The 144,179-nt window shown below is 44.4% G+C and overlaps 2 protein-coding genes across 2 annotated transcripts; one reads left to right on the forward strand and one right to left on the reverse strand.

The window, feature by feature from the left end:
• Positions 1-52,689: 52,689 nt before the first annotated feature.
• LOC129702378 (retinal guanylyl cyclase 2-like) lies at positions 52,690-109,962 on the reverse strand. The gene is made up of 18 exons (XM_055644149.1): positions 106,808-109,962; positions 103,667-103,968; positions 100,790-101,144; positions 98,119-98,203; positions 94,284-94,380; positions 93,984-94,112; positions 92,522-92,602; positions 84,100-84,276; positions 82,771-82,927; positions 75,870-76,019; positions 70,604-70,752; positions 69,929-70,092; positions 67,079-67,271; positions 64,255-64,429; positions 57,824-57,922; positions 56,945-57,039; positions 56,756-56,841; positions 52,690-54,560 (listed from the first exon to the last, which is right to left on the reverse strand). The coding sequence occupies exons 1-18, from the start codon at positions 107,553-107,555 to the stop codon at positions 54,374-54,376; spliced, it is 3,429 nt and encodes a 1,142-aa protein (XP_055500124.1). The 5' UTR covers positions 107,556-109,962; the 3' UTR covers positions 52,690-54,373.
• Positions 109,963-122,196: 12,234 nt separating this feature from the next.
• On the forward strand, positions 122,197-130,629 carry nxt2 (nuclear transport factor 2-like export factor 2). The gene is made up of 4 exons (XM_055644148.1): positions 122,197-122,340; positions 124,520-124,606; positions 126,554-126,698; positions 130,118-130,629. The coding sequence occupies exons 1-4, from the start codon at positions 122,326-122,328 to the stop codon at positions 130,294-130,296; spliced, it is 426 nt and encodes a 141-aa protein (XP_055500123.1). The 5' UTR covers positions 122,197-122,325; the 3' UTR covers positions 130,297-130,629.
• Positions 130,630-144,179: the final 13,550 nt, after the last annotated feature.

Here is a 144,179-nt window from a genome sequence, read left to right on the forward strand (position 1 = left end):
ACAACTACAGAACCTCTTTACTCCTATACTAAAATCCTCTTGTTATGAAGGCCAACATTCCATCAGCTTTCTTCACTGCCTGCTGTACCTGCACACCAACTTTCAGTGACCGGCGCACAAGGACGCCCAGCTCTCGCTGTACCTCCCCCTTACCTAACCTAACCCCATTGAGATAATAATCTGCCCCATTGTTTTTGCCGCCAAAGTGGATAACCACACATTTATCTATATTATAATGCATCTACCATGCTTCTGCCCACTCACTCAACCTGTCCAGGTCACCCTGCAACCTCCTAACATCCTCTTCACAGTTCACACTGCCACCCAGCTTTGTGTCATCCGCAAAAAGTGATCACCACTGCGTCCACTATTTCTAGAGCCACCTCCCTGAGGACCCTGGGATGCAGACCATCAGGCCCAGAGGATTTATCATCCTTCAGTCCCTTTAGCCTACCCAATACTATTTCTCGCCTAATGAAAATTTCTGTCAGTTCCTCTACCCCCTTAGATCCTCTGTCCTCCAGTACATCTGGGAGATTGTTTGTGTCTTCCTGAGTGAAGACAGATCTGAAGTACCTGTTCATCTCTTCTGCCATTTCCTTGTTGCCCATAATAATTTCACCCGTGTCTGCCTTCAAGGGACCCACATTTGACTTTGCTACTCTTTTTCCCTTAACATATCTAACGAAGCTTTTACTGTCCTTCTTTATATTCCTGGCCAGCTTCCCCTCGTACTTCATCTTTTCAGCCCGTATTGCCCGTTTTGTTTCCTTCTGTTGTCCTATGAAAGTTTCCCAATCCTCTGGCTTCCGGATCCTCTTTGCTGTGTTATACATCTTTTCTTTTAGTTTTATTCTATCCCTAACTTCTCTTGTCAGCCACGGTTGCCTCCTACTCCCCTTAGAATCTTTCTTCCTTTTTGGAATGAAATGATCCTGTGTCTTCCGGATTATGCCCAGAAATTCCTGCCATTGCTGTTCCACCGTCATTCCTGCTAGGATCCCTTTCCAGTCTACCTTGGCCAGCTCCCCTCTCATGCCTTCATAGTCCCCTTTGTTCAACTGCATCACTGACACTTCCGATTTAACCTTCTCCTTCTCAAATTGCAGATTAAAACTAATCATATTATGATCACTACCTCCAAGCGGTTCCTTTACCTCGAGTTCTCTTATCATATCTGGTTCATTGGACAACACTAAATCCAGAATTGCCTTTTCTCTGGTCGGCTCCATTACAAGCTGCTCTAAGAATCCATCTCGGAGGCATTCTACAAACTCTCTTTCTTGGGGTCCTGAACCAACCTGATTTCCCAGTCTACCTGCATATTGAAATCCCCCATCACCACAGTGGCATTACCTTTGTTACATGCCAGTTTTAACTCCTGCTGCAACTTACATCCGGGCTACTATTTGTGGGTCTGTAGATAACACCAATTAGTGTCTTCTTGCCTTTATAATTCCTCAACTCAATCCACAGTGACTCTACCTCGTCAGTCCCTATGTCTTCCCTCGCAAGGGACTGAATTCCATCCCTCACCAGCAGAGCTACCCCCGTCCTCTGCCCACCTGCCTGTCCTTTCTATAGGATGTATAACCCTGAATATTAAGCTCCCAGGCCTGATCCTCCTGCAGCCACGTCTCAGTAATCCTCACAATGTCATATCTACCAACCTCTAACTGAGCCTCAAGCTCATCTATTTTACTTCTTATACTTCGCGCATTCATAAACAATATTTTTAATTCCTTTCGCATCTCACCTTTCACATCGATCCCTATTACACTTGGCCATACTCTCCCATCCCTTTGTGAGCTTCCTTTCCCGTTAATTCTGGGGTCATTAACCATCCCTTTACTCTTTCCCTTTAACTCCGTCCTTGACTATCCCATTTGACACCCCACCCCCCTTATTCAGTTTAAACCCACCCGTGTAGCAGTGGCAAACCTGCTTGCCAGAATGCTGGTCCCCCACATGTTACAGGGCTGCCAACATTGGGTGATAGTTGGGAGTGAGAAATTGCGAGAGACCAAGCGCGAGGGAGCATAGCGACTGGGGGGGGGGGGGGGGGTGGGGGGCGTGGGGGGGGGGAGGAGTGTGTCCCCCTCCCATTAGTACGTAACATTTGCATTTTTCATCTTGAAATTGTGCAATATGGTGCATACTGTAGCGAGTCTTTTAAATTACACTTGAATGCAATATATATGCTTTAAATTGGATTGGAGTGTTTTTGAAAGGGGGGAGGCTGTGCGATCACTGATCACTGGCCTTGGGGGTACCCGGTGAGGGAGTGGAGCAACCGAGTGGGGAGAGGGTGTGGAAGAAGGGTGTGTCCCTCCCACGGTAGGAACTTTTTGAAATTTGATGTATTAAAATCATGTTTTAGTGCACTGTAGAAGTCTGATTTCAATGTTTTTTGTATGAAGTATTTTTAAGAGGTAACATTTTAAGGGGTAACTTTATCCACACAAAGGGTGATGGGTGCATGGAACAAGCTGTCAGAGGAGGTAGTTGAGGCAGGGACCATCCCAACATTTAAGAAAAAGTTAGACTGATACATGGATAGGACAGGTTTGGAGGTATGGACCAAAAGCAGGTAGCGTAGCTGGGACATGTTGGCGGGTGTGGGCAAGTTGTGCCAAAGGGCCTGTTTTCACACTGTATCACTCTATGACTACATTATACCTCCACCATGCATGAATGCTTCAAAAATCAAGTGATCGAGTTTTATTGCCATATAGTCAAGCATAGAAACATAGAAAATAGGGGCGGGAGTAGGCCATTCAGCCCTTCGAGCCAGCATTGACATTCAATATGATCATGGTTATTCATCTAAAATCAGTACCTCTTTCCTGTTTTTCCCCATATCCCTTGATGTCGTTAGCCCCAAGAACTAAATGTAACTCTCTCTTGAAAACATCCAGTGAATTGGCCTGCACTGCCTTCTGTGGCAGAGAATTCCACAGATTCACAACTCTCTGCATGAAGAAAGTTTGTCCTCATCTCACTGCCCACCCCCCCTTTATTCTTAAACTGTGACCCATGGTTCTGAACGCCCCCAACATCGGGAACATTTTTCCTGCAGTTACAGTAAGTGAAAATCTGGCAGGCAAGCAGGATGCTTTCACCAACCACCCCCATTTGAAGACCACCGTCTTCCACCGTTTTTACCCAGTGCTTGGTACTTACTTCCAGCAGCCACTGGTTGTCCTCCAGGATGCACCGAGCCGCAGCCTGATCCATGCCGGTCACCTGGGCGTATTTGGCACAGAGACTCTCACGGCAGCGGCGCAATGCTTCGACGCCTCCGACGGCCCGGGACTCGTGCACTGAGGCTGCTCCATGGCCAGAGCTGCAGTGAGCGACTCGCCAGCCCGGAAAACATTCGCCAGCCCCGCTCCCCGTCCGCATCTGTCCCCGCTGCTGCTTCCGCTTCCAACACCCGCGGCCCATGCAGTTGATATGAGTTTTGAATTTTTCATTGATCACAGAATGTCTCACAACAGAGCGAGAGAAATTTGTGATCAACGTGAGAATTTGGTGAAATGCGTGATTCTCACGCTCAATGCATGGGAGTTGGCAATCCTGCCTCCCCCCTCTCTCTCTCCCCCCTCTCTCTCTCCTCCCCCTCTCTCTCTCTCCCCCACTCTCTCTCTCTCTCCCTCCCCCTCTCCCCCCTCTCTCTCTCATCCTCTCTCTCCTCTCTCTGTCCCCTCTCTCTTTCCTCTCTCTCCCACTCTCTCCCTCCCCTCTATCTCTCCCCTCCCCTTCTCTTTCCCCTCTCTCTCTCTTCTCTCCCTCTCTATCTCTCTTCTCACCCCCTCTCTCCCCTCCCCCTCTCACTCTCTCCCCTTCCCTCTCACTCTCCCCCCTTCCCACTCTCTTCTCTTCTCTCCCCCCTCCTCTCTCATCCCCCTCTCTCTCTCCGCTCTCTCTCTATCTCACTCCACTATCGATCTCCCGCTCTCTCTACCTCTCTCTTTCCCCTCTCTCTCTCTCTCCCTCTCTCTTCTCTCTCTCTCCCCCCCTCTCACTCTCTCCTCCTTCTCTCTCTCTCTCTCTCTCTCTCTCTCTCCTCTCTCTCCCTCTCTCTCTCTCTCTCTCTCTCTCTCTCTCTCTCTCTCTCTCTCTCTCTCTCTCTCTCTCTCTCTCCCTCTCTGTCTCTCTCTCTCTCTCTCTCTCTCTCTCTCTCTCTCTCTCTCTCTCTCTCTCTCTCTCTCTCTCTCTCTCTCTCTCTCTCTCTCTCTCTCTCTCTCTCTCTCTCTCTCTCTCTCTCTCTCTCTCTCTCTCTCTCCCCCTCTCTTTCTTCTCTCTCTCCCTCTCCCTCTCCCTCTCTCTCTCTCTCTCCCTCTCTCTATCTCCCTCTCCCTCTCTCTCTCTATCTCCCCCCTCTCTCTCCTCCCTTTCTCTCACACCCTCTCTCTCTCTCTCTCTCCTCTCTTCTCTCTCTCTCTCTCTCTCTATCTCCTCTCCCCACACTCTCTCTCCCACCCTCTCCCTCTCTCTCTCCCTCTCTCTTCTCACCTCTCCCTTTCATCTCCATTTCTCTCTCTCTCTCTCGCTCGCTCCCTCTTTCTCTCCTCCCCCTCTCTCTCTCTCTCTCCCCCTCCTCTCTTTCCTTCTCTCTCTCTCTTTCCCCCTCTCTCTTTTTACCACCCCTCTCTCTTCCCACATTCTCTCCCATTCTCTCCTTCCTCTCTCCTCCCTCTCCCCCCTCTCTCTCTTCCCCCCTCTCCCACCTCACTCTCTTCCCCTCTCTCCCCTACTCTCTCCCTCTCCTCTCTTCCCGCCCCCCTCCCTCCTCTTCTCTCTCTCCATTCATCCCCTCTCCTCCCCCCCTCCCCCCCTCTCTCTCTCTCTCTCTCTCTCTCTCCCTCCCCCTCTCCTCTCTCTCTCTCTCTCTCTCCACCTCCCCTGAGTCTGTCTCTTCGGCCAGAGACTCTCGCGGCAGCAGCGCAACGCTTCCAACTCCCCCGACGGCACTGGGGCTGCTCCATGGCCGGAGCTGCAGCAAGCGACTCGCCAGCCCCGCAAACAGTCGCCAGTCCCAACTCCCCGCATCTGTTCCCGCCGCTGGTTCTGCTCCCATCCCTCCCTCACCCCCGGCTCTCCAACACCCGCGGACCAGGCAGTTTATCCGAGTTTTGAAATTTTCGTTGATCACAGAATTTTTCACCACAGAGCGTGAGAAATGTGCGATCAGCGTGAGGGCGTGAGAGTTTGCTTGAGGGCGTGATTCTCATGCTCAAAGCGTGAGAGTTGGTAGCCCTGCTGTTATGATGCAATCCGTCCCTTTTGTATAGTTCCCCCTTACTCCAAAACAGACACCAGTGATCTAAGAATCTAAATCCCTGCCCCCTGCACCAGTTCCTCAGCCACACGTTCAGGTCCCGTATCTCCCTGTTCCTGCTCTCGCCAGCACGTGGAAATGGAAGCAAACCGGAGATAACAACTCTGGAGGTCCTGCGTTTCAGCATTTTTCCGAGCTCTCTAAAGTCACGCTGCAGAATATTCATATCCTTCTTTCCGACATCGTTTGTTCCAGCCATATAGTTTATGAAGCAAGGGCCATCTGTTGGGCTTGTGAGGTATTGCAGGCTTGATGGTCAAGAATGACATTCGATCAGTGTTGACAACCTGGTGATTTGAAACACAAACGTTTGTTTGAAGATTATAGGTGTTTGTATTTCAAATCTAAATCAAAAATACAAAGTTTTTGCACACAAATGAATGAGTAAGTTTATTGGCCAAGTATTCACATACAAGGAATTTGTTACAATAAGATCTTATTGAAGGATACAACATCCTTATGGGTGCTGATAGGGTAGAATTATATGTCTTTGGCTTTTGTGTTCAGAACCAGGGTCACTCTATTAAACCAAGGAGTCAATCATCCTGAACTGAGCTGAGAAGCAATGTCTTCAATTAGAAACATAATACAGAAAGTGGGTGCTGGAATAGGCCATTCGGCCCTTCGAGCCAGTAGATTTTTGTATCAAATTACCAATCTTGCAATACAAGGGTAGTAGAACTTTGGAATTTTCTATACATGGCATCTTAGTCAATGACAACATTCTTAACAGAGGTTGAAATATATTTAGATAATAAGGGACTCATGGGAGATTTGATTAGAGGAAGTGGCACTGAGGTAAAGGATCAGCTGTGACAGCATCATTCGGTGCTGGAACGGAAATTAGCTCAATGGCCTCTCCCTGTTGTGTTTCTAATGCTAACTAGCAGCACTCTGGTAGGGCTTTCACCACAGGAAACGCAACAGTTCAAGAATAAACTCCTGCCACCTTCAGGAGTTTTCAGATGACTTTGCAATTGTGGGCTGCATCAGTGAGGGGAGGGAAACTGAATACAGATGTATAGTGTGTGTTGAGTGGTGTGGGCTGAATCACCTGCAGCCCAACACCGACAAGACTAATGCCCCTGTCCCATTTAAGAAACCTGAACGGAAACCTCTGGAGACTTTGCGCCCCACCCAAGGTTTCCGAGGGGTTCCCGGAGGTTGCAGGTAGTTGCCGGAGGTTGCTGGTAGTGGAAGCAGGTAGGGAGACTGACAAAAACCTCCGGGAACCACATGGAAACCTTGGGTGGGGCGCAAAGTCTCCAGAGGTTTCTGTTCAGGTTTCCTAAGTGGGGCAGGGGCCTAAGGAGTTAGTGGTGTACTTTAAGAGGAGAGGAACACCCCTCTCCCCTGTCTCCATCAATGGTGTTGATGTGCAGTTTACCAGGGAGTACAAATACCTGGGAGTGTACGTGGACAGTAAAGTGGACTGATCCAGGAACACTGAGGCCCTGTACAAGAAGGGACAGAGCCGGCTGTACTTTTTGAGAAGGCTCCACTCCTTCAACATCTGCTGTAAGAAGCTGCAGATGTTCTACCAATCGGTGGTGGCCATTGCCATCTTCTTCGCTGCCGTGTGCTGGGGCAGCAGGTCAAAGGCCGCGGACGGCAACTGGATTAACAAGCTCATCAGGAAGGCCGGCTCCATCCTGGGGGTGGAGTTGGATTCATAGGAGATGGTCTTGGACGGGAGGATGCTCCTCAAACTGCGGAGCATCCTGGACAATACAGCTCACCCCCTCCATGATGCACTGGTCAACCTGAGGAGCACCTTCAGCAACAGACTGGTTCCACCAAGATGCAGCACAGAACGCCACAGGGTATCCCTCTTCCCTGTGGCTATCAAACTGTACAACTCCTCCCCCTTCTGTCGTAGGGTAGACTGACTGACTCTTCCCCCTCCCCCTTCCCCAATCTTTGCACATCCCCAATCCTTTCCACTCGTCACTTTCATTTCAAGTTTCATGTATTTTGTGTTTTTGTGTTTTTTAACTGTTGGCAGATCATTTTCCCTCCTGGGATAAATAAAGCTCTACCGTATCGTATTGTGTGTAGCTAACCGCCACATCCCTGTCTTCCCTGTAATCACCATGGAAATATCAGACTTCCCAGGCAGTGATTTGTGGAACTATTCCCACATCACGTCTTCATGCATGAATTAATGCATGAATGCATGCATGAATGGATGATTGAATGTATGAATGAATGAATGAATGAATGAATGAATGAATGAATGAATGAATGAATGAATGATTGAATGACTGAATGAATGAATGAATGACTGAATGAATGATTGAATGCAAAAGTTTATCGGCCAAGAATATACACATACAAGGAATTTGCCTTGGTGCTCCGCTCGCAAGTAACAACACGGCATACAGTAACAATGAAGAATGATGCATAAAACATAAACATTAATAATAAAACATAATGCTGTGTTGCATCAGGAAGGTCGGTTGTCACCAAAGATGCTTCCACTTTGGATATTCCTTTTTTTCTCTTCTACCTTCTGGGAGAAGATACAGGAGCCTGGAAGCCCAAACTAACCCTTGCTTTCCCTCTTTCTCCATCCCAGCCCCCCCCCCCCCTCGTTCTACTTCTCCGACCAGTCTGACTGTCTCTGACTACATTTTATCTGTTTGCTTTGTCGCCATTTTCTCGCAGCTAACAATGATCATTATCTACATTATCCTTGATCTCCATTCTCTTTTCCCCCCTATTTTCACACCTTGCACTTCCTTATCTATGTATCCCTCTCCCCTGACATCAGACTGAAGAAGGGTCTCAACCCAAAATATCGCCCATTCCTTTTCTCCAGAGATGCTGCTTGGCCCGCTGAGCAATTTACCTTTTTTCACATCCATTTCCTGGAGTTCCTACCACGTAGTCTTAAGGGCCTGTCCCACTAGCATGTGATTTTATGCGTCTAGCGCGACCAAACGTGGTCGCTTGAGGCGTACGGCCTCGCGGGGCCGGTCCCAATTCGTACGGAGTTGTGCGGGGCTGGTCCCGGCATCATACTAACCAATCAGCTGGGCAGGAGGTGGGCCGACTGAATCTGGACGTCGCACGGCAGTGACGTCATCACATAACGGCACACCGGGCGGTGACGTCACATAACGGCACGCCGGGTGGTGACGTCATCGCGCAACGGCACGCCGGGTGGTGACATCATCGCGCAATGCCACGCGCTAGGCGTACGCCGTCAAGACACAGCGTACAAAGTCAAGACGCTGCGTACGACATCAAGACGCTACGTACGCTCTCAATGCGCCTGCGGGCCGACAGGCCGTTGGCACGCGGGATTTTCGGACAGTACAAGATTTTTGGAGCCCCGCGCGATGTCGGGACCAGCCCCGCACAACTCCATATGCCTCCCTCGATCGAAGTGGGACCGGCCCCGCGAGGCCGTACGCCTCAAGCGACCACGTTTGGTCGCGCTAGACGCATGCAATCGCATGCTGGTGGGACAGGCCCTTAACTCTTAGCTTTACCTTATATTACTGTACCTGTTATTGAGCTTTTTTTTTTGCACTACTTCGGATTGCAGTGCAGTCTTGCTGCAGTCTTCAGTTTTGCATTCATTGTTATGTTTAGTATTGTGTTTATCATTACTGTATGCATACTCTATACTCTGGCAGCACCACGTGAACAAGGAATTGTATTGCACCCTGGTGTACATACAGGACAATAAACTAACCTAAAATTGAATCTGGAGAGAGAAGGATGAGGAAACTCTATAGACAAGACATAACTTTGCAGGCAAGTGATGTACTTTTCAGCACTCATCCCCACGCTCGTAGTGGGAATCGTGTTCAGTACGTTAGTGTTGAAGGAACAACTCTCCTCTTCAGGCAGTAGACTAATCCTTTTATTATTTTTTACCGCTGTGATAATGAGTGTTTTACAGTACTGTAACACTACATGGTACAAGAGTTTGTCTGCTACTTCAAAATCAAAACTGCTCCAACAATTAAAAATCTGCTCAAAGATTCTAGGTCAACTACTTCAGAATTGTATGAATCATCCTACCATAAAAACATACTGAAGGGCCTGTCCCACTGTACGAGGTAATTCAAGAGCTCTCCCGAGTTTAAAAAAAAAATCGAACTCGTGGTAAGCACGTAGAATTTACGTTGCGGGTACGTCGGAGCTCGGGACGTCTGTTAGCGGCTCGTGACGCTAACGGCAGGTACTCGGGAAACGCGGTAAGCTCGTGAAGACTCGTGAAGATATTTCAACATGTTGAAAAATGTCCACGAGAGCCCCGAGTACCTACGATCGGCTATTACCGTAATTCTCCGAGTTCGAATTAGGGGAAACTCGGGAGAACTCTTGAATTACCTCGTACAGTGGGACAGGCCCTTAAGGTTGGCCAACAACATTTCTTCTGACCCCAACCACGTTCTGAACAACAGTGAGTACAATTTGTTACCATCAAACCGGAGATATAGGGTTCCAAAATTTAATAAGGTTAGACTGAAGCACTCTTTTGTGCACCAGTGAATCCTTGAACTAAATACCGTGCTTAATCCCAGATCAAATGCACGCTGTGGGCCTTAAATGTTGTCTTCTGTTATTGTAATGTTATGTTGAATGTATGTAATTTTGGGTCCTGTCTTGATGTGTTAATGCTTGTCTTCTCTAGTCTCTTTTGTCTTTTATGTGACGCTGTAAATGGTGCTGCTACAATGCAAAACAAATTTCAGACTTTGTTCTGACAATAAATTAATATCGTATCGTGTCGTATCCTGGTCCATCCACCCATCGGCCCAACAAAATGAAATATGCATGGAGTTACCCAGAGTGCATGTGTCCTTCCTAGCCCAAAACATCTCAACCAATGGCTGAGCGGAGATCCATCATGCCCCCTGTGTTCAACACCAGCCACACTTAGGCACACCCTCACTGGGTGTAAAGTAAGGTTCTCCCAAGGATGGCACACCTGGAGACATAATCGAGTGCTCAAATGCCTGGCAGTGACTCTGGAATGCAGGAGAACAGCCAACAATGCCCTGCCGCCCAAAACAACCAACCCAGTTAAGACAATTGCCTTTGTTCATGGGGAGGGGGGGGGGGGGGGGGGGAACAAAGGCAATGGAAAATTCCACCAAGGACCTGGTTTGGACGGCTGGAGGCATCCCGGGATTGGCAGATGCTGGTGGATGTGGACCAACGGCTTACAGTTCCATCAGAGATGGCCATCACCAACGTGAGGCCTGATCTTGTGCGCTGGTCGAACTCTCAGCACATGGTGTATTTTGTGGAGCTCACAGTCCCTTGGGAGGATGCTGTGCAGGAAGCCTTCGGAAGAAAGGAACTGCGATATACAGAGCTTGCAGCGGAGGCAGAACAGCGGGGCTGGAGAGCTAAGATCTGCCCCGTAGAAGGTGGATGTCGAGGATTCGTGGCAACATCTACCTTGAGACTGATGAAGGACCTGGGGATCAGTGGACAAGCCCTACACCAGGTCATCAAAGAAACATCACGGGTGGCAGAGCGGAGTAGCCAGTGGCTCTGGCTGAAGAGGAAAGACCCAGTTTGGTCTCCCAAATAACGGACTAGACAGATGCAGAGGGGGGGTGGTTCTGGGACGCCAGAATGCACCGCTGAGCCTACTGGAGATGTTGTGGGTTCAATCAGTGAAACGTCGATGAAAGTAGGTGCCCACTTGATAACCCCAATGACGTGCCTGCCTAGCCTCTCTCAACATCGGAGGAGCATAGGTGAGTGCAGAAGGCTCCCATCACCATTGGAAGTAAATTGATATTTGGCACTTTGGCCTTTTAACATCTAGTCCTGTGTATTTGTAAACAACACACTACACCTCTGCTTCTGATCCATAAGAAAACGCAATCAACAAAGAGAATAATTCCCACGGTGGCTGGAGTATTTGTCATCGTTGATATTGACTGCACTGAGGGTGCAACCATTTGGAAGGACGATTGTTTGTAAGTTTGATTTCAGCTTTTGAGTCGTTTAATCATGTGTGGAGCCAACTATAAAACAGTCTGGTGTTCTACAACAAATTAACCTTGGGCAGGGTTTTCAGTAATCTTTCGTACATTACACAGAGTCATTTTGCAATCCAATTTGCTCATGTTTGCTCACAGTGTGAACTGAAACCTGAAGTTTTTAGAATTATATATATATATATATATTAATCATGTGTCACTGGATGGGTGAACATGCCTGACTCTGATCTATAGTGTACCCTGGAACAAATACAAATACATAGAAACTTACTGGTACAGGAATAAGCTACTTCTTTCTTCAGTTCCTCGTGGGGTTGGTTAGGGAAGGTTTCTCCCTTTTCCATAAACTTGATGGTTAGCCACAACATTAAAACACATTCATCTTCTGCAAGTTGCACCCTATGTGTGAGTCACAGCACTGGAAATTTATTATACATGTAACATGTCACTTGAGCGGGGAACACTTTATTGCAGCCACAATTCTTTCTTCAACTTTCTATATATTTCCTTGTCAAACCTATCTCTGGGACATTCCTCTAATTTTCCCTCTCTCTGTCACATGCCCTGTGAAAACTCCCCAAGATGGGCATGTATGAACAAGATGAAGCGGGCATCCTCTGGAGTCTCTGCATCTTATTCTATGCTATTATCAGGCAACTGAATCATCTTACCGCAAACCAGAGGGCAGTGCTGAAGTACTATCTACCTCATTGGTGACACTCGGACTATCCTTGATCAGACATTTCTGGCCTTACCTTGCACTAAACGTTATTCCCTTATCATGTATCTATACACTGTAAATGGCTTGATTGTGATCATGTATTGTCTTTCTGCTGACTGGATATCACAAAAACTTTTCACTGTAAATGGCTTGATTGTAAACTCACTGTATATGTCTTTTTTGGCTGCTGCTGACCTGAAGGATAGCACAGAAGATCACCAGAACCCCAACCACAATTTCACCTGTACCCATCTCGGTTCACGTGACAATAACACTAAACCCTGCACACACTACTGTTTAGTCCTTTTTTTTTACGCGGTGTCACTGAAAAAACAGCTTTTTCAGAGATCAGATACTCAACCCACTGATTGGGAACAGTACCCAAACAAAGACTAAGTCTTTGAAAATAGGTTTGGCTCAATGTCTCAGTACGGATTTGTTTTTTCTATTGCACCTTTCACTGCACCCTGTCAAAATACCTCAAACTACATTTTGGCATACTGTGAATATTAATATTTTCCACCATGTATGTCTATTGTCTTTCAATTATGTTGTCTGTCCCTATCTCCAAGTCTTCCATATCCTCCTGTTGATTGTGACCAATATCTTTTCCCTCCATCGAATATTTTCAGAGATGATTGTGCTGATGGGAAGACTCAGTCATTTCCCTCAAGATTCAAACTCCGACTATTCCTACAATCCACCATACTCTTTCAATTATTCCCTATCTCCAAATCTTCCATATCCTCCTGGAGTCCAATATCTTTCCCTCCATCGATATCTCACATTTCCGTTCTACAGCTCCAAAAGGCCAGGGCTACACTCTGAGAGACCTTCCCTCCTCAACATTGCTGCCTTTCCCTTGACTGTCATCTTCAATGAGAACAGAACATTGTGGAATTGGTCACTGGGTTCGGTTGCATCTCTGGAACGTGGAGAATCTTGGCCTCAGGAGAAAAAGATGAATGTCATAGCTAAAAAAATCTAATGACATTTAAGCAAGTAATTTTAAAAAAAACATTTCAGACATTTAGATTCTGGTGCTTTCCAGTATTAAGTAACCTGATTCACAGCTTTGCAAAATAGAAATGCTAAATTCGGCCTAGAAACTTGGTTGATAATTTCTCTATTTCTCTGTCTTTTGGTTATTATATCCTCAACATTACAGTGGTATGTCCATGCTTTGAAGCCAAGTTACTGCTTCACATGTTGCCTGAAACATGTTTAGGAAATTTCTGGCAAGGCTTTGTAGTGGTGAGCAGTGGTTTGCGGTGTGGTTCCATGTCTGGTTTTCATGTCCACTTTCCCTTGCGGGGGTGGTTTTGATTTTTCCAGCGGCAGAGGTGGAGGCCACTTCTCCCTGATGATAATGAGTTGTTTCTCTATAAGTGTGTAGGATCAGTATTAGAGAGTGGTAACGGTTTACTCCAAATGCGGTCTGACCAACACCTTATAAAGCCTCAGCACTACATCCCTGGTTTTGCATTCGAGTCCTCTCGAAATAAATGCTAGCATTGCATTTGCCTTCATTACTAATTACAGACCCAGAGCCATCAAAACACTCTTAATACGTTAACCTAATCATCCTTGGGAACATTCTCGTAAACTTCCTCTGGAACCTCTACAATAACAGCACTTCCTACGTTTGATATGGGGCCCAAAACTGCTCACAATATTAGGAAATTAAATGGAGGGGGAGGAGAGGAGAACAAAAGAGGACCTGGCGTGAGATACTTTGTAACTTTCTCACCGTCCTTTATGTGGCGACTATTTACATACCTTGGGTCACTGAAACAAAACTGTCAACGTGACTTGTCACATTTGACCATAAAGTATTTATTCATTCATTCAGGGGCGGAAAACCCAGGGGGGCCAGAGGGGACCCCCCCCCCCCCCCCCCATTTTTTGAGAGGTGGGCGACATCCCCCCCCCCCCCCAAGTTTTTTGTCATCCTGATTTTAAAATCTCCGCTTTCCGCTAGGCAGTGGGGGTGGGACTGCTGATCGAGGGCGCTGATTGGATGAGAGAGACGTTGCTCAGTCGGCAATGGGGGCGGGACATGATGTTTCAGCATGATGATTGGAGGAGGGAGGAGTGGGGGGGGGGACTGAGGATTGGGTCAGTGATTGGAGGAGGGAGACGTGGCACAGACCTGCGCCTCATCCGCAGCCAGGATCGATCCCGGCCGGGTCTCCGGCGCTGTCCCGTCCCCACCCAAGTGCCCACCCCCCCCTCCATTGGTGGCCAGAGACATTGGGAGTCAGACGCGAGCTGTACCCCCAGGCCCACAGCCAGTGCAGAGAAGCAGTGCTAAACCCAGCTCAACTCTGCCTGTCCCACCGGGTTAACCTGCCTGGGCTAGTGGAAAATATGGCCAGCATGGAGAAGCAGCGCTGGTGTCCCATCAGTCCAGTCAGGGCTTGTAGGTTAACCTGGCGAAACAGCAGAGTTGAGCTGCATTTAGCTCTGGATTGAGCCTCCGAAGCCTCGCGCATGTGTGTGTGAGTGTGCGCATGCACGCGCGGCCACCAAAATATTATGTGTCTCCCTGTCTCCCGGTCCCCTCCATAATGTGATAGCGAGTTCCGTCCCTACATTCATTCATTGTTATACGTCGGAGTAGTTACATTAAAGGTAGATACAAAATGCTGGAGTAACTCAGCGAGCAGGAGTAACCCAGGAGTAGTTACATTGTCCAGGCTAGTCTGAAAGTTTCTCCACAGTTGTGATCCTTCACCTTACCCTTCTGTAATAATTGCTTGACCTGATTCCAAGAATTTAAATAATTGATGGATATATTATCAACTCTTTTCTTAAACTCCTGCTGTTGACAATGCCAAGCAGGTCAATGGAAATATCTTTTACAAGTTTCTGCGTGTCAATTGAAAATGTCTTGCCATTCATTAAGGGGTTAATTAATCAATAAATGTATTACATAACTGATAGCCTTGGGAGCATTAACTTAAGTATTTATATTTAAACTGACAGTAAACTGACCGCATCAATTGTTTGACAACACAAAATGCTGGAGTAACTCAGCGGGACAGGCAGCATCTCTAGAGAGAAGGAATGGATGATGTTTGGGGTTTGAGACCCTTCTTCAGATGCTGCCTGACCCACTGAGTTACTCCAGCATTGTGCGTCTATGTTCAGTGTTAACCAGCATCTGCAGTTCCTTCCAACACAATTATTTCTCACTCTACTGCTCCTTTACCCTCTTCTACCATGTGGAGTGAAATGACTGAGGTTCAAGAGTCAAGAGTCAAGAGTGTTTTATTGTCAAATGTCCCAGATAGAACAATGAGATTCTTACTTGCAGCAGCACAACAGAATATGTAAATATGGTACACTGTAATTAATATAATAAATTAGAAAATAAAAATTCACTGTGAAATATACGCACACAAACACACGCATAGGTACATATAAAAAACAAACAATAATAGTGCAATAATAGTCTAGGTAATTAATTCTGAGCTTATTTGAGGTTGTAATGTTTAATAGCCTAATGGCTGAGGGGAGAAGCTGTTTCTGAACCTGGATGTTAGTTTTAATGCTCCTGTATCTTCTTCCCAATGGCAGGGGTGAAATGAGCATGTGGCCAGGGTGGTGTGGGTCTCTGGTGATGCTGGCTGCCATTGTGAGGCAGCGATGACAGTAAATCTCTTTCATGGCGCAGAGCAATGCTTGAAAAAGTGCAGACAGGATGACTGTGGCATGTTTGGTCCTTTGAGCGGCACCCACTAACCAGAGCACAGAATTAGTGAATTCTCCTTACAATGTTGAGGCTTAATGCAGCCTGAAATGTCATTTCTATCCATACCACCAGGTGGAGACTGTTATTCACAGATAAGAAATGAAGAACAGCAATCAGCAGCTTATATTTATGCAACTGAATGAGCAAACATCCCAAGGCCCATGACATAATGACATTGTAAGGCCAAATGACAAAAAGACTGGTTAAAGTGTCATGCTTTATTTAATGCCTTTAAGCAGGGGTGGAGAACCTGCAGCCTTAAGGCCACATGCGGCTTTCTAGGCCATTAAGTTCGGCCATTTGAATGAATCCAAATTTTGTAGAACAAATCCTTTTATTTTTGCTAATATGTTTTTGTTCGTCTTTTATTATTATTATTTTAATCTTAAAATGATCGTCTTTAAAACACCAAAGAGTAAAAGAAGATTTAACTAAATAATCCTCCCCGACTGATGGCCACAATTAAAACATTAGTGAGTCATGAGGGCTGTTTTAACACCTGTTATGCTCAAGATTTAGTTCTAATGCGACTCTAGAATGTACGTTAACCTCCCTGCCTGACGGGCGCCACCACCGCCTGAGGCTGGTTGACGAGAGGGAAAATTTCGGGGAGAACCCGCTGGCCATCCAGTCTTCAGTATTATCAACTTATAATCACGTGGCTGTCCATTGAATTTGAATTTGAGAATAGTTAAACAGTGTATTTGTTTGACTGTTTTTAAAATTCTGTCTGCTTAACAGCCCATCATGTCAAAGAAAAACAAAGAAAAATAACAAGCGATATAAAGTAGCTTATATACTCGGGGGAAAAAGGGAAGTCATTTAGCGAAGTAGAATTGTAAAAGAATGCATTGTCGAAGTTGTAGATGCTTAGACCCCGATAAGGTTTCAAAGTACGAACAACTGCCTCTTTCAAGGAGAACTGTAACTGATTGGCAGCATGAATTAGCCCTCAACGTAACAGAACAACTTCACGCACTACTCCAAAAGGAAAATATATATTATTCAATCGCTTCGGATGAACCAACTGATACTACTGACTCGGCGCAGGTTTTATACTTCATCGGGCCATAACAGAAGGTTTTCTTTGCTACGAAGAGTTACTCGCTTTGGGCACTCTTACGGGTAGAACACGAGGAATAGATTTCTTCAACAACCTTCAAGATAAATGTCGTGAAGTTGGACTGGATTTGGTTAATTGACATGACTTCAGAATTAAGGGACAGAAGTTTAGGGGTAATATGAGGGGGAACTTCTTTACGCAGAGAGTGGTGGCGGTGTGGAATGAGCTCCCAGTGGAAGTGGTGGAGGCAGGTTCATTGGTATCATTTAAAAATAAATTGGATAGGCATATGGATGAGAAGGGAATGGAGGGTTATGGTACGAGTGCAGGCAGGTGGGACTAAGGGGAAAAAAATTTGTTCGGCATGGACTTGTAGGGCCGAGATGGCCTGTTTCCGTGCTGTAATTGTTATATGGTTATATGGTTAATTTAGTGAGTGTATGTACAGACGGTGCACCTTCTATGACAGGAAAACGTGAAGGGTTTATTGCAGATAAAAAAGGTATTATTAGATCCAGTTGCTGTCATTTCATTGCATCTTACATCAGCAACATCTCTGTGTTGAATCTACTATTTTAAGTGACACTCCCACAATTGTTCCGAACTTCTGAGTCCCTCACAACATCTTCCAGTCCTGCCTCAAGAACCCAGCTCTTCCACCTCTTCATACCCTTAGTCCCATGTCCCCCTCCCCTTTTCTTCTTCCTGCTCTCATTTGTTTGTGTCTCGACTCATCATGGTACAGCGCGCTTTGAGTCCGTGAAAAGCGCCAATAAATGTATTATCTTATTAATAAAGTCTGTTCTTGAGACCGTTTTTTGGATCTGTGCTTGCAATTTCCGAAAGAACCGGCTCTTATGGCCATCATTTTTTGCACCAAGTTATGTATTGTTAACTATATTCGTGCAAACGCAACACGGCATCGTCAGTTTCATAATACACTAAAGTTGGACGATGAGGCATTCAGTGTGGATTTACCGTATCATTGTAAAGTGCGTTGGCTATCGCAGGAATAGGTGTTAGCAAAATGTTTATCTTTGCGAGAACAGATAGTGAAATTTCATGAAGAACAGAATCAGCAATGTGAATTATTGAAAGAAGGTTTCTATAGAAATACTACATTTCTATGTGATATCATGTCAAAGCAAAATGACTTGCAAGGTAAAACTAAGTCTATAAATGATATGTGGCAAAAAAATCCAAGCATTTCGAAAAAAGCTATCTTTTTTTAAACTCTTCTTCAAAATGAAATTTCGGATGAACATTTCCCCCCATTAGCGAATGTCATTGATGAGCAGGAGGATTCAATAGACAATAGACAATAGACAATAGACAATAGGTGCAGGAGGAGGCCATTCGGCCCTTCGAGCCAGCACCGCCATTCAATGTGATCATGGCTGATCATCCCCAATCAGTACCCCGTTCCTGCTTTCTCCCCATATCCCCTGACTGCTATTTTTAAGAGCCCTATCTAGCTCTCTCTTGAAAGCATCCAGAGAACCTGAGGCAGAGAATTCCACAGACTCACCACTGTGAGAAAACGTGTTTCCTCCTCTCCGTTCTAAATGGCTTACTCCTTATTCTTAAACTGTGGCCCCTGGTTCTGGGCTCCCCCAACTCGGGAACATGTTTCCTGCCTCTAGCATGTCCAAGCCCTTAACAATCTTATATGTTTCAATGAGATCCCCTCTCATCTTTCTAAACTCCAGAGCGTACAAGCCCAGCTGCTCCATTCTCTTATCTCACTGACCTCCTCTCCCCCTACCAACCCTCATGGTCCCTCAGATCCATTTCAGCCGGTCTCCTCTCCATTCTGAAATCCAACCTCTGCACTTTTGGAGACAGAGCCTTTTCCAGGGCAGCTCCCAGGCTCTGGAACTCCCTCCCACAATGGATCCGAACTTCTGAGTCCCTCACCATCTTCCAGTCCTGCCTCAAGACCCATCTCTTCACCTCTGCATATCCCTTTGCATCTCGGTCTTACTGCTCTATTTTGTTTTGTTCTTGACTCACCATGTAAAGCGATTTTGAGTCCTTGAAAAGCGCTATACAAATAAAATGTATTATCTATATTACTAAAAGTCTGTTCTTGACCGGTTTTGGCGATCTGTGCTGCAATTTCCGAGAGAACGCCGCAACCTACGGCCATCATTTTTGGCCACCTTGCTCAGACCCCCCCCCCCCCCCCCCCCCCCCCCCCCCCCCCCCCCCCCCCCCCCCCCCTCCGCTGCATGTGTGCTGAGGATTTTTCCAGTCGATGAAAAATGACAGCGATATTAATGATTTTACAAAATTCCCCATTCTCTCTGCTGCCCCCGCTGGCAGCAGGGGGGATGGACTATAAAACCAGGAAGTGGTGTGCCTCAATAGTCTGCAAGCTGGAGGAAGGCAGAGGATCACATTTCTCTGAGCTGTGAATAACACTGAACACATGTCCACACAACTGTGAGTAAGTACCCTTAATGTGGTTTGAAAATGAAAATATGGTTAAATTAAAAAAGCACTGCCTGCAAATGGTTGTTTGGGGGGTTTGGGTTGAAATAAAAAGGCTCTCCCCCCTCCCCCCCTCCCCCCCTCTCCCCTCACCTCTCCCCCTCGCTCTCCACCTCACTCTCACCGTCTCTCTCTCCCCTCCACCCCAGGAGGACAGGGTTCGGTAACCTACGGCACACAAAAAACCATGGGTTTATTTTCAATTCGTTTTCGCGGGGCCGGGTCCGGGGCAGGCGAGCTGACCTGAGAACTGCAGCCAATCCCTGGGACGTGAGCAGATCTGAGCACGCAGAATGCCAACTTGATCATTATGGCAAATTGGGCCAGCCATATACAGGTTGTATAACTCTGACTCTATGCAGATCTGAATGGGCTTAGAATTACCATTTAAGCAAAATTGCCCTCACTTTCCCCATTTTGATTCTTGAAATTAATATCCCTTTGCTCTGTTAACAGTGTAGTGGTCATTTGGCATGTTTTGCATGTCATTGTGGATGGCATGTGCCTTTAAATTTTAGACTGCCCGTTATAATGTGGGTGGGATTTATGACGTGTCTTTGGGCGTGTTTGCAGCTTAACTGCTTGCGCAGAGTTTAGTTTTTAGATTTGGTTTGGAGAGACGAGGGAGAAGGTTAATCCGTCGACAATGTCGAGCATGTCAAGGCGTGTCATTGTTACGGAGACACGAGGAGCTTTCTAATATCTGAAGTAATGAGCTGGAGTTCGAAGAAGATTGCCGTAACAAGTCGGAAAAACCTTGGATGTATCTTACTGTTTTCTATCTACAATAAAGAAAATATTCATTTAAAGACTGTGCGTTGAAGCTTTATGAATGGAGAAGCTCTGAAGGTCTCTGAGGCAGCTTGCATGCGTACCGATGATATTCCCCTTATCCATTCTCATCCAATTAGCGGCTGGGATGCTAATTACCTGAAAGATATGAAAGATCTGCCGCTACATTAAGTCGAAGGATACCTCCGGCAGGGGGGATACATACCAGTCCCAGAGAGTGGGACAGAAGATAATAAAAGCGCACCTCCGGCGGGGGTAAATACCAGTCCCTGAGATAGGGACAGAAGATCGAAGATAAGAAGGCTAAGACCTCGGAGAGGCATAGCCAAAGAAGATTGGTTCCAGTCGTGGAACTGAAGAAGAAATACCAGTCCCAGAGAGTGGGACAGAAGATTTAATTGAAGATAAGAAGGCTAAGTCCTCAGCCAGAGAGAGGCACAGCGGAGAGGCATAGCCAAAGAAGATTGGTTCCAGTCGTGGAACTGAAGATAAGATCTCGGCCAGGAAAAGCCTTGAGGTCTATCAACAGCATCGAGACGTATCTGAAGACGTATCACTGGATTTGTGAGTACGAATCGATTATTACTCTTTGAATTAAAATCACGGCTTTAATTAAAAGACTTCTGTAACAGAACTCAGAAGCTGTTTTCTCCAGCGTGTCTGGGGAAAGCAGACCAACCTTGGATTCTTTGAAATAACTCCTGATAAGTGCATTCCCTTGAATTAGAGCAACATTTTGCACCTGGTGTTAGAGAGATGTTCTCTACATTATTAGTATGTTTTTAGTTTTGGAAGAAATTGTTGATAAAAACAAAGTCACTGAGAAGCAGAGACTTTTTCGACTAATTTAAAGACTTGGCAATCTGCCAAGACCTCTTTAAAATCATGAATTTAGAAGATGAAGGCAGAGCTATGCCAGAAGAACCACGTGGTGGTGAAGAAAGACCCAGACAACTTGAAGAAACAGATATTTCACTTGCTGCCTGTTTGAGGGAAACCGAGAAAGAGAGAAATGGATCATGGTTGCAGGTGACCAGATTAATTGATACACAGAAAAAAACTAATGGAATCAGAACAGAACGTGATCAAGGTGAAATCTAATATGAGCCAACTATGGAACCTCTACCAGGAGGTTGGCAAGAAACAGAATGTACTGCTGTGTTCAGTGCTGTCTTGGGAAGAATGCAGAAGACACACCCAGTGGGATGAATACATGAAGAAGATATTCAATGGTTTCAAGAAAAAGGCAGAGAAGTGGTTATCTGAAATTATGTCACAAGTTGAAAGCGAAGGAGCTCGAAGCTTGAAGGCGCACATGGTGGAGAAAGACCAGCCAGACAAGTCAAACTCACTGAGAAAGGTCGAATTCATGTTCTCAAGGAGACCGAATTGGATAGGAACAAGTTGTGGAAGAGGATTAGAAGGCTATTTGAAAGTGTGAAGATACTCATGGAATCAGAAGCTAACCAGGAGAAGGTAAAGGATAAATTACGCCTGATACGTAGCCTTAGCCAGGAGCTGAAAGAGAAGCAGGACACACTGCTGGAAGCAGAGCGTTCTCAAGAGGAACGTGAAAGACATTATAAGTGGGATTCAGAAAATACGGAGTATTATGATGAATCCATGGATGTTGCATAAGCAAGGTTAGCGCAGGTTGACAAAAGTTAATGTAGCAGAAAAGAAGATCCTAAGCATGAAGAAGAAGAAGGTGATGATATAGAACCGGAAGATAGTATCTCAAATGTATCTTCACGAAGATCAGGCCGCAGATCTGGTTGCTCAGCCAGTTCGATTTCGAGGGCTTCTGCTCAATTGGGAGCGAAGGCTGAGTTAGCTGCGCTCTCAATAGAAGTGGATGCCATGAAGAAGAAACATGAGAAGGCCCGACAGCAAGAAGAGATGATGCAAGAGATGGTCCGACAGCAAGAAGTGATGATGCGACAGAAGGCCCGACAGCAAGAAGAGATGATGCGAGAGAAGGCCCGACAGCAAGAAGAGATGATGCGAGAGAAGGCCCGACAGCAAGAAGAGATGATGCGACAGAAGGCCCGACAGCAAGAAGAGATGATGCGAGAGAAGGCCCGACAGCAAGAAGAGATGATGCAACAGATATTGCGACAGCAATAAGAGATGGCGCGATGTCAGGAACAACTGGAATTAGATACAAAGATGGCGGTGGTCAAAGCCAAGAAGGACATACTCAAAAGTGAAGGGTCAAGATGCAGCTCTAGATCGTCGAGGGCGATGAGCTCTGGACCAAGAAGAAAAACTGCTCAAAATGAATTGGCAGTTGGATCAATTCCACAATCGAGGTCCACCGGATTTCTCGGCTTTGAAAACCCATTGGAACAGAGGAAGATGGGTAAAACTTCATCTCAGCAAATGAGTGCTAGAACAATACTAGCTACTATGGGAGCATCCGTACATAATCGAGATGGACCAGTGGATCATGCTTTTCCAAGGCCTAGGGCACGGGCTCGAACAAGTCTGTTTGAGCCAAGACCTGTTTATGAACAGGTGGAGCCAAGACAGAGTTTTCAGGATGGATTATTGGCACTGTTGAATAGGCAATCTGAATTCAACGAGATTATAGCTCGACAAAATACCTCTCTCATTCTGCCACCAGTTGAAATTCCTACGTATGGTGGAGATCCTTTGGAGTATGAAACTTTCGTAAGGGCACTAGAGGAGGTATTAGAGACGAAAGTTAAGGATGAAAAAGAGCGCTTACGATTTCTGGTGAAGTACACAAAAGGAAGTGTGAAGGTGCTTGTAGAAAGTTGTCAGATGGAGCCAGGCAACCAGGGCTATAAAAAGGCGAGAAGATTACTAAAGGAACGTTTTGGTGATGAACAGAGGATTGCGAATGCATACATTGAAAAGGCCCATGCTTGGAAAGAAATCAAACCAGAAGATGTGGAAAAATTGAGTGAATATGCAATATTTCTGAGAAGATGTTGCAGCTCGATGAAAAATCTTGGCTACATGGAGGAAATTAATCTTGCAAGTAATATGAGAATCATCATTAACAAGTTGCCCAGAAGAATGAGAGAAAAGTGGAGAGATAGGGCAGGTGAAATACGAGATAAGAGCAAACAAGTAGCCAGGCTACCAGACCTGGTGGAATTTTTAGAAAGAGAAGTACGGTACATGTCAGACTCATGCAACGGGATTATTGAAGATCGCAAACCACTTGCAACTTATAAAGGTTCTACTTTTACCAAAACCGAAGAAAGATCTCAACCTAAGAAAAGTAGTTTTGCTATCACGACCGTGTCTGTGGAAAAGACAGATGAAAGAAAAAGAAAGGTGTCTACTAGCAAGCAAATAGTATTTTGTTTGTTATGTGATGAAGTTGGTCACACCATAAGATGGTGTCGTAGATTCAAGATGAAAGAATATGAAGACAAGATGGATTTCTTGAAAGAGAAGGGAATCTGTTTTGGATGTTTGAAAAAGGGACATATGGTAAGAGACTGTAAGAGTCCTATAATTTGTTATGAATGCAATCAATATCATCCTGAAGCACTTCACATTGAAGAAGAGCTGCCAGAGCACTGGAAGAAGAAGAAGAAGAAGAAGAAGAAGAAGAAGAAGAAGAAGAAGAAGAAGAAGAAGAAGAAGAAGAAGAAGAAGAAGAAGAAGAAGAAGAAGAAGAAGAAGAAGAAGAAGAACTGGAACAAACAGAAGAAGGCGAGGAGCCAACTACTAGAAATGCTATCACCTCGCCTCAAGTATCTGCTCATATTGGGGCCGGGGTTGAAACTCGTAATTTTTCTATCTTACCAGTGCAAGTAAGGAACAGCAAGACGAATGCAGTGTTGCAAACATATGCTTTTCTGGATCATGGAAGTTCGACTACCTTTTCCACAGAAAGCCTGACGACAAGGCTGAATATCAGAGAAGAGACTAAAATTCGATTACGTACCATGAATAAAGATGAAGAGAGCATGAGTCATTGCATTGCGAGTATGGAGATATCCAGTTTGGATGAAGATAATTTTATTCCAATTTCAGAAGTTTTTACACATGAAACAATGCCTGTTGGTCATCAAAATGTACCCAGATGTGAAGACTTACAGCAATGGCCTTACCTGAAGGATGTCAAAATATCAAAGATAAATTCTGATATTGACTTACTTATTGGAACGAATGCTCTGAGAGCATTAGAACCTGTACAGATTATTAGGAGCCAAGGGGATGGACCGTATGCTACGAAAACCCGACTTGGATGGGTTATCTATGGCCCCTTGAAAAGGAACCACAAAATCGGGAATCAGAAGAACTGTGATGCCATTGCTATTAATCAAATGTCCAATGATGAATTAGAAAAGCCGGTGATGAAGCCATCTAATCATGACTCTAAGGAAAGTACTAGCAAACCATCTGAAGAGATGTGGAAAGAAGAATTGAAGTTCATGGATGTTATGAACTATTCAGTGAAAACTGATGGACACTGTTGTGAGAACTTACCTTTCAAACAAGAAAGTGTTAATCTGCCAAATAATCGTAGTATAGCAGAGCAACGTACCCAGACTTTCAAACTAAAGTTTGGCGAGAAGAGTAAAATTCATGAAAGAAGAATCTCTTTGAAGAATAATGTCTACAAGGATGATTGCTTAAAATCTAGGCCTACTGAGCAGGAAGCAATTCTACCAGTAGAACATCTGACTTCTCTTTGCAACAAGGGAGGATTTATACTTTCGAAGTGGGACAGCGACAATTGTGAAGGCATTCCACTAGATGACAGAGCCAAAGAAACCAGAGAGTTGGACTTGGACAGACACGATCTGCCAATGGAGAGAGCATTGGGAGTTACTAATGTGGTGCAACTGAAATACGTTGACACAGAAGAAAATTCTGCGAATGAAGTTTCCAGAGAACTGACAGTGAACTGTTTCTTAAGCGAAAAGAAATGGATCAATGAACTAAAATCTCTCTGCAAGCCAGACAGAGAATGGCCAAAGCTTGAGCTGGGATCTGAAATCTCTGCTAAAGATTCAGACATTAAATCAAACTTAACGGTGAACTTTATTGTCAAAGATCCTGTTATTCTATTGAAGGATTTTCATACTTCAACATTGCTGTTACAACACATCAATGAGTTGATCGGACATGGAGGAAGACGTTTCATGCTCTCAAAGCTTTGGACTATTATCCTTTGGACTATATACTATTATTTTAAGGGATAGGTATGCACGATATGACTTTGAATTAAACCACTGTTGTAATAGGATTAATAACTAAGTTGTGCTTACTTCTAGAAGGCGAAAGTGAAGATGGAAGAGCCAGAAAAATTGTGATTGCAGATATATATAGTGCATGCTATTTTTCCTCGTTAGTATAGTGGTTTGATTTTGATGTATGTTAAGCCTTTATGGCCACTTTTTTTATGTTTATTGGTAATCGCCTCATTATGTATTTGGAACAATGATGTATGTAGTGGCCATTTGGCCTGTTTTGCATGTCATTGTGGATGGCATGTGCCTTTAAATTTTAGACTGCCCGTTATAATGTGGGTGGGATTTATGACGTGTCTTTGGGCGTGTTTGCAGCTTAACTGCTTGCGCAGAAGTTTAGTTTTTAGATTTGTTTTGGAGAGACGATGGAGAAGGTTAATCCTTCGACCATGTCGAGCATGTCATTGCATGTAATTGTTACGGAGACACGAGGAGCTTTCTAATATCTGAAGTAATGAGCTGGAGTTCGAAGAAGATTGCCATAATAAGTCGGAAAAACCTTGGATGTATCTTACTGTTTTCTATCTACAATAAAGAAAATATTCATCAAAAGACTGTGTGTTGAAGCTTTATGAATGGAGAAGCTCTGAAGGTCTCTGAGGCAGCTTGCATGCGTACCGAAGATATTCCCCTTATCCATTCTCATCCAATTAGCGGCTAGGGTGCTAATTACCTGAAAGATATGAAAAATCTGCCGCTACAAACAGCATTGAAGCACTTATGGGGTAGAGTCAGGAAAGGGAACTAAAACATTTTTTTAGTTTGCTTTAATTTGTTAGTTGATTTTTTGTTGACTGCCATAATTTCTGAAATGGTCTTAAAGTAACTTAACTGTTATAAAGCAGTAATAAGTGATTTTTGTCCAAACAATTGGAACTTGCATAAAATGTTTGCATTATTAGCAGGGCTGCCAACTCTCACGCATTGAGCGTGAGACTCACGCATTTCACAAAATTCTCATGCTCTCACGCTGATCACAAAATTATATAATGAGAATAGGACCTGCTTTGCTTAACAAATAGTGTAGGAAGGAATTGCAGATGCTGGTTTAAACTGAAGATAGACACTAAAAACTAGAAAAACTCAGCAAGACAGGAGAGAAAGAATGGGTGATGTTTCAAGTCGAGACCTTCAGCCTGAAGAGGTTGAAAACCAGCCATAAAACACAATGACTGGACATGTGTGTTATCCAACTAAGGGCAGAAATCAGAATCATGTGGTCATCTTTATTCACGTGACACCATAATAAATATATTACAGAAAAAATAATGTAATGGGGTGGCACGGTGGTAGAGTTGCTGCCTTACTACCACATGGGTTTCTCTGGATATTCTGGTTTCAACCACATCCGAAAGAAGTGCAGGTTTGTAGGTTAATTGGCTTCTGTAAATTGTCCCTGGCATGATGGATGGAATTGGTGTATGATAGATTGCTGGTCGGTGTGGACTTTGTGGGCGGAAGGGCCTGTTTCCACATATATTTTTACATATATATCTTAATTTCATTGAACCATATATGATTGAATATGTGGCATTATTTTCGTCTTGTTTCTATATTCAAAGGGTAAGGTTGAAACCGTCTGAAGAAGGGTTTCGGCCACAAACGTTGCCTATTTCCTTCGTTCCATAGATGCTGCCGCACCCGCTGAGTTTCTCCAGAAATTTTGTCTACCTTCGATTCTCCAGCATCTGCAGTTCTTCTTGAACAAGGTTGATTGATTTATTTGTGCAGAACAGTGATGGAAGTCTGACTTTTGCTTTGTTTCTCTGAGTTTTTCTCTATATATATGCATATCAGCATGAACATAATCTGATTTCCATACATGAATATAGTCATTCATGTGCTGCACCTGTTGATCAGAGCCTGGCTCTATTGTGGAATGTAATTAGGAATGTAATTTAGCCTTACCTTATTCATGCCTAATCCAATTTAAAGCTTAAATGTTGCATTCAAGCTTTGCGTACTTTGCGCCAGTATTGCGTACAGTTTTGGTCTCCAAATCTGAGGAAGGACATTATTACCATAGAGGGAGTGCAGAGACGGTTCACCAGACTGATTCTTGGGATGTCAGGACTGTCTTATGTAGAAAGACTGGATAGACTTGGTTTATACTCGCTAGAATTTAGGAGATTGAGAGGGGATCTTATAGAAACATACAAAATTCTTAAGGGGTTGGGCAGGCTAGATGCAGGAAAATTGTTCCCGATGTTAGGGAAGTCCAGGACAAGGGGTCACAGCTTAAGGATAAGGGGGAAATCCTTTAAAACCGAGATGAGAAGAACTTTTTTCACACAAAGAGTGGTGAATCTCTGGAACTCTCTGCCACAGAGGGTAGTTGAGGCCATTCATTGGCTATATTTAAGAGGGAGTTAGATGTGGCCTTGTGGCTAAGGGGATCAGGGGGTTGGAGAAAAGGCAGGTACGGGATACTGAGTTGGATGATCAGCATCATATTTTGGCGGTGCAGGCTCGAAAAAATGGCCTACTCCTGCACCTAATTTCTATGTTCTAGGATCTATTGTTCTAAGTAAAAGAGCTGACACGGTTAATTCAAAAGAAAGCTCCCCCCCCACCCCCCCCCCCCCCCCCCCCCCCCCCCCCAGGGCGCTACGCTTTCAAACTTCTCAAAAATGTTGGCAGCCCTTGCCATAATATGGTGGAATTCTGCATTAGGATGGAGAGTGACACGGTTAATTCAAAGACTAGGGCCCTGAACTTGAATAAAGGAGACTTTGATAGTATGAGATGGGAATTGGCTCGGATGGACGGGCAAATTATACTTAAAGGGTTGACAATAGAGATGCAATGGCGAAGATTTAAAGACCGCATGGATGAACTCCAGAAATTGTTCATCCCTGGCTGGCGAAAAATAAAACTGGGAAGGTGGCTCATCCATGGCTGACAAGGGAAGTCAAGGAAGAGGCATATAAATTGGCCAGAAGAAGCGGCAAACCAGAAGACTGGGAGAAAAGTAGAACTCAACAGAAGAGGACAAAGGGGTTAATTAAGAGGGGGGGGGAGAGCATAAAAGAAAGCTTGCGGCGAATATAAAAACTGACTGTAAAAGCTTCTTTAAATACAGTATGTAAAAAGGAAAAGATTAGTGAAGACGAATGTAGGTCCCTTACAGTCAGAGACAGGTGAATTTATAATGGGAAACAAGGAAATGGCAGAACAGTTAAACAAGTACTTTAGTCCTGTCTTCACTAACAATCTCCCGAAAAATCCTAGGGGACCAAGGAGCTAGTGGAAGTGAGGAACTGAATAGAATCCACATTAGTCCGGAAATGGTGTGAGGTAAACTTTTGGGACTGAAGGCAGATAAATCCCCAGGGCCTGATGGTCTGCATCCTAGAGTACTCAAGGAGGTGGCCCTATAAATCGTGGATGCATTGGTGATAATTTTCCAATGTTCTTTCGACTCTGAATCAGTTCCTGTGGACTGGAGGGTAGCCAATGTAACTACACTTTTTAAGAAAGGAGGGAGAGGGAAAACGGGGAATTATAGACCAGTTAGCCTTACATCTGTAGTGGGGAAGATGCTGGAGTTGATTATTAAAGCAGTGATGGAATCGGTTAAAGGCAGCATGGATTTATGAAGGGGAAATCAATATCGACTAATCTTTTGGATGTTTTTGAGTATGTAACAAGTAGAATGGATAAGGGAGAGCCAGTGGATGTGGTGTATTTGGACTTTCATAAAGCCTTTGACAAAGTCCCACACAAGAGATTAGTGTGTGAAATTAGAGCACATGGTATTGGGGGTAGAGTATTGACATGGATAGAGAACTGGTTGGAAGCAGGGCCGGATTTACATATAAACTGGACAAGCTTAAGTTTAGGGCCTCATGATCTAGGGGGGCCTCGCAGAGCCAGATTTACCACTAGTCTTCATAGACTGAAGCCGAGGGCCTCGGAATCTAGGGGCCTCCGGCCATGACAGGATACCTGCCGTTCTCTCTGGGCGGGCCCCCCTCTCTATCTCTCTCTCTGTCCGCCAATCTCCGTCTCCATCTCCGTCTCCGCCCGCCATCCATATCCATGGCACGGCCGACCGCCTTGCACATGCGCACTGCAACGGCCAGCACATCCTCCCCCTTCACATGCGCACAATGATGGCCAGCACGTCACTGGCCGTCCTGCGCATGCGCACTGCCACGGCAACTGGTCGGCGCCGGGCACTTTCTCCCTCACTTTGAATTGTGGGAGATCTGGCCGCCATTGCTGTCCGGTCACCGCCTCGCCGCGACCGCTGAAAACCAACGCAGAATCACTCCCTGACCCTGGATCTGGAGTAACTCCCTGGAGTAACTCTTGCTTCTGATTTCCTGGTCCTCCATAAATATTCTAAATGGAATTTAAACTGGAGGTGGTGGAGAGCTGAACAATAACAGCATATTGCATTTTATCTGTTTATTTATTGTGTATATATATGGTCTATGATATATAAACACACTGAACTTATATCTCCTGTTCTGTATTATGTTTACATATTCTGTTGTGCTGCAGCAAGCAAGAATTTCATTGTCCTATCTGGGACACATGACAATAAAACTCTCTTGACTCTTGACTTGGACTTAAGCAAAAAAGGGTTCTTGGGGAAAAAAGAGGTACATTAAATTTAGTTGCATCTGGTTGGGTAACTATGGTAGGGTGAAGACTATTCCATGCTTTAATTGTGCGGGGGAACTCCATGGAGCAACCAGCAACTCTGGATAGAAGAAATTGGGTGATGTTTCAGGTAGAGACCCTTCTTTAGACTCCCTCTGGTTTTAGTGTTTTTAGATTAATTTAAAGATACAGCGTGAAAACAGGCCCTTCGCCCCACCGAGTCACCACTGACCACCGATCACCCATACACTAGTTCTATCCCACACATTAGCAGAGTAAGTCAAGAGTCGAGAGTGTTCTATTCTCTCACGTCCCAGTTAGAACAATGAAATGCTTACTTGCAGCAGCACGACAGAATATGTAAACATAGTATTCTGTAAACAATGTTATAAACGAGAAAACAAAACGGTGTATATTTATATATGAATATATAACTATATAAATATATATATACATATATTTGTGTGTGTGTGTGTGTGTGTGTGTGTGTGTGTGTGTGTGTGTGTGTGTGTGTGTGTGTGTGTGTGTGTGTGTGTGTGTGTGTGTGTGTGTGTGTGTGTGTGTGTGTGTGTGTGTGTGTGTGTGTGTGTGTGTGTGTGTGTGTGTGTGTGTGTAATATATATACCCACACACACATAATTTCCCTCCTGTGATAAATAAAGTTCTATCGTATAGTATCGTGTGTGTAGGAATGAACTGCAGATGCTGGTTTAAACTGAAGATAGACACAAAAAGCTGGAGTAACTCAACAGGTCAGACAGAATCTGTGGACAAAAGGAAAATATTACGTTTTGTGTTGGGTCTGAAATAGGTTCCTGCACACCTTTGGAATGTGGAAGGAAACAAGAGCACCCGGAGAAAACCCATGTGATCAAAGGGAAAAGGAGCAAACTCCATGTAGACAGCACCCATATTCAGGATCAATTCCGGGTCTCTGGCACTTTTAGGCAGCAACTTTATGGCCAATGTACTGCCCCATAGTCTTGAACTTAATTAAAACATACAGTAGCTGTAAAGGGGGACATAGTGTCACTTGGAGATTTAAAACTGAAAATTGATATTTTCATTTTTTTAGTAACCAAAGTTATCAACGTATAATTTTTTGTGTGTTGGAAAATAAAATATAGTGACACAGCTGGTAGACTTGCTGCCTCACATGCCAGAGATCTGTGTTCGATCCTGTCCTCGGGCACTGTCTGTGTTGAATTTGCACATTCTCCCTGCAAGCGTGTGGGTTTCCTCCCACATCCCAAAGACGCATTGGCTTTGTAGGTTAACTTGTCTCTGTAAAATTGCCCCTAATGTGTAGGGAGTGGGTGAGGAAAGTGGGATAACAGAATTTGTGTGAATTGGTAGACAAAAATGCTGGAGAAACTCGAGTGGAGGTGTTGGGTGAAGCGAATGCCAAGCCTACTCTTGGTCTCACCGATGTAGAGCAGCTGACACCTCGAGCAGTGGATGCAAGAGATGAGGTTGGAGGAAGTGCAGGTGAACCTCTGCTGCACCTGGAAAGACTGCTTGGGTCCTTGAATGGAGTTAAGGGGGGGAGGTAAAGCGACAAGTGTAGCATTTCCTGCGGTTGCAAGGGAAAGTGTCAGGAGAGGGGGTGGTTTGGGTGGGAAGGGACAAATTGACCAGGGGGTTACGGAGGGAGCGGTCTCTGCGGAAAGCCAACAGGGGAGGAGATGGGATGATGTGGCCAGTGATGGGATCCCTTTGGTAGACAAAAAAGCTGGATAAAATCAGCGGGTAAGGCAGCATCTATGGAGCGAAGGAATAGACGACATTTCGGGTCGAGACCCTTCTTCAGACTGGTGCTGGAGGGGGGGGGACACGGAAAAAAAAGGGAGATGCGGAGATTGTGCAAGAGGCTGTGGGAGAACTGGGAATGGGAGGGGAAGGAGGGAGAAAGCAAGGACAACCTGAAATTAGAGATGTCAATGTTCATACCGCTGGGGTGTAAACTACCCAAGCAAATATGAGTTGCTGCTCCTCCAATTTGTGGTAGGCCTCACTCTGGGCATGGAGGAGGCCCAGGCCAGAAAGGTCGGATTTGGAATGGGAGGGGGAGTTGAAGTGTTGAGCCACCGGGAGATCAGGTTGGTTATTGCGAACTGAGTGGAGGTGTTGTGCGAAGCGATCGCCAAGCCTACGCTTGGTCTCACCGAAGTTCATCATACACTGAATAATCCAACCACATTTGTGTTTGGAAGTGGAAATAAATAATAGAAATTGCATTAATTGCAACGTGTAAAAAGAGTTGAGATACTGTATTATAATTTTGCTGCATGTCATTGTGGTATATATCATGTCTTGATTGGTGAATATGTTTAGTTTGTGAATTTATTTGAAGCAGAAATAATATGTGAATGCTTCATTGAGCATAATTCCGACTGGTAACTACGCACTTCGTCTGAGCACATTATCGCACGTGTCATGCAAGCCATCTTAAATGACCACCTAAACTGTCATTTGGCAACTTAAAAAGCTGCCAAGGTTGCCCGGCTGACAACAGGGAGAGAAAATTAAGTGAGAGCCCTACAAGGTGTATAGTATTTTTGACATTGTACTTTCTTACATTTGCTGTCACAACGCACTGCAGTCTCTAAACAACCCTTCAGTAATTTTCCTTGCCCTCCATTTCAGAATAATAATGTTTTAAGCCGATAACTCAACACTAGCACTGGCAATAAATAAAAAAATAAATAAAGCACAGCTTTCCAGCCCCTTACCTCATTGGCCACGCTCGGCTGAAAATCGGTGTCAATATGGTGAGTGTGGGAGATTGGGAGGGGCCTCACGTGGAACAATTTAGGGCCTTTCATCATCTAAATCCGGCCCTGGTTGGAAGACATGAAGCAAAGAGTAGGAATTAATGGGTCCTTTTCAGAATGGCAGGCCGTGGGGTAGTGGGGTGCCGCAAGGCTCGATGCTGGGACCCCAGTTGTTTACAATATATATTAATGATTTATACGAGGGAATTAAATGTAACATCTCTAAGATTGCGGATGACACAAAGCTGGGTGGCAGTGTGAGCTGCGAGGAGCATGCTATGAGGCTGCAGGGTGACTTGGATAGGTTGGGTGAGTGGGTAGAAGCATGGCAGATGCAGTATAATGTGGATAAATGTGAGATTATTCACTTTGGTGACAAGAACAGGAAGGCAGATTATTATCTGAATGGTGTCAGATTAGGAGAATCATCATCATCATCATCATCATTGTTGAAAACATCACTGGGCACGGTGCCTTACAATGCCGTGTACGACAGTGATCACAACTTCCACTGAAGTGTGGATGGCCATTAGCTCGCTAGGAGCTCATCCGCCCTTTGACACGTCTAGTTGTTGGTCATGCTGGGGGTCCTCAGCCCCCTCCTCACCTGGCAAACCAGGTGGGGGAGACGGTTTAGTCGCCAACTATCCGACCATGGGGCAGGTAGCACGGGATTACAAGGTACCCGTGGCGGGGGGAACTCGTGGTGGGGAGAAAGGGAGATGCAGCGAGACCTGGATGTGCTTGTACATCAGTCACTGAAAGTCAGCATTGCAGGTACAGCAGGCAGTGAAGGAAGCTAATGGCATGTTGGCCTTCATTGCGAGATGATTTGAGTTTAGAAGCAATGAGGTCCTAATGCAGTTTCCAGGGCCCTGTTGAGACCACACCTGGAGTATTGTGTGCAGTTTTGGTTTCCTAATTTGAGGAAGGACATTATTGCTATTGAGGGTGTGCAGCGTAGGTTCCCCAGGTTAATTTTCGGGCTGGCAATATGGGCGACTGGAATTTAGAGGGGATCTAATGGAAACATATATAATTCTTCGAGGATTCGACAGGGTAGATGAAGGAAAAATGTTACCGATGTTGGGGGAGTCCAGAACCAGTGGTCACAGTTTAAGAATAAGGGTAGGCCATTTAGGACTGAGATGTTGAAAAACATTTTCACCCAGAGAGTTGTGAATCTGTGCAATTCTCTACCGCAGAAGGCAGTGGAGGCCAATTCATTAGATGTTTACAAGAGATAATTAGATTTAGGTATCAGGGTTAAGGGAATCAAGGGATATGGGGGGAAAAGCCAGAATGGGGTACTAATTTTGGATGATCAGCCATGATCATATTGAATGGCGGTGCTGACTCGAAGGGCCAAATGGCCTACTCCTGCGCCTATTTTCTATGTTTCTATGTTTCTATCTCACCGTCTCCATCACTGGAAATAGACTATAGACTTAAGTCTATACTACTTATATCTCGACTACACTTTTTCTCACTCTGCCTCCTGCAAAGATTCTATCCCCTATTCCCAATTCCTCCGTCTACACCGCATCTGCGCCCAAGATGAGGTGTTCCATACTAGGACATCCGAAATGTCCTCATTGATGGGGTTCTCCTCTTCCATCATAGATGAGGCCCTCACTCGTGTCCCCTCGTTACCACGCAGGTCTGCCCTTTTTCCCCGTCACAACAGGGATAGAGTTCCCCCTAGTCACAACAGGGATAGAGTTCCCCCTAGTCCTCACCTTTCACCCCAACAGCGCCTTGTGCAGAGACCGTTCCCTCCGCAACTCCCTGGTTTACACAACCCTTCCCACCCAAGCCACCCCTTCTCCAGGTACCTTCTCCTGTATTCGCAGGAGTTGCAACACCTGTCACTATACCTCCTCCCTCGACTCTGTCCACTGACCCCGACAGTCCTTTCAGGTTCGGCAGAGGTTCACTTGCCTAACCTGAAAATGTGGACTCTTATACATCGGCGAGACCAAACCTAGACTGGGCAATCATTCCACTGAACATCTTCGCTCAATCCACCTGAACCTACCTGATCTTCCAGTTGCCAAACACATCAATCGCCTATTCCCATCCTACCCATTCCCACATCGTCCTTTCTGTCCTAGGCCTCCGCCATTGACAAAGTGAGGCTAAACGCAAATTGGAGTAAAGCATCTCATATTTCGCTTGGGCAGCTTACAACAAAGTGATATGGATTTTGATTTCTCTAACTTCAAGTAACCCCCACATTTTCTCTCTCTCAATCCCTCCCCAGCCAAGTCACACCAGCTTTTTGATCTCACATAGCAAACAGCTAACATTGGCCTGTTTCCTTTATCATTGTGTTTTTTGCATCTTTCATTCATCTATCTATATATTACTAAACCTCTCATCTTGTTTGTTTCTATGTCTGTCTGTCTGTCTGTCTGTCTGTCTGTCTGTCTGTCTGTCTGTCTGTCTGTCTGTGTCTGTCTGTGTCTGTCTGTCTGTCTATCTGTCTATCTGTCCGTCCGGATGATCCTGAAATTACGCCAAAATAGTGCATGATAGCACTACAACTTTTAGCCCACCTTACTCATAATTGTCCTGGGGTGTGGTGTATCAAAATTCATTCAGATTGATGCTATATTTTACAAGTTATTTACATTTTAAACTTTACAAAATCCAGTTTGACAAAAATCACTTGAACTTGCACTGGCAGTTAGCAGCGTATGACGTCATAACGGGATCACATTTATATAAACTGCCCATCAGCAGTGTTCCACCCCACAATGACATCACAATGGGATCTCATTTCCATGAAAGAAAAAACTCAGTTTTCAAATACACAGCTGCGTTCCATTTAGATTAGTTATATTTTACAATTTAAACTATAAAAAAATGCACTTTTCCCTTTTAAAAATCAAACTTTTCACTTTAAAACTTCCCCTGTCCATTACAATGTTAACAAATGACAACTCCCAGTGCAATGAGAAATTTGTTACATTGTTGTAAGGAGAGGGAAGGAGTGGGGGATGGGAGGAGATGTTATTTAAAAACTGTGTTTATTGAGGGTGTGGGATAGGGGAGAAGTGAGGAGTGGGGGAGCATGGAGATAGTGGGAGAAGAGGGGTGTCGGGAGGGGAGAGTGTTTATGGAGGGAGTGATGTTAGGGGAAAGGAGAGGGAGGGAGTGAGGGAGGATGTGGGGGAGCAGAGGAGGAGAGGGGAAAGAAGAGTGAGGGTGAAGAGGAGGGGGAGGGAGTGCTGGGAGATGAGGGGAAATGAGCTGTGCCTGTGCAGTTGGGGGCTATGGGTGAGTGGTGGAATATTGCGTTGGGGGAACGGGTTGCGTTGGGGGAATGGGTGAGTGGCGGAATATTGCATTGGAGAATAGGGCCCAATGGGTCCCACTTGGTCTAGTTTATTTCTGGAACTCTCACCTTGTTTGTTATTATGTCTGTCTGTTCGGGTTTCCTGAAATTACACCAAAATGGTACACGATAGCGCTACAATCTTTGGCCCACCTCACTCACCATTTTCTTGGTGTGATGTGTATCAAGTTTTGTTCAGATTGATGGCATATTTTACAATTAACTCACATTTTAATCTTTACAAAACCCCACTTTGAAAAAATCTCTTCCGTCTGTGCGGGGTTCCTGAAATTACACCAAAATGGGTGTGGGGGAACGGGGCCTAAAGGGTCCCATTTGGTCTAGTTTGTTCTATACCTCTCAACATCATCATCTATAATTTGAATAAGTTAGGTCTTTATTCTCTGGAGCGCAGAAGGTTAAGGGGGGACCTGATAGAGGTCTTTAAAATGATGAGAGGGATAGACAGAGTTGATGTGGACAAGCTTTTCCCTTTGAGAATAGGGAAGATTCAAACAAGAGGACATGACTTCAGAATTAAGGGACAGAAGTTTAGGGGTAATATGAGGGGGAACTTCTTTACTCAGAAAGTGGTAGCGGTGTGGAATGAGCTTCCAGTGGAAGTGGTGGAGGCAGGTTCATTGGTATCATTTAAAAATAAATTGGATAGGCATATGGATGAGAAGGGAATGGAGGGTTATGGTATGAGTGCAGGCAAGTGGGACTAAGGGGGAAAAAAATTTGTTCGGCATGGACTTGTAGGGCCAAGATGGCCTGTTTCCGTGCTGTAATTGTTATATGGTTATATGGTTATATGGTTATATATCTCTCGTTTTGCCTTTCCCATGACTTTAGGTCTGAAGAAAGATCTCGACCCGAAATGTAACCCATTCCTTCTCTCCAGGGTTGTTGCCTGTCCCACTGAGTTACTCCAGCATGTTATGTCTATCGGTTTAAACAGCATCTGCAGTTCCTTCCTGCACATATCCTTGGGGCATTGGATTTTTTTTTTTGTACTATCATTGTTCGTTTGTTTTAAGTTTGTGTAAATATGGGTGTGTGTGTATACAGGTATGTATGTGTGTATATATATATATACATGTGTGTGTTTGTCTATATACTGAACTTCTTTTAATGTATTATATTGTTTACAGAGTACTATGTTTACATAGGTACACAAAAATGCTGGAGAAACTCAGCGGGTGCAGCAGCATCTATGGAGCGGAGGAGATGGGCAACGTTTCGGGCCGAAACCCCTATGTTTACATATTCTGTTGTGTTGCTGCAAGTAAGAATTCTGTTTGAGTCATATAGAAACATAGAAACACAGAAACATAGAAACATGGAAAGATAGAAACATAGAAAATAGGTGCAGGAGTAGGCCAATCGGCCCTTCGAGCCTGCACCGCCATTCAATATGATCATGGCTGATCATCCAACTCAGTATCCTGTACCTGCCTTCTCTCCATACCCACTGATCCCTTTAGCCACAAGGGTCACATCTAACTCCCTCTTAAATATAGCCAATGAACTGGCCTCAACTACCTTCTGTGGCAGATATGGCAATAAAACACTATTGACTCTTTTACTATCTTCAGGACATGTGATTAATTGTGCTTTATAGAAAACCTTTGGAATTTTTAGTTGGTGTTTGTTGTTAAGATGCAGCAAGTGAGTTGTCTGAAGTATAATTGTCAATGCAACGTTTACCTGGTAAAGGGATAGACATGAAATTGTAGGTTAACTGGGTATGTATTGAGACCATAATGGATCACAGCACACTGCAATCAAATGGAATAAAATTACAAATGAAGAAAGATGTGTTTTTAGAGTGTCTTTCACAATCACAGGGCCTTGCGGAGTTCTGTAATGAAAGCTATTTACAGCCCATAAAATACATTTTGAAGATTATTTACAACTGTGAAGCAGGAAATGCAGCAGCCAATTTGCCCACAGCAAGCGGATCGAGATAGCAATGAGTGATGTTGATTGAAGGATAAATCACCCCTGAAATAGATTTGATTAAATTAGATTATTTTATGGTCATGTACACCAAGATACAATAAAATGTCTTGTCCACATGAAGTTTAGAGTAAACTAGACTAAGTGGGACCCATTGGTTCCCATTCTCACACGGGAGGACTGGCCCCCCAATGCAATATTGCACCTCTCCACCAATTCCAATATTCCACCACTCACGCATAGCCCCCAACTGCGCAGGCACGGCTGATGGGTTCCCGCTGTGACACCCCTGATCCCCCCTCCTCCCTTCATCCCCCCACTCTGCCCCTTGCCCTTCCTCCCGCCTACACACACTCACTCCATCCCCCCCTCAACCCCCCCCCCCCCCCCCCCCCATCCACTCTTAGCGGCTCTCCGACGGCGCAGCCATTCTCACCCATTGGGTTCCCATTGTGATGTAGAACACGCAGGTATTACGGCACAGGTGCAGCTGATGGGCACGGCAAGGGGAAAGGGATTTGTTAAAGCTTAAAATGTGAAAAACTCTTAAAATATAACAAAAATTTAAACATTAAAGAGGAGATTTATTCAGTCCATTCTTTCTTGTTGTGTCTCTTGTTGCGTTCTGCAGCCAGGGGAGGGGGTCAGCTTCAGGCGAGGGCTGTTGGGGGCCGGTGGGGGAGGGGGAACATCCTGCATTCGGGGGAGGAGGACGACTTCAGGCAGTGGCCAGTACGGGGGGGGGGGGGGGGGGGAGCATTCTGGAGGGCTAGTATGGGTGTTGGGGGCCGAATAGACTGTTTTCCAAAGGGCTAGTACGCACAAAATTGACTTTTCTTGACCTAGTCCTGCAGCTGGGGACGGGGAAGCTTCAGGTGGGAGCCGGCGGGTGCGTTCTGTAGCCGGGGGAGGGGGGTGGCTTCAGGCAGGGGCCGGTGGGGGGGAGAACTGCCATGGCCTACCGCTGCCATGGCTTGCCACTGCCATGGCCTGCCGCTGGGGGGGGGGGGGGGGGGGGGTGGGGGTGCGAGGGGAGGGGGATGGGGGTGTGTGGGGCGGTGGATGGTGAGCCTATGGACTTACAGCTCAGTCACTCACGGCTTGTGGACTCACAGTTCAGTCACTCACGGCTGGTGGATTCACAGCTCAGTCACTTACGGCTTGTGGACTCACAGTTCTGGACTCAATTCTCACTCACGGCTTCACGGCTTCCAGGCTGGCTGACTCACTCCCGGCCTCCGGGGCTTTATTCTCCTCACCCCCGGAAGATGTGTTACCTTCATGGTGACTGACAGGCGAGAAGACCAATCTGCTGATCTCACGATTTTTTTTAACTTTAAACCGATCGGAACAAAACTTAGTGCGCTTGGAGCAGAGGAGAACGATGAGTAAAGTGGTGAAAAATCCTAAAGATATAGGGTACCGCTTTTGTGCAAAATTAAAAACAACGCAGACCGGAAGTGGTCTTGATGAGAGTATTAGTAAAAGTATAGATAGTATACGTTCTGTAATGAAAAATATAACAATATGTACGATAAATGATGTACTTTCTTTGTAATACGCGTCACAGGTAGATAGGTTGGACAAGACGGTTTTCAGCACATTGGCCTTCATCAGTCAGAGTAGTTGTCAGAGCAGTCAGAGTCAGTTTAGATGTTGAGATGTTATGCACTCATGAAGTCACTTATGACTCTATGAATGTAAAATAGCAGAATAGGACAGTAACGTAATAACCTAATGAGGTGGTGCAGCGGTAGAGTTGCTGCCTTACGGTGCTAGTTACCTGACTATGAGTGTTTGTCTGTACGGAATGTTTACGTTTTCCCCGTGACCTGCGTGAGTTTTCTCCAGGAGCTCCGGTTTCCTCCCACAATCCAAAGACGTACAGGCTTGTAGGCTAATTGGCTTGGTGCAATTGTAAATTGTCCAGAATGTGTTTAAAATAGTGTTAATGTACAGGAATTGCTGGTCGGCATGTACTTGGTGAGCCGAAGGGCTTGTTTCCTTGCTGTATCTCTAATCTAAACTAAATAATCTTATTTAAACAGCACGGAAACATTGCAGATCCAGGCATCTCTGGAGGGAAGGAATGGGCGACGTTTCAGGTCGAGATCCTTCTTCAGACTGAGAGTCAGGGGAGGGGGAGATATAAAAATATGGATCTGCACATCTAAAAAGTTGGCATGAAAGTGATGCTTGGCTCAGGAATCTGATAGCAGTGGGGAGAAGCTGCTCCTAAGTTTGGACATCCAGAGTCCTGAATCTTCTTGCAGTGGTTGATGAGAAGGAAGTGAATGACCAGGGTGACAGCATCTTTGACAATGCTGCCAGCCTTCCTGATACAACACACTGTGAAGTTGGACTTGAGGGAAGGAGATGATGAGCCTGTGGTGGACTGCTCTGTGTTCACCACCCTCTGTAGGTTCAGAAATAGTTCAGTTCCATTTAGTTTATTGTCACATGTACCGAGGTTCAGTGAAGCACTTTTGTTGTGTGCTATCCAGTCAGTGGAAAGACAATACATGATTACAATCGAGCCATTTACAGAGTATAGTTACATGATAAGGGGATAACGTTTAGTGCAAGGTAAAGCCAGCAAAGTACAATCAAGGACAGTCCGAGGGTCACCAAAGAGATAGATAGTAGTTCAGCACTGCTCTCTGGTTGTAGTAGGATGATTCAGTTGCCTGATAACAGCTGGGAAGAAACTGTCCCTGAAACTGGAGGAGTGCATTTCCACACCTATACCTTTGCCCGTGTGTAGATATTATAATTAAACTAAGGAATGTTGCTGTAGAAGTAGAGATTTAAGAGTGTGGAGCGATTGTAATATGTGAGATTGAAGGAGGATCTCGACCCGAAACATCATCCATTCCTTCCTTGCTGCATGGCCCGCTGAGTTACTATGGCATTTTGTGTCTATCTTTGGGTAAAACTCGCATCTGCAGTTCCTTCATACACAGTATGAACATTTTCTTCAAATGTAGATAACAAGCCGACCACCAAACCCTCACCCCCCCCCCCCCCCCCTCCCCTCACCCCCCATTTCCATGTGCCCCACCTTTCCACTTGCCCCCTCTCCTCCATCTCCTTCCACCTCTAATCCCTTCCTCTGGCCTCACATGTCACTCCACTTCTCTCCTCACCTCATAGCCTTTGACCCCACCATCTACTAATCAAACACTCCCCTCACCTGCAACCACCTATCATTGGCCAGGCCTTGTCCTACCCCCAGCTCTATTCCAGCATTCTCCCCCCCCCCACTACTACAATTAGTCTGAAGGGTCCCGGCTCGAAACATCACATCCATATCTTCCAGAAATGCTGCCTGAATCGTTGAGCTATTCCAGCATTCTGTGTTTAAAACAAAATTGTAGCTTGCTGTCTCATTAAAAGCAACTTCAGCGAAGAAGTTGGACACAAAAAGCTGGAGTAACTCAGCGGCACAGGCAGCATCTCTGGAGAGAAGGAATGGGTGACGTTTTAGATCGAGACCCTTCTTCAGACTGAGAGTCAGGGGTGGGGGAGACACAGACACATGGAAGGGGAAGGTGCCCAGACATCCATCAAAGGGGACGATGGTCAAGGGAAATGCAGAATGGTTCATTGTTAAATGAGGGGAAGCTGACAATGAGGCATACAATCAGTAAAATTAATCAGGAGGACAGTGAAACTAGTCAGAGAATTAGAGAACCAGTAAAGTATTGGTATTGGTAGATTATTGGCTTATTATTATCATTGGCACCAAGATAAGGTGACAAGCTTTCCGTGCTATCCTGTTAAATTATGAGTACAACCAAGCCTTGCACAAGCAAGTACAACAGTAGTGCAAAGAGAAAAATACCAGTGTGTGGAATATAGTGTTACAGTGCAATAGGGGCACAGTTTCAGAGAAAGTGCAGTTTAAAAAAAAGTGCAAGGGCTAGAAGGTCACATGTGATCAGTCCTGTCAGGTTCTAGAATCACTTGAAAGGCCTTTAAAATGAGCCAGGGTAAGTGAGTGAGAGAGCAGCCGTTCACAATGAGTGGGGGGCACAGAGGAGTCTGTAGTGATTGTTGAACCGTATCTATGGCAACATGAGCAGTAGACTGAAAGATGGTATATGTGCATGATGCAGCATCTAACCAGGATGTTGTACTAACTGGTAAATTACTAACATTGCTGGAGATGGAATTAATGGAATGCAAAGGAGAAAATCCTGAGGCAGCACCAACTGTGTTTCCATCATGAGATTATTGTTACTAGTTTAGGTAGCTAGGCTTTGCCTCAAGCAACAGTGCTCTTGTGTTATGATGCACTTGGCAGAGGTAGTGGGCATATGGCCTCCACAACATTGTGATCTCTCCACAGCCCTCATATCAACAAAGCACACAGCAGAGCTGACAGATATTAGACAAAATGTGTAGGAACTGGAGATGCTGGTTTGGAACAAACTGACTCCCCTGACTCTCAGTCTGAAGAAGGGTCTCGACCCAAAATGTCACCTATTCCTTTTTTTCCAGAGATGCTGTCTGACCCGCTGAGTTACTCCAGCTATTTGTGCCTATCTGATGGATATTAGAAGTTGGGGGCACCAAAGGATTAACTAACGGCAATTAGTGCTGTATGACATAGAAACATAGAAAACAGATGCAGGAGTAGGCCATTCGGCCCTTCGAGCCAGCATTGCCATTCAATATGATTATGCATGATCAGTATTCAATCTGCCTCATTGTGGCCTTATTCTGTAGTGATGTGTAGAATAATGTGGATAAAGGTGCATCTGGTTTATTTTGCTTTACTACACAGATTGTGCACAATGTTACACATGATCAGGTGAATGTTGCCACAGCTTGTATCTTGTATCTTGTAGCTATTCACATACATTACTGGAGCAATACTGTCAGTATTAACAACAACCATTACTACAACTACCCTTTAAAGGAAATTCTGGAGAATAACCATTGTTATTCATGATAGAGAAGATAAAATGACATCTGTTTCTTCAATAAAATTATTGCCTTTTAATTGTATTAAATTCATTTTATCCGTGGGAGGCTTTTCTTTGAAGAATTAGAGTTTGTACGTTCTCCCCATGACCTGCGTGGGTTTTCTCCGAGATCTTTGGTTTCCTCCCACACTTCAAAGACGTACAGGTTTGTAGGTTAATTGGCTTGGTAAATTGTCCCCAGTGTGTGTAGAATAGTGTTTGTGTGCAGGGATCGCTAGTCGGTGCGGACTCAGTGGGCCGAAGGGCCTCTTTCCACGCTGTATCTCTAAACTAAACTAAACTTCTCACACAAATTTTATGAAGAGAATCAAGATTATGTTTTGAGGCGAAAACTTAGTTGTTCAGAGACATAGTCTGTCTTAAACTTCACTAGACGATTGCTTAAAAGATCTGGGACATGATGTGTAAGATGTTCATGTATTGTTCATGTTATTTTACTAAATTTTCCATTGCAGACACAAATAACATTATAATACTTTATTGAGTATACATTCAACAAGAACAGCATTCAGAAAGGAGAATAAAACTGGTTTCACACTAAAATATAGCTTTAAAAATGGTCTGATGTGCTTTATTGCATTGAATGGATTTAGATATACAACCCCTAAAACAAATCTTCTCCCCACCATCACTGATATTCTTCATTCCCCCCTTTTAAACTCATACTTTCCACTCATATTATACTTTGCATGCCTTGGACAAGTCTAATGCTTTTTTGCTGGTCAGGCTGGATTTGCCTGCAAGATTCGTAATGATCAAGAAAAGCAGAGTTCACTGTTCAAGTATATTTTTATTCTTTAATATTATTTAATATTTCTGTGGAATAAATATAATTTGTGGAAATTCCCTGTATTTTGTATGCATGCTTGTTATAAGATGGAAGTTTTAGGAATTATCTTTCCTGCTTGTTTAGATTCTGTTCCTATTTGACCAAAATTTATCGTGTTGGAGCTAAAGCAGGGTCGAGCTGTTTAACACTACACTGTAGCCATCTGACCACCTTCTCTGCTACTGTGCCATTATCTGGCTATAGATGTCTGAGATGACACTTCGCAATGTTTAATATTAGATCATATTAGATCAAAATAACCTAAGTTACTAACTATAACTCTTCTTCAATGTATACCAGAGGTAGTTTCCTTCTATATATTCCCTGCAATAAAACAGTAAAAGCTGGTCTTAACACTTAAAGCAATGGAAGAAAGTTGTACACCATTTTAAACAGGATTGTAGGCAGATCTGACAACTCCCCATTGTGTTTGTGTAATTTGGTGTATTTTTAGAGATTGCTGCTCTAACATGGATTTTACTTCGGAGTCACGTTAGTGACCACGTGAAGAACCCCGCCAGGAGCCTTCGTGTCATATCGCTACACGCATTGCAACGAGTCACAGCAGGGGGAACGACGTTCCCCTTGGCGGCAGAATTTGAAAGCCGGGAACAGCAGGTAAGGAGACTCTACGTCCCTTCCACTTACCTTACAGGTGGAGACATGGACCAGATCCACGAAGGCTGCGAAAAAGCTGGCGGGGGAGAACCGCGGAGTTGCGGGCAGCCGGCAGCAGCAGCCAACGGCACGCCAATCTCCCGTAATGGGAACAGCTGTGCCCGACTTCGCTCCCGCACCGGCCACGGCCGGGCGGTAGAGCGAAGCAAAAAACGAACAGAGTCGTTGACTCCGATGAGTCCGACTCTGAATAGCTGCGAGCGGCCAGTGCCCGTTAGCATTGGGGCCGGTTGGAGCGGCTGGGAGCGGGGAACAAGAGCAGCCGCGACGGCCAGTGCCCGTGAGCATTGGAGCCGGTTGGAGCGGCTGTTGGAGCAAATACTCCAAAGTGGCAGGCTCCGGGAGATGGAGACTAGTCACAGTGGGCAGCTAGTAAGTCCTACAGCAGTACCTCTTGTAGGGCTGCACAGTGTTTCTCCCTCATCAGAGGGGAGTACAGGGGGTCAATTCTGGGCTGACCCTGAAGAGGGGTGCAGAACATACCCCTAGTGTGCATGGGGTACAAGAAAACCTATTGGATATGGTGTCCCAGTTTATTCAACCCGACCAAACTGGCCAAAACCTGGAACCTAAAATAGCTGCAAGTATCGACTACATGTCATTCAACCAGCTATAAGGACAGTCATTATTGGACACCACAGCAAGACACTTACCACCAGGGAACTGCAAAACACTGAATGTTCCTAGTGTCAACCAGTGTATTTGAAAACATGTCGGAGCCTCAATCAGAGCCAGGGACTTGAAACTACAGAAAGTTCTGAAAGTCCTAACAGCGGGAATTACGGTTTTCGCCCGCACAATAAACAAAAAAGACATGACACAAGATCACCAGGGTGCACTGGCTTTATTTTGCAACTACCAATACGAGTAAACAGCATTAGGAAGAAGTGCCATCCAACCGGCTTTAGACCCTAATTTGCAGGCCTATGCAAACCGGGAACCTCCAAACCACCAATATTACTATTTGGAGGCAACTTATCAAAACAGGTAAAAGAACTTGAGGGTAAAACCCTGGGGCTCATTAAAGCAACGTCTAAAAACTACTTCGGCCAGGAAAAAGCACCCCAGTCGGCCAAGACAAACTGGTGAAAGCTCAAAGGCCAGGAACACTCAACATCGGTCTTTTTAGGCCATGGCCCAGACCGGCCTTCCTGGGGAATGCGCTAACCCTCAACACCGACCCAACTACAGATCCAGACACCGGCACCTCAACGTCCACGTAGAATGCCGAAAAAGTAACAAACCTACTAATAGTAACCATGGAGGTAGGTGGGTCTGGTTCCTTACGAGGTTGGTGGGAGATTACAATTCTATCTGGATGCATGGAATAAATTAACTACCGACATTTATATTTTCAGAAGTATAGGGTTATACCATAGAATTTATACAGAAACATACTCCTCCAGATCAGCATGTACCGAACCGAATGTTCATGCTTACAGGCAAAGCAAAATCAAAAGCGCATGCTGAACTACAGTGGCCATATAAAAAAGGAGTAATGGAGGAAACCCAACACGAATCACAGGAATTCGAGTCCAAAATCTTTACCATAAACAAGATGGTGGTTGCCGCATCATCATAGATTTGACTAATTTGAATACTTTCGTACTATATATTCATTACTAGATGGAAACCTTTGTTACTGCTAAGCAATTGATTTCCTAGGTTACTACATGGCAAGCATCGTTTTAAAAGATGCCTACTATACAGTACCCATTAGAGGTGACCACAGATGTTATTTAACACAATGGATCATCTGGGGTTCACCCTTAACTCAGTTCACATGTCAATGACTTTGCCGAAAGAAAAGGTTACAGCCTTCATGGAGGCTTGCAGCAAAATCGGACCTTTACATTATCAAAAATTACACAGGGCTAAAATACGAGCACTCAAAAATTATGGTGGTCATTTTGACAGACCAATGAAGCTACCAACAGAGGCCATAATGGAACTAAAATGGTGGAAAGATAACATTAGGCATTGTTCCAATCCAAACATTATCAGCTACCCGCCTATGGAACTACAAACTAATGCCAGTGCACTTGGATGGGGTGCTACCAATTCCATCTCCAGCTGTGGGGGAGATGAAATGCACAGGAGGCATCATTATTACAAACACTGGGCATAAACTACCTGGGAATGTTAAGTGCATTCCATGGCCTTAAGTCATATTGTTCTGGGTTAAATCACCAGCATGTTCGACTACAAATTGACAACACCACCGTGGTAGCATATATCAACCATATGGGTGGAAACAAATCGACATTATGTGACAATCTGGCCAACACAATTTGGCAATAGTGTATCCAGAGAGAGATATTTGGATGTCAGCTACCTACTTACCAGGTAAACTAAATTTAGTGGCAGACAACAGGTCACGCAAATTCAATGAAAACACTGAATGGATGTTGGATAAAAATGTATTTGCTGAAATTACAGCACGGTATGGAACACCAGATATCGAACTATTCGCATCCAGGCTCACACCAGCTATCGAATTATGTTCATGGGAACCAGAACCTGGGGCAGTGGCAACAGATGCATTTTCGCTGCATTGGGGGATTGTTTATTTATGCATTCCCTCCTTTCTGCCTCATCAGTCGGGTATTTAGGAATATACAGCAAGACTCTGCGTCTGGTATTTTGATAGTACCCAATTGGCCTACTCAACTATGGGTCCCGGTGATACTCGACATGGTATTAGAACCATGCATCACCATCCATCATAGACCTAATTTACTGGTTCATCCAACAACAAGGGGAAGTTACCCATGTCATAATTATATAAACCTATTAATTTGTAGAGTTTGAAAGCACCTCTACCACACCTGGGACTGACGGACCGAACAGTGGATATTATTTCAGCAGCCCACAGACAGTCCTCCAAAAATTAGTACTTGGTGTCATCAAGAAATGGGAAGTACTGTCACAACAATAAACATCACCCACAGATCTATGAACATCCCATCTGTTCTGGAATTCCTGGCAAGCCTCCATTACGATGAGAGGCTCAGTCATAGTGCCATCAACTGCGCCAGAAGTGCTCTGTCAACATACCTGTGGCAAGGAACAGAGCGGCATTCTGTTGGGACACACCCCCTGGTAACCAAACACATGAGGGGCATTTTTAATGTTAATCTCCCAAGAACCAAGTACTCCCAAATATGGGATGTGAGCATTGTACTGTTAATAAACTGGTCTCCAGCTACAGCTCTGTCCCTACAGAAACTGACTATGAAAACAGTCATGCTGATGGCCTTGGTCACAGCACATAGGGTCCAGTCGCTACAGAAACTAAGGCTGGACAACATGACAATTTCATCTGGAAATTTAACTTTTCACATCAATTAATTAGTCAAACAAAACAGACAGGGGTCAGCAGGCCTAAAAACAGAATTCAGGGCCTACCCGACAGATGATCGTCTCTGTATTGTAACACACTTACTATTATATATGGAGTATACTAAGATCATCAGAGGAAAATAATTGTCACTTTTAATCAGCTACAAACAGCCACTCAAAACAGTGATAGTCCAGACCATCTCTAGATGGCTAAAACAGGTCCTAATAAAGGCTGGAGTAGACACTAGCATTTTTAAATCTCACTCCACCAGGGCTGCAGCTACATCGGCAGCTATGAAGTTGGATGTTCCTATGGACCAAATCCTCAAGACAGCAGGATGGTCAACGGAGAAAACTTTCCAACAATTTTATAACAAACCAGTCATTGAACCTGGAACATTTGCAGAAACAATTTTAAGTTCTGTAATATAATTTTACCCCATAAATAGGGGCTATAATTTGGTGTTAATATATTTATCGTTGGGTTTTCAATATCGTATTGATGTCTAATGATGTTAACACTATTCTCCCCATAATCAAGGCAGATGTGATGCATGGACTCGTTTCCACGGCATGAAATCACAGAGCTTTAAAATCTTCACGTAGTCACTCACGTGACTCCGAAGTACAATAGTAAGATTAAACGAGAACTTACCAGTTTGAAGTTTGATTGTTATTTTATGAGGAGTTACGTTGAGGGATTACGTGCCCTCCACTCCCACCCTTGATCATATACTCAACTGGTATATCTTCTCTAATCTTACTATGTTTAGTCATTACAGTTATCTGTGATTTCACACCGCTGCTTTGAAGAATGACACGCATGCGTCCTGGTGGGGTTCTTCACGTAATCCCTCAACGTTACTCCTCATAAAATAACGATCAAACTTCAAACTGGTAAGTTCTCGTTTAATCTTACTATCATAATTTGGGGACGCAAGAGCCTGCAGATGCTGGGATCTGACGGGAAAACTGACGCTGGAGGATCTTAACAGGTCAGGCAGCATCTGTGGAGGCAAAGAGATGGTCGACGATTATAGAATCTGATATGAAAGGAAGTTAGTGAGTGGAATGAGGTAAGGGAGAGGTGCTGGACAAAGGGGAACCAGTGGGGGGAGGGTGACCAAGTGGGTAGAGTGTGGGCGAAAGACAGAGAGAATCAGATAGAGAACATGAAAGATCCTGGGAAACAGGGTTGGAATGGGTTGTAAAGGAGGGTGAGTGTAAGAGGATCTGGATAGAGCAGGTGGAGGGAGCAAGGGACAGAGGAGGTGCAGGTTACCTGAAATCAGAGGATTATCATTTTATTTGTCAGTGTTAATGCCATTCCTATATACAAAGACCCAAATAAAACAAAATGCCATTTTTATCTGAGGATGGACACAAAAAGCTGGAGTAACTCAGTGGGTCAGACAGCATCTCTGTAGAAAAGGAATAGGTGACGTTTCGGATCAAGACCCTCAGAAACATCACCTATTCCTTCTCTCCAGAGATGCTGACCCGATGAGTTACTCCAGCATTTTGTGTCTATCTTCGGTTTAAACCAACATCTGCAGCTCCTTCCTGCCATTTTTGTTTGGGAAACTGTTCTAATAGGTAGAACATAGTCCTGTGGACTGTTGGAAGCTTTGAATCTTTTGAAGAATAGATATTCAGACTCAAGATGTCTGTGTCACCTATTAGATACCTTTTGTTAACTGGCGAGATCAAACTTTTTTATTCTAGCAATAATTAGCAGCATATTTTAGTTATATTTTGTTGTTTAGAAACATAGAAACATAGAAAATAGGTGTAGGAGGAGGCCATTCGGCCCTTCGAGCCAGCACCGCCATTCATTGTAATCATGGCTGATCGTCCCCTATCAATAACCCGTGCCTGCCTTCTCCCCATATCCCTTGACTCCACTAGCCGCGAGAGCTCTATCTAACTTTTTCTATGGAAGATGTGTTTAAAATTTTTCTCCAAGATTATTTCAAAGTTCTAGCCCTAGTTTATCAATGACTCTAATGCTATTAAGAATAACTTTTTGCAATGTCCTTCTTAATCAGCTGATAAGCTCACAATAGGTCGATGAAGATTAAGGTTGTCATCTGTAAAGCTTTCACTGTTCTGTGAGAGCATCGGTTGTGTTTGTCCTTCAGATTCTCACACCTGCAAGAAAGGAGAAAAAGAGGTTTGTCCACCAGTTTAGTATTTAACTGTCCCACAAATGTTTACTGTTTTCCAATGTGCTATTATTCACATAACAAATAGAAACGGGAGCAATTAACTGATGGTTTGTATATCCACAGCATTCACTGTTGTCATACAAGAAACACAGCAACTTGATTTTGTGTGCAGTAAGATTCTATAAACAGCAGTAACATAAATAATCAGAGGATCTGCTTAAGGTTTTTGGATAGAGGTTAAATATTACCATTAACCATATACAAGATACAAGATAGATACAAGATACATTTAATTGTCATTTGGACCCCTTGAGGTCCAAACGAAATGCCGTTTCTGCAGCCATACATTACAAACACATAGACCCAAGACACAACATAATTTACATAAACATCCATCACATTGCTGTGATGGAAGGCCAAATAAACTTATCTCTCCACTGCACTCCTCCCCCCCCCCCCCCCCCATGTCAGAGTCAAAGTCAAAGCCCCCCGGCTGGCGATGGCGATTGTCCCGCGGCCATTAAAGCCACGCCGGGTGATGCAAGGTCGCACACCGGGTCTTGGTGTTAGAGCCCCCGGTGTGCGCTCGCAGAGTCCCGCGGCCATTCCAAGCCGCGCGGGGCAGTGATGTTAGGCCCCGCTCCAGGAGCTCTTCGACCCCGCAACTCGGGCGGGAGAAGTCGCCGTTGCGAGAGCCCTGAAAAGCGGTCTCCCTCCAGGGAGCCGCGGGCTCCCGGTGCCGCCGTCCACAGACCTGCCGTTGGAGCCTCCGACTCTCCGGTCGGGCCGCAGCAGCAGCAGCAGCAGCAGCAGCAGCAGCGCTCCTCCACCGCTCCACCCGCTCCGGACTCGGCCAGCCCCGCGACGGTGATGGTGAGTCGTAGCACCAGAGTCCCCGGTCTCCCGGTCTCTTCCTGTTGGAGGCCGCTCCTCGTTGCGGCCCCAACGACAATGGAAACCCGACGAGAAAAGGTCGGGTCTCCAGTGCAGGGAGAGATTTAAAAAGTCCCCCCCCCCCCCCCCCCCCCCCCCCCCCCCCCCCCCCCCCCCCCCCCCCCCCCCCCACACACACACCCCAACAAAACAAATAACAAAAACTACATAGAAATACAGACAGAAAATAATAAAACGCGGACAGACTGCAGAGGCCGCTGCTGACTAGAGTCGCGCCGCCCACCTATATAACCATTACAGCACGGAAACAGGCCATCTCGGCCCTACAAGTCCGTGCCGAACAACTTTTTTCCCTTAGTCCCACCTGCTTGCACTCATACCATAACCCTCCATTCTCTTCTCATCCATATGCCTATCCAATTTATTTTTAAATGATACCAACGAACCTGCCGCCACCACTTCCACTGGAAGCTCATTCCACACCACTACCACTCTCTGAGTAAAGAAGTTCCCCCTCATGTTACCCCTAAACTTCTGTCCCTTAATTCTGAAGTCATGTCCTCTTGTTTGAATCTTCCCTATTCTCAAAGGGAAAAGCTTGTCCACATCAACTCTGTCTATCCCTCTCATCATTTTAAAGACCTCTATCAAGTCCCCCTTTAACCTTCTGCGCTCCAGAGAATAAAGACCTAACTTATTCAACCTATCTCTGTAACTTAGTTGTTGAAACCCAGGCAACATTCTAGTAAATCTCCTCTGTACTCTCTCTATTTTGTTGACATCCTTCCTATAATTGGGCGACCAAAATTGTACACCATACTCCAGATTTGGTCTCACCAATGCCTTGTACAATTTTAACATTACATCCCAGCTTCTATACTCAATGCTCTGATTTATAAAGGTTAGCATACCAAAAGCTTACTTTACCACCCTATCTATATGAGATTCCACCTTCAAGGAACTATGCACGGTTAGACAGACACGGAGAGAACATCATTACTATTCTTTGAATTATATTGTGGGATCACTTAGAATCATCGAGTCAGTGATCTTCATTGTAAGAAGGAACTGCAGATGCTGGTTTAAACCGAAGATAGACACAAAAAGCCGGAGTAACTCAGCGGGACAGGCAGCATCTCTGGAGAGAAGGAATGGGTGTCGTCTCGACCCGAAACGTTGGAATTCTTTGAGGACGTAAATAGCAGGATAGACAAAGGAGAGTTGGTGGATTTACCTGAATTTTCAGAAGGCCTTTGATAAAGTGATGTACCCGATGCTGCTAAAGAAGATGGGAGCCTATGATATCAAAAGGCAGATACCAGCATGTATAGCAGGTTGGCTGGATGGTAGAAGACAGAGAGTGGCAATAAAGGGGGCTTTTTCTGGTTGGCTGCCAGTGACTAGCGGAGTTCCGCAGGGGTCGATGCTGAGGCCGCTACTCTTCACGTTGTATATCAATGATTTGGATGAGGGGATTGAAAGCTTTGTGGCCGAGTTTGCGGATGATACGAAGATAGGTGGAAGGGCTGGTAGTGTAGAGAAAGCAGGGACTCTGCAGAAAGTCTTGGACAGGTTGGGAGAACTCGGCAGGACAGGCAGCATCTCTGGAAAGAAGGAATAGGTGACGTTTTGGGTCGAGACCCATTTCCCTGACTAGTCTGAAGAAGGGTCTCGACCCGAAACATCACCCGTTTCTTCTCTCCAGAGAGTTACTCCTGCATTTTATGTCTATTCACACAGGTTCACAAGTTATAGGAGTAGAGTTAGGCCTTTCGGCCCATCGAGTCTACTCCGCCATTCAATCATGACTGATCTCTGCCTTCTAATCCCATTTTGTTGCCTTCGCCCTGTAACCCTTGACACCCATTCTAATCAAGAGTTTGTCTATCTCTGCCTTAAAAATATCCACAGGCTTGGCCTCCACAGTCCTCTGTGGCAATAAATTCCACAGATTAACTATCTAACTAACTAACTAACTATTAACTAACTAAACCAGCATCTGCAGTTCCTTCTACACATTCAGGTAAACCAGTTTTTACCTGTACTAAATTATTAAAAACGGAATAATCTGACAAATCTGCTTGAGCAGCTCAGCCAGCATTGGGAACAGAGATACAGAGTTGGCATTTCAGATTAAAGACCATTCAGCAGAATTAGCCAAGAAGAAAAAAAGTTTAAAGTTGTGGAGAGGGTGAGGGAGGAATGGATTGGGAAAAGTAATATCTCTGATAGAATGACGCAGGGTTGCCATAGGGAAAAGCTGCAGATGTGATTTTTTGTTTGACAAGTTTTATGAGGCTAGTTAACTCTGTTTCTCCTTCCACAGTTGCTGCCTGACCTGCTTAATGTTTCCAGTCTTTTCTGTTTGTATTTCAGGCTTACAGCAACTGCATTTTAAAAAAGATATCCCTCACACACAACGCCTTCTTAGTACTCTCTCATACATAAATTATTATTACAGGGGGAAAGCTGGGCCTTTCTGGTCAGGATTCTGAAATTGATCCTTGCCAAGCCCAAACAAGGATGGACAATAAATGTATTACTTGGTACGGTTGTCAATGTCTCAGGCCTGACCAGTAGCCCTGGCCACTCCCTATTCTCCCCACTCCCATCGGGCAAATGGTACAGAAATGTGAAAACGCACACCTCCAGATTCAGGGACAGTTGGCGGTCACGGTGGTGCAGAGGTAGAGTTGCTGCCTTACAGCGAATGCAGCGCCGGAGACCCGGGTTCGATCCCAACTACGGGTGCAGTCTGTACGCAGTTTGTACGTTCTCCCCGTGGCCTGCGTGGGTTTTCTCCGAGATCTTTGGTTTCCTCCCACCCTCCAAAGGCGTACAGGTTTGTAGGTTAATTGGCTTGGTAAATGTAAAAATTGTCCCTAAGCGAGTGTAGGATGGTGTTAATGTGCGGGGATCGCTGGTCGGTGCAGACCCAGTGGGCCGAAGGGCCTGTTTACGCACTGTATCTCTAAACTAAACAAAAAACAAAAAAAGTTTCTTCCCAGCTGTTACAAGGCAACTGAACCATGCTACCACAACTAGAGAGCAGTCCTGAGCTACTATTCTACCGCATTGGAAACACACAGACTATCTTTGATTGGACTTTACTGGCTTGATCTTGCACTGAACGTCATTCACATGATTCCCTTTATTGTGTATCTGTACACTGTGGATGACTTGATTGTAAACATGTTTTGTCTTTCCGCTGACTGGTTAGCACGCAACAAAAGCTTTTCACTGTACACATTACAATCAACTAAACTCAAACTCAAAATCGCATCTAGAGAGAATTTTGAACAAGCCCAATGATGAAGGATCAATGATGGAGGAATCAGAACTCTTCAGCCCTGTAACCATTTCCCAGTTCAAACCTCCCTATTCCCCATAATAATTTCAACCAAATCCAAACAAATAAAATAGATGGGATAGCTCTTTTGTCATGGACCAAAATATACACAAAGTATTGAAGCTTTTACATTTGTGGAAAAAATGTACCTGGACTTCCTCCTTTTGCCGTTTTAATGCTTTCATCTTTTTGTATCGGGCCATTTCTTCCATCTGTAAACCGTGTGTAGTTTGCCTAAAGAAAAGCATTTTTAGTTGAGATGAGATGTCGCAGGTCTTAGAGGTGTGAAATGATAGCAATTTGTAACCCAGACATTAACAGCACGGAGGAGGCCAATTGACCCATCATGTTCATTTAGACACAGGAGTCTTTCCTTCTTCACTGTAAACCATTGTCAATTTTATATCATCTGCAAATAGCTAAATAATGTTTTCATATTGAAATTCCAGTCTTTGATAAATATGACAAAAAGCAAGCAAATCAGCACTGAGCTCTGAGGAATCCCACTTGAGCAGCTAAAAGCCACCGGAACACAATCACAAAACCAATTTTGGATTCAAATTACTCTTCTTTCCATTCCAGAAGACTCCTAATTAGTCTGTTGTGGTGACTTTGTCAAGTTGTCCTTGTTGAAATATCTGTAAAGTGCATCAAACAACTTCGCTCAGTCTGCCTGGCCCTCCTGGTTTCCAAACACTTTAATTCCCCTTCCAATTCCCACACTGACCCTGTCCCTGGCCTCCTCCACTGTCAGAGCGAGGCCAAATGCAAATTGGAGGAACAGAACCTCATATTTCACTTGGGCAGCTTACAACCCAGCGGTATGATTTCTCAAAATTCAAGTAACCCTTGCAACCCTCTCTCCATCCCCCCCCCCCCTTCCCCACCCAAGTCATTGTTGTATCTTCAAAGTCATTGAGTCTCATTGGCTGTATATCGTATTCACCCAGAACACAGCTAACAATGGCCTGTTTCCTTTATCATTGTTAATTTTTTGCATATCTTTCATTCATGTGTTCTATATCATTCTATATCACCATCTATATCTCTCGTTTCCCTTTCCCTGACTCTCAGTCTGAAGAAGGGTCTCGACCCAAAACATCACCTATTCCTTTTCTGCAGACATGCTGTCTGACCCGCTGAGTTACTCCAGCTTTTTGTGTCTATCTTTCGTTTAAACCAGCATCTGCAGTTCCTTCCTACAAATAAAAACCCCTCATCAACTCTCCTTGTTATCTCATTCAAAATCTAAATCCAGTTAGGCAGACATTACCTCTTTAACAAGTCCATGCTGCCTGTTCATAGCCATGTCTCTTTAAACAATGACTTGTAGGATCCTTCAGGTATTTTCCCTGAGTATTTCCCCAACTACTACGACTAGATATTTAATTCATTAGTTAAAGATGATTGTGTGGGAGTGGCGGCGCCTAACGGCAGCGGCTCGACTACAGTCGTCTGTCTTTTTTTATTTTTTGTCTTGTTAAATGTATGTCTTTGAGTCAGTTTTTTTTTTACCTGTGTATATGTGGGGGGTGGTGGGGGCTGTGGGGGAAACCGTTTTAAATCTCTTCCCTGTGCGGGGACCCGACTATTCCCTGTCGGGTCTCGGATGTCGTTGGGCCTAACATCGTGGAGCCGGCGGCGACCTCCAGCCGGGACTAACCTGAGGGCTCCAGTTGCAGAGCCTGCGGAACTGACATCGCGGAGCTGGCCAACTTCGGAGCGGGAAGAGCCGTGGTGGCGTGCGGCTGCGACCTGACTTTTGGAGTTCGGAGGCACCGGCCGCAGACCCGGTGGACGGGAACATCGGGAGCTCGCAGGTCCCTGGTGGGAGACCGCTTTTCCGAGCTCCGCAACGGCGACTTCTCCCGCTGGAATCGCGGGTTTGAAGGACATGGAGCCGGGGCCTAACATCACCCGGCATGGCTTAAACGGCCTCAGGACTTACCATCGCCCGCCGGGGGCTTTAACATCGGAGCCCCAGTTCGCCTCGACACTGCAGTTGGACTGCTGGACCACGGGAGAAGGAACAAAGGGAAGAGATAAAGACTTTACCTTCCATCACAGTGAGGAAATGTTGGAGACTCACTGTGATGGATGTTTATGTAAACTATGTTAAGTGTGGGTCTTGGGTTGTTTTGTAATTGTAAAAAAGCTGTAGAAATGGAATTTTGTTCAAACCCAGGTTTGAATGACAATAAATAGCATTCTATTCTATTCTATTCTAGTCTAAACGACAATCAGAACTGTGTCTCAACCCAAAAAGTCACCCATTCCTTCTCTCCAGAGATGCTGCCCGTCCCGCTGAGTTACTCCAGCATTTTGTGTCCATCTTCGGTTTAAACCAACATCTGCAGTTCCTTCCTACACATCAGAACCGTCACTATTGCTCACTATTTTAGTTGTTAAGCAGCTCTATCATTACTTACCCGGGCTTCAGTTCCGGAGGCTTTGGTAAAGGCTTGGTAAAACCAGTTTTCCCCACCAGCCAGTAGGTCTCGTCAAAGTCCGTGCCCTTTCAGGAAAGGAGAATGAAACCCTCTGTTATATTTTCAGTCCCAATGACTACAAAGTGATGGAACCTTACTGGGAACTAGAGGTGGGAACAGAGTGCGTACCTTCAGATCCGACTTATTCCTCAGTTCCACCATGTAACCCTCATTCAGACTTAAAAGAATTTTAACAGTCGTATGATTGACATGAATGCGATAAGCTATGAAAAAAAAAAGAAAGTCATGCAGCATTTTTTTAAAGCATTGTATTTAACTGCGGTATCCTTACACCTAACTAGCTTCACCACACCCCTGTCCTTCACACATCCTCTTTGTTGGAACTACATCCAACACATCAATCACAATAGAGAAAGCAAGGCCGTATCTTCCCTTTGTTTTAGTTTATCTCCCATTGAGGCTGCGTTGTGCTTAATGCACCTGCACTATCTCACAAAGGATGTTGTGTCCATTTCATGATGGTAACTATTGCTAGTGCCAACAACACACACAATTCTATTAACATCTGCTACGCTACTGAGCTGCTTCCCAGGGGGGCGGGAGTGGCAGACGTCTCCCAGGAGACAGCGAAGAAGCGGGGTGGTGGATCCCCACCACCAGACTCTGGGTCAGCGCCACGGAGGCGGTCGTCGAGGAGGTCGATGAGGGTGCTGGTGGACGAGGTCGGGGGTCGTTGAGGCCGGTGGCCGTTGAGGTCAGTGGTTGAGGTTAAGGAAGGTGCCAACAGTCGAGGACGGGCCACGTGGGTGCCATGGAGGAGGCGGCTGAAACGGTTTCCCCCTTACCCCCCCACGCAAAACACACAAAGAAACATTAAAAACATACATTAAAACATACTAAAAAAAAAAAAAAGTTGAATAAACTAACGCGCTGCTGACAGGGCTGCCGCCATTGCAGCACCCCCACCGATTTACATAAGTTGTAAACGGCACATGAAATCAGCAATTTCCTGCTCTGTTAATCAGTCATTCAAAGTTGGTCACTCACGTTTTCCTGTAGATTCCATTTGTGAGGCTGTAGTGACGGTTTCTCCAAAAAGACAATAGCGTGGCATGGTTAGACCAACGACGCCTGCAACTGATGGGCCTGCAACAGTGAATAGGTCATCATATCTTCAGTAAATACAATGGAGATGAAGTTCAACTTTTGAAGCTGTTTTATATAAATGCTCAGGACAATAAGTTCAGGTTCAGATAAATAAATAAAATTGTCTCCAGTCTGAACCTGAAACGTCACCTATCTATTTTTCCAGAGATGCTGCTTGACCTGCTGAGTTTCCCCAGCATTTGTTGTGCATCTTTGGTATATGTAGCATCTACAGTCCTTTCTAATCTGTTAAAGCATTACTTGAAGGTGCTTTTAACTACACGAACTGTAGAATTTCGAGCTTGTAAATGTCACGGAATCCATAAAAACTGTTTTTAAAAGCATTTTTATGAAGAAGGGTTTGCACTGTTTTATTATTCAGTAGTTTATTTTTACATTGCTTTTACAGGATCATACCAAGGATGCCACATCAAAATATCATGCTGGGAAAATGTTAAGGTCAATGTACTATATTTTATTCCAGATCTATTTCTGCGATTGCCTTACAAGACACAGGGGCAGCACAGTGGTGCAACGGTAGAGTTGCTGCCTTACAGCAGCAGAGACCCAGGTTCGATCCTGACTATGGGTACTGTCAGTGCGGAGTTTGTATGTTCTTCCTGTGACTTGCGTGAATTTTCCCCGCTGCTCCGGTCTCCACCCACACTCGTAACATTGTACAGGTTTGTAGGTTAATTGACTTTGATAAATTATTTAAATTATCTCTGGTGTGTAGGATTGTGTTAGTGTATGGGGGTCATAGAAACATAGATAGAAACATAGAAAATAGGTGCAGGAGTTGGCCATTCAGCCCTTCGAGCCTGCACCGCCATTCAATATGATCATGACTGATCATCCAACTCAGTATCCTGTACCTGCCTTCTCTCCATACCCCCTGATCCCTTTAGCCACAAGGGCCACATCTAACTCCCTCTTAAATATAGCCAATGAACTGGCCTCAACTACCTTCTGTGGCAGGGAGTTCCAGAGATTCACCACTCTCTGTGTGAAAAATGTTTTTCTCATCTCGGTCCTAAAGGATTTCCCCTTTATCCTTAAACTGTGACCCTTTGTCCTGGACTTCCCCAACATCGGGAACAATCTTCCTGCATCTAGCCTGTTCAACCCCTTAAGAATTTTGTTTCTATAAGAAGTTTCTATAAGATCCCCCCTCAATCTTCTGAATTCTAGCGAGTACAAGCCGAGTCTATCCAGTCTTTCTTCATATGAAAGTCCTGACATCCCAGGAATCAGTCTGGTGAACCTTCTCTGTACTCCCTCTATGGCAAGAATGTCTTTCCTCAGATTTGGAGACCAAAACTGTACGCAATACTCCAGGTGTGGTCTCACCAAGACCCTGTACAACTGCAGTAGAATCTCCCTGCTCCTATACTCAAATCCTTTTGCTATGAATGCCAACATACCATTCGCTTTCTTCACTGCCTGCTGCACCTGCATGCCTGCATGCATTGCTGGTTGGCACAGGCATGGTGGGCTAAGGAGCTTGTTTCCCTACTGTATCTCTAAACTAAATAAAGTAAACAGACTATAAACAATGTCTGTTTTTTTGCTGTCGTGAAACTACAAGGCTTTGAGGAAGTGCAGCAAATGGAAAGCCTGTAACATGAAAAATGGTAAAAAAAAATGAATTCACTTCCTCATTTACCTTGCAGTAATGGAACACATCTAAACTGCGCAGACCAACTAGCTGCCGTTTTTGCGGACATCTTTAACCTCTCATTACTGAAGTCTGAGGTACCCACCTGCTTTAAAAGGGCTTCAGTAATAAGGATGCCCAAGAAGAGAATGGTGCCTCAATGACTACTGATTGCTGGCACTAATGTCCGCGGTGATGAAATGCTTTGAAAGGTTGGTTATGGCGTATATCAACTCCTACCTCAACAAGAACCTGGACCCCCTATAAGTTGCACACTGCCACAATAGATTATGCGATCTCGCTGGCTCTCCATTCTGCCCTAGACCACTTAGATTAAAAAAACACATACATCAGGCTGTTGTTCATAGACTACAACTCAGCGTTTAACACCATCATCTCCTCCAAACTTGTTAGCAAGCTCAGGAACAGGGTCTCTGTGCATCACTCCTCGACTTCCTCATTAACAGAACACAATCGGTACAAATTGGCAACATTTCCTTCTCTGTAGCCATCAGCACAGGGGCAAGTCAAGGCTGTAATCTCAGCCCCATGCTATACACTCTATACTCATGACTGTGCAGCAGGACACAGTTCCAACTTCATTTGTAAATTTGCTGACAACACCGCTGTTGTTGGATGAATTATGGATAATTATGAGTCAGAGTACAGGAGGGAGATAGATCGTCTGAATGAATGGTGCCAGGACAACAACTTTGCTCTCAACATCAGTATAACCAATATTATCTAAATGGTGGCCGATTGGGAAGGGGGGAGATGCAGCGAGACCTGGGTGTCATGGTACACCAGTCATTGAAGGTAGGCATGCAGGTGCAGCAGGCAGTAAAGAAAGCGAATGGTATGTTAGCTTTCATTGCAAAAGGATTTGAGTATAGGAGCAGGGAGGTTCTACTGCAGTTGTACAGGGTCTTGGTGAGACCACACCTGGAGTATTGCGTACAGTTTTGGTCTCCAAATCTGAGGAAGGACATTATTGCCATAGAGGGAGTGCAGAGACGGTTCACCAGACTGATTCCTGGGATGTCAGGACTGTCTTATGAAGAAAGACTGGATAGACTTGGTTTATACTCTCTAGAATTTAGAAGATTGAGAGGGGATCTTATAGAAATTTACAAAATTCTTAAGGGGTTGGACATGCTAGATGCTGGATGATTGTTCTCGATGTTGGGGAAGTCCAGGACAAGGGGTCACAGCTTAAGGATAAGGGGGAAATCCTTTAAAACCGAGATGAGAAGAACTTTTTTTCACACAGAGAGTGGTGAATCTCTGGAACTCTCTGCCACAGAGGGTAGTTGAGGCCAGTTCATTGGCTATATTTAAGAGGGAGTTAGATGTGGCCCTTGTGGCTAAGGGGATCAGGGGGTATGAGAGAAGGCAGGTACGGGATACTGAGTTGGATGATCAGCCATGATCATATTGAATGGCGGTGCAGGCTCGAAGGGCCGAATGGCCTACTCCTGCACCTAATTTCTATGTTTCTATGTTTCTATAACCAAGGAACTGATTATTGGTTTTCGAAGAGGAAGACCAAAGATCCACAAATCTGTCATCATCAACGGGTCGAGATGGAGAGTGTCAATAACGCCAGGCTCCTGCCGTGTACATCGCTATAAATCTGTCCTGGACCCAGCTCATTGATGCAATCATCAAGAAAGCATATCAGCTCCTTCCTGAGAAGATTGAGGAGATTCAGTAGTCGATAAATGCTCGCTTGAACTTCTACAGATGTACAGTTAAGAGCATAATGACTGGTTACATCACGGACTGGTTCGGCAAGTCGAATGCCCAGTATTGAAGGAGATTACAAAAAGTGGTGGACACTGCCCGGTCCATCATGGGTACAGACCCTCCCACCATCAAAGGGGTCTACAGGAGGTGTTGTATCAAAAAGACAGCCACCATCATCAAGGTCCCCACCACACACTCATTTCACTCCTGCCATCAGGAAGAAGTTTTAGGAGTCTTAAAACTCTAATGTCCAGGCTCATGAACAGCTTCTTCCCAAAGACCCTCTGTTTTTCAGTTTTTGTTTTGTATATATTTTTCATTCTGAATGTAGTTTTTTATTTTTGAAACAAAATCAATATCTTTTAAAAGCCACAATTGCACCCGGTTTTTCCACTTCCTCTGGCACCGCATTCGATAGACCTATGTTGAAAAAGTTGCCCCACAGATCCCTTTAAAATCTTTCCCCTCACACCTTAAACCTATGCCCTCATGTTAGACTCCCCTATCCCGAGGAAAAGACTGTGGCAATTCACCTGGTCTATGTCCCTCATGATTTTACAAACCTAGATAAAGTTACCACTTAGCCTCCCTAGCTCTACGGAAAAATGCCTAGCCGACCCAGCCTCTCCTGACAACTTAACCTCTCCAGTCCCAGTGAGATCCTCGTAAATCTTTTTTACACTATTTCCAGTTTAATGACATCCTTCAAGGACAACCAAAACTGTACACATGACTCCAAATGTGGCCTTCCCAATGTTGCGTACAGCTGTAAAACGATGTCCCAACTCCGGTGTCGAATATCCTGATCTGTGAAGGTAAGCATGTCAAATGTCCTCTTCACCACCCTGTCCACCTGTGTCATCATTTTCATTAAAATATGTACCATGCTCCTAAGATCTCCGCGTTCTATCACAATTCACAGGGCCCTACCATTAACTATGCAACTCCTGCTCCGGCTAGTCATACCAAATTGCAACACCTATATTTATTTGATTTAAACTCCATCTGCCATTCCTAGCCCTCTGGTCCAGTTGACCAGGATCCATTCTAATCATAGATAACCTCCTCATTGTCCATAATACCCAGAACTGTAGTGTCAGATTCAAACCTACGAAATATGTCGCCTATATCCTCATCCAATTTGTTATAGCAAATGGGGTACAAGAGTGGACCTAGCTAGCACCAATCCCTGTGACACACCATATGTTATTGGCCTCCACCCGCTACAACCCTCTACCACAACCTCTATCTCCTGCTGTCCTCAATGTTGTGTCCAATTGGCAAGTTCGCCCCAGGTTCCCATGTAATCTAACCTCCCAACGTACCATGGCGGTACCTTGTCAAAAGCCTTGCTAAAGTCCATGGTGTCAACATCTACTGTACTACCTTCATTTGTCCTCATGGACACCTCTTCAAGATTGTTTGTTCATTTTCAATTTTTGTGTTATCACTTTGGATTATTCTGCACAGTAGGGACAATTTAGCAAGAATTAGAATCGCACTAACAGTGTGCATAGTGCAGAACATTGGAGCAATTACATGATGGTTCTACAGTCATCTAAATGTTTAGAGAGAATAAAGTAGATTGCAGAGCGGTAGAGTTGTTGCCTTACAGCGCTTGCAGCGCCAGAAACCCGGGTTCGATCCTGACTACGGGTGCTGTCTGTACGGAGTTTGTACATTCTCCCCGTGACCATGTGGGCTTCCTCCGAGATCTTCTCCCACACTCCAAAGATATACAGGTTTGTAGGTTAATTAGCTTGGCATATATGTCTCTCGTGTAGGATAGTATAGTGGCAATGCGCGGGGATCGCTGGTCGGTCCGCACCCGTTGAGCCTGTTTCCACATTGTATCTCTAAACTAAACTAAACACAAACTGCTGCTTGCAAAAGTGGACTTGCAACATGCATATGGGACATCATGGAATGTTTATTTCAGGTCGGCAGCTCGACTCGCGTCGCAGCGCCCTCTGCAGTCTGGCCGTCGCAGCTCGTTTGAATGTTTTTATTTTAGTCTGTGTGTGTGTGTGTTTGTGTTGTGGTTGTTTGTGTGTTTGTGTGTGTGTGTGTGTTTGTGTGTGTGTGTGTGTGTGTGTGTGTGTGTGTGTGTGTGTGTGTGGGGGGGGGGGGCGGGCGGTGGGGGAAACTTTTAAAAATCTATCCCCTGCACGGAGAACCCGACCTTTTCCCTGTTGGGTCTCCGTTGTCGTTGGGGCCGAGCACCGTGGAGCGGCCTCCAGCAGGAGCGACCTGGGGCTCCAGTCGCGGAGCTGCGGAGCTACTCACCATTGCGGAGCTGGCCGAGTTCGGAGCGGGAGGAGTGGTGGTGGCGCGCTGCTGCGACCCGACCCCGGGGATTCGGAGGCTCCAACCGCAGGTCTGGTGGACAGGAACACCGGGAGCCCGCGGGTCCCTGCTGGGAGACCGCTTTTCGGGGCTTCCGCAACGGCGACTTCACCCGCCCGAGTTGCGGGGTTGAAGAGCACCTGGAGCGGGGCCTGACATCACCGCACCGCGCGGCTTGGAATGGCTGCAGGACTTTGCTAGCGCCCGCCGGGGGCTCCAACAACAAGACCTGGAGCGTGGCCTTGCATCACCCGGCGCGGCGTAAATGGCCGCGGGACAATTACCATCGCCCGCCGGGGGCTTTGACTTTGACTCTGACATCGGGAGGGGAATGGGAAGTGCAGGGGAGAGATACGTCTTTGCCTTCCATCACAGCGAGGAGGAGATGCGCTGTGATGGATGTCTGTGTAAATTGTGTTGTGTCTTGGGTCTTTTTTTGTGTGTATGACTGCAGAAACAACATTTCGTTTGAACCTCAATGGGGTTCAAATGACAAATAAATTGTATTGACAAAAATAAATGACAAATAAATTGTATTGTATTGTAGGTCTTTCCCAATGTGCCCCAGCAGCAGGTGGCTTACCTGAATGCAGTCCTATCCTTATTCTGACTGGCACGTCTGGCATGTGCCTCATTTTAAAGGTGCCGACTGCGCTGAGGATATCCAGAGACATATTTGCAATCTCAGCTGCATGCCTGTTACCATTCTGCTTTGGAATGCCAGAGACAACCATGTATGCATCGCCAATCGTTTCTACCTGCCGGCCATATGCAAAGATGTTAGCATTTTTATATTTAACCCTGAAATCTTTCAATCCTGGCCTTCATAATACTGTAAGTAATAACCAAGTTGAACAGATATTTATACCAATCTATGAATAATTCAATCCAATTGTTTTTAATTTCCCATGTTTACTGATCCTGATTGTGCAGCAAAGGGTAGTGTAGAAACGGAGATGATTTTCTTCACTTTTGCATTGTTTTGGCTGATGTCCTGACTAATATGTAATTAACTGGAGATCACATAGCAAGCACACTCTGCCACTTCCAATCTAACAATACTATAACAACATTTAAAAGACATTTGGACAGGGACATAAGTAGAAAAGGGTTTGGCAGAAATGGGCCAAATATGGGCAGGTGGGACTAGTGTAGATGGGGCATTTTGGTTGTCATGGGCAAGTTGGCTCAAAAGGCCTGTGTTCATATTGTGTAACTCTATATCAGTCTCAGATAGAAAACTAATCTGTTTCTATGGATCTCATCACCAATCCAACTCTACAATAGTTATATTATTTATCAATCAGGTGTATCTCATCTGAGAGATTGAAAAATAACTTATTACTGGGGAGAGTTGTGTTCATCCATGTTAAAGCTCTCTGTCCCTGGATGAAGTATCCATTATTACACCATTCTTTAAATTGCACGTATTATTCTAACTGTTTATTCATCTCATGTAACTTCCAGCGATTGGAAAAGATGGGTTCAGAGAAATAAAAGATTTTGTTTCGATTGCACTAGTATATTCATCTGAAGTTTGGCCATGCTGTTTCGCCCCGATTAATTGGCTCTTTTGTAATTGTGCAGAATTCCATTATTGTCGTTGTTCCGTTCCATGAGAAACACAAGAATGGGAATAGGATTTCTGATCACTCAATTAGATCAAAGATTTAATCCCATCTTTGCTTTGCTTCACTCCATATTAAGGGAAAGGAGTCACAGTGGTGCATCTCCACAACTGCTACTTCACAACTCTAATGAACTGGTTTCAATGCTTTCCTCAGTGCTGTCTGCGTGGAGTTTGCATGTTCTCTCAGCGACAGCATGGGTTTTCCTTGGCGTTCCGCTTTCCTCACATCCCAAAGACATGAGGGTTGGTAGGTTACTGGGCAACTGTAAATTTCCCCCCGTGTGGGGTTAGAATCTGAGGAGGGTTGATGGGAATGTGACACGAATAAAACTGGATGAATGAAGAATTAATGTACGTGGGTGCTTCAAAGCTGTCTTGGACTTAGTGGGGTGAAGGACCTGCTTCTGTGCTCCATGAATCTGTATCCTTTGTATTTCTACCAAACCAAAATGCCAGTCTCAAAAAAATTGATTAGCTTAGCAAACATGGCCTATTTTGAGCACAAGGAACTGTAAGGTGAAGAAGGGAAGGAACCCAGTTGAATGGTTCAGACTTCTCAATAGCTTCTTTATGGGGGATAACAGGAGGATGAGATACTGGAATCTGGAGTGAAAACAAACTGCTAGAGGAGCTCATGGGCTCAGGCAGAAACTGTGGAGGGAAATAGACACACAACGTATCAGATTGGGACCCACGATGTCTTTCAGAACGAGAGGGAAGATCATCTAAGGCAGCACGCTGGCGCAGCGATAGAGCTTCTACCTAACAGCGCCAGAGACCCGGGTTTGTTCCTGGCTACGGGTGCTGTCTGTACGGAGTTTGTACATTCTCCCCGTGACCTGCTTGGGCTTTCTCCAAAATCTTCGGTTTCCTCCCACACTCCAAAGACGTACAGATTTGTTGGTTAATAGGCCTGGTATAAAATGTTAAAAATTGTCCCTAGTGTGTGTAGGTTAGTGGTAATGTGCTGAGATCGCTGAAGGGCCTGTTTTAGTGCTGTATCTCTGAACTAAACTAAATTAAATCTCTTTCAGATGAATACTGATACCTCCTGTCAATGAGTCCACCATTGTTATGATGTCATGATGTGTCGTGTAGCAGCCAGCCAAGAGCTACATTCTATCGTCACACTCTCAATATCTTGTTGTTATGTGTTTTCCTCACTGATGGTTGCACAACACATTTACACTTGCCTGACCTCCTTAAGGGCCTGTCCCGCTTGGGCGTCATTTGCGTGTCAGGCAGGTGGCGCGTGAAGATTTTGTGAATCCCAAAATCCTGGGGGCGCCGCACGGGACCGCGCGTCACTGTCACTGCGCGTATGATGACGTAAGCAGTGATGCGTGGCGTGCATCGTGACGCGTAAATGATGTCGCGTAAATGACGTGCAAATGACGCCCAAGTGGGACAGGCCCTTTACAAAAGACAGGGTTTATGCAATAGGGTTGAGCAAGGTCAATTTTAAGATCTTTATCTCCCAGTGGTTCACAACAAATCAACATTAGTCTTCACTTCTGGTGAAGCAACACAGGTCAGAATGTGAAGATCTTGCTAGAGGTTGTGCAGATTCATGTAAAACCACATCTTTCCATCAATTTCTATGCTCATAATCTGACAATCTCCTCTATTCCTGGTACACTTGGTACAAAACCGCATAACATATTGAATGGCAATGATAGCTGGAGAGAGATTGACAGTGCTACTGGAAACATTGCGAGATTGTTAACCGATAGATAAACAACAATCTTAATTGATAACTGCTGCTCCGTTTACTTGCCTTATAGACGTCATGATTTTCCAGAACTGCGTCAAAAAGCGTATAGAGGTCATTCAGCAGGTCGACCACTTCGATGGGCTCACTCATTGCTGATATTGTTGTGAAACCTACAATGTCACTGAAATACAGGGTCACCTGGTCGAAGTATTCAGGCTCAACAGTACAGCCTGTCTTCAGGGACTCTGAAACGGATCTAACATTGAGGTGCCTCATTGTTTATTTATTTAATTATTTATTTAATTATTTATTTCAAACAGAATAAAAGAATAAAAAGCAAGTGTGAAACAACATACGTAAAACAAAAAAACAAAACAAGAATATTTATAAAGTGTCATAAACAATATCTATAAATAAATTAAATTGTATGTGTCCGAAAAGGAGCAGGAAGAAGTCAAAGCTTATTAATTCCCACCCCTTATTCAACTGCTTGTAATTATCTTATACAAATTTAGCAGCTATATGTACACCATATGTACACCAGCAGTTATATGTACACCAAATTATTTACATTTATACACAAATATTTACAGCCATACAAAAAAAGAGAGTGAAAAAAGAAAAAAGAAAAGAAAAAACCCTCATATACTATACAGTATCTTAGTCATATATACAACCCATCACCCTATAATCACCATTCCCAATACAATCAGTATAACAAAGATCCCACTCAAAATCACCTATCCTCATTCCAATATCCTTTTAAAAAAGTGTTTTTGTACATCTTTTTAAACTGAAATATGTTTGTGCTAAGTTTTATCGCCTGTTCCAGACCATTCCACAAATTCACACCACAGATTGCTATGCACATACTTTTAAGAGTTGTTCTGACATTGAGTTTTTTTAAATTATGTTTCCCTCTCAAATTATACCCGCCCTCTTTCCATAAACAGTTTTTGTATATTTCCCGGAAGTAAATTATTTCTTGCTTTGTACATGATTTGTGCAGTCTTAAATTTAACCAGATCGGTGAACTTCAGTGTATGTGACTTTAAGAATAATAAATTGGTATGTTCAAGATATCCAATGTTATTGATAATTCTTATTGCTCGTTTTTGTAATATGCATAACGGCTGTAGGTTGGTTTTGTAGGTGTTACCCCATATCTCCACACAGTAACTCAGATATGGCAATATGAGTGTATTATACAGAGTATGTAATGATTTGTGGTCCAGAATGTGTCTTGATTTTCCCAATATTACTATAGACTTTGCCAGTTTTGCTTTGACATGGTTTATATGTGGTTTCCAGCAGGTTTTGTTACAAAGCTTCTTTCCAGAAATGCAAAGCTGACAATTTTCTAACACAGGTAGTTTGCATGATGACTTACAATATAGGGAATCTGGATCTAGGGCTTTATCAGGCCATGGAATTCACATGCTTACTAAAGAAAAAACAACTTGAATAATGTAAGATAGACATAATCAGTTACAATATATTGGTGGCTTCCTCTGACAAAATTCATAAGATCACAGAAGCAATTATAAGTAAACACCAAGGCCACATTGGGGAAATAAAACAAAATGTCTCAGGTCACTACAATACTGTAAATAACCATGTACCATCAGAGTTAGACAGGTACATGAATAGGACAGGTTTGGAGAGATATGGATGGAGAGATATGGACCAAATGCGGACAGGTTGGACTAGTGTAGCTGTTACATGGTGGTCCATGTGGGTCAGTTGGGGCGAAGGCCTATTTCCACACTGTATGAGTCGATGAAAGATGGCATTATATTGATGAGCATGTGAGAGCACGTGCAGGTAAGGGAAATGTCTGAGGAGTGCATGCGCTGATTTATGCTTTACCTGGATGAATTTTAATGTTCACCAATGCAAAATAATCCAAATGTAGACACTGAATATGAGTGTCAGCCTTCTCGAGGATAGTGACCAGTTGCAGAGTGACTGTGCCTATATTTTCCCACACCAGTGTGCATCAGGCATCCTGTGCTACACCAGAGCTGCATGGTTGCGTAATGGTAGAGTTGCTGCCTTACAGCAACAGAGTCTCGGGTTTGATCCTGACTACGGGTGCTGTCTCGACAGAGTTAGTACGTCCTCCCTGCGACTGTGTCGGTTTTCCCCGGGTGCTCCGATTTCCTTCAACACTCCAAAGTCATGCAGGTTTGTAGGTTTAATTGCTGTTTTATAAAATTTCCCCTAGTGTGTGGGATAGAACTAGTGTATGGGTGATCGCTGGCCGGCGTGGACTTGATGGGCCGAAGAGCCTGTTTCCACACTGTATCTCTCAAGTCTAAAATATAGTTCGCAGTGAAACCTTTTATTTTTCGCACACTGCCTGCTGCTTAGTTCAAGGGTGTCACTGCTGTGGATGTGGACCAACTAATTCAGCAGCAGGAGGACAAGGCACTCACGACTATTCTCGGCTTTAGGCAACATCCTATAGATTCGGCCTCCCCAGGATTGAATGGAGTGAGAACTTTGCCTAATTGTCTCTCCTCCCTGTAAGGATACACTAAAAACAATTAAGGTTCCCACACGCAAATAGGACTGGTTAATGAAGAGCAGGCCAGGGATCAAAATCACACATCACATCATGAGGTCATAAGGGCCTGCCCCACTTGGGCGACATTTGCGCGTCATTTAACGCACGGTGCGTGGTGACGTAGGCAGTGACGCGCAGTTGCGCATAACGCCCCAGGATTTCGGGATTCATAAAATCTTCGCACGCAAATTACGCCAAAGTGGGACAGACCCTATAATCCTAAACCACTTCTAGAACTTGTAAAGGAACAATGAGAAAGTTGAGGTCAGTGTAGAAAGCACCACCAACATTTGCAATAAATACATAGCACTTTGAAAATAAGTAACACCAAAGACTATACTCACTGAGGTAGCATCTGGGTCAGAAGTTTCTCTGTTTTCTGTTTCTCTATCTCCAACTCCTCTGTTCTCTCTCTTATCAAATCTTCTAAATTACTGGAATATTGTTCAAGCATTCTCAGCATAGAGTCAATTATATTTGTCTTCCTGCCTTTGTTAATGTTTCTGAACTGTAGAAGCAAATATTGGTGTGTGATGATAGATTATTCAACATTGGCCATCTAACGAGATTAATATCCAAAGAGAAAGAGTGGTGATAGAATTGAACAGGGTTTCAACAATTGAAATAATTCTAACTTAAAGCAAAACCTGTTACAGTGGCGTAGCAATAGAGTTGCTACCTTACACCGTCAGAGATACGGGTTCGATCCTGACTATGGGTACTGTCTGTATGGCGTTTGTACGTTCCCCCCGTGACCTGCGTGGGTTTTCTCTGAGATCTTTGGTTTCCTCACACACTCAAAAGAAGTACAGGTTGTTATGTTAATTGGCTTTGTATAAGTGTAAAATTATCGCGAGTGTGTGTAAGATAATGTTAATGTGCGTGGATCGCTGGACGGCGCGAACATCGATGGGCTGACGGGCCTGTTTCCACATTGTATCTCTAAAATATTTCTAAACTAAACTAAACTAAACTAAACTAAACTAAACCTACAACAAGGTAAATGATTAAAATCTTACATTATCAAAGACTTCATCAAAGGATGGTCTTCTTTCAGGTAATTCATTCCAGCACTGCCTCATGATGTGAATACACTCCATAGGTGCTTGGTCCGAGGTGATAATGGGTCTGAGCAATGGAGGTGGCTTTTTTATAATCTGGATAATTTCTGCAAATGGAATTGATCATTTTATTAAGTTTATCACATTGTATTTTAAAGAAAAGCATGTTCTTCTCTTCTGAACTAATTAAATGCCTGAGTAAACTTGCCTAGTAAACAAAGAAGAGGAAAATAACACTAAAGGGCCTGTCCCACTGTACGAGGTAATTCAAACGTTCTCCCGAGTTTTCCCCTGATTCGAACGAAGAGAATGTCAGTAGCGGATCCGTAGGAGTTCGTGGCTGGCTCGTAGCGGCTCGTACGAGTAAAAAGTAACCATTTTTTTCATCACGAGTATTTTTTTACTCGTGGACATTTTTCACAGTGTTGAAAAGACGTCACGAGTTTACCGGATTTTCCGAGTACCTACCGTTAGAATTACGAGCCGCTACGAGACATCCACGGACCCGCTACGGACATTCTCCAAGTTCGAATCAGGGGAAAACTCGGGAGAACTCTTGAATTACCTCATACAGTGGGACAGACCCCTAATGCTGGAAATAGATTTTGGTTTTGAAAGCTGCAGCACTTGAACAGTCACTTTGGCATCAATAGAAGGTTAAAATACAAGGTAATTTAGATCAGAACTGAAAGTTAATAAAGCAAAGGGCTAGAATGGAAGTGTAGGTTCTTGTTGGATTGAAGTGTTTAATTGGAAAATTCCAAAGTCGGCATTTTTAATTAGCATCATGAACATTTCAATAGGTTCCAACGTGTGGTTAATTAAGCACTTTGCAAATATTGTAGGAAACGTCAGAGCACAGTGATAATTTCTTAAAATATTGAAATCTATAAAGATACTAGTAATATAATCACTCACAGTCCACTGGCCCATTGAAATCATAGCAGTTGAATTCTTAGCTCAGATCTAATGAGGCACCGATTTTTTTAATGCTTGCCAGTGTGTGGTGAGTAAGTCTTTAGTTCAGTTTATTTTAGAGATACATTTATACCAAGCCAATTAACCTACAAACGTACGTCTTTCGAGAGTAGGTGGAAACCGAAGTCCTTGGAGAAAACCCACGCGGTCACTGGGAGAATGTACATACAGACAGCGCCCGTAGTCGGAGTCGAACCCGGGTCTCTGGCGCTGCAAGCGCTGTAAGGCAGCTTGAATCTTTGTGCTTTGCAACCAGATTCCATCGTCGGTGAAACTGATTGTAATCCTTTACATCGGCTGATGGATCAGGGAACAAATGAGGAAAAACCTTTTTCCCCAGGGAGTGCTTATGGTCTGGAATCCAAATCCCCCCCTAGGAGTGGTGAAAGCAGCATCAATCAGTGGCCTGAGGTGGGAATTCGGTGGGGTGGAGGGAGATTAATTTGCAGCCCTCTGGAGAAGGAACAAGGCAATGGGAATTGATTTACTAGGAACAGCAAGACATTTGATGGGAAGAACAATCTTCTATTTTACTGTAATAATTCTGATGTTAGATTTGCACTGTAAATACATATGGCCCAATGTTTCGGGTCAATGACCATTCTCTTGTTTAATCCGCAGTCATTGGTCTGGATTGTTAATTCTCTGCCCCTGGATGCCGCCTGACTTGTAATTCCAACATTTTCTGTTTAAACTCTCACTTACTCAGCGATATTCAGGCCTATTGTAATATATGGAAACAAGCTACGGAGGCACGCAACAAAAGATTGTCACTGTACCTCAGTAATAAACTAAAAATGAAACAGGGACTGAACAAGGACCTGCAGATGCTGGTAAACGATAAAACGATATGATGATAAAACCTCACGAATCGACACACCTTTTAAAATTCCCCTTTAGAATTGCTACAGAAAAATTTAAATGTCTGGGTATTAAAATTACCAGAAAATATAAAGCTTTATTCAATGCAAGCTATATGCCCTTACTTATTAAATTAAATGCTTTGACTACATTTTGGAAAACTACCCATGTCTTTAATAGGCAGGATAAATGCCAGAAAAATGATTTTTTTGCCACAAATCTTATATTTATTTCAATCAATATCAATATATTTACCAATTTTTTTTAAAAAATCTCGACTGATATCACAAATTTCATATGGGACTATAAATCCCAAAGAATTCAAAGAAGACACTTGTGTAAACCCAAAGAATTCGGAGGACTGACACTACCCAATTTTTTGTACTATTACTGGGCAACGAATATCAAAAATGTAATTTACTTGTTGGACAATTCTGCCCAACAGGTAGATTGGATAGTAATGGAGAGAGAGGATTGCTCTCCTTTTAATATAGGAGCGATCCTTCTTTCACCAATAAAATTGAATAATACAATATACAAGAAAAATCCAATTATACGAACTTGGAAACAAATAAAATTAACTTTCAAATTAAGAAACCGATCGCTTCTCTCTCCTATTGTTAATAATCCATCGTTTAAACCATCTATTATCGACAAAACGCCTACACATTGGGAAAGAATAGGAATTAAAACGTTTGGAGATATATATGAAATGGGAAATCTTTTAACATTGCAACAACTACAACTTAAATACAACCTGAAAAGTAATCAATACTTTAAATACCTTCAAATTTGCGACTACTTGAAAAAACATACACAAGAACATAAAACTTCGACTTTAGATATATTAGATGAAGCTATGAACAGAAAGGCGGACTCAACAAATTTAATATCATATTTGTATAATATCATTTTAAACATAGAGATACCACCGTCTGATGCAATTTGAAGAGATTGGGAACAAGAATTATCTATAAATATCTCGAAAGACAGATGGGATAAATATTTGCTACATGTACACAAATGTTCGATTAATGTAAGACATACCTTAATTCAATTCAAAATTCTACACAGATTATATTACTCGAAAACTAAATTGAATAAAATGTTTCCAAATATGTCTCCCATCTGCGACAAATGCTCATCTCAAGATGCAACTGTAGCACACTCTTTTGTCTTTTGCATAAAACTTCAGAAATTTTCGAAATGTTTATAAAAATACTAAAAATAAAACTGAACCCCACGCAGAACTGATTATCTTTGGAACAATGGAGGTCGGCCCTGAGCTGACTTCATTCCAAAAGAGTTTCCTTAATTATGGCTTAAAAACGGCAAAAAAAATTATATTAAAATTCTGGGAAAATGCACCAACACCAACGCTTAAAATGTGGATCTCAAATATGTCTGAAATGTTACACCTAGAAGACATGAGATTCGTCCTAGCAGGCAAATCGGACCAATTCTTAAAGATTTGGTCTCCCTTTATTCGATTTATTACAAGCATATGGTGCAACATAACCCTGGAAATTAACAGTTGCAGAACCGGATGAAGGGCGTGCCAAAGATATGAAGCAGCTATATCCCTTTTATCTTCTTTTTTTCTTTTTTCTCTTCTTCTCTCTCTTTTTATTGCACTTTTTCACGATCTATTACTTTCACCACCTTATCTAACCTTCTTTTTCTCTCTTATCACTTCTACTACTTTTTTATTATTAAATTTAAAAACAAGTTGTACCTGAAATGTATTATATTATTCTTGCTTTATATTACTGTGTATGACTTCAAATAAAAATATAATTAAAAAAAAATAAAAAATGCTGAAGAAACTCAGCAGTCCGGGCAGCATCTCTGGAGGACATGGATAGGTGACTTTTTTTTTTTTAAATTTATTTATTTATTAATTTATTTATTTTTTAAATCAAAAAATTTATTCAATTATTAAAAAATAATATTTACACTACAATAAAACAAGCCAAAACCCACCACCATAAATACAATACAAACATATATCCATAATAAACTATTATACAATTATGATACAATCCTTATTGAGGATACATTCAACACCCTGCGGAGCCCAGCGGTCCCGGAACTCCCTCAGGGTGCCCACAGACAGGGCGTATTCCCTTTCTAATCCCACCCGGGCACGGATGTAACCCCGGAAAATGGGCTGGATAGGTGACATTTTGGGTTGTGACCCTTTTACAGGCTGATTGTGGTGAGGAGAGGGGTGGGAGGAAGAAAGCTGGAAAGGAGGAGGGTGAGGACAAAGCTTGGTGTGCTCTCCTCAGATGCTGCTTGTCCCGCTGAGTTACTTCAGCACTTTGTGTCCATCTATGAGTTATATGTGGATACAGGTGAAGGGAGTTTTTAATAGGTAGACTGTTGGACAAAGGCCAGAGGTGAAAAGGCAAAAGGTGTGAGACAAGGATAGAAGAGTTGCAAATTGTGAAGCTAGAAGAGGGAATATAGGTGGAAGGGGAGGGGAAGGTCAAAACTGGGTGCACGTTCAGTGGGGCACAGGAAATTAGGGGGAAGTGTAACTAACCACAAGCCTCCCCCCCCCCCCCCCCCCCCCCCCCCCCCCCCCCCCCCCCCGGCTTGCTGCCTGATCTGTTGAGTTGCTCCAGCCATTGTGTCGTTGAGACATATAAAATAGGTGTAGGAGTAGGCCATTTGGCCCTTCGAGCCTGCACCGCCATTCAATATGATCATGGCTGATCATCCAACCCAGTATCCCGTACCTGCCTTCTCTCCATACCCCCTGATCCCTTTAGCCACAAGGGCCACATCTAACTCCCTCTTAAATATAGCCAATGAACTGGCCTCAACTGCTTTCTGTGGCAGAGAATTCCACAGATTCACCACACTCTATGTGAAAAAAAAAATCTCATCTCAGTCCTAAAAGACTTCCCCCTTATCCTTAAACTGTGACCCTCCCTGCTCCTATACTCAAATCCTTTTGCTATGAATGCTAACATACCATTCGCTTTCTTCACTGCCTGCTGCACCTGCATGCCTACTTTCAATGACTGGTGTACCATGACATCCAGGTCTCGTTGCATCTCCCCTTTTCCTAATCGGCCACCATTCAGATAAAAGTCTACTTTCCTGTTCTTGCCACCAAACTGGATAACCTCACATTTATCCACATTATACTGCATCTGCCATGCATTTGCCCACTCACCCAGCCTATCCAAGTCACTTTGCAGCCTCCTAGCATCCTCCTCACAGCTTACACCTCACAACTCAGAAGAATGCATGGATTGAGCCAAGTCCCCATATCACATTTCTACTCGACACTGCACTTAATGTTTGTGGCAGGAGTTGGGTTTGCAGGTGTGGGTCTCTACATGTTGTTAAATCTCACACAAAAAATACCTACCTTCTGCAGACATTTCACACATGCAATATGGAGGCCCTCGTACAACAACTTCCTGCATTATTATGGAAAAGCTGTAAACATCACCTTTGAAGGTGCCATTCATTAAAGGGTTAGGTTTTCGTAGTATCTCGGGAGCAGTCCAAAAAAACTCTGAAATAAAACAAAGGTCTATTATTCTAGAATTAGGATAGCATTTTGAAAAACATTTAAAGTAAGGTGCACTCTACTTTAAGATCAGGGCTCATTCAGTTTCTTCACTGAGTTTTTTTGGCGTGTTAAGGGGCTGTCCCACTGTACGAGCTAATTCAAGAGTTCTCCCGAGTTTCCCCTGATTCGAACTCAGAGAATTACGGTAATAGCCGCTCGTAGGTACTCGGGGCTCTCGTGGACATTTTTCAACGTTGAAAAATCTTCATCAGTCTTCACGAGCTTACCACGTTTCCTGAGTACCTGCCGTTAGCGTTAGGAGACGCTAAGAGATGTCCCGAGCTACATACATTCTACGTACTTACCACGAGTTTGATTTTATTTATACTCGGGAGAGCTCTGGAATTAGCTCGTACAGTGGGACAGGCCCTTTACAGTGCTTTTTGTGCGAAGGTGTGCACTGGTTCAACATAGTGGCACCTCTAACTTGGAAAGTAACTTTATTAATCATGCTTAGCGAATGGATAAGGTTAGTGAATTAATTAGAATTTTTTTTTTTAATTTAGTTTAGTTTAGTTTAGAGATACAGTGGCCCTTCGGCCCACTGAGTTCACGCCAGCCAGCTATCGCCGCACACTAACACTATCCCACGCACATTAGGGAAATTGACATTTATACCAAGCCAATTAACCTACACACCTGTATGTTTTTGGAGTGTGGGGGGAATCCTATGATCGCAGAAAAACCCACGCAGGTCACGGGGAAAACGTACAAACTCCGTACAGACAGCACGCGTAGTCAGGATCGAACCCGAGTCTCCGGCGCTGTAAGGCTGCAACTACTGCTTCATCATCGTGCTGCCCTATTTATTAAAATTATACCTCCAGATTCAGGGACAGTTGATATAAGCTGTTATCAGGCAACTGGGCCATCTTCCTAAACATCCTCTCAACCCCTGACCTTCCATCTACCTCATGGGAGACCTTCAAACTACCTTAAATTGGACCTTATCGAACTTTTCCGTGCACTAAATGTCATACCCTTTGTTCTTTATCAGTACACTGTGGATGGCTTGATTGTAATCATGTATATTCTTTTTGCTGACTGGATAGCATGCAACAAAAAGCTTTTCCCTGTATCTCGATGCACGTGACACTAATAAATCAAATAATAAAATTAAAATAAATTAAGCTAAACTAAACTAAACTAGAGTTCAGTTTTTATATTATGTTAAAGTGTCCACAACAATATTGATGGAAAATTTGTTGATATATGTAGTTTAGTTTAGTTTAGTTTAGTTTGGTTTAGTTTAGAGATATTGCGCGGAAACAGGCCCTTCGGCCCACCGAGTCCACGCCATCCAGTGATCCACACTCTTACTACACACATAATACTCTTCTACACACACTAGCAACAATTTACATTTATACCAAGCCAATTCACCTGCAAACCTGTACGCCTTTGGAGTGTGGGAGGAAACTGGAGCTCGCAGCAAAAACCCACGCAGGTCACGGGGAGAACGTACAAACTCTATACAGACAAGCACCTGTAGTAAGAATCAAACATAGGTGTCTGCCTTTGTAAGGCAGCAACTCTACCAATGTGCCACCGTGCTGCCCGTATTGTTTAATTTATATCATTACTGGCACCTTTTTGTCAACTAGAAAAGCATTGTTTGCTCCTATTATTTTCTTCAACTTACTGACTGATTCTGGAATTACCCCCAGTTAAAATTAAGCCAATTTTGATGCAAGAGGTGAGTTGAAAAAGCTCCAGGTTGTAAATGATGGGGTAATGTGGATGCATATGGAGTTTGGACAAGGATAGTGATGGCCAGTCTGTGAATGTGTTACCCTCCTAAATTAGGGCCTTACTTGGGTAAGCCACTGCAGGGATCTATGTGTATGTGGCATCCTTAGAATTATTTCTGAAATCAAAACAATGTAATAGATTTAAGGGCGTTACAGTGGATCAGCTGGTACAGTTGCTGTCTCACAGTGCCGGAACCTGGGTTCGATCCTGACTATGGGTCCTGGGACTTCATGGACTCCAGTGTGAAAGCAGAGATGGAAGGATGTGATGGCTAGTGGTTTTCTACAAAACTGCCAACTATAGGTTAACGCAGTCCAGGCAAAAACCTATTTAAAACTGCTACTGATATTAATATGCAGGGGCAGTTTGAGAATAAGAAGGAGGAGGTGTGGTGGGTTTTTGAAGAGCATTAAGGTGGAATAATCCCCAGGATCTGATGGGATTTATCCCATGCTACTCAAAGAGTCAAGGAAGAGATTGAAGGAGCCTTGACGAAGATCTCTGCATCTTCACTATCCAGAGGCGAAGTCCAGGAGGACTGGAGAGTAGCTAATGTTGTTCCTTTATTTAAGAGGGAAGTGGAGTCCAACCAGAGATTTATAGTGCAGTGAGTCTCACACCAGGTGTAAGGAAACTATTAGAGAGGATTCTTCAGGACAGGATTTACTCTCATTTGGAAAAGACTGGGTTAATTCGGGACAGTCAGCATGGAGTACACAGCAGGTCATGTCTTACTAACTTGATCAGATTTGTTGAGGAGGTGGTTAAATGGTGGAAAGGAACTTTTACTGTCAAATGTGCGAAATGCAAATGCACAGTGAAATTATTCTCTTACAAACAGTCCAGTAGATCGTTGCCACACCAAAGCACTTCTCTGATTAGCAAGTGTACAGACACAATCTGCTGAGCCCGCATGCAGGAAACAACAGGATTTGACACCATTTTCAAAGTCTAGTCAATGCCCTAGTTCTTATGAGTGGTGCCCGGTCCAGGTAAGCCCCAGGCTGCTGCGGGCCCACCAGGTGATTGATGAGGGCAGGACAGAGGAAGTTGTCGATATGGATTTGATGAAGGCATTTGATAAACGCAGTCCCCCGTGGTAGGCTGATACAGAATATGAAGATGAATGGGATTAATAGTGACTTGGTCGGATGGATTAGGAACTGGCTTATTGATAGAAGACAGAGGGTTGAGGTGGAAGGACAATATTCAGGCTGAAGGTCTATGACTAGGAGAGTTCCACAAAGATCTGTGCTGGGACCTCTTTTGTTTATCTATATTACTAAAAGTCTCATCTTGACCACGTCCTGGTGCACTGTATATTGATTTTAGAAAAAACGCTGCCACTTACGGCTGTGATTTTTAGCCATCTTACTCAGAGTCCACCTCCGCTGGTCAGGACAAGAGGATTTTTCCCATCGATGAAAAATAAAAGACTTATTAATGTTTAAAAAACTGAATTCTCTCTCCTGAAGGCCACGCCCGCTCGGAGGGTCATGGGAAGTGGCGCGTGTCTCAGTTGAGATGGGGATGGAGGGTGACAAAGGTAAGACCTCTGCTGAGGACAGTCTGAAGAAGGGTTTGAAAATGCAAAAGTGTTTTTTAGTTTGAAAATCCTTCGCTCCATAGTGTGTTTTGGTTTGAAAATGCAAAAGCTGCCTTTGGTTCCAGCATGCTAAAGTTGCCTTGCCTACCTTAAAAGTTGGTTTGAGAATGCAAAAGTTGCCTTGCCGTCTATATTACTAAAAGACTAATCCTGACCACTTCCTGTTTGCGCTGTATATTGATTTTAGGAAAAACACTACCACGTACGGCTGTGATTTTTGGCCATCTTACTCAGAGTCCCCATCTGCTCATCAGGTGCCGAGGATTTTTCCCATTGATTAAAAACAAAAGAGTTATTAGTGTTTAAAAAATGTTGAGGATCTCTCTCCTGTCTATCTCGCCATGAAAGCCACGCCCCTTCTGGTGGGAGGGACTATAAAACCTGGAAGTGTGGGCATGGCAGTCTCTGCAAGAAGGGGGAGGGAGGGGTCATGACTCTCTGTCTTTAGTGGCTTTGCACCCTGCTTGAAATGGTATGAAACTGCATTTGAATTTGGTGGCCTTGCACCCTGCTTGAAGTGGTATTTCAAGGAATAGCCGTGAGTCGACTGCCAGCCCACCAGCCTTGAGTGAGCTGCCAGCAAACCAGGCATGAGTAACTGAGCCACCGGCCCAAGAATCCATTCGGTCCACAATGTCCATACTAGCCCTCTGGAAACCAGCCCACAAGTCCTTCAGCCCACAACACCCATACTAGCGCTCCAGAAAGCCCCCACCCCTCCCCCACTGGACACCAATATTGGAGTTGGTGGAGGGGTGGAATATTGCTTTGGGGGACCAGCCCTCCTGTGTGAAGCTGGGACCCAATGGGTCCCACTTAGTCTAGAGATATATATAAATGACATATCACTAGTATATATCTTTATGTCTAAAGACATAAACATAGGCAGGCAGGTTGGTAAGTTTGCAGATGACACCAAGGTTGCTGGGGCCGCAGACTGTGGGGAATGCTATCATAGTATACAGTGAGATATACATCAGCTACAGAAATGCAGGGAGAAATGGCAGGTGGAGTTTAATCCAAGCAAGTGTGAAGTATTGCACTTTGGGAGGTCAAATGTAAAAAGAAAATATACAATTAATAGCATGTCCCTTAACAGCATTGATGTACTGGGTGAGCTTGAGGTCCAAGTCTATAACTCCCAATATATGGCAACACAACTAGACAGAGTTGGTATGTTTGCTTTCATAGGTCGGGGCATTGAGTAGAAGTATGAGGAAGTCATGATGCAGCTTTATAGGTCTTTCGTTAGGCCACATTTGGACAATTGCCCCATTATAGAAAGGATGTGGAGGCTTTGGAAAAGGTGCAGAGAGGTTCAGCAAAATGATGCCTGGATTAGGGAGTATTAACTACAGGGAGAGGTTGGACAGACTTAGATTGTTTTCTCTGGAAAGCCAGAGTTTGCGGTGAGATCTGATAGAAGTGTACCGAATTATGAGAGGACTAGACAGGGTCGACAGTCGGAATCTGTTTCCTAGGATGGAAAAATCAAATAAAAGAGGGCACAGCTTCAAGGTGTGAGGGAACAGTTTAAAGGACATGTACAGGGCAAGATTTTATACATGGAGGGTGGCGAGTGCCTGGAACGTGCTGCCGGGGATGGTGGTTGAAGCAGACACGTTAGTGGCATTTAAAATACTTTTGAATAGGCATATGGGAATGCATAGAATGGAGGATATGAGTTATGTATAGGTAGATAAGTGATGGTCTTGGCACGATGTTCGGCACAGACATTGTGAGCTGAAGGGCCTGTTCTTGTGTTGTACTGTTCTACGTTCAAAAATGCATATCCTAATATGCCGCTAAAATAGTCCTAGTTGGCCTAACGTCTCCCTAGAACCCAAGGCCTTGACGTCTTGAAACATTCTCGTACCTCTTGGAAAGGGTGCAGAGAGGTTTAGCAGAATGATACCTGGATTAGACGGTATTAACAACAGGGAGAGGCACAACTTAGATTGTTTCCTCTAAGGATTGTTTCCTTAGACACTAAGATTGTTTCCTCTGGAAAGCCACTCTTTCCTCCTTATTAACATGTTTCTGAAAGCAGGGTAACCAAAACTGTACACAGTACGCCAAGTGTGGCCTGACCATCGTCTTGTATAATTGCAACACAATGTTTAAACTCCTATACTCAATGCTCTGCTTGAGGAAGACTAGTCTGTCTTCACCACATTGTCCACCTGTCTAGCCACCTTCAGGGAACTACGTACTGCAGATGCTGGCTTTTAGAAAAATAACACAAAGTGCTAGAGTAACTTAACGAGTCAGGTAGCATCTCTGGAGAAGATAAAGATAACGTTTCTGGTTGGGACCCTTCTTTAGACTCATAGGTGACATTTTGTGTTGAGTCCCTTCTTCTTGTAGGTGTAACATATTGTAACCATTACAGCACGGAAACAGGCCATCTGTAGTCCGTCATGATCTTGCATATACCTGCGCTCAGTTCTTCATCCATATGCTATCCAATTTATTTTTAAATGATAAAAACACCTGCCTCCACCACCTTCACTGGAAGCTCATTCCACACAGCTACCATTCTCTGAGTAAAGAGGTTCCCCCTCATGTTACCCCTAAACTTCAGTCCCTTAATTCTCATGTCATGTCCCCTTGTTTGAATCTTCCCTACTCTCAGTGGGAAAAGCTTTTCCACGTCAACTCTGTATTCCTGAGTTGCTCTGTTCTTCACATTGCTCAGGGCCACACTGTTCACTGTGAACGGCCTACCTAGGTTTGACTTCCAAATATCCAATACCTTGAATTTATCTGAATCGAAGGGCAGCACAACGGCCCAATTGCTGCCTTCTTGCGCCAGAGACCCGCGGTTGATCCTGACTATGGGTGTTGTCTCTAAAGAGTTACTACGTTCTCCCTGTGACTGCGTGGGTTTTCTCCAGGTGCTCTGGTTTCCTCCCCCATTCCAAGATGTTCATGTTTTAGGTTAATTGACTTCTGTAAATTGCCCCTAGTATGTAGGATGTGAAATGGGGATAACAGAACTAGTGTCTGAGTGAACGTAGGTCAGCGTGGACTAGGTGGGCCGAAGGGCCTGTTTCCACACTGTATCTCTAAACTCTGAATGCCATTCCTCAGCTCACTTGTGCAGCTGATCAAGATCCCTCCGTAATTGTTGATGGTTACAATAATAAAACAATAAACCTTGGAACCAGCCCGAAGAAGTGTCTCGACCCGAAACCTCACGTTCTCCAGAGATACTACCTGATCTGCTAAGTTACTCCAGCACTTTGTGTCCTTTTGTGTGTTAAACAGCATCTGCAGTTCTTTGTTTCTAAACCTTGGACCCACACTGTCAGCAATTTCCCCTGCTTACTTTACCTTCTGCTGGGCGCTCCATCAGTGGAATACCCTGGGTTTTTGCTACTTCAACATAGCCATAGTCTGTCACCTTGAGCACAAAGCGGCCATCCACTACACAGTTGCGTGACTTCAGGTTTCCATGTATGTAATCTCGATGGTGCAGATACCTCATGCCCTGTAGTAATAATTTAAATAAAATTAATTTCACTGTTTGACTGGAAGTTGCAAACAATGTTCCTACTAAGTGACAATAGACATTAAACAATAGATGCAGGAACAGGCCATTCGGCCCTTCAAGCCAGTACCGCCATTCAATGTGATCATGGCTGAAACAGTACAATAGAAACATTCTTACTCAACTCCTGTGTAGTGTTCATTACATCATAAAAATGTGCATTTTCATGGTGTTTGGTTGACAACTGGGCACCACATTGACATACGGCTGAATGTGCTGAGAGTCCCTTTCATGTCCATCTATTTAAATACTTTACTTTGTTACGGGATATTTTGTTACTTTGTCGGCGTCCTTTATGTGGGGACTATTTGCATACCTTGGGTATGCAAACAAAGAATTTCACTGTGACTTGACAAATTTGACAATTACATATTCAATCTTTAATTCATTCATTCATTCATTCATTCAATTGGTATTGTTTATGCAAACTCAGTTTTACAAACACAAAGATGAGTTTCCACTATCATTTAGTTTAGTTTATTGTCACGTGTACCAAGATACAGTGAAAAGCTTTGGGTGTGTGCTATCCAGTCAACGGAATGACAATACATGATTACAATTGGGCCATTTACAGTGTATAGATACATGATAAGGGAATAACATTTAGTGCAAGGAAAAGCCAGCAATGTCTGATCAAAAATAGTCTGAGGGTCTCCAATGAGGTAGATAGTAGTTCAGGACTGCTCTCTGGTTGTGGTCAGGGCCGGATTTACGTATAAGCTTCACAAGCTTTAGCTTGGGGCCTCGAGATCTAGTGGGGTCTCGGCAGGGCCGGATTTACCTATAGGCTTCATAGGCTGATTGGGAGAGGCCTTAAATAGGGGATTGTGAGGGGCCTCACAAGTGGAATAGCCTAGGGCCTCTCTTCATCTAAATCCGGCCCTGGTTGTGGTAGGACGGTTCAGTTACTTGATAACAGCTGGGAAGAAACTGTCTCTGATTCTGCTGGTGTATGTTTTCACACTTCTATACCTTGAAAGGTATGGGTGAGGGGAGAAGAGGGAGTGGCCGGGTTGTGACTTGTCTTTGATGATGTTGCTGTCTCCTATTCCAAGGGTTGTTACAGGCAACATTTATATACTGTACCAAGAATTAAGGGACTATTCATCCACCTTGATCAGATCTAACAGAAGTGATGACTTGAACATCCAGTCCAATTTTACATCTTCATTTTTCAGTAGATCTAGCAGGCTCCCACGAGTGCAGAACTCTGTCACGATCGCAAGCAACCCACAGTCATGGAAGAAGCCAAGGAAAAGGTTTATGTTCTCTTGTCGTAAGTCCTTCATCTGAAATAATAAATATCTATCAATCAGTGTACCCATAGAAAAGAAGGATTACAATGATAAAACTAATATGAAATAGTCTTTCTAGTGTTTGCTATTAAGTATAAACTTGCCAAATGTCTAAATCAATGTACTTTATTATTGTTCTTCACAAGAACTGCTTCTCCACTGCAAAAAGGACATATGTCCATTCATTGTGTAGGAAGGAACAGCAGATGCCGGTTTAAACCGAAGATAGACACGAAAAGCTGGAGTAACTCAGCGGGTCAGACAGCATCTCTGGAGAAAAGGAATAGGTGATGTCTGGAGTTGAGACATTTCCTCAGACTGAGAGTCAGGGGAAAGGGAAACAAGAGATAGAGACGGTGATGTAGAGAGATATAGGACAAATGAATGAAAGATATGCAAACAAGTTACGATGATAAAGGAGCCAGGCCATTGTTAGCTGTGGGCTACATGTAGGTGAAATTGAGCATTCCCTCTCTCTCCGCCCCTCCCCCACCCAAGCCGTTGTACTATTTTCAAGGGTGTCTTGTTGAATCTCATTTTCTGTAACTCGTGTTCACCCAGCCCACAGCTAATGATGGCCTGTTTCCTTTATCATTGTTATTTTTATGCATATCTTTCACTCATTTGATCTATATCTCTCTGTATCACCGTCTATATCTCTCGTTTCCCTTTCCCCTGACTCTCAGTCTGAACAAGGGTCTTGACCCGAAATGTCACATTCCTTTTCTCCAGAGATGCTGTCTGACCCGCTGAGTTACTCCAGCTTGTTGTATATATTTATACATATTTATTAATCTAGTCAAGTCAAGTCAAATTGTATTCGTCACATGCACAGAAAGTGCAGTGAAATGAATTTGTCAGCAGCGGTACAATTAAAAAAGAACACACAATACAGAATAAAAATTTAACACAAACATCCACCACAGCATTCATCACTGTGGTGGAAGGCACAACATTTGGTCAGTCCTCCTCCATTTTCCCCCGTGGTCGGGACCTCAACTACTGTCGTGGGCTGGAATGATGTTTTTTCTGATCTTCCCATCGGGCCTCAGTAAAGTAAGATGTAAAGAACTATTGAAAACACTTTCTTAGACTTTTACAGTAGTTGTGCACTGGTCTCATAAGCTGCTCTTTTGTCTTTGTTCCTTGTATTAAAACATCTCAGTTCAACTTGGGTGAGCTGGTCCAAGATTGGGATGTATCAGTTCTACAAGTTGCAGGGCAGGTCCATGTAATACTGCTCTTTTGTTGATTTCACTGGATTTTGCGCAGCCTAATTGTTTTATCGTCTTTAGCCAATCGGTTTAGTTAAGGTGAGTTCTCAACTTTCTTCTTGTCAACATTTGGAAAGCTGATGACTTATGGGGCTGACCCACTGTACGAGCTAACTCAAGAGTTCTCCCGAGTTTCCCCTGATTCGAACTCGGAGAATTACGGTAATAGCCGGTCGTGGGTACTCGGGGCTCCCGTGGACATTTTTCAACATGTTGAAAAATCTTCACGAGTCTTCACGAGCTTACCGCGTTTCCTGAGTACCTGCCGTTAGCGTTACGAGCTGCTAAGAGACGTCCCGAGCTCCGACGTACCCGCAACGTACATTCTACGTGCTTACCACGAGTTTGATTATTTTTTAAACTCGGGAGAGCTCTTGGGTAAACTAATATAGTGGGACAGGCCAATTAGACTCTCTTGATCCAGTGACATACATTTTACTGAAGTAGGTCACATCCCATCAATGGGATCTCAAACAAAACTAAAATCCGTCAAATATTTTAGTATATTTGAATAAATATATTCAAATTCAATATTTGAATCGGATTCAAAAAACTGCAACTGATAGAATCTTGAGCAAAAGACAAAGTGCTGGAGGGACTCTGGCAACATTCATGGAGGGAAAAGATATGTGACGTTTCTTGATGGGACCCTTCTTCAAAATGAGTGGAGTAAGGGAGGGGAGGGAGGGAAAGCTGGAAAAGAGAGGTGGGAGTGGGGGAAGTCTGTAAAATGATCGGTGGATGCAGAGGGGGTGATTTGCAGATGGGGGAAATGTGGCAAAAGAGACAAAAGGTGTCACTGGATAAACCTTGGTGTTGATGCAAAACAAATATTCTATTTTACTTCGGAGTCACGTGAGTGACTACGTTAAGACCCCGCCAGTACGCATGCGTGTCCATATCGTCTATCGCACTTTGCGTGACGACTGGCAGGATGGACGTGATTCTCCTGCCAGCAACAAACCTGAAATAGAGGTCCTGCTAAAAGTCCGGGGCAAAGTCGGGACTAGGGGGAACCCCAGTCACGAACTTCCAGGGAACCCCGGTCACGGGGATGCCTGCCCACGTACCAAGTCGCTCGGGAGACCGCAGAATGCGGGTAGCGAGTGGAGGTGGATTCGCTGGTGGTTCAGGAGCCAGGAGCCAGCGGCTTCATATAGGTGGCATTCTCACTACACAAGGGAGGAATGGTCTTTTATGTCTTCCTCCATTTGGCCTCATAGGACGGGTCATGCAAATTTCCCGCTTCCGGCTTTTCACAGTGCCTGCCTGGGTGATTTACCCATGCTTCCAGTTAATGTGGGGAATGAGCATAAAACCTTACATGGTTATTTCTGGGCACAAAGATGCTGGTTCAGTTGTGATGTTGAAACCATCCTCTGCATGATATAATCAATTCATTGACTTACAGACCATGAGAGACCGTTCCTGCGGCTCGGGTTGTCAAACCTAAAGCATTGGGAGTGCTCACTGCAGATTGCAGTAATAGCATCAAATAGCAGCATTCCTCATAGGAGATGGGAAGTATTGTTTATGCTTCTTTATGTTTAACTCGGCACGGATGACTGACATCTTGAAATTCAGTCTTATGGGATTATAACATTAAGTTAATATTCCATTTACTGCGCCTGAAGTACCTCCTCGTCATTTGGCTGCGGTGAACATAAACCGCTCTGTCCCGTCTCACCCTCTGACATCTAGATTTTGAAGGGTATCATCAACTTAAAACCTCCCAGGCCTAGGGATGCAGAGATATGGGTTGTTACCTCGCACCACCCGGCGTGGCTTTAATGGCCGCGGGACAATCGCCATCGCCAGCCGGGGGCTCTGACTTTGACTCTGACATCGGGGGGGGGGGGGGGGGGGGGGGGGGGGGGGGGGGGGGGCAGAGTGGAGAGATAAGTTTTTTTTTTGGCCTTCCATCACAGCGATGTGATGGATGTTCATGTAAATTATGTTGTGTCTTGGGTCTATTTGTTTGTAATGTATGGCTGCAGAAACGGCATTTTGTTTGGACCTCAAGGGGTCCAAATGACAATTAAATTGAATCTTGAATCTTGAATCTTAACATTGTACTACGTCACTTCGCCGATGGGCACCAGCAACATCCCTGTCCTTGGTCAAACACACGTACTAGTGGTTATGCCAATGGTGCTGAGTACAGCGCTACGGGTCCAGTCATTGCTGCACTGGATAGAATGATCATATCATGTGGGCTATAATAAACATGTTTTGTTCATGATTAGTCAAGCAGGGACATAAGACCAAACTAGATGTTGCATATCCCATGGACCTTGGGTTGCGTGTAATCATGCATCTACACCAGTATGTCAAAGTCCTTAAGAGTCTTATAGACTCTGACTGGCTATTTTGTTAGTTACATAAACCTCGTTAGAAGGAATCACTACAAACCTTCTCCAGAGGATTAAATGGGTCTGGCATATACTGGAGTAAACATTGACATTTTGAGTCTCACTCCACCAGGACCGCTATACCTCAGCAGCAGGGTTATGGACCACATCCTAGCGGCTGCAGGATGGTCAAACTATTGATCTGTCCAAAAATTCAGATCAAACTCATTGCCAGATTGGGGGTATTTGCCAACTCTATGTTAGGTATGTTTCCTCCCAGTTGAGGGAGGTTACTATTGCACTATTGTTCATTAATAGCATCAACATGTCTATATCAATGTCACTCACGTGACTCCGAAGTAAAATAGTAAGATTAAACGAGAACTTACCAGTTTGAAGTTTGATCTTTATTTTATGAGGAGTAACGTTGAGGGATTACGTGCCCTCCGCTCCCAGCCCTCTATCATAAAGGTCAACTGGTATTATGGTTCTCTTACCTTACTATATTCAGTTCAATATCTGTTGTCTGTGATTTCGCACCGCTGCTTTGAAGATTGACCCGCATGCGTACTGACGGGGTCTTCACATAATCCCTCAACGTTACTCCTCATAAAATAAAGATCAAACTTCAAACGTTCTCGTTTAATCTTACTATTCTATGCGTTCCTGAACCCCCCCTTTCTCTACAGTCATAAACGTGGACATGGCCACCCATTAAAATATTAATCGTGATTAATGCTGTAAAATAAAATATTTGTTTATTAACTCTGCTTCAAGCAAGCAAAGGGTTTTGCCTTTAATTTCACGCAGTTAATGGTCATATGAATAAATGACGAGGCATCGGGTATAGTGGGTCCTGAGACTTGCAGTATGTTGAAGGAGACATGAAGTCTGAGACAACAGGGCAGCTAGAGGCACAAGGCACCACACAGGCAGGCTGGACCTCACGTTGTCGACCTCCCCATGGTGAGCACTGTCAACTCACCTCAGTCAGGCGAATGACGGCAAACAGAGACAGCAGCAGCGCCACAGCTTGGCGCCAACCCAGAGCATGCGCCCTTTTTAGGGCGGGCACCTACGGATGTCGAACTGGATGGCATCACCCCTGCTCCAGACGTCTGCTGCCTCAAACGCAAGAGGAAGACAGACAGGCTTGCCCTGAGACAAGCATTATTAAACTTGTCTAGAGAAACTCCCCTCTTATGGTGCACAGGCTGGTTTGGTGAAGGGAGGAGGGGTGCTGCAAAACGTGGCACAGGGTGAAGTGCAAGATGAATCTAAACAAAATTCATTTGTGCTGAATGATGAATTCATCATTGTTGATGAACAATGATGCCTCAGCTAATGACTCATCTTCAGTGTGTCCAATGACTTGAAAGAGTTCTACTGCAGGTCTGATAGACAGAAACATAACCCCCTTCCCCTCCTCCCGCACCCACTCCTCCCCAATCACCACTTCACACCTAATTACAGCCTGACCCATGGCCGTCCGAAGGGGGGGGGTGCGTTGGGTGCGACCACACACCCCCTTTTTCCCCCCAGAGTAAGAAAAAATCCAAAAAAAAATTGGGAAAAAAATCAGCGTTTCCACTTTGGAAAAGGCCAGTTCTCTGTTCTCCTGCCAGACGCTGCTGCGGCGGGGCCCGCTCCCCTCGCCTTCCCCTGCCGCCGGGTCCCAAGCCATCTCCCGCCCACGCTACGCCCCCGCCCCCCGCTGACCCCACTGGGCCCACGCCACGCCCCCTGCTGGCTGCCACCCCCACTGGGCCCACGCCACCCCGCCCCGCTGGGCCCACGCCACCCCCGCTGGGCCCCCGCCACCCCCGCTGGGCCCACGCCACCCCCACTGACACCCACTGGGCCCACGCAACCCCCGCTGGGCCCACGCAACCCCCGCTGGGCCCACGCCACCCCCGCTGGGCCCACGCCACCCCCGCTGGGCCCACGCCACCCCCGCTGGGCCCACGCCACCCCCGCTGGGCCCACGGCACCCCAGCTGGGCCCATGGCAACCCTGCTGGGCCAACACCCCGCTGGGCCCACGCCACCCCCGCTGGGCCCATGCCAACCCTGCTGGGCCAAACGCTACAGGGAGAGGTTGTGTAGGCTGCGACACTATTTCATGGAGCACAGGAGGATGAGGGATGATCTAATAGAGGTGTATAAAATCATGATTTGGATAGATAGGGTTGAGTCTTTTGCCCAGAGTAAGTGAATCGAGGAGCAGAGGACAAGTTTAAGGTGAAGGGCAAAAGATTTAATAGGAATCTGAGGGGTGTGTTTTTCACACAAAGGGTGGTAGGTGTATGGAACAAGCTGCCAGAGGAGGTAGTTGAGGCTGGGACTATTACAACATTTAAGAAACAGTTAGACAGGTACATGGATGGGACAGATTCGGAGGGATATGGATCAAACGTGGGCAGGTGGGACTAGTGCAGATGGGACATGCTGGGCCGAAGGGCCTGTTTCCACACTGTATCACTCTATGACTATCTATCTTTCCCTCTCAAACCCATTCTCCTGCCTTCTCCCCAGTACCTCCGACACCCGTATCCTCAACAGACCCCCACAGCTGTCTGTGGCAATGAATTCCACAGTTCACCACCCTCTGACTTAAGAAATTCCTGCTCATCTCCTTCCTAAAGGAATGTCTTTTAATTCTGAAGCTGCGGCCACTGGTCCTAGACTCTCCCACTAGTGGAAACATCCTCTCCAAATCCACTCCATCCAGGTTTTTACCAGGCTGGGACAGACGGCAACAGCTTCACACCATGTCCCAAAGCTTGTATCCTGTCCTGCATCACCCAAGGCAGCAGAGATGTTATAGGAGAGGGCAAGCACCGAAACAAAGTAGCTCACAATGGTTTGGGTCACATCATGAATATTACTGAAGAACGGTCTTGACCCGAAATATAATCTATACCTTTTCTCCAGAAATGCTGCCTGACTCACTAAGTTATTCCAGCACTCTGTGACATGTCACCTATCCATGTTCTCCACAGATGCTGCCTGACCCGCTGAGTTACTCCAGCACCTTGTGTCTATTTTCCCTTCACCCATCTGCCCAAGTCCACTCTCCCCCCTCCTTTCCTATGTTCCTTTCCACCCATAAACCTCTCTCTGCCTTCACTCCTCTTTCAAATCTGCTCTACTTATCCACATGCATTTTTCTTCTTCACTTTTTAGTCATAGAATGATGCAGTGTGGAAACAGGCCCTTCAGCCCAACTTGCCCACACCGACCAACATGTCCCATCTAAACTAGTCCCACTCACACGCATTTGGCCCATATCCATCTAAATCTGTCCTATCCATGTACGTGTCCAAATGTCTCTTAAACATTAGGATAGTCCCAGCCTTAACTACCTCCTCTGGCAGCTCGTTCCATACACCCAGCACCCCTTGCGTGAAAAAACTACCTCTCAGATTCCTGTTAATTTCTGAAATATTGGTCATAAATTTGGTGCAAAAATGCTCCAAAATAAGGCTCAGAATGCATCAGAGAGCATCTAAAACCCCAGCTTAAAACCCTGGCATCGAGGGATTTCACGCTTCGTGCTCGTGATGTGCGCAGCGCGCACATTATTTCACATTAAGTTTTTTGTAATCCTGTCATGCCACCCCCCTTTTTGAAAAGCTTCGTATGGGCCTGTGACCCCAGTCTGCAAAGACATGACCCTTCTCCACCCACACCACCCAAATCACCACTTCACGTCCACTTACAGCCTGGCTTCAGTCTGCAAAGACCGGGCCTTCATCCACTACCCACTCCCTTCTTGTTGCCCAACATCAGTCTGGCCACTTCTCCATCACTAACAATAGCAAAAGGTGGAAAGCTATTCAGGAGATAGAAAAGCTGGAAATCTCCAGGACCAGCCATGATCACAATGAATGGTGGTGCTGGCTTGAAGGGCCGAATGGCCTCCTCCTGCTTCAAAGTCTCCACTATTGTTCCCGTACACAAAATGCCAAGGATTACAGGTCTTAATGATTACAGGCCTGTCGCACTGACCTCTGTAATCATGACGACCCTTGAAAGACGTGCTGGCCAAGCTGAAAAATATCACAATCCCCCTGCAGTTTGCATACCGGGCCAATAGATCAGTGGATGACGCAGTCAACGTAGGCCTGCACATCATCCTCCAGCACCTGGACCGCCAGGGGACCTATGCAGGGATTTTGCTTGAAATGGTATGAAACTGCACTTGAATTTGGTGGCCTTGCACCCTGCTTGAAGTGGTAAGAAACTGCACTTGAATTTGGTGGCCTTGCGCCCTGCTTGAAATGGAATTTCAAGGAATAGCTGTGAGTCAACTGCCAGCCCACCAGCCGTGAGTGAGTGAGCTGCCAGCAGAACAGGCTTGAGTGACTGAGCCGCCAGCCCAAGAATCCATTCGGCCCTCAATGTCCATACTATCCCCCTGGAAACCAGTCCCTTCAGCCCACAACACCCATACTAGCGCTCCAGAAAGCCTCCCCACCCCCCACTGGCCACCAATATTGGAATTGGTGGAGAGGTGAAATATTGCATTGGGGAGCCAGCCCTCCCGTGTGATGCTGGGACCCAATGGGTCCCACTTAGTCTAGTTTAAAATAAATGTTAGTTTTAAACTTACCATTTCAAACACAGCTTTTGTGCTTGGTTTTATCTCGCCAAATTCTTCACAAAGAAACTTCTTCAACCACACCCAGTCACCCTGGAAAGATGAAACTATATGGATTAAGACATCCGTTTTCCGTTTTGGGTGGTTTCATTTAGAGCAACAATTGCATTTAGCAAAATAACTGTACTTCTTTAATGACCCCCTCTGCAGTGCACCTTAATGTTATATATGGACGTTTGCTGAATTGGGCTAGTGATGTAATGAATATCTGTGTACACTTCTATTTCATTGCCACAAGCAGGTTCATTTCACAACTACCTTGCTAAATCATCCCTTCCCACCCAAACCACCCCCTCCCCGGTACCTTCCCCTGCAGTCGCAGGAGATGCAACACCTGTCCCTGTGCTTCCTCCCTCGACTCTGTCCAGGGACCCCAACAGTCCATTTAGGTTTGGCAGAGGTTCAATTGCATCTCCTCCAACCTCATCTACTCTATCCGTTGTTCAAGGTGTGGACTCGTATACATCATCAAGTCTTAACGTACACTGGGTAATCAGTTGCTCTATATCTCTCTATATCACCGTCTATAGCTCTCATTTGCCTTTCTCCTAACTCTCAGTCTGAAGAAGGGTCTCGACCCAAAACATCACCTATTCCTTTTCTGACAGAGATGATGTCTGACCCGCTGAGTTACTCCAGGTTTTTGTGTCTATCTTCGGTTTAAATCAACATCTGCAGTTACTTCCTACACATCATTGCCACAAGGAATGTTCTCTAAATAATTATCCATGTGCCTCTCCAAGATACAACCACAGACTCAATCATGCTCATAGTAGGAACAGAAAATGGTGGAAGTACTTGGTAGGACAGGCCGCATCTGCGACAAGAGAATCAAAGGGAATCAGAATCAAGGCTCTGTGTTGCAACTGGGAAGGAGACAAAGGAGGCATTTTAATCTATGAGAAGGTGAGGGAGGGGGAATGCATGTGAGAGGGTAAAAAGGTAGATAAGTTATAAACAAGGATATCTGGTCAGTGGGTGTTTGGGAACATTTAGAGAGGGACAACAAAGAATAAAAAACACAGACCAAAGAATATATGAGTTGCAAAATGCAGAGCAAAAAGTAATGCCTGGCGGGTCAGTCTGAGCGTATCCTCCACTCTGGAGGAAAAAAACAAACGAGCTGAGCCAATGTCAACTCAATAACCAGACTCAATAATCAATAATCAGTCTGAAGAAGGGTCTCGACCCGAAACGCCACCCATTCCTTCTCTTCAGAGATGCTGCCTGTCCCGCTGAATTTCCCCAGAGTTTTGTGTCTATCTTCAATAATCAATGCGGAGGATTTCTTACACAAATATTGTGAGGATGGAGATGGAACAATATCAACCCTCCAGACATCAGGGATATTTAGATTAGAGCACTAGAATGTTGTACATTCAAACTAGAAGGCCATATATGTACAAATGATTACCTCATAAATCGCTACATTTGAGTTTTCATAGGTGGCTGGTGTCAGGCTTCCGACTGAGTGTGACCGGATGGGAGATCTCTTACTCCTTGATTCAGAGATACCTTGTACACCTTCACTAGGTTGACTGTCCTCACCACTGATTTTCTTAAAATCAGACACAAACATTTTAGGACAGGGAAGATTATGAAGACTGCGAATTTGATTCATTCTTTTAAGATTCATTTTAGAATGTCAAATACTAAACTGTAATATAAAGAAATATAATTGGTCACACAAGAGATTAGCAGTCAAATTACAAACCTTATTACTAAACTGCGGATTTATAAACGTAACATCATTGAATGTCAGTAAAATCCTATCAGGGCCCTTCATTAATTTTATTTGGATTATTTGGCGCCTGGAAATTAAAAAAAACTGAAATCAGACATAAAACCATATAAAATAATAATCAGCAGCAAAACAATCACGCCAATTAGATATGGGAGCTCCACTCCGTTTCATTTTTAATCATAAGTTGCCTTATTTCAACCAGAATATAAAACAGAAAACAGTTGCTGGAATCTGGAACAAAAGCAGAATGCTGGAAGAACTCAGCAGGTCAAGCAGAATCTGCGAAGGCAGAAGATGGAAGTCAATGCTTCAGTTTCACTTACCAGCCCCTATCCTATCCCCTTATTGCTGTTACAATTAGACAACCTGCTCCTTCTGTGCAGGAAGGAACTGCAGATGCTGCTTTAAATCAACGATAGACCCAAAATGCTGGAGTAACTCAGCGGGACAGGCAGCATCTCTGAAGAGAAAGAATGAGTGACATTTCGGATCGAGAACCTTCTTCATGGGCCTGTCCCACAGGCGACTTTTTAGGCGAGTACAGGAGACTCTGCGCTCGCCACATGGTCGCCACATGTTTGCTGATGGTCTCTGGTGAGTTTCCTTCATGTTCGCGAGGAGTTCCCGCATTCTGGGAACTAGTCACGGCCTCAGTATGGTCGCCGCAAACTTTTCAACATGTTGAAAAGTTTTCTGCGACCAAAAATTGGTCGCCATGGAGATTATCGCTAATCCTGTAGTCGTAGGTGCTGTTGTAGTGGGGTCGCCATGTAGTTATGGCTAGTCGAGGTGGTCGTAGGTAGTTTTAGTTAATCGCCTTTGCAGACCGGGCATTTTGATTGGCTCATTGGGGGAAAAAAACGTAAGCAGGAGTTTTCAGAACCAAGGAGAACCGACCGGTAATGTTAAATGGCCGCTAAACTTTACAGCTGTGTATCTCTGGCTTATTAAAAGTTGTCTGGCTTCTTAAAAGTGTCTCCACTCCTTCTCCCCTCCCTTAACCCCCTTCTCCCCACTTTTAAAGGACCTGTGCTAGCACACTGTGCTGGCCGTCTTAATTACAGCGTCAACCTTCCTGTTCATCGTGGTGTGTGTCTGTATCACCTTGGCTTTGCAGCATGTGAATTTCAGACAGCGCTCCCCCGCTTGCCCTGGCCCCCGGTGTGTGTGTGTGTGTGTGTGTGTGTGTGTGTGTGTGTGTGTGTGTGTGTGTGTGTGTGTGTGTGTGTGTGTGTGTGCGTGTGTGTGCGTGTGTGTGCGTGTGCGTGTGTGCGTACGTGTGTGTGTGTTCCACTCTGCACTCTAACAGTCGCAGGCAGTCTGCTGAAAAATCGCCTAAGTGGGACAGGCCCATCAGGCTGAGGTCAGGGCAGTGGGAGGTACATAGATAAGGAAGTGAAAACAGGCCAAAGGGAATGGAGGTCAAGGAAAATGTAGAATAGATCATTGTTAGTTGGGAGACGGTAATGACAAAGCAAACAGAGATAAAATGTAGTCGGAGACAGTAAGACTGGTCGGAGAACTGGGAAGGGAGAAGGATGGAGAGAGAGGGAAAGCAAGGGTTACTGGAAGTTAGAGAAGTCAATGTTCATACCGCTGGGGTGTAAACTGCCCAAGCGAAATATGAGGTGCTGTTCCTCCAATTTGCACTGGGCCTCACTCTGACCATGGAGGAGGCCCAGGACAGAAAGGTCAGTGTGGGAATGGGAGGGGGAGTTAATTTGTTTAGCAACCGGGAGATCAGGTAGGTTTAGGCAGACTGAGCGGAGGTGTTCAGCGAAACGATCGCCGAACATGCGCTTGGTCTCGGCAATATATAGGAGTCGACACCTGGCATAGCAGATTCAGTAGATGAAGTTGGAGGAGGTGCAAGTGAGCCTCTGCTTCACCTGAAAAGACTGTTGGGGTTCCATGGACAGAGTCAAGGTGGGGGAGGTACAGGGATAGGTGTTGCACCTCCCGCGGTTGCAGGGGAAAGTACTTGGGGAGTGGGTGGTTTGGGTGGGAAGGGACAAGTTGACTAGGGAGTTGCGGAGGGAACGGTCTCTACGGAAAGCAGAAAGGGGTAGCGATGGGAAGATGTGGCTAGTGGTGGGATCCCAATGGAGGTGACAAAAATGTGCTGTATGTGACGTTTGATGGGGTGGAAGGTGAAGGCAAGGGGGACCCTTTCCCTGTTACAAATAGGGGGAGGGGGAGTAAGAGCGGAGCTGCAAGTTATCGAGGAGAGCCTAGTGAGGGCCTCATCTATAATGGAAGAGAGGAACCCCCGTTTCCTAAAGAATGAGGACAACTCCGATGCCCTGGTGTGGAACACCTCATTTTGGGCACAGATGCAGCGTAGACGGAGGAATTGGGAGTAGGGGATAGAGTCCTTACAGGAAGCAAGGTGGGAAGAAGTGTGATCGAGATAGCTGTGGGCGTCTATTCCTTCTTATTCCTGATGCACGGTCTGCACCTGAAATGCCAGTGTACAGCTTGTGCCTCCATAGATGCTGTTTCACCTGCTGAGTTTGTGTGGTGTTCCGATTCTTGTAACCTCTCCTCATGATGCTCTCCTTGCTCAGTGGTAGCACTCTTGTCCTCTATCCTATCCCCTTCTTGCTGTTATAATCTGACAATCTGTTTCTTCTTAATCCTGATGCACCGATGAAACTGACTTCCACCTTCCGCTCTTGTCCCTGTGTCTGGATGTCAGTGGATTAGTTTCCAATGAAGAGGCTTGGGCACACAATGCAGGCTGGTATTTTAGCAGAGGACAGGCGCAGGGCTGTCATTTGGATGAAGGGCCTGGTCTGTCCTCTCAACTGCTTGTGAATATTCCAGTGGTTCTTTTCAACAAAGGGATGGGTCCTGATAGCTTTGCAAATGCTTATTCCTCAATCACCATCACTAAAATAAATAACTGGTTATTTCTATTCTGTTTCACTATTAATTCTACACATTGTCATTAAAGTTATTGTATTTTTCTTTTACAGTCACAGTCACAGAATCATATAGCACAGAAAGAGGCCATTCAGCCCAACTTGTCAATGCCAACCAAGATGCCCCATCTACACTGGTCCCATCTCCTCGCGTTTAGACCAAAACCATTCCTATCCGTGTAACTTGTCCAAACGCATGTTATATGCTGTTATATTTAGTATCTGCCTCAACTACCCCCTCGGGCATCTTGTTCCATATAACCCACCATTCTCTGTGTGAAAAGAGACGTGAAAAGAGACCTCAAGTTCCTATTAATGCTTCCCCCTCTCACATTAACCCTATGTCCCCTGGTCTTGATTCCCCTACACTGAGTAGATGACTGTGCATTTAACCCTATCTATTCCCACCATGATTGTATACATCTCTATAAGATCTCCTACCCTCTAAGGGATAAGCTCCTAGCCTGTCCCAACCTCTCCCTATAGCTCAGGCCCTTAGGTCCTGGCAACATCCTCGTAAATCTTCTTTCCAGCTGAACAACAGAAGGGTGACCAAAACTGATTCTGATCTATTGCTCTTTCAACGTCACTGGTTTATTGCCAGTTCTTCCACAGAAGAACAGAAGATATGACGATGAATGTTTCTCATGCTGACAGAGCGTTGCCTATAGTCAAGTTATGAAGTTAAATGTTCAGGCTATGTCCTGTTGTTTATCCTTTGTGAAAAATAACCTGCCTCCATATCTGAGCCAACTAGGCAGTCTGGAAAAGTACTTCCAATGATAATGCTGCACCAGCCTCCTCACTGTAATGGCAAAAAAAAAGAATTATGTTTAACCATTGGACCTTAAACAAAATAAAAACTTTGCCAAGGGCTATACCTTAAAAAACAAGCCAGACCCACAATGCAGAGCAGAGCGAAGATAGCCACCAGTGGCACCGTGACAGCATAGAACGGGTCAATGCCTAAAATAAAAACGTGGAAAGGTAAATCAAATGATATAAGAATAAAAGTAAAAGACAAATAAATGTTTTCCACTGATGAACACCAGAAATATATGGAAGTTAATGTTAACATAGTCCTTTCCATTGGCCTACATATGGATGGCCAACAACTGTTCAAAAATGCTCTATATCTAACCAGGGATTGGATTAAGAGCGTTCTCAACTCATTATGTGCTATCACAGATAGTCATAGAGAGATATAGCACAGAAAAATTATCTCCAGCCCACCGAGTTGACCATCAACCACCTATTAACACTAATCCTGCACTAACTCCATTTTTATTGTACCCACATTCTTATCAACTCCCCCCGACTCTATCTCTCACATGCACGAGGGGCACTCTATAGTGGCCAATTAACCTACTAACCCGCACATCCTTGGGAAGTGGGATAAAACCTATGTGGCCACAGGGAGGCCGTGCAAACTCCACACAGACAAAACCCTGAGGTCTGGATTGAATTCGGGTCTCTGCTGCTATGAGACAGCAGCTCTACCCTCCATATCTCTGTGAAACAAAGTACAAGGTAGAGGTGATCGCTACCATTGGACTCCTCAAATAGCTAAACTCTGGATAACCAGTAGCTCCTAACAGTATATCTTCGGTGCCCAATCTTAATTTAATCACCTTACAACTGTTGATGAAACATAAAGATGCTGAAAATGGCCTTATATGACAACAGAGGTATTATGAAGCCCAATCATGCCCGACAAATGTATTTGAGTTCTCTGAGGAGGTTTCAACCAGAGCAGATAGAGGAGAAACATTGAGATAATATTTGGATTTTAAGAAGATATCAAATAGCAACAGGTTATTTTGCAAGCTAAGATGTCACGATGCTGGAGATAATAACATTAGAATGAATAACGAATTGGCTAACTAGCAGAGCGAAATGAGAAATGAAAAGATGGTCATTTTCATGTTGACAGCCTGGTTGACACTGGTGGTTGCCACAGTGACCAGTACAGGGATCACAACTGTTTATATTAACGATGGAGACATAAGGCAGTAGTGGGACCACATCTAATGCGTTAGCTTGGTTTGAGATGTCTTACTTAAGGAGGATGTAACACATTTGGAGGCAGAACGGAGAAGGTTGACAAGGATAATTCTGGATGTGAACTGAATGTCTTATGGGCAACAGTTGGGGTTATTGGGGTTGAGGAGAACAAGGAACAATTTTTTGAAATAAATACAACTCATGGTGAATCTGTGGAACTCTCTGCCACAGAGGGTAGTCGAGGCCAGTTCATTGGCTATATTTAAGAGGGAGTTAGATGTGGCCCTTGTGGCTAAGGGAATCAGAGGGTGTGGAGAGAAGGCAGGTACGGGATACTGAGTTGGATGATCAGCCATGATCATATTGAATGGCGGTGCAGGCTCGAAGGGCCGAATGGCCTACTCCTGCACCTAATTTCTATGTTTCTATGTTTCTATACAAGCCTTAACCACATAAAGGCTGGAAGAAGTTTTCTCCCAAGAGAAGGTCTGGGGTCAGCGGGCAAGAAGGAGGCACCAGTTAAGATTAAGATGAGGAAGAATTTCTTCTCTCAAAGAAAGTCGTTGGAATTCCTGGCTGTGGAAGATGAATCTTTAAATAGATAAATACGGAGATAGATAGATATCTGGTGGTGTTATAGAACCCAGAGTAACAAACCTTAGTCTTGCAGATCTAAATTGTTTTTGATGACCTAGAATTTATTAATGTTTGCCCAAAAATATAATATACATGTTACTGGATATCACTTTCACATGCACACAGTCGGGGGTGACCATCTCACCAGTCTGCTGCACTTGGAAGCTGTTACCAAGATCCACAAGGAGAGGTTTGAAGACCTCAATCAGCAGCATACTTTAAAACTATATCTGAGAGAGTAATATTATTATATCCAGGAAACATTTAGAGATCTACTATGACAATTAAAGTCCGTTCCTTAAAATCGGCAATAATTCTGGAAGTATTAGAATTTATAAAATATTTAAGAACATATTTAAGGACTGTCTTATGAAGAAAGACTGGATAGACTTGGTTTATACTCTCTAGAAATTAGAAGATTGAGAGGGGATCTTATAAAAACTTACAAAATTCTTAAGGGGTTGGACAGGCTAGATGCAGGAAGATTGTTCCCAATGTTAGGGAAGTCCAGGACAAGGGGTCACAGCTTAAGGATAAAGGGGAAATCCTTTAAAACCGAGATGAGAAGAACTTTTTTCACACAGAGAGTGGTGAATCTCTGGAACTCTCTGCCACAGAGGGTAGTTGAGGCCAGTTCATTGGCTATATTTAAGAGGGAGTTAGATGTGGCCCTTGTGGCTAAGGGGATCAGGGGGTATGGAGAGAAGGCAGGTACGGGATACTGAGTTGGATGATCAGCCATGATCATATTGAATGGCGGTGCAGGCTCGAAGGGCCGAATGGCCTACTCCTGCACCTAATTTCTATGTTTCTATGTTTCTATGTTTCTATCAGTGAAATTTTCTCTTTGTCATTTTTGATGGGAAACTGATTCTTAAATGAAGCTAAAGAATTGGAAGCATGGCTCCCTACCTCCAGTGCAGATTTTCCCATGGATGAACCAGCAGGCAGAGTCGGTCTTCGGCAGGACTCCATTGGGAAAGTGAATTACCTGCCCGGTTAACCGAATTAGGTCAGCTTCCATATCAATGAGATAAGTGCGGTGCAACTCATTTCCTGTACCATCAGTGTCCAGGATTACATAATCAGTGAAGCTTTCCCCATTTTCATCTGTCCCGATCCTTTGGTTAAATCCTTCAAACCTGATGTTTTTGGAAAACTTTGCTATGTTGCTACCGGAGACCCAGGCTCTGTGTTTTCGATTGTTGTGCATGGCTGTTGCAAGGAAATAGATCGCATTGTAGATTGTTCCAAACAGAGGTGATACCTGGCGAGCAGAAAGAAAATGTTTGCAAGCCTTTTCTATTTAAAAATCCACTATTAGTAGTTTAATGTAAATATACAATGAGATGTTTGGCAATTTTCATTAAGAATTGCGTATAAGGATGTATAAAGCAAATATTTAAAATAGGGACAACATATCTTTTAAAAATAATTCAGGAATTATATGTTCATGCCTAGATACAACCATCTAATATAAAAGTATGAAAACTTCCATTTGAGTCACCGTGTGCATTCTAGCCTAGTTCTCAGTTGGTAGCCTGGAGGCTGTGGTACAAAAAGCATCCACGTTTTGCTTAAACATGCCCAGAATTTCTATTTTTCCTATACTTTCAGGCAGTAAGTACTAAATCTGTTCTCTGAATCAATGCAATTGGCCCTAAATCAATGCTCTCCAATGTTCAATCTCGCCGCCATTTCTGTTTCATCCAAATCATCTTGGATACATCTCCCATCTATTACAAAGAAAATAACCCAGCCTAGCCAATCTTTCATCATAGCTGGATATTTTCAGCCTAGGCACCATCTCTTACATTCCTTTCAACCCTTTCAGATGCATCTTGGAGTGTGGTGATCAGAATGGTATAAACAAACCAACAATAGTGTTTGAAGTTGTTTTGCTGATCTTCTATTTTATGCTTAGTCAGTAAAAGAAAGATAGTTTATTATGCCTTGTTAAGAAATGTATCTGCCAGTCTGTGAACATGCTCTCCAATGTTTTTGCTACTTCAGAGATTAACAATTTATTTAATATTTCAAAGATAGACACAAAGTGCTGGAGTAGCTCAGTGAGTCTTTTCTTTCTATTTCTCATCTCTGGAACACCCTGCCGTTGCACATCAGACAGGCCCCCTCTCTGTCCATCTTCAAATCCAGTGTTAAAACACATTTGTACTCCCTGGCTTTTGACCATGCCTGATGCTTCTGTTTGTCTTTGACCCTCTTTATTCACACCACATTTCCACTTTTTGTACCATCAGTGTATCTCATGATTTGTCAATGATTAGTGAGCCCAGCACCCTCTCAGCTATATTGTTTATAAGTGCTCATATAAATAATTATTACATTACGGATTATTATTATTTCTTTCTTGTCCCTACAAGCCTCTCGTTTCCGAACAATTTTTTTTCCATTTTGTCCCACCTGCCTGCACTCCTCTACCATAACCCATGGCCATTTTTTGTCTCATCCAATCTCATGATCCAAAATGTTAAGGACCCAGCCCTGACCCGCTCCTGCAAGCATCCTTCCACTCATTATAACCCAGGCTAATGAATATCTTTTGCTTCCTGCTACTGGGTCGATTTTGGACCCAGCGTGGGATCCCTGAGTCAATTTGGAACACTGACCAATTTGAAGTAAATATAGATTTTATATTAATTTGACCATTTCTATGTGTTGCTATTCTCGAAAACCTCTAATCTGATTTACCCATAATAAATCCATGTTGACTGTCATGAAATAATGTGTATATTTTAAATTGTAGATTTACATAGTCTCTCAGTTTTTGTTTAATAATTTAACCATCAATAAATATGGATTGATCAGCTTAATGCTATGTTTTTTTAATTCAAACTGCTGTAGAACATTAGGATCTGATTATTTTTTCCACACCCATTGTGCTTGGCCTTGCCACTTAGGTCATAGAAAATCCAGCAGAATGATACAGCCACACGGAGAAAATGTGACGACAATTAAATGCACCAAACAACATGGTTATTGAGTCCAGCAGACCAAAAAGACCACTGAAGTGTGCTGATCTCAGTTAGAATGACGAAGGATGCCTTAACCTTTGACTCAGGAAGAAAAGTAAATTCTTCCAAATAATTGTTTCACTCCTGGTAAGAAAGCAAGCACGGCCGTTGGGGTTTTGTTTTAATGGGAATGATCAAATTGTTTTCTGAAATGTGTGTTTCAAATAATCCTTGAGGAAAGGATACTTGGGCAAGGAATCTGAGTTAATCCTATCCCCCAAAAGGATACAGAGTGCTGGAGTAATTCAGCGGGACAGGCAGCATCTCTGGACAACATGGATATGTGATATTTTGTGTCAGGACTTTTCCTCAGTCTGAAGAAGGGTCCTGACCCGAAACATCACCTATCCATGTTCTCCAAAGATGCTGCCTGACACATTTGAGTTACTCCAGCACTTTATGCCCCTGTGTGTAAACCAAGTCAAGTCAAGTCAAGTCAAGTTTATTTGTCACATACACATACGAGATGTGCAGTGAAATGAAAGTGGCAATGCTCGCGGACTTTTGTGGAAAAGGCAAACAACAAAACAACCAAACAAATTATAAACACAATCATAACACACATATTATTTTACATAATAAATAATAGAAGGAAAAAACGTTCTGTAGAGTTAGTCCCTGGTGAGATGGGCGTTTACCACGGTAGTGGTCAACCAGCATCTACAGTTCCTTGTTTCTAAATTCTAAATTCACTTCATTCATAAGTAAAAGTGATTTTATAAAATAAGACGAATAAGTTAAAAATCCAGGGTACCTGCTCAGGGTTCAAGTTAGTTACAATCTCCTGGTTCTGCACACGTTCTTTAAATGCCTGATGGAATGACATATTTGTTGAATCAACAGTGATAGTCAGCACCGAGTCGTAAGCCTTTTGTAGCTTGGAGTTGTTCACCAACACTGGGTAGGGTGTGTTTTGGTAGGGGAGACTGTAGAGAAGAGTATCGTATGGTATAAAGACGTAACTGCCATCGGTCATCCGCAAGTCATCGGCAACCTCCAAAACCTGTTTCTGCACCCTGCCTCCAATGAGAACGGAGTGCATGCACATGATGACCACTGAAAGCATACAGAAAAATTGTATTATGATGTTTGAAGATTCATAATCTACCTCATTGTCAGGAAGTGTAACATACCAACCCAACACCATTAGCAGAACAGATAGATACAAAATGCTGGAGTACCTCAGCGGGACAGGCAGCATCTTTGGATAGAAGGAACCCATTCTTTCTCACCACAGATGCTGCCTGTCCCGCTGAGTTACGCCAGTATTTTCTGTCTATCTTCAGTGTAAACCAGCATCTGTAGTTCCTTCCTACACCATCACCAGAATATATTTATTGTTGAGGTTTGATAATCTAATACCATTCGATGTTATGCCTATGCATTGTCCATATAAACTAATTTAATTAACAAATCAATTATAATTGTCCTTGTATTGGGAAATACAGGTAAAATGCCAAATGGCTAGGCTCAAAACACTTCTAAAAATTGATAAGAATATGATGTGACCAGTGGCTCAGTTGGAGAACTTTGAGTCAAAAGCTTATAATTTAAATCTCACTCAGAGCCACAAGCACACAAAATCACCCAAGGTGTGCTGCCATTTGGATGAGGTTAAACGGGCCTTCTCTGAAGGATATAACAGATGCCGTAGCTACTTTATGAAAGACCAGGGGATGTTTCTCAGTAAGGCCCCAACAATATTAATCCCTCAATCAAAATGTATAAAATAGATGATGTGATTGTCACATCCGCTGCTTAAGGCAGCCTGCCTGAACCACAGATTGGTGGTTGCATTTCCTACACTACATAAGCATTTTATTGGCTGTGTTGGCGAGATGTGCTGAAAGGTGGCATAGAGATGCTATATTTCCTTTTGAGAAATAAGAGTTAAGGAAAGTACTTACATTTACAGTACAGCTTATGACAACCTCTAGATGCCTCAATACATGAACCGTTACACAATAGTCTCTCCTGCTTTCAAGTCAAGTGTATTGAATGACTGAGACAAAATGTACCCAAGTAGAAGGTGGAACTGAGTTTTAAATGTAACGCAGTGAGAATGTACTAAAGCTGCAGAGTTCCTAGAGGGTTTCATGGACAGAAAAGAGAACAAATCCTAAAATCACAGAATTGGCCCAACTCATCCACGCTGACCAAGATATCTATCTGAGCTGGTCCCATTGCCTGTGATTTGCCCATAACCCACTAAACCTTCTCTGTCCCAGTACCTGCCCAAACATTTTTTCAACCCCACCTCTGTAGCTTCTTCTGGCAGCTCATACATATACCCACCATATATATGTGAAAAAGTTCAACCACAAGTCCCTTTTAAACATTTCCCCGAACAATCATTGCTATTTAATTGAGTGATACACAGCAAACATTCGGACGGTCATTCAAGCATAAGGGAATTGTTGATGCCTTGTGATCAGTCAGCTTCTAAGAAGTTGTTACTGCCAAACAATTACTCAGCACTGAAAACTATCTTTACAAGTATGTTTCATGCCTTTGGAGTGCATTTGGAAAAGATTACAGGGATATGTCGAATGCTGGGAACTGGGACTAGTGTAGATGGGCATCTTTTGGTTTAATGAAGTTGGGCTGAAGGGCCTGAATCCGTGCTGTCTGACTATGACTCTAACTCATTATTGAATGAATTTTTTTTTAAGTGCTTAACTTTAACTGTTTCTTTCTGTCTCGCTTATTTCTCTCACTCTCTCTGAATCATTTTTTCACCAGAGTCTGTATGATATTTAACTTTGACCAGACCTGGAAATTGAGGGAATTTCCTTTACTGGTTGAGATATCAAATGTAATATTAGGGAAATTCTGTTATACTGCTAAAGAAAAAAGGTCTTAGCTGGGTTAAGATGTACTGTTCTGCTCACCACATAATGGGAAGGATATGATTACCTGCAGGAGAGTATAGAGAACATTTACAACTTTGATGGCAGGATAAGAGTATGTTAGGTAGGGGGAAAGTTTGATCTGGACACTTTTAACTTTGGAAACTGAGAGGTGATTTAATTTAAATATTATAAAAATCTAAAAAGAGGGATAGGGAGTAATCTTAGCAAATGACCATTAACCATGGGGCATGGAGCTTGGATCAACTCTTAGTCATGGAGAAAGTTCTGGGAATTAGGATTACACTGGTTAGCTATTCTTTGGAAACCAAAGCGCTGATTTCCATGATTCTTTGATTCTATGTTACATTTAACCTCTGTGAGTCAAAGAGGGACTATCCAGCCTGATGCAATTTCCCAGCTCTTGGTCCAGAACCTAGTGCATTCCATGTACAATGGAGATGGTATACATCGCACATAGCCTGAGTAGAATTTGTTGCCCATCCCTGTCTTTCAAGAAGGTGCTTAATGTAAAGAGCAACATAGATATTAAGAGCAGCCTTAGAGCACCAGAGTTGCTGCCTCACAGCACCAGAGACCCAGGTTTGATACTGACTACATGTGCTGTCTGGATGGAGTTTGTATGTTCTCCCTGTGACCACATGGGTTTTCTCTGGGTGCTCTGGTTTCCTACCACATTCCGAATATGTACAGGTTTGTAGGTGAATTTGCTTCGGTAAAATTGCCCCTAGAGTGTAGGATCGTGTTAGTGTCGCTTGTCGATGCGGACTCGATGAGCCGATGGGTCTGTTTCCGCACTGTATCTCTAAAGTCCCATTGTGAATTTGGAAGAGCAATGAAATAGAGGTTATAAGACTGGTTTCATTATTCACCCAATAACCAGGTAAAGGTACACTGAAAAACTGGGTGCTGGTGAACAATCTGAACAACTGCAACATCAGGGATCAGCACCGTGTTAACCAGTAGAAAACACGCTATATGTTTATACTGGTTAAATCCACAACAGATCAAAAATGTATACATACTGTGAAGTTTCTCAAGAGATTTTATTTCCTCTAGAACTTTTCTGATACTTGCTAGTTCATTGGCCACTGACAACACAGTGCGCACTGGCATGCCTTGTTTCCTGAGAGCACTGGCCAAGATCACAGCTGTATCCACCCAAATGTCTTCAGTCGATGAGATGATGGCCACGTGTGCCCACCGGAAGTATTTCATCACCTTGGAGAGTACTTGTGTTGGAGACGGCAAAGTTCTTGCAAATGTTGGGTAATTCATGGCATCATCCAATTCATAATTAACACAAGCCCACGAAAATATGATTCTGTTCCAATTTTTCCCTAGAAGGGAGGCAGCATCACAGTAGCCCGGATTGACTGGGCCAATGAATCCAGATGCCATGCCTGAATAGTCATGGAAAGTAACTAATGCTTTGGAGGTTTGGCAGTCTTCGTTTAATATTACATAATCTAGGTGGTTGCCAAGACTTAAAGAGGAATCTTGGTTGATTTGATCAATAGCCAATTTAGCAGCAACGTCTGGAAGAGCTTTGGCAAAAATAGGGTCACACTCCCAGGGTCCCATGACCCCCACCTTGTACGTTATACAATGTACAGAGCAAGGAAGAGTTAGTACGGCCAGGGTCATCCAATAAAATTGAAATGGGGACAAGGAACAGGATGCAAACTGTGGGAGGTTTCCCTTGTTAATCCAGATTAGATGACTCGATATCTTCGACCTAAAGCCAGAATAGTAGGAGGAGCACTGTAACATGATTCCCCTCCAGCAGTCCAGACGAACAGTAGGAAGATGCAATTAATGCTTAGTCCAAATTCAGTGTCCTGAAAAAGAGAAATAGACATAAGTTTATCCTTCCTGGGAGATGCAAGCAGAAGCCTCCACGTGGCACATCCAGGGCAATGCTGATGACAGAAACTGTTTCACAGTGACTGACTGAAGTAGCCAATTCTGCAACCACCACTGACCGACCGGAAAGACATGATATAGAAGAAGGCCGGACACGAGGAAGAAGAATCCTTCCTGGGAATGTTCACACAATTTGACTGAGCCTTGAATGTATGTTTTGATATTCTGATGGCTTTGTCAGGATACCTTCCTATATGTCCTTACACAACATAATGCCTTTGGGTCTGCTGAAATCAATGAGAAGATCCGAGTGGCTAAATCTATAATGAAGAGGAGCAGCAGCAGAGGTACATTGTGGTGACCATGCGTCACTTGTAAACAGGGAAGAATATTTGTCTGTGCGCCCCTGATTTCTTTTTGCGGATTATAGGCAAGCAAATCTGCGTGATGGGAATAGAAATGAACACTCAATATTCCCTCCAACATCTCGTCTATTTGTTGTTTACTAACATTGTGTAATTTACAGCATCATCCATTTGAGGACAAGGTGTGATCTTATAGAGGTGTATAAGATAATGATGGGAATAGATAGGGTAAATGTACAGTCTTTTACCCAGAATAGGGGAATCAAGAACCAGAGGTATATGGAATAGCTGCCAGAGGAGGTAATTGAGGTAGGTACTATTACAACATTTAAAAGACGTTTAGACAAGGTACATGGATAGGAAAGGTTTAGAGCAATATGAGCCAATCGTGGGCAGATGGGACTGGTGTAGATGGGCATGCTGTGTGACCATGACTCTATGACATGCATGTGCAGGGAATGGAGGGATATGGATCTCGTGCAGGCAGATGAGATGGTATCATATTCGGCATATTATGGGCTGAAGGGCTGGATCCTCTGCCGTATAGTTCGATGTGTAGAAAGTAACTGTGAATGTTGGTTTATACCGAAGATAGACACAAAATGCTGGAGTAACTCTCAGTCTGAACAAGTCCGACCCGAAACATCACCTATTCTATTTCTCCAGAGTTGCTGCCTGACCTGCTGAGTAATGGGCCGGTCCCACTTAGGCAATATTTTAGGCAACTACAGGTGACTAGGCTGTCGCCACATGGTGGCCGGGGTGTACGGGTATGGTCTCCTCAGTCGCTCAAAGAGTCGTACCTTTTTTCTGGTCGCCGTTGGATTTTGAAATGTTCAGAAAAAACTTTTCGGCGACAGTTGGCTTGACGCCAATGAGCGTAGCTTGACTTCTGACGTAGGTGCTGTCGTAGGTTGTCGCCAGGATGACGTAGGTTGTAGCTGGTGCTGACTTTGGTGAATTCAACTGGTGACTACCTACGTCAACCTACATCAACTGGTGACAGGTACCGGTGACTGTATTGTCTTGCCTTGTCATAGCTTGTCACAGGTGGAGTAGGTTGTCGTAGGTGTAGTCACAGGTGGACGTCCTAATGGGTCGCCGGTTGTCAGTAGCTTGCCGTAGCTTGACGTTGACTAGGTGGTAGGTTGTTGTAGACATTGTTGTAGACATTGTCGTGGGGTTCCAGTCACTGGTTTTTCGGCGACCTGCTACGACTATGACAGTCGCCGGAAGTTGCCGAACAAATCGCCTAAGTGGGACAGGCCCATTACTCCAGCATTTTGTGTCTATTATTCTGTGTTCTACGTTCTCAGTTTAGTTTATTTTCCTATACGTGGTGCCCAGAACCGAACACAATCATCTAAATGCGGCCTTACCAATGTCTTATATAACTGCAACTGCAACATCCAGTAAAGCCATTGTCCCACTTTCACGACCTTATTCACGACCTCTGACGACCTTAAAAGACATAAAATAAAAATCAAGGTCGCTGTAAGCTACGACCTCCTACGACCTTCCACGACTATGTCTACGACCTCCTGTTGAAGAACTCCCACGACTATGTTGAAGATCTCCCATGACTATGAAGAAGATCTCCATCGACTTTGTTGAAGACTGGCTTCGACCATGTACGTTTTACTGCTGTTTACATAGAAACATAGAAAATAGGTGCAGGAGTAGGCCATTCGGCCCTTCGAGCCTGCACCGCCATTCAATATGATCATGGCTGATCATCCAACTCAGTATCCTGTACCTGCCTTCTCTCCATACCCCCTGATCCCTTTAGCCACAAGGGCCACATCTAACTCCCTCTTAAATATAGCCAATGAACTGGCCTCAACTACCTTCTGCGGGAGAGAATTCCAGAGATTCACCACTCTCTGTGTGAAAAAAGTTTTCCTCATCTCGGTCCTAAAAGATTTCCCCTTTATCCTTAAACTGTGACCCCTTGTTCTGGACTTCCCCATCATCGGGAACAATCTTCCTGCATCTAGCCTGTCCAACCCCTTAAGAATTTTGTAAGTTTCTATAAGATCCCACCTCAATCTTCTAAATTCTAGCGAGTACAAACCGAGTCTATCCAGTCTTTCTTCATATGAAAGTCCTGACATCCCAGGAATTATACAGTAGCCCTTTTGCTTCAGCAGCCTTTTAAGAAAGGCAGAAGGGGAAGAGCAAGGGTGAAGAGGAAGCACAAGAAGAGGTCTCAATGGGTGAATGGAGATGATGTGATGGACTGTCCCAGTACACCAGATGACTGGAAGAGAGTGACGCTGGGCTTTGACAAAAGATGGAACTTGAAGCACACATGTGGGGCAGTGGATGGCAAGGGTGCCATTCTTGTCCCTGTCCCTGTGCCCCTCATTTTCCTTTACATACAGGATAGCATTCTGCTGGAACCGTTCCTCAAGGTCCCACTCCTGCTGCCTGGTGAAGGTGTAGGGCATAACCTTTATCCAGCCCTCCCTCACCACCAATGGGGCATCTGCCTCTGATGCTGTGTCAGACACAGGAGAAAGGGCTGCTTTGCTGCCTTCAAATGAGGCAGTGAAGGATGGGGTGGTGGTGGGGACATAGACTACCTCCCTGGTCTCCACCTCCAGGGATCTCTCATACAGGTCTACCTCCTCCTGCTCTATCACCTCCTGTGGCATCACCTCCTGCCACTCCTCCTCCTGGGTGGGCAACACCTGCATGGCAGGTTTTTTTTAGGATTGTGCCCTCCCCTGCGCTGCTGCCTTTTTGGTGCCATCTCTAAAACACAAGTCTCATCTCCAAAAATCTCTCCAGCTATGAATGAACATACCTTGGAGTGACAGAGGTGACAGAGGTGACATTCTGCTGTTTAAATGACCTTTTTTTTCTACTGACCATTTTTTCACCCCGGACCTATTACCTTCGACTGCCTCCGATCACCTACGACTACCTACGACTAGCATCACGACCCACTACAGACCTACCTACGACCTACCTACGAGTAAAAGTATCGATTTTTACCATGCCGACCTTTTTTTTACTCGTGGACATTTTTTATTAGGCTAGAAAAAACACCGATGCCACGTGTACTTGATGCCACGTGTACCTACGACTAGCATCACGACCTTGCCTACGACCTACTTACGACTTTGTGGCGATCATGCTGCGAATATGAGTCAAGGGAAAACTCGGCAGAGGTCGTGAATTAGGTCGTGAAAGTGGGACAGGGGCTATAAGGGATAAGGTGAAATAAATGTTTAACTAAAATTTCTATGTAAAGATCTATCCCAAACCAACATGCCAGCTCATTCACATACTTTGCAGTTGAATTATTTCATATACGCTGCCCAATGGCCCATGAAAAATACCTCACACATTGTACAATTCAATACACAAAATTAATTATTTGCAGAGTTAGAAGTATAAACAGCAAAAGAAAAATGCTGGAATTTAATTTGCAAGTTTGAAAATTGACGTCAAATATTGTAATTCTGCTCCTAATATCCTAATACTTCACTGCAATTGTAATACTAACTAATGATCCTAAACGAAAACCGACCTACAATTCATTGTACAGCCTCCTGCAACAAAGACAATGCTGGCTTAATCCACCAATACCATCATCAAAAATATACTATTTTTTATTATCTTACTAACAAGTTTATACGTGATTTTTAAGAAATAGAAAGTTAAACTTACCAGTTTTCACGGTAATGAAATGAATTTGTTACTTGCCCTCATTCTCAGTTTAACAAGGTCTAAGTCTTTAGATACTGATCTGATTAAATTCTATTACATTAGATTTCTTAACACCTTCTGCCATTTAGCAGCACAGAAACAGGCTTCACACTCTTCTATTTATTGTGCCTGTCCTGGATAAAACATTTATCCACAAAATGCATTTGTGAGACAAACAACTGCATAGGGCACAAATACCTCATTAGATAATACAGATTGCAGCTTATGTACTGGCCATGGAAATGCAAATACTTTAAACCAATACGTTGCAAAGCTGTGTATGTCAATGACCTTGAGATTATGTTTCAGTATCACAGCAGTACTAAATCTCACAGCAGGACGAGAGGATTAATATAACTACTAAACGTTTCTTCCAGATACTCAAGGTGCTGTATCAACTGGATTATACTTGCATTCACTGGCCACTAGATGGGTCTATCAAATAGGTTTCTGAAATCCACTTCCATCTTGTGCATATAAATAATCATCAACTTTCTGAACACCATAGAAGATTTAACAGTTGTTTTAATAAAGAGTCAGCAGTAGTTTCAACTTTCAAAATAGCCACTAAGGATGCCAGCAAGAAAAAGAGTGTGTGATTAAAGCAACAACACGGTGGCGCAGCAGTAGAGTTGCTGCCTTACAGCACTTACAATGCCAAGAGACACGGGTTTGATCTCGACTACGGGTGCTGAGTTTGTACATTCTCCCCATGACCTGCGTGGGTTTTCTCCGAGATCTTCGGTTTCATCCCACACTCCAAAGTCGTACAGGTTTGTAGCTTAATTGGCTTGGTATAAGTGTAAATTGTCCCCAGTGTGTGCAGGCTTGTTGTTAATGTGAGGGGAACGCTGGTCGGCAGGGACACAGTGGGCCGAAGGGCCTGTTTCCATGCTGTATCTCTAAACAAAACAAAACTAAACCATTGCGGTCCATACAGAGTCTTCCCGTCTGTCCTCTTCCCCCTTCTGCACTCTCTCTCTGTCCCACTGCAGTTCCAGATACTACTCCCACCTTACCTACACTGGTGGTAACTTTAGCAAAGCCAAGTAATCTGAGCACATTTGCAATGTGGGGGGGAAACCAAAGCACCCAGAGGTGGTCACTGGGAGAATTGCAATCACTGCACTGGATGTCACGATGGAACCTAAGTTGTTGGAAATAGACACAAAATGCTGGAGTAACTCAGCGGGATAGGCAGCATCTCTGGAGAGAGGAATAGGTGACATTTCGGGTCCTTCTTCAAATGGAGAGTCATGGGAGAGGGAAACAAGAGATATGGAAGAGTAAGGTGTGAAAACAAGAGATCAAATGGGATCAAAGCTCAAGGAAAATGTAGAATAATTGTTGGAGCCTTGTGGCAGCAGCACTGATTGCTGTACCACACTGGTCTATAGAAGTGAGGTATGAATTCTGATGCTTTGTTGGAGCAGATACTGTACTACTAATTATTGGGAGTACACCACCTTCAACCATTAATATACTGTTCACAGCTCCAACTATGCTACTTGCTCTTTGCAAGCAGTGACAGTTAACAGCCTATAAAACATAACACTGGCAAAGCAGATGGGATGTCCAAGACCACCAGGGGGCGCTGGGGACATGGCTGCCCTGCCGGCAGTCTGTTCGTATTTTCTTTCCTGTCGTTATTTTTGTAGTGCGTTAAAAGTTTGTTTTAATGTTCTTCGGTTTGTTTTATGTGTGGGGAGGTGTGAGGGGATCGGGGGAAACTTTGTTTCAAGCTCTTACCTTCCCGGAGATTTTCGGATCACATTCTCCGGGCTGTGCGGCCTACCATCGTTGGAGCTGGAAGCCTCCTCGGACTGTCGTGAGCCCCACCACGGGGCGTGGACTTAACATCGGAGCTGATCCCTTGCCTGGGATCGCTCCCACCGCGACCACCATGGACTTACCATCAAGGGCTTGCAGTCTCGGGTGAGGCCGAGTCGGAAGCTCCAACGTCGTGGAAGGTTCACCAGCCCCGACGCGAGGTTCGATCGTCTGGCGTGGGGGAGCTGACATCCCCCCTGAAGCAGGAGCTGATCGCCTCGACGCGGAGGGCCCAAACGCCGCTGGCTACGGGAGTTAAGATCACCCCATCAACGGGGGCTCAAGGCCCACGACCGAGGAAGAACTAAAGGAAGGGACTTGAACTTTATTTCGCCTTCCATCACAGTGAGGAATGTGTACAAGATACAAGATACAAGATACAATTTATTTGTCATTTGGACCCCTTGAGGTCCAAATGAAATGCCGTTTCTGCAGCCATACATTACAAACAAATAGACCCAAGACACAACATAATTTACATAAACATCCATCACATCGCTGTGATGGAAGGCCAAAAAAACTTATCTCTCCACTGCACTCCCCCCCCCCCCCCCCCCCGATGTCAGAGTCAAAGTCAAAGCCCCCGGCTGGGGATGGCGATTGTCCCGCGGCCATTAAAGCCACGCCGGGTGATGCAAGGTTCTTGATGTTAGAGCCCCCGGCGTGCGCTCGCAGAGTCCCGCGGCCATTCCAAGCCGTGCGGGGCGGTGATGTGAGGCCCCGCTCCAGGAGCTCTTCGACCCCGCAACTCGGGCGGGAGAAGTCGCCGTTGCGGGAGCCCTGAAAAGCGGTCTCCCTCCAGGGACCCGCGGGCTCCCGGTGCCGCCATCCGCCAGACCCGCAGTTGCAGCCTCCGAATCTCCGGAGGTCGGGCCGCAGCAGCGCTCCACCACCGCTCCACCCGCTCTGGACTCGGCCAGCTTCGCGATGGTGAGGTGAGTCGTCGGCACCAGAGCCCCCGGTCTTCCTGTTGGAGGCCGCTCCTCGTTGCAGCCCCAACGACAACGGAGACCCAACAAAGAAAAGGAGTCACTGTAGGAGTCACTGTGGTGGATGTTCATGTTAAAATGTGTTTTTTTGAGTGATCTGTTGCTTTTAATTGTATGACTGACCTGGCCAATGAAATTCCCGGTATGTTGCAAAACATACTTGGCGAATATAGTGTGATTCTGATTCTGATTCTGATTCTGATGTTGCTATGTGAGCGAGTAGCAGGGCAGTAATTCAGTGCAAAGGAAGTAGAGAATGGAATTCTCCGTATGGAGTGGTGACCATGGCAAGCAATGGACATGGAATATAAGTTGCCATAACCAAAAACAGAATAAGTGGAAAAAAACCTGTCAAAGTCCCAGCTAAAATTAGGATATACCACCATATATGAGAGGAGGGTGGTAGTATTGTAATTAGTGATAAACCCAAAGATGTATGTGGGTGAGTATACGTCTCACATGCCACAAATTACAAACTAGATCTCATACAAAGATGCAATGAAAAGCTCAAGGGATATTTTAATCTGGCAGTATCAGAGAATGTTAGATCAAAACGATTGGCACTTGGAAGGATAAGAGTGCAGTGAACATAAGCAGATCATTCCATAAGATCCAATGTGGTAATCAACATATAGCCACTGAAGTACTGGTACCACAGAGATGGAAGCTGACAATGGTCCAATTGATGCGAAATGTGAATCTTGGGGTGAAAGGAGACTTTAATTAAATATCAGATCATCTTGGGAGCAGAGGGTGGGGGGGGGGGGGGGGGGGGGGGGGGGGGGGGGGGGGGGGGGGGTAGAGGATGTTTCCAATAATGGGAGTGTCTAGGACCAGAGGGCACAGCCTCAGAATAAAAGGACATGCCTTTAGAATGGAGATGAAGAGGGATTTCTTTAGCCAGAGGGTGGTGCATCATTGCCACAGACAGTGGTGGAGGGCAAATCATTGGGTATTTTCGGAGATTGCGGATAAAGCAGAGATTGATAGGTTCTTGATTAGTATGGTTGACCAAGATTATGGGGAGAAGGCAGGCGAATGGAGTTGAGAGTCATGATCGAATGGCAGTGCAGACTCGATGGGCGGAATAGCCCAATTCTGCTCCTATGATTCGATGACGATAATCTAACAATTTGGTGAAAGAAAATAAATGCCGTGTAGTGGGGAGATCGAAAATAGGTTGTGTGATATAGAACCAAGCGGTATGATGTAGGCACATGCTGTGAATGGGAACATACTGTTTCAGAATAATGGAAAGAATGGGCAATATCAACAATAAATATACTTTCTGTGGCACATCGTGGATTCTTGATGATGCTGACTATTCAGGAGAATGCCAGGAAGGGCTGAGCACATGGCTATTTTTCTGTTGGTCAGTAAATGAAACGGATAATGCATCATGATTACAATGATAAGTTGGGGCAGAAGGTGTAGATTCAAACCTAGTGCCAGTAGAGGCTACAACAAGGGTGAAAAACAGGCAGCAAGAACCCATAGTGACTGGGATTTACCTTGCACTAAACGTTTACCTTGCACTGAAGTGTGAAAATGCACACCTCGATTCAGGGACAGTTTCTTCCCAGCTGTCAGGCATCTGAATCATTCTATGTTTCTATGTTTCTACCACAACTAGGGAGCAGTCCTGAACTACTATCTACCTCATTGGTGACCCTCGGTATATCTTTGATCTGACTTCACTGGCGTTACTAAACGTTATTCCCTTATGATGTAAATGGCTCGATTGTAATCATGTATTGTCTTTCTGCTGACTGGTTAGCACACACTAAACAGAACTGAACTGAATTAAACCAGAGAATCTCAGTGGAGAACTTGTTGGGGTTGGCCTGACGCAATAACATTAATGAGCATTCCCCGAACAATAGGACAGTTCACAAAGACTGATGGAAAGTTATTCAACTGAAGAACAATGCCAATGCCAATGCCATCACTGACCCATACCTGCACCCTGGCCGTCCATGGACCAAGGCCATGAACTCTGCCAAAACTCACCTGATGACTTGCCGCTGGCACACCAGGGCCATCAACTCACCTGAAAGGGCACGGGCTTTAAGGAGACCTACTAGATGGAGGGGAATTGATTTTACCAAGCCTTTACCAAAGCATCCGGAACTGAAGCCCGGGTAAGTAATGATGGAGCAGCTTAACAACTAAAATAATGTGAGCAATACTGAAGGTTCTGATGCCTAGGAAGGAATGGTAGATGCTGGTTTACACCAAAGATGGACACAAAATTCTGGAGTAACTCAGCGGGACGGGCAGCATCTCTGGAGAGAAGGAATGGGTGCCGTTTCAGATCGAGACCCTTCTTCAGACTCACCTCGATTCCAGGCCCACTTCCTGGTCAAGGGTCTCCACACTACCTGACTCCCCTGGGTCCTACTGTTCTCTGCTTCCAACAGGGGGCCTCAAAACTGACACCACTGAGTCAATGCTTACCCCTACCCCTGCACCACTCCTCACACCCCCTCTGAGCCCCATTATCCCAGCAAAGTACCTCCCCTCAGCCTCCCTCCACCCCTCCATCTCCCTCAGTGCCTGGATCTGACCCCAACCCTTACCCCTGTGGAGATTCCACCATCTCCTCTAACCAGTGCAGAACAGTCAGTCCTCAGCAGAGGCCTTCCGTTCTACCCCACGCCCTCACCTCAATGTGTTCTGGGCCTGCCGCCATGACGTTGAGCACTTCATTCATCACCTCCGCCTTTGGATGTTTTTCTCTGGTCAGGAGTCCTCACCTCCCAGTGCCGACCCCTTCTCCCATCTCCAACATTCCTCTCCCTCCTGGACTCCTCATTCAACCCACCTTGGAGCTTTTTACTTCCAACTGCGGATGCAACATCAACCGTCTTGACTTCTCCACTCCCATGGTGAAAAAGATGATCGATGAGGGTGGGGTGTTGTCTAGGTGGATTTGAATAATGCAGTTCATAAACCTCAATGGTAGGCTGAAGCAGAACATTAAGATGCACAAGATGAACAGTGACTTGGTCGTATGGATTCAGATCTGGCTTTATGATAGAAGACAGAGTCTTGTGGTCCAAGGTCAATATTCAGGCTGAAGGTCTGTGACCAGTGGAGTTATGCAGGGATCTATGCTGGGACCTCTGCTGTTTATGATGATGTATAAATGGCATAGATGTAAAAGTAGGAGTGTTTAGGAAGGGATTGCTGATGCTGGTTTACACCGAAGATAGACACAAAATGCTGGAGTAACTCAGCAGGACAGGCAGCATTCCTGGAGAGAAGAAATGGGTGACGTTTCTGGTCTAGACCAATCTTCAGACTGAGAGTCGGAGGCGAGTGAGTCTAGAGATATGGAAGGGTATGGTGTGAAAACGACAGATCAAAACAGACGATGATAAGGAAATGTGGAATGGTTCATTGTTAGATGAGGGGAAGGTGACAAGGAGGCGTACAATCAGTAAAATTAATCAGAAGGACAGCGAAACTATCGGATAACTAGGATAGGGGAGGAACGGAGAGAGAGGGAAAGCAAGGGTTACTTGAAGTTATAGAAATCAATGTTCATACCGCTGGGTTGTAGGCTGTCCAAGCAAAATATGAGGTGCTGTTCCTCATTTGAGCTAACAGTTGGAGGAAGTTGCAATGTTTTTACACAGAGGATGGTGATTTTCTGGAACTCGCTGCCAGGGTTGGTGGTGGAGGCAGATATGATAGTGGCATTCAAGAGACTTTTGGATGTGCATATGGATGTGCAGGGAATGGAGGGATATGGATTATATGCAGGTAAATGAGGGATAGTCTTGGCATCATGTTTGGCACAAACATTGTGGGCTGAAGAATCTGGTCTTGTGTTGCACTTTACTTTGTTCTTTGTTCCCCTTTCCCACTCCATTCTCATCTTCTCTGAATGCAGTCCTCTGCTCACTCAGCAACATTCACAACAATCCCCGAGAAAAACTCATCATTCTCTGGCATATCCATCACATCAGAGGTGAAGATAGACACAAAAAGCTGGAGTCATTCAGCAGGTCAGACAGCATCTCTGGAGAAATGGAATGGGTGACTTTTTGGAACGAGACCCTTCTTCAGGTGATACCACCATTAGTCACATCCTCCCATCCCCACCCCTTTCCGCCTTCTACAGCGAGCGCTCCCTCCGCAACTCCTCGGTTCAATCATCCCTTCCCACCCAAATCACCGTCTCCCCAGGTACTTTCCCCTGCAACCACAGGAGATGCACCTGCTCCTATACCTCCTCCCGCATCTACATCCAGCAACCTCAGCTGTTCTTTGTGTTCGGTGCACCTCCACCGACCTCATCTGCCACATCCGCTGTTCCCGATGTGGCCTCCTGTACATCGGTGGGACCAAGCGTAGACTCGCCGAATACTTGCCAAGGCCCACTGAATCTCCCAGTTGCTAACCATTATAACTCCTCTTCCCATTCCCACACTGACCTTTCCGCCCTGGTTCTTCCCCTTTGCCAGAGCGAGGCCAACTGGAGTAACAGCACGACATATTCTGCTCAAGTAGCTTACAACCCAATGCATGAATTCTCTCATTTTAGGTAATGCCCCTCCCCCATTTTCCTCTTGTCCCTCACTTTTTCAGTGTCCCCACCCTGTTCTCCCACTATCCTGTCCCCCCTTCTCCCTGTTCCCCTCCACCTATATCCTTCCCTCTGGGTTTACATAGAAAATAGGTGCAGGAGTAGGCCATTCGGCCCTTTGAGCAAGCACCGGCATTCATTGTGATCATGGCTGATCGTCCCCTATCAATAACCCATGCCTGCCTTCTCCCCATATCCATTGACTCCACTAGCCCCTAGAGCTCTATCTAACTCTCTTAAATCCATCCAGTGATTTGGCCTCCACTGCCCTTTGTAGCAGAGAATTCCATAAATTTATATTTCACTCCTCTTTCACTGCCATTCTCTACTCATGTGACAGCCTTTTGTCTCCTTATTTCCTTTTTACCTTTTTTTCCCCTCTGTCACCCTTTCGTCATCTTTTCATCTCTAGCCTTTGTCCACCAATCTGCCAATGACACTGCCCTCACCTGTATCCACCTATCACTTGCCAGGCTTTGACCCATCCCCACCTCTTTTCCAGATTCCCCCTCCCCCCTGACAACAATCAGTCGGAAGAAAAGTCCCGTTGCCAATCCATGCCCTCCAGAGATGCTGCCTGACCCGCTGAGTTACTCCAGCATTTTATGTTCTACGCAGGATTCCAGCGTCTGCAGTTTCTTGTGTCTCCACTTAAGTTCATAAACTGCACTCAGAAAAGACTCAGGTGGCAGCAATGCAACATTGTGGATGCCGGCTGCCGTAAAACTCCAAAGAAGAAGAAGAAGAAGACTGAGATGTCGGAGAAATGACGCATGCAGGTAACAATGGACACTGAGCTAAGGAGAGATTTCTGGTGTGACCAAATGTTTGGCTGTAATGGTGATGTAGTTGCTTCATAAACATGGTGAAGGAAAGGCCCTGCAAGAGAAAGGGAGCGGAGCAATGGAATTGGGGACTGTGGCATTTGTTTGCTGAAGGCACAGATGTCGTTGATGGAACAGAGGCCAGAATCAGAGTTTGGAAATAGAAGGAATGTTTGATAGGAGAGTTGGAGGTTACAGAGATTTGGAGGGACCGGAGTTACATGCGTGGAGTGGAAATGTACCTTCCAGCTATTGGGGCACTGATAAATAGGTAAAACATGATTTGGAAAGTCACAACAGTTTAGATTTTCATTTAGCTGGAAGAAACAAATGGAGGTGGCACAGTGGTGCAACTGGTAGAGCTGCTGCCATACACGCCAGAGGCCCAGGCTCGATCATGACCTTGCCTTTTGTCTGTTTGGAGTTTGCACGATCTCCCTGTGACCACGTGTGATTCCTCAGGGTGCTCTGGTTTCCTTCCGCATCCCAAAGACGTGCGGGTTTGTAAGTTAATCAGCCTCTGTAAACTGACTCCAAGTGTGTAGGGAGTGGAAGGGAAAGAGGGATAACATAGAACTTGTGTGAACGGGTGATCGGTGGTTGGCATGGTCTTTGTGGGCTGAAGGGACTGTTTTTGTGATGTATCGCTAAACTAAACAATACTAAACATAGACCTAATGTGAATGGGTGATCGCTGGTCGGCGTGGACTCGAAAGGCACAAGGACCTGTTTCCATGTTGTTTCTCTAAACTAGAATAGGCTGGAAACACTCATCAAGTTAAGAAAGATCAGTGAATAGCAAAACAGTTTCAACATTTCAGGTCAAAGAGTCTTTAGTTGGAAATGAGGCAGGATCAGTTGTAATCAGTTGAAAGGAAAAGGTTGATCCTTTTTCTGTATAACTAGATTTTCTGAAAACGAAACACCACACACCGTATAAAGGCAATCACATATGACGAGCTTGTTACCTTCTAGCTAAACTATGATCTATTCTACATTTTCCTTGAACTTCATCCCCTTTGATGTCTCATTCTCATACCTAACCCTTCCATATCTCTGTCTCCCTCTCCCCTGACTCTCAGTCTGAAGAAGGGTCTCGACCTGAAACGTCACCCATTCCTTCTCTCCAGATGCTGCCTGTCCCACTGAGTTACTCCAGCACTTTGTGTCTTATCTTCTCCTATGATGAGGATAGGTTGAGAAAATTAAACACTGTCTTTATTAACATAAATCATAAATAACATATAACCATATAACAATTACAGCACGGAAACAGGCCATCTCGGCCCTTCTAGTCCTTGCCGAACACTTACTCTCACCTAGTCCCATCTACCTGCACTCAGACCATAACCCTCCATTCCTTTCCCGTCCATGTAGGGTGATTTCACGAAAGGTCACTGGAGCGTAGATCCGCACCCACGTGACCGAAAATCTGAAGTGGAGTACATGCTATACATCCGGTACATGTTAGTGAATGGGAAAACATGCACTTTCACACTCATCATCAATAAAGATAAAAAAGTCAATAATGCCTTACTTTTGATGAAATGCAGCGAGCAAACGCGATAATTCCCGATATTTTGGATCTTTAAATCTCCACGGCAAATGTCCGATAAGCATTACCGCTGGATTTGCACCTTCAGCTCCCTCTTGAATTTACCTTAGTTTCTATCTTTTTTTTGGATTGTAAATTTAGGTAGCTGTGCCACACGGTCACCCCGACTGGCACAGTAAATTGCAGATCAAAAACTGGCCGTTTTCGATGTTTTTAACGGGTGTGAAAGTGCGTGTTTTCCCATTCACTAACATGTACCGAATGTATAGCATGTCCTCCACTTCAGATTTTCGGTCACGTGGGTGCGGATCTACGCTCCAGTGACCTTTCGAGAAATCACCCTATACCTATCCAATTTATTTTTAAATGATAAAATCGAATCTGCCTCCACCACTTCCACTGGAAGCTCATTCCACACAGCCACCACTCTCTGAGTAAAGAAGTTCCCCCTCATGTTACCCCTAAACTTCTGTCCCTTAATTCTCAAATCATGTCCTCTTGTTTGAATCTTCCCTCCTCTCAATGGGAAACGCTTATATATGCTTGTTATACAGTGATTTGAAAAAATACAGCAGACAACATTGTTAAATGAAGTGATCGTTAAACACGTCTGTTTTTTGTGTATTTTCAACAAATATGTACATAAAATGTGATGGTGCAACATCACCTGGCCAGGGCGGAACGGGAATGGGGAGTCAGGGGTTCCGGGGGGCTTTAGCGGCGCGGCACAGCGGAAGAGGCCCCGTGTTGTCGGTGGCGGCGGCGGTTTGAAGTGGAGCGGATCCGCGGGCGGCTGATGGCTGATGGCCGGCTCCCTGGTGAGAGGCGGGGACGCGGGCGGGGGGCAGCGGGGCGGCCGGTGGGCGGCGGGGCGGCGGTGATCCCCGTGTCCCGACTACCACAGCCTGTTCTCCCGCTCCCCTCCCCCCGGGCGCGGACTTCATTAGGCGCCGCGTTGAGGGCCGGCGGGGGCCCGGGCCCGGTGGTGTAGCGGGTTAAACCGCCCCCTCGCCCGCGCCGGGGACCCGGGTTCGATCCCCAGCACCGGTCGCGCACCCACTGCTGGGCGTCCTACAGGCGGGAGTGGGTGGGTGAATGTGCAATATTGTTCATAGAAACATAGAAATTAGGTGCAGGAGTAGGCCATTCAGCCCTTCGAGCCTGCACCGCCATTCATTATGATCATGGCTGATCATCCAACTCAGTATCCTGTACCTGCCTTCTCTCCATATCCCCTGATCCCCTTAGCCACAAGGGCCACATGTGAAAGTCCTGCCTTCTCCCCGTGACACCCATACGAATCAACAATTATATCTATGATATCCATTGCTTGGCTACCAAAGCCTTCTGTGGCAATGAATCAAAAGGCACCACCTTCTGACTAAAGACATGTCTCCTCAACTCCTTTCTTTTATTCTGAGGCTGTGCCTTAGACTCTCCCACTAGTGGAAACATCCTCTCTCCACATCCACTCTACCCAGGCTCTGAAGAAGGGTTTCGGCCCGAAACGTCGCCTATTTCCTTCGCTCCATAGATGCTGCTGCACCCACTGAGTTTCTCCAGCATTTTTGTGTACCTTCGATTTTCCAGCATCTGCAGTTCCTTCTTAAACACTCTATCCAGGCTATTCAGCTATTCAGTTTTAATGAGATCCTCCCTCCCTCTAAACTTATCCTTCTAAACTCCGGCAAGTACATGCCCAGTACCGCCAAATGCCCATAGTATGTTCACCCACTAATTCCTGGGATAATTCTCGCAAACTTTCTCTGGACCATCTCCAGCACATCATTCCTCAGAAATGGAGCACAAAATTGCTCAAAGTACTCCAGTGCCTTATAAAGACTCATGTTATTGATGGAATTGAGAAAGACCTCTCCTCACCTGCCTGTCAAACCTTCCTCAATTGCATCAGCTATTGCTTGCCCCACTTCCCTCCCATATCTTTAAACTATCTCTTTAAATCCCCTCTTTAAGTCTAGATCAAGCTTCTCAAATGTCCTATGACCATTCCCTCCAAATGAATCATTCTACATTTCCTTGATATGTTGTTTTCACATCTTACCCTTCCACATCTCTAGTCTCTCCCCTACCCGTCTGAAGAAAGGTCTCAACACAAAATGTCACCCAATCCTTCTCTTCAGAGATGCTGCCTGACCCACTGAGTTACCCCAGCATTTTGTGTGTCCCTCCAGAGATGCTGCCTGACTTGCTGAGTTCCTCCAACCTATCCTCGGTGATATTCTGGCATCTGCAGCCTCAGACATGGTCATAGTCATCTCTGCTGTGGCTGTCAATAATTTGGATATATATGTACCCAGAGATAGACACAAAAAGCTGGAGTAACACTGTGGACAGGCTGCATCTCTGGAGAGAAGGAACTCTCTTTAGGCTCGAAGTGCCGAATGTCCTACTCCTGCACCTATTTTCTATGTTTCTCTCCAGAGATGCTGCCTGTCCCGCTGAGTCACTCCAACTTTTTGTGTCTATCCTCGATTTAAACCAGCATCTGCAGTTGCTTCTTACACATGTACATAGAGAGTTGGCAGTGCAATGATCGACCCGGCAAACTCTTAAAAACCAGAGTATTCCCCCTTAACTGAAATGTTTGTATCAACTTGAGAGTCTTGGTGTCGGTTCAATGTGTCATTTCTAAAAGCAGCTCTGAAAGTGAAGCTCTTCCTAGTGTTATACTGATAATTCTTCTTAGATTTTGTACTCCAGTCTCCTGAAGGGGATTTGAACGCAAAACCCTTCATCAGAAAAGGCTGAATTTATTAAATGTCGAATAACTGCAGGTGCTGACAATCTAAAATAAATGCAGAAACAGTGAGAGATTCCCAGTAGGTCAGCCCACATCTGTAGAAAAGCAACAGTTAATATTTCACTTCAGAACTGAATTTACTGCTGAAGTTGAGAATTTGATTCTCTTACAAGTCTTGTATCAATATGCAGCTGTCTCCTTGTAAAGCGTATAAATCAGAAACTTTTAATTTTAAGGACTTCAAAACTCATGCAGACCAAGCATGCAGAGCCGCAGATAAATTTGTCAACATTTATTATGAAACCATGGATAAAAGAAGAAGGGTAAGTATCTTTCAGGATGTAACGCTCCAGAGTTGTACTTTTTTTTACATCTGTTTTTCACAGTGCTTAGGGCAGCACAATGGTGCGGCTGTTAGAGCTGCCCATGACATCTATCCTTTATCCACAGATCTTTAGTCTCGCTCGTACTAGTAGATAATTATTATATAATCAAGAACAAGGGGGGCAGAGATGGAAGGAGGGGGAACAGAGATAGAGGATGGGGGAAGTAGGAGAGGGGAAAGAGATAAGAAGAGAAACACAACAGTACAGCACAGGAATGGGTCCTTCGGCCAACAATGTTTGTGGCGAACATGATGCTAGTGAACTGAACTCATCTGCCTGCACATATCTCTCTATTCCTCTTAAACATTACTATCATATCTGGCATTCCTCCACTCCCCAACACCCCCAACACTTCTGCCTTCCTGTAACCTTAAATGCAGCCCCACCTGGACTCCTTTAAACACCACCACCACCCCTGGCAATGTGTTTCTGGCCCCCACCACCTTCTGAGTCACTTGACCCCCCTCACCTTGCAGCTCTGCCCTCTAGTTTGGAATTTTTTCATCCTGGGGAAAAGTTTCTGACTGTCTACCCTATCTATGCCTCTCATAATTTCATACACTACTATCGAGTCTTCCCTGAACCTTTGACATTCCAGAGAAAACAATCCAAGCCTGTCCAACCACTCCCTATCGTTGAAACCCTCTAATCCGGGCAACATTCTGGTAAGCCTCCTCTGCCCTCTCTAATTTTTTTGTATCAACATATTCACATTAATACTGCTTGATTTTTTTCAATTTTAATATTTATCTGTTTGATACATTTCAGTTGTTATCATTGGCATAATGTGGTATTTTCAGTTATTTCAACCTAGTTTTTATAACAAAAAATAATCAGTTGATAAGGACAACCACACTGTATTTCAAAGCTCTATTTTGATGTCAGCCATTTTAATACTTTTATTCCACTGAATTTCTCCAATGTTAAGTCACTAACCAATGTACAGTGTCATGTGCCATTGAACTGGTCTATGCACAATATGTGCCTTGTCAAAGCAACAAATGTAAGCAAAATACACGGTTGGCATTATAAAATCAGCTCATTTATTTGTGAGCGGAAGGAAAAAGTTTGAAAAATCTTTCTTCTTTTGAGTACATCCAAGACCTTGGTGTGGAATATTCTGTTTAGTTGGCACTCTGGTAAAGGAGTCCAGGTGGATGTGTGAGGCTGCATTTGAGGTTACAGGAATGCAGTGGGGGTGGGGGGGGTGAGGAGGAGGAGGAGGGGGGGGGGGGGGGGGGGGGGGAGGAGGAGGTGATGTGGTGGGGGGGGGGGAGGAGGACGAGGTGGTGTAAGGGGGGGGGGGGAGGAGGTGTGGGGGGGAGGGGGGGGTGGTGTAAGGGGGGGGGGGGGGAGGAGGAGGGTGGTGTAGGGGGGGGGGGGGGGGGGGGGGGGTGGAGGAGGAGGTGGAGGAATACCAGAAAAAAGTTTCTAGCACAAACAAACTTCCTGCTTGAGGTTGTGTTTCCACCTTACTTCATCTTAACTGCTAAAAGACTCTGAAGTATGTGCTCTAATGATTTGCTATGGGTCTACCTTCAGCTGCTGGTTTTATGTGGTACAAAATAATTTATTGCCCATGGTTCATGTTGCATCTTAAAGATAAATAAATAAATGGCTGAAAACTGGTCCTGAAATATTTTTATTGTGTGGTATAATGCACATTCATCTAATCATGTCACTGAAATTGTGGGTTTAGTTTTAAATTGGCTGCAGTGACTGTAGGAGCTTAGTGTTTAAGGTGGAAATTGCTAAACCGACTGATGGGCTTGTGACATATTTAGACATTTATCACAGATTAATATTTTACAGAATAATCAGGCATGATGCTTTCAGCTCTTTCATTTGGTTAATTTTTAACCAAAATGTTACTCTTTTTCACAGGGGTTAACCAAATTGTATCTGGATACAGCGACTTTAGTGTGGAATGGCAACACAATTTCAGGCCATCAGGCACTTACTGAATTTTTTGAAATGTTGCCTTCTAGTGATTTCCTAATAAACATGCTGGATTGTCAACCTGTACATGGTAGGCTTCATTCATACTTGTTAGAAATTGTTTTAAATATGTTATATCTAATAACTTCACATATTCAACTCTTTCTATAAGTCTGAGTACTTTTCTAACTGTTGACTTATTTTTGTTCCAAATCTGAACTTGATAATATTTTTTTTACATCTGAGCAAATGAAAGAAATAGTGAACTATCCACAAAGTGTGAGATCGTTTCCAATTTGAAGTATTTCCCCTTTTTAACTGAAGAAGGCCAGCACAGTGGCGCAGCGGTAGTGTTGCTGCCTTACAGCGCCAGAGGCCTGAGTTCAATCCTGCCTAAGGGTGCTGTCTGGACGGAATTTGTATGTTCTGCCTGTGACCGCGTGGATTTTCTCTGGGGGCTCCAGTTTCCTCCCAACACTCCAAAGACATACAGGTTTGCAGGTTAATTGGCTTATGTTCATTGTAAATTGTCCCTGAAGTGTAGTATAGGGAGGTTTCACGGCAGTCGGGTCGCGACCCATGACCCGTGCTGTTGCTACGCTACGCCAAATGGAGTACACGCGATGAACTGCAGGTAAGCACTGACCATTGTTTCCAGCGTAGCGGGCCCGTTAAAACCCGCCAAAATTGTCCATTTTTGCCCTGTAAATAATTATGGAAATCAGGATAAGCGTGAGAGACATTTAGCCTACTTCAGAATTCCAAAAGTGAGGAGAAATGACGGTAGATAGAAGCGAGAGCTGAAGGGACAACAACAGCCAGAGTGCTTGGCAAACATTGGCCGTTTGCTCACTGCCTTTCATCAACTAAGGCATTATTTGTGTTTTTTCTTGATTACTTTGGCATCTAAAAAGTTTCAGAAGTGATAAATCTGGCTGTAAAATTTAAAAATCGCCCATGGTTCTCGTGTGTTTTTACATACAAAAAGAAAACGCCTCAAAGCAAAATTTACAGCCAGATTTATCACTTCTGAGACTTTTTAGATACCAAAGGAATCAAGAAAAAAACAAATAATGCCTTACTTGATGAAATGCAGTGAACAAACGCGATAATTCCCAATATTTTTAATTCCGATATCTGCACGGCTAATGTTCGCCAAGCACTTTAGCTGTTGTTGTCCCTTCAGTTCTGCTTCATTTCGCTTCACTTTTGGAATTCTGAAGTTGGGTACATGTCTCTCACGGTTACCCCGACTTCCACAATTTTTTACAGTGCAAAAATCCAACATTTTGGCGCTTTTTAACAGGTAGGAAAGTACGTGTTTCTTGCATTAATAACATATACTGGAAGTACCGGAAGTCCTCCAGATGGATTGAGCGGCTCCGTGCGTCGACCCCTATGACCCAGTGACCTTACGTGCAACCCCCCTATAGCATTAGTGTGTGGGGTCATCACTGGTCAGCATGAACTCAGGGCTGAAGGGCCCGTTTCCATGCTGTATCTGTAAAATCTGATGAAAAATAATTGTATTTCTTGTCTTTAGCAAGCACAAATTATTTATGCATAATTGCTGTTATTACTTATTCTTGTTTCCTTTTATAAATGTCTGCTTGCTATAGTGGGGTTATTAAAGACTACAAATTTCTAATTTACTGGCAAAACATTGTTAGAGAAATAATACAATAATTTTAAAATGTCCAAGGCAGTGATCATGTTTTGTGCAAGGGAACAGAGGTCGCCGTGTCTGGCACCTTCACCTTCCAGAGCTTCTAGTCTTCTTCTGTCGTATGTCTTTTAGACCTGCAGCTCCGTTGAGAGCCAGGCCAACGTGTCATCGTCCAAGTCAATCAGACCTTGTTCACTATTCGGTGGCCGGTGTTTGGGGCAACTGGTGACTATGTGCTCCACTGTCTGTGTTGGGTTCCAACACTCGCAGGAGGTGCTGTCCATGAGGCCCCACCTCTTCATCTCTACTCCATAACGTCCGATGCCTGTCCTCAAGCGGTGGAGGGTTGTCCACTGCTTTCGGGGCAGGTCCTGGCCAGGGACGTCCATGGGGTCATCGATGTAATGGTGTAGCCTAGATGGTTTCGCTGACTTCCACTGGTCTCTCCATCTCGTCTTGACCCAGGCGGCCTTAGAAGCGTCAGCTGGTGTTGTGCAGAGCAGCTCTTGTGCTTGCGTGGCAAAGGGTCGCCGTCCAGGACAAAGAAGCTTTATTCTTTGTGTTGGATTTGAAATCTGTGGTAAAATGGGTGACGTTTCAGGTCGAGACCCTTCTTCAGACAGAGTCGTGTGAGAGGGATACGTGAGATATGGAAAGGTAAGGTGTGAAAATGATATCAAAGAGGACGAAGCTCAAGGAAAATGTAGAACAAGTCATTGTTAACAAGGGGAAGGTGACAATGAGGCATACAGAGTAAAATCTAATCAGGAGGACAGTCAAACTAGTTGGAGAACTAGGATGGGGGAGGGATGGAGAGAGAGGGAAAGCAACGGTTACTTGAAGTAAGAGAAGTCATTATTCATACCGCTGGGGTGTAAGCTGCCCAAGTAAAATATGAGGTGCTGTTCTTCCAAATTGCATTGGGCCTCACTCTGATAGTGGAGGAGGTCCAGGACCGAAAGGTCAATATGGAAGTTAAAAGTGTTTAGCAACCGGGAGATCAAGTATGTCTAGGCGGACTGAGCAGATTGTTTTCACCTCATTTTGCAGTTTTCATCTAATGTTGCGGAAATTGGGGCACTTGTATTCAAACCAGTATTGCATGATCCAAGTTCGGATTTCCATGTGGACGTCTTTCCTTTAGGTCATTCACTAGGAGATTCTCAAAGAGAGTGGTGATTCTCAGGAATTTTCTATCCCAAAGAGACGTGGAGGCAAGATCATTGGGGTATTTTAAGATAAAGTAGACACATTTTTAAAAGTTCATGGAATGGAGGACAACTGGCATGGAAGAGGAGACGAGCCCTGAGCCAGTTCAGCCATGATCATATTGCATGGCAACACCGGCTTGAATGGTGTACCTCTATTCTTATTTTTGCATGTTGGACTTCATTGCCACAGAAGGCCGTGGAGGCCAAGATTTGGTTTGACAGATTCTTGATTCGTAAGGGCGTCAGGTATCATGGGGTGAAGGCAGGAGGTTGAAAGGTAAAGATAGATCAGACATGATTGCATTGTGTAGATGGGCTTAATTCTGCTCCTATAACATATGAACATGTTCTCACCCCATTAAAAATGAAAGATAAAATTGACGCTGGGAAACAAACTGAAAGATTACAGCTGGGAAACAAACTGAAAGATTACAGCTTTGTAAACATTTTTATTGTGCTTCGTTACCTTTAATTCTGTCTGGTATTTTAAATAAATGTGCCATCCATTTGTTGAAGATTGCGTCAGATTATTGTGTGACTTATTGGGTTGTTTCATGGAATTATTTGATGAGTACTGGAATAGTTTTGGGTTTTGCTCATCTTCTCGTGAAACTTTTTTTTGTTTGCAAATAGAGCTTGCTACTCAGGGCCAGACCACCGTTCTTGTGGTCACTTGTGGTACGGTGAAATTTGATGGAAACAAACAACGGTACTTCAATCAAAACTTCTTACTTACTGCCCAAGTAACGCCGCAAAATACCGTTTGGAAAATCGCAAGCGATTGTTTCCGCTTTCAGGACTGGACCAGTTAATTCACCACTTTAATGGAAGGAGAATGTCATTATTTTGTTTTTAATTTTGGAAATACACAGTGGAAATGTCGACAGAATTCAAACATTTAACACAATGCTTGAAGTGTATAAAAGCATTGTATGATGTTAGATTGACAGTAGAGAATAGGGAAAAAAGGCTTTGTAGAGAAGTATATTGCCTCCACATCCATACTGATATTCAGTGTTTGGTGTATGATAGACACTCTCTGTACACCTGTTTTTTAATCTGAAATGCAATTTGTATCATTAATATTTTCAGTTGTATATTGTACTTTTGAAATGGACTTCAATAAACAACTTGGTTAAACCATGTTTTTGTGTTGCTCCTGGATTCAATATATGGGTGACAATAGACAATAGGTGCAGGAGGAGGCCATTTGGCCCTTCGAGCCAGCACCGCCATTCAATGTGATCATGGCTGATCATCCCCAATCAGTACCCCGTTCCTGCCTTCTCCCCATATCCCCTCTTTTTAAGAGCCCTATCTAGCTCTCTCTTGAAAGCATCCAGAGAACCTGCCTCCACCACGCTCTGAGGGAGAGAATTCCGCGCAGACTCACCACCGTCTGTGAGAAAACCACTGGGTGGCACGGTGGTCTAGCAGTAGAGCTACTGCCTTACAGTGCTCGGGGCCCGGGTTCGATCCTGACTACAGATGATGTCTGTACGGAGTTTGTACATTCTCCCCATGACCTGCGTTGGTTTTCTCCGAGATTTACGGTTTTCTCCTACACTCCAAAGACGTACACGTCTGTAGGTTAATTGGCTTTGTATAAAAATTGTCCCTAGCGTGTAGGGTAGTGTTTATGTGCGGGGATCTCTGATCAGTGTGGACTCGGTGAGCCGAAGAGCCTGTTTCCACACTGTATCTAAACTAAACTAAAAAAAACGAAATTCCCTTATGCTTGGAGCAATTCACCCCATCTCTGCTGGGACATAGTGTGGGAAATCGATTATTTAGCAATGAGTCTGGTCCTCGTGATTATATTAATGAGGTCATCCTTGGTTTCTTCATCCTAACAGACATTCATTGTGTGTGCGCTTGGAGAGAGGGTGTTGGCATCCCTGGAATTAGAAGCACAGACTTGTAGTGTACAGAAGACCATTGGCAAATGGAGACTGTAACAGTTCTTTTGAAGAGCAAACCAGTTAGTCGCATTCTTCCACACTTTACCCATATGGAAATAGATTTTGCATAAGTACATCTTTTCTCAGTTTCTTACCTTGATTGCAGAACAAAAAAACGGGAAGCAAATAGAAACAGAACATTGGCTTAGAGTCGTAGAGCTTTACAGCATGGAAACAAGCCCTTTGGCATTATCCATGCTGATCAAGTTGACATATGGGGCTAGTTCCATTTGCCTGCATTTGGCTCGTAACCCTCCAAACCCTTCCAATCCACATCTGTCCAAATGTCTTTTAAAAGTTATAAATCTATCTGCTTCTAGAGGGCCTGTTTCCCATGCTGTATCACTATAAATCTAAGCATGCAAATCCTGGTAACGTCCTGGCGAATCCCTTTTGCTCCTTTTCCCACTTGTATGACATCCTTCCAACAGCTGGGTGACCAGAACTGCACACAGTACTCCAAGTGGTGCAGCAGTAGAGTTGCTTCCTTGCAGTGCCAGAGACCTGGGTTCGATCCTGACTGCGGGTGCTTGTCTGTACAGAGTTTATGCAGTATGAGAGGCCCGTTCAAGAGTCTGAAAACAATGGGGAAATAGCTGTTATTGAATCTCGTGGTACGTATTTTCAAGCTTATGTGTCTTCTGCCCTAGGAGTCAGCTGAGCAGAGAGAATGGCCAGGATGTGTGTGGTCCATGATTATGATGGTTGTTTTCCTGAGGCAGTGTGAAGGATAGATGAAGTTGATGGAATGGGAAGGATTGTGTGGAAGATGGAATGGGCTGCGTCCACTCTCTGCAGTTTCTTGTGGTCTTGGGCAGAGCTATTGCCATATCAAGCTGTGACTTTAATGGTGGCAGGGGCTCGAAACTTTCTTCACTTTGTGATTGTTTTTAAGTGCAGCTGAGGAAACATGGAATTATATATAGTGGTGGTTGCCTGGGTCAGGAAAAGAGGTTAGTGGGGATAGAATGGTGATGTCTGGGATAGTTTAGCTTAGAGATACAGCGTTTAAACAGGCCCTTCGGCTAATTGAGTCTGTGCAGTCCAGTGATCCCCGCACAGTAACACTATCCTACACACACTAGGGACAATTTACAATTGTCACCAAGCCGATTAACCTATAAACCTGTACGTCTTTGGAGTGTGGGAGGAAACCGGAGATCTCGGTGAAAACCCACGCGGGTCACGGGGAGAACGCACAAACACCGTACAGACAGCACCTGTAGTCAGGATCAAACCGGGGACTCTGGCGCTGTAAGGCAGCAACTTTATCGCTGCGCCACCATGCTGCCCTAAAGTTATTGTGGAAAATAGGAAATATACCAACCCAGAGCAATACATGTTGGGCTGATTCATTACTGTCCATTATACACTGTCATATTAGTTCTCAATACTTTTTTGGCGTCGAAGATGTTCATTATACATTTAACTTCTCCAAGGACATCTTTTACTAAAGCTTTTGATTTGGATGAAAGCATGGTCTGAAGCATTATTGATCCGTTTTAATAGGAAACCCAGCCTAAACCATTATTTACCAACCTAAGATTGCTGCGATCGGATAGATCATTTTAAAAAGTGTAGATTAGTGGGACAGGTCTAAAGTATAAATTCACGTTCAGAAGTTATAGGAGTAGAATAGGCCATTCGGCCATTCAATCATGGCTGTTCTCTGCCTCCAAATCCCATTTTCCTGCCTTCTCTCCATAACAATTTTGGCCAACCATGAATTGATCTGTTATGCCCCACCAACTTAATTTCCACATACCTCGACTCCATTCTATCCCCCGGGGTCCTATCCCTCCCTACCCACATCTAAGACATCTCATACGATCTTCGTCTTTTCAATGACTTACGTTTTCCAGGCCCCACTCCCTCATCTTTACTATGGATATCAAGTCTACACCTTCATCCCCCACCAGGAGGGTCTTAAAGCCCTCCGTTTTTTCCATGACCGTAGAACTAGCCAATTTCCATCCAATACTCTCCTCCGCCTAGCAGAGCTGGTCCTCACCCTTAACATAAACTCCTCACACTTCCTCCAGATCTAAGGCGTAGCCTGTTTAAACGCTGTATCTCTAACTATCCCAGACATCACCATTCTATCCCCACTAACCTCTTTCCCTGACACATGGGCCTCTTTGTGGGACACCTCAAACAGTCTCTGTTCCAGGCTTACACTGGCCGTATCCCTGAACTCTACCTCCGCTACATTGACGACTGCATTGGTGCCACCTCCTACACCCATGCAGAACTCACTGACTTCATCAACTTCAGCACTAATTTCCATCCTGCACTGAAATTCACTCCGATATCTCCCAAGCGTTTCTAGATCTCACCATCTCCATCACAGGAAACAGACTATTGACCAACACCTACTACAAACCTACTGACTCCCATAGCTATCTTGACTATAATTCTTCCCACCCTGCTTCTTGTAAAGACTCTATCCCCTACTCCCAATTCCTCCGTCTATGCCGCATCAGAGGATGAGGTGTTCCATACCTGGGCATCGGAGATGACCTCATTCCTTAGGGAATGGGGGTTCCCGTCTTCCATTATAGATGAGGCTCTCACTAGGATCTCTTCGATATCCCGCAGCTCCGCTCTTACTCCCCCTCCCCCCACACATAACAAGGACAGGGTCCCCATTGTCCTCACCTTCCACCCCATCAGCCGTCACATACAGCACATAATGCTCCAACATTTTCGTCACCTCCAAAGGGATCCCACTACTGGCCACATCTTCCCATCTCCACCCCTTTCTGCTTTCCGCAGAGACTGTCCCCTCTGAAACTCCCTGGTCAACTCGTCCCTTCCCACCCAAACTACCCCCTCCCCAGGTACTTTCCCCTGCAACCACAGGAGATGCAACACCTGTCCCTTTACCTCCCTCCTCGACTCCATCCAAGGACCCAAATAGTCTTTCCAGGTGAGGCAGAGGTTCACTTGCACCTCCTCCAACCTCATCTACTGCATCCGCTGTTCTAGGTGTCAACTTCTCTACATCAGCGAGACCAAGCGCAGGTTCGGCGATCGTTTCACTGAACGCCTCCCCTCAGTGCGTCTTAATCAAGCTGATCTCACGATGGCCCAACATTTCAACTCCCCCTCCCATTCCCAATCTGACCTTCCTGTCCTGGGCCTCCTCCATTGTCAGAGTGAGGCCCAGCACAAATTGGCGGAACAGCACCTCATATTTCGCTTGGGTAGTTTGCACCCCAGCGGTATGAACATTGACTTCCCTAACTTCAGATAGCCCTTGTTTTCCTTGTCTCTCCATCTCCTTCCCCTTCCCAGTTCTCCCACCAGTCTTACTGTCTCCGCCTACATTCTTTCTTTGTCCCGCCCCCTCCCCTGACACCAGTCTGAAGAAGGATCTCGACCCGAAACGTCGCCAATTCCTTCTCTCCATGGATGCTGCCTCACCCGCTGAGTTTCTCCAGCATTTTGTGTCTCTCAAGTTTCTCATGTTGGGGCTACTGGAGGTACTGTTTAATAATCCTGTTTTTACAAAGACTGCAACAGCTCCATTGATCTGAAACCCTGACAGATCCAGCTGTTAATTGGAAATACCAGTTTTGCCAGATAAACCTTTCAGTTTTTTTTACACGATAATGCAAATCCTCAACATAGTTGTACACATAGTTAAAAACACACAAAAAATATGAATACATTCATACTGCAGAACTCTAAAGCAGCAGAATAAAATATGTAAAACAATGCAAATATTCCAAGGCTTATGCTTTTCATGATTTGCCATTTATATTGTCTGCAATTATAAGGGAGGCAAATCCCTTTGTAGTATAAATAATACATGAAATATATTTATGTTACAATAGAAATCTTCTCATTTAAACCTGATGGTGAGCCAACTGGTTTCTTCACAAATTCCCAAATGATTTATACTTCTTGTTCCTTGAAAAAATGACAATCTCACGACAAGATTCATTTGTCTGTTGTTACATGATATTAAGCTTCTTCCATTGAATCCTATAACATCTTTGCATCAATCTTTCTCCAGCTCTCAAGCAATTCATTATTGATGACATCTTATTATAGTCACCCCTGGGAATAAAATTCATTTGGCTATTTAAAATTTAATGTTATCTCGTAGGTGTAAAGTCAATTAATTATTGACAGTACGTTCTCTGCCTAATTTAAAACCTGAGCGTTCAAACCTTATCATTTGTTGGTTCAAACATATCATTTGTTGGTTACGTGGCTAAAATCTTTGAAAATGTCAAGAAAATTATTTACTGTACTGAAGTGTACAATTTCAGTGTAAATTAGTTCTAAGAATGTAACAAAGAAAAGTTATTCTCCAAACGTGTAAGCATTGATTGAGAATTTGTAGATTGGGTTATGATTCTTATCTTCCAATAATACCTTTATGTTTTTATTTTTATGATAGGAATATATTTTCTGTTTGAGAAGCAATGTGTGACGTTTTGGGTCGGGACCCTTCTTCAGACCCGACTCGAAACGTCACCCATTCCTTCTCTCTGGAGATGTTGCCTGTCCCGCTGAGTAACTCCAGCGGTTTGTGTCAAGAGTCAAGAGTGTCTTATTGTCATATGTCCCAGATAGAACAATGATATTCTTACTTGCTGCAGCACAACAAAACATGTAAATATAGTACACTGTAAATAACATGATAAACGAGAGAGAAAAATGTTCAGTGTGTGTATATACACACATATTCGCAAGTAAACATAAATATATATACACACACACACACACATAAATGTGTGTGTATGTGTGTATGTATATGTGTGTACGTGATTATGTGTATATATACACACTGAACCTTTTTTCTCTCGTGTTTATATATATATATACATATATGTGTGTATATATACACATACACATACACAAGCACACATACTCAAAAAACAAATAGTAGTGCAATAATGATAATAATAACAGTAATATTAATAGTCTATGTAGTTCCTATCTTCAGTGTAAACCAGCATCTGCAGTTCCTTCCTAACACATATTTTCTGTACATCAGATTGTGGGATGTCTATGGCTGTGACTATTTTTCTTACAGGTTTTACATTTTTCTTACTGGGGGGATTAAGTGTTTAGATGCCTATCACCGATCTAACTCTGACCCATCAAAAAGCTTTCATGGCAGCCTCAAAGTCGCACTGGTGTGGTGTAATTCAGCAATGATCTTCTTTGAGACCCCTCAATCAAAATAAGAGATTTAGAAATATTTAGAATAATCAATAATAGATTTTTAGGTGTACAATTGCTGACAAAATGGACACAATGATGCTTTTGAACCCTATATATTTAGGATCTTCATGAGAGACTCATTATTCTGGAGTAGATTGGAAAATAGACTCCAACGATTAAAGGGCATTAGTTTAGTTGCTAAATACCAGTTGCTAAACACTTTCATTCTCCTTCCCAGACCTCTGTGTACTAGGTCTCCTCCACTGTCAGAGTGAGGCTAAATGCAAATTGGAGGAACAGCACCTCATATTTTGCTTGGGCAGCTTACAGCCCAGTGGTATGAATATTGATTTCTCTAACTAGCCCCGACATTCCCTCTCTCTCTATCCCTCCCCCACCCAGGTTGCACCAGCACCAGCTTCTCGTTTTCACCCTACAAACAGCTTAAAATGGCCAGTTTCCTTTATCATCATTACTTTTGTGCATATCTTTCATTCATTGTTCTTTATCTCTCCACATCACCGTCTATATCTCTTGTCTCCCTTATCCCTAACCAGTCTGAAGAAGAGTCTCATCTCGAAACGTCACCCATTCCTTCTCTCCAGAGATGCTGCCTGTCCCACTGAGTTACTCCAGCTTTTTGTGTCTACCATTGGTTTGGTTTGGTTTCGAGACAGCCCGTCAACAGGCCCTTTGGCCCACTGAGCCCGCTCCAATCAGCATTCCCCGCACACAAACACTATCCTACTTGATTGAAGTATTTAAAATGATGAGAGGCGTAGATAGGGTAGATAGTCAGAACCTTTCTCCAAGGGTGGAAATGTCAACACTAGAGGGCATAGCTGTGTGAGTGGAGAAACCTTTACACTGAGTGTTGAGAGCCTGGAATGTATTGGCTGGGGTGCTGATGGAGGCAGATATAATATTGGCTTTTAAGGGGTTTTGAGAAATGCAGAGAACAGAGGGATTTGGATCATACACACGCAGATGAGATCAGTTTAACATCAGCACAAATATTAACCATATAACCATATAACAATTACAGCACGGAAACAGGCCATCTCGACCCTTCTAGTCCGTGCCGAACACATATTCTCCCCTAGTCCCATATACCTGCGTTCAGACCATAACCCTCCATACCTTTCCCGTCCATATAACTATCCAATTTATTTTTAAATGATAAAAACGAACCTGCCTCCACCACCTTCACTGGAAGCTCATTCCACACAGCCACCACTCTCTGAATAAAGAAGTTCCCCCTCATGTTACCCCTAAACTTCAGTCCCTTAATTCTCAAGTCATGTCCCCTTGTTTGAATCTTCCCTACTCTCAGTGGGAAAAGCTTATCCACGTCAACTCTGCGGGATGAAAGACCCGTTCTTGTGCTGTACTGGTCAATGTTTTTTGTTAATTAGTCTAATTTTTTTAATATGACCTCCCACTCTCACGCTATAAACCGACCTATATTTACCAATATATTACTGTTTCAACACAGCCAGGACCTCTGTAGGAGTAAACTGAAGAAGCAAGCAACTGCAAGTGCTGGTTTATAAAAAAAAAATCTCTGGAGTATAAAAAAGGCACAAAGTGCTGGAATAACTCAGGCAGCATCATAAAAAAAAGACACAATGTTCTGGAGTAACTATAAAACAAGATAGAAGGTGCTGGAGTAATTATAAAAAGTTGAAAGTGCTAGAGTAACTATAAACAACGGCACAAAGTGTTTTAACTATGAAAAAAGACACAAAGTTCTGGAGTATCTAAAAAAAAGATAGAAAGCGCTGGAGTAACAATACTAAAAGATAAAGCACTGGACTAATTAGTAAAAGATCCAGTGCTGGAGTAACTATAAAACAATCAAGTGCTGGAGTAATTATTTTAAAAAAGGCACAAAATGCTGGACTAATTATGTACTGTATGTATTTGACGATTTTAGTACTCGTACGAGGAGAAATACCTTCACTTGGAGAATGAGTCTTTGGGGGTGAATGCTGATGCTGGTAGATTTTTGAAAATTAAAATTAAACTGGTTTGAGAATATGGCAATAGGATGGACAAAGTGGATGGGCTGTAGAACCAGGGGAAGGGTGGGCTTCTTGAGGAGAAGGCGGGGGGGCTTCTGTTGCTTGGGTTTTTATGATATTCTGGAGGCTTAATTGCTGATCAATGTAATCTGGCGGTTGTTGCCTGATAATACAAACAGTGCAGTAGACCCCTATTCTTCAAAATCTTCAGCCCCGACATTGTATCAGTCACCCTTTGATATTCATTATCTGTCTGGTTGAGTTTTGTCTGTCTGCTCTTGAGATAACTGGCCTCTCCTTATCTTCCCATGGAAACGACATTTCAAGATTCAAGGTATTCACATTCCTCAATGTGTTTCCAACCTGTTAAGGAATGTGAAGTTGTTTTGCCTTCACCACATGCACAGGAGAGGTTGTCTTTCCCACCTGGGACTGCCGGATTCTATTTTACTCTTCGTAGTATTCTACGTACTATTTGCCTGCTTCAAAAAATCCATCATTGTGCCGGTACCAAAAAATGCCTCCCCAGCCTGCCTGAATGACTACCGTCCGGTGGCCCTTACCTCGGTAGTCATGAAATGCTTTGAGAGGCTGGTGAAGAATCACATCTGCGCCTTCCTCCCTCGGAACATGGACCCGTTGCAGTTTGCATACCGTCCGAACAGGTCCACGGACGATGCGGTCTCCCAGGTCTTGCACACCGCTCTCTCCCATCTGGACAGCCAGAAGGGGGGCTACGTGAGGATGCTGTTCATAGACTACAGTTCAGCCTTCAACACGATAGTCCCCACCAGACTGGCCGGGAAGCTACTGGAATTGGGGCTCAACACCTCCCTGTGTGCCTGGGTCCTGGACTTTCTCACCGCCAGGCCCCAGGTAGTCAAGTTGGGAGGGAATACATCGAAGTCCCTCACCCTGAGCACAGGATCGCCCCAGGGTTGCGTCCTCAGCCACCTATTGTACTCCCTGTACACACATGACTGTGTGGCTAGGTTCAGCTCCAATTCAATAATTAAGTTTGCTGATGACACTGTGGTGGTGGGCCTGATCTCAGACAATGCAATGAAAGGCCTACCGGGAGGAGGTGGCTGATCTAGCACTATGGTGCCAGGAGAACAGCCTCCCTTGAAGATCAAAAAAAAAACGAAGGAGCTGATCATGGACTTTAGGAGGGCACATCATCCGAGGACGTACCCCATTGAGTATAAATCGGGGATCCTTTGGATAGGGTGAACTGTTTTAAATATCTGGGAGTCCACATCTCTGAGGATATGACATGGTGGTCACACACGCCTCAGCACTGGTGAGTAAGGCAAGGCAGCGCCTTTACCACCTCAGGCAATTGAGGAAATTCAGAGTGTCTCCGAGGATCCTCCAGTGCTTCTACACGCAGCGGCGGTGGAAAGCATCTTGTCCGGGAACATTACCATCTGGTTTGGGAATTGCTCTGCCAAGGACAAGAAGGCTCTGCAGAGAGTAGTGCGTTCGGCCAAACGCACTATGGGAACTTCACTCACCCCACTGCAGGAACTATACAACAGGAGGTGCAACTCCAGAGCAAACAAAATCATCAGAGACCTCTTCCACCCCTGCAACGGACTGTTCCAGCCGCTACGGTCAGGCAAACGCCTCCGTTGCCATGCAGTGAGAACGGAGAGGTTGAGAAGGAGTTTCTTCCCAGAGGCAATTCGGACTGTAAACGCCCATCTCACCAGGGACTAACTCTACAGAACATTTTTTCCTCTATTATTTATTATGTAAAAGAATATGTGTGTTATGATTGTGTTTATAATTTGTTTGGTTGTTTTGTTGTTTGTCTTTTGCACAAAAGTCCGCGAGCATTGCCACTTTCATTTCACTGCACATCTCCTATGTGTATGTGACAAATAAACTTGACTTGACTTGACTTGACTTGTATATCTCCCAGTAGAGAAACCGAGCAAGGAAGATAGCTATTCAGTATTTGTACTCTTGCAATAGTTATTCTTCTAAACTCATAGAATCATAAATACTCATGGTGCAGGAAGAGGCCATTTGGCCCACTGTTTCCATGCCCGTCAAAATAAGACCTTGGGTTAGGTAATTCCTCGTCCCTACTCCTGGTGCCTCCCATAGCCCCTTGGACAGCTCATCCAGGTGTCCTTCATTTAAAGGACCTCTGCTGCCATTCCCACTATTTCACTTCCAGCCATTTCTCCAGATCCGCATCACTTGTTGGATGACACAAAAAGCTGGAGTAACTTGGTGGGTCAGAGAAAAGGAATAGGTGATGTTTCGGGTCCAATTTAATTTGAAGCTGTGATTCAAGACTCAAGTCTATCCAAGCTCTCCCTTTAGCTGAAACCCTCTAATCCGGCAGCATTCTGGTCAACCTCCTCTGTACCGTCTCCAAAGCCTCCACATCATTCCTGTAATGGGGCGACCAGAACCGGCTGCAATACTCTAAATGCGGCCTAACCATAAGTTCTATAAAGCTGCATCATAACTTCCTGACTGAATCCAAAGGAGTCCTAAGCCAGGCTCTCAATACAAGTGTGTAGAGTATGTCAGAGTTCCCATGGAAAGCTCACCATTCTTTAATGCCAGGAAGGCAATTCTCAAAGAGGAATATGGCCAAATGGTTTGTTTGTAACTGGACCTAGCATTTAGGTCCTGATAATGTTGATTTTACTGCTTTTCATTTTTTCTCCTCACAGTCTTACAATTCAGTCGAATATATAGACATCAAAAGCTGGGGTAACTCAGTGGGTCAGAGTATCCCTGAAGGAAAGGAATAGGTGACGTTTTGGGGCAAGACCCTCCTTCAGACTCGAAACGTCACGTTTTCCTTTTCTTCAGAGATGCGGTCTGACCCGCTGAGCTACCCCAGCTTATTGTATCTCTCTTTAGTTAGAACCAGCATCTGCAGTTCCTTCCAACACCTATATTCAGTCAAGGCATTTTTGGGAAATGTTCTGTACAGATGACTGATAAGGGAGCTCTTAATTTTAAACAGGATTTCTTTGACAGATGCAGTTGTATAACTTTGATGGGTACATTAAATGGCACATTAAAAGAGAGATAATTTTGAATATGAATAATTTATTATCCAGCCGCTTCATAAATTTCATCCTTTTCAGCAATCTTCAAGGATGACTTGCTTCCATCCGGTTCTCTGGTTCTAAGGTACAGTGCCCTCCAAAATGTTTGGGACTAAGACCCATCATTTATTTATTTGCCTCTGTACTCCACAATTTGAGATTTGTAATAGAAAAAAAATACACATGTGTTTAAAGTGCACATTGTCAGATTTTAATAAAAGCCATTTTTATACAATTTGGTTTCACCATGTAGAAATTACAGCAGTGTTTATATGTAGCCCCCCCATTTCAGGGCACCATAATGTTTGGGACGCAGCAATGTCATGTAAATGAAAGTAGTCATGTTTAGTATTTTGTTGCATATCCTTTGCATGCAATGACTGCTTGAAGTCTGTGATTCATGGATATCTCTAATTCTCTGGCGATGCTCTGCCAGGCCTGTATTGCAGCCATCTTTAGCTTATGCTTGTTTTGGGGGCTAGTCCCCTTCAGTTTTCTCTTCAGCATATAAAAGGCATGCTCAATTGGGTTCAGATCAGGTGATTGACTTGGCCACTCAAGAATTGACCATTTTGCAGCTTTGAAAAACTCCTTTGTATTTTTGTGCAGTAAATTTGGGATCGTTGTCTTGCTTTAGAATGAGCCAATGGGTTTTGAGGCTTTTGTTTGAACTTGAGCTGATCGGATGTGTCTATACACTTCAGAATTCATTATGCTGCCACTATCAGCAGTTGTATCATCAATGAAGATAAGTGAGCCAGTACCTTCACCAGCCATACATGCCCAGGCCATAACACCCCCACCACCATGTTTCACAGATGAGGTGGAATGCTTTGGATCTTGGGCAGTGCCTTCTCTCCTCCATACTTTGCTCTTGCCATCACTCTGATATAAGTTAATCTTTGTCTCATTTGTCCACGAGACCTTTTTCCAGAAATATGATTGCTCTTTTAAGTACTTCTTGGCAAACTGTAACCTGGCCATCCTATTTTTGCAGCTGACCAGTGGTTTGCATCTTGCAGTGTAGCCTCTGTATTTCTGTTCATGAAGTCTTCTGCGGACAGTGGTCATTGACAAATCCACACCTGAAAAGTGTTTCTGATCTGATGGACAGGTGTTTGGGGATTTTTCTTTATTATAGAAAGAATTCTTCTGTCACCAGCTGTGATGGTGTTTCTTGGCCTGCTAGTCCCTTTGCGATTAGTAAGCTCACCAGTGCTCTCTTTCTTCTTAATGATGTTCCAAATAGTTGATTTTGGTAAGCCTAAGGTTTGGCTGATGTCTCTAACAGTTTTATTCTTGTTTCTCAGTCTCATTGTGGCTTCTTTGACTTTCATTGGCACAACTTTGGTCCTCATGTTGATAAACAGCAATAAAAGTTTCCAAAGGTGATGGAAAGACTGGAGGAAGGACTAGGTGCTGAGAGCTCTCTTATACCTGCATTAAGGAGGCAATGAAACACACCTGAGCAATTACAAACACCTGTGAAACCATGTGTCCCAAACATTATGGTGCCCTGAAATGGGGGGACTATGTATAAACACAGCTGTAATTTCTACATGGTGAAACCAAAATGTATAAAAATACCCTTTATTAAAATCTGACAATGTGCACTTTAACCACATGTATTTTTTTTTATTTCAAGCCTCAAATTGTGGAGTACAGAGGCAAATAAATAAATGATGGGCCTTTGTCCCAAACATTATGGAGGGCACTGTACATGGGGTGAGACATGCAGACTGTGCCTGGGACTGGAGATATCTGCATAGTTTGAAAGACGGTGCCCTCCTTCAATCATCTGGCTTTCTGTTGTTACCTGATCAATGGACTCAACTTTCTCAATGCCATCCCGAAACCTCCCCCATTTTGAGTTGCCATGATCCGAGGATTTCTATGCGTTGGCTGGGATACTAGTTTTTTTCCAAGGAGACTTTGAAGGGATGTGCCTGAAGCTGGTAATCTCCTGGGAGAAAGTATCTGTTTCAGGAGTCGGGCACTCGATGACTGTGAATGACATGGTCTTCCCATCGAAGCCGGCTGGGTGTAAGTGGTGCATCAGCGTTGAGGATCTTGGCTTGAGAGAAAATTGTGACATTTGGTTTAACACTGCCAATGGATATGAAGAATGTTGCAAAAAATAGAAAATGGTACATAGAACATAAAAGAGTGCAGCACAGGAATGACTACTATCGTATCTGCTTCCACCACCACCCCTGGCAATGTGTTCCAGATCCCCACCACTCTGTGTAAAAACTTGCCCCACACATCTCCATTATATTTCCCCCTATCAACTTTTCGCTATGCTCCCTAGCTTTGGGCATTTCCTCCTTGTTTTAGAGATTTTAGAGATTTTGTTTTAGAGATAGAGCACGGAAACAGGCCCTTCGGCCCAACGAGTCCACACCGACCAGCGATCCCCGCACATTAACACTACCCTACACACACTAGG

The sequence above is a fragment of the Leucoraja erinacea genome, chromosome 12 (genome assembly GCF_028641065.1).
Source record: "Leucoraja erinacea ecotype New England chromosome 12, Leri_hhj_1, whole genome shotgun sequence".
NCBI classification, from domain to species: domain Eukaryota; kingdom Metazoa; phylum Chordata; class Chondrichthyes; order Rajiformes; family Rajidae; genus Leucoraja; species Leucoraja erinaceus.

Excerpts from the sequence above, each read along its gene's own strand:
- LOC129702378 (XM_055644149.1), bottom strand. The coding sequence starts at position 107,555 with ATGTTACAGTGCTCCTCCTACTATTCTGGCTTTAGGTCGAAGATATCG. Across the intron at positions 101,145-103,666 it reads CTAACTTGAACCCTGAGCAG|GTATCACCTCTGTTTGGAAC; the intron begins GTACCCTGGATT and ends TCTGCTCGCCAG. Across the intron at positions 70,753-75,869 it reads GTGTGAAATGTCTGCAGAAG|AAATTATCCAGATTATAAAA; the intron begins GTAGGTATTTTT and ends TTCCATTTGCAG.
- nxt2 (XM_055644148.1), top strand. Across the intron at positions 124,607-126,553 it reads CCATGGATAAAAGAAGAAGG|GGGTTAACCAAATTGTATCT; the intron begins GTAAGTATCTTT and ends TCTTTTTCACAG. Across the intron at positions 126,699-130,117 it reads GGATTGTCAACCTGTACATG|AGCTTGCTACTCAGGGCCAG; the intron begins GTAGGCTTCATT and ends GTTTGCAAATAG.